We start from the raw sequence: 144,179 nt of genomic DNA, 5'->3' as shown, positions 1-144,179 counted from the left end.
CGGCTAAATGTGCTTTCAGGTCGAGGAAGGCACGTTCGCACTCCTCGGTCCATTCGAACTTCTTATTCCCCGGAGCAGGTTGTAGAATGGCAGACACTTGCCAGTAGATTTAGAAATAAACTGATTAAGGGCCGCCACCCTTCCTGTCAAACTTTGAACGTCTTTTCGTGACCGAGGTGAGGGCATCTCGAGCAGTGAACTGATCTTATCGGGGTTTGCTTCTATTCCCCTAGTATTGACAATGAAACCCAAGAATTTTCCTGATGCGACCCCGAAAGTGCACTTTTGTGGGTTAAGCCTCATGCCGTATTCTCTTAATATCTTAAAACATTCCTCCAAGTCGGAAACATGGTTATCGGCAATTTTCGACTTGACCAGCATGTCGTCAACATACACTTCCATGTTCTTCCCGATCTGGTTGGCAAACATCCTATTTACCAACCTCTGGTATGTAGCTCTGGCGTTCTTCAGCCCGAAGGGCATGACCTTGTAACAATAAACATTAGTTGGGGTCATGAAGCTAGTGTGTTCCTGGTCTGTTGGGTTCATGGAGATCTGATTATAGCCCGAATACGCATCCATAAAGGACATGAGCTCGTGCCCCGCTGTGGCGTCTACCAATTGGTCGATCCTCGGCAAGGGGAAGCAATCTTTGGGGCAGGCTTTGTTCAGATCAGAGAAGTTGATGCAGGTCCGCCATTTCCCGTTGGGCTTCGGGATCAACACAGGATTGGCGACCCAGATCGGGAACTTCACCTCGTGAATAAAGTCGCACTTTAAGAGCCGAGCAACTTCTTCTTCTAGGGCCTCAGCTCGGGTTGTTCCTAAGCACCTTTGTTTCTGGGATTTCGCAGGCACGCTTTTATCCAAGTGGAGGGTGTGCATGATGAAGCTCGGACTGATCCCCACATGTCTTCATGAGACCAAGCGAATACGTCCAGGTTCTCCTGTAGGAACATAATCAGCTCCGCCTTCCTCTCGCCACATAGATTCTTCCCGAGCTTTACCATCCGCGAGGGATTTTGTGGATCGATATTTACCTCCTCGAGCTCTTCGATAGCTTGGAACTCGGATTTATCCTCGCCTATTCTGGGGTCGATATCATCACTTAAGATGATATTTTCCCCTTCGGCATTCTGAGGTTTTTTAATCTCAGGATTAGGCACAAGTTTCTGAGATTCCTCATTTCCGCCCTGGACGGTCATCATTAACTGCTCGGATTTTAATTTTCCCTTCATAGAAATGTTGTAGCATTCCCTGGCAGCAAGTTGATCACCATGGACCGTGCATATCCTTGAGGAAGAGGGGAACTTTAGCGCGAGGTGGCGGATGGAGGTAATGGATTCAAACGCTATCAGTGTAGGTCGACCCAAAATGGCATTATATGTGACGTGACAATCGATGACCACAAACTCGAGGAGTTTTGAGACTGTCCGAGGTCCCTCTCCCAGGGTGATCACCAGCTCGATCGTTCCTATGGCCGCCGATCCTTCTCCAGAGAATCCGTATAGCATCATGGAGGTGGCTTTCAGCTCGGGGACAGATAAACCCATCTTTTCTAGCGTAGACCGGAATAGTAGGTTTATTGAGCTTCCATAATCGACTAGTACTCTCCTAACCCTCCGATTAGCGAGCTGAACGGCTACGACCTGAGGATCGTTATGAGGGAACTAGACGTGGCTGGCATCTTCTTCAGTAAATATGATTGGTTTCCTCTCCAATCGTTGCTGCTTTGGGAGATGCTGCTCAGGGACGAACTCCACTCCATTATGAGCCTTAAGTTCATTGACGTATCTCTTTTGGGCGCCTCTACTCGTGCCAGCCAGATGGGGACCTCCAGAGATTGTGGAGTTCTCTCCTCCTATCACGGGAGGAGGGACGTCCTGATCTACCCGAGATCCGGGCTGACTTATCGAGACTTCCAGAGTTGGATGGTCGGCCGGAACTCTATTCCGCGCATACTGAGCCAAGGGTCTGGCTCTGATGAGAGTCTCGATCTCATCCTTCAGGTGCCTACAATCATCGGTATTGTGGGCAATGTCATTGTGGAACCGAAAAAACTTGGTAGGGTCTCGCTTACCCTTCTAGTGCTTCAACGGTTCCGACTTCTTCTAGGAGAGGTGAGCAGAATTTGCTAGGAAAATGTTCTCCCTAGAGTGGGTGAGCTCGTTATACGTCGCGTAGACCGACTTAAATTTTTCTATGGACTTGTTCTTCTTTGGGCCGTGCTGGTTGCCCTCGCTGCTCCCCTTTCTTTTGCCTCCACCAAACTGGTTATTCTATGTAACGGTTTGGGTCGTTGCCACGACGTCCATTCCCACTCTAGCGGGCTGCTCAGGGGCCTGGCTGGTCCCCGCGGCTGATGCTCGCGCCTCCTCTAGGTTTATCCATCCCTGGGCCCTATTTAGGAATTCATTTACTGTGCTGACTCCCTTCCTCTGTATCTCTTCCCAGAGTCCTCCTTCGACGAGGATCCCAGTCCTCAAAGCCATGAGCTTGGAGCTGTCATCTGCGTCTCTTGCTCGAGCAGTGACGTTCGTGAACCTGCTCAGGTAAGCCTTCAGAGGCTTGTCGGGTTGCTGCCTTACATTTTCCAGGGTATCGGCCTTTACGCGGGCATCATGAGAAGCTCGGAATGCTCTCTTGAAGTCAGCAGAGAAGGTTTTCCACGAGCTGATTGACTGCTTCTTACTCTATTTGAACCATTTCCTGCCCGACCCGGTCAAGGTGGAATGAAATATTAAACATCTCAGCTCGGGACCAATGTTGTGGGCCATCATCAAGGTGTTGAACATACCCAGATGATCTGACGGGTCCCCGTCTCCATTGAACTTGGACAAGTGTGGCATACGGAAACCAGGTGGGTACGCCATGCTGCTATGCTGGGGGCGAAGAGCTCAAGTTCGTCCCCTGAATCATACTCATCTTTTTCTTTTTCTGATAAGAGCTTCCTCATCAGCTCTTCCATTTGAGCCAGACGCTTAAGGGTTTTGTCCTGATTTCCTTGGTTGTTCCGGGGCTATTCAACAGCTCCAGATCCATTGTACGCGTTAGGCGGGTTATTGTCCCTCCTATTTTAAGATAGGTTATATGGGGCGTTTCCGCTGTCACGTACTTCAGATAGGTCTTCCCTTTGGCAATCACGGCTGCTGTTCCCAACTGGGTCTCCTCTTTGAGAGTTTAGACGATCTCGGAGGTCGCCCCTCGGAGCAGCCTGAGGACTTTGCGCCGAGCTCAAGCGTTGGCGCAGGTCTCCACCGGAGAGATCACTTCGACGGCTTCCAGTCCAATAGCTTCCATTCGAGAAGCTCAGGGCCCGCCACTGAGGATGAGGATCTGGGACTTCTCTGGGCGCCTGGCTACGATGGGAATGAGGATTTCTCCTACTGCTCCCATGAGACGGGATGTCTCGGAATGGCCTGGGAGGAGATGGGTATCTTATTGGTGAAGGAGGATGTCTGACTGGGGATGCGATCCTAGTCCCGTCAAGGCGGATCAAGTTAGGTCATGGTCGTTCCGCTCTACCATCCTCTTCGTCCTGTGCTCGGCGGTCTGAGTGGGGTGTAGGACGGCTGGTCGGGGCGGGCTGTTGTCGTGAGCCTTCCCCGGATCTCCTTCGCGAGCTTCCTTGAGCCCTCCTGGGTGCATTCGAAGGCAGAAGTGAGCTGGGAGTTGAGGTCAGGACCGATCAGCTATATTGCTGCTCGGCCCTAGGAAGTTCTTCAAAAGTGGTCTCCCTGTGGTGTGACGTGGGAGTAGAATTTGATGTTGGGGGTCTAACCGACCGACTGGGCCTGGACCAATTACCCTGGCGGGACTTATGAGTCTCACCTTGCCTCTTTCCGACGTTAGCGTCAGTTGTAAGAGGGGGTAGTCGGACCAGAACCTCTTGAATCTGCTGGTTTGGTTTCGCCAGCTGACTTCTCAACTGTGCATTTTCCATTTCCACCGCCGTGTAAAAATCTGAGTTTGGATTGGGCGGCCGAGGAGCCAAACTTCCAGTGTCGTCTTGGTCTATTGGCTGCTTGCCCGGCCGCAGCTGAACCTCAGGGTTCTGATCATCAGACATGGCGGCATGCTGGGCCTCCTGCCCATCATGTTGGTCCGCCTCGTTACCATGTCTTGAGCGAGTAACTACCATGGTTGGGTGTTTGCGACAGCACCAATCTAATAACTCTCAATGAAAGCACCAAACTGTTGACGCGGTTCTTTGGCAACAGATAATTAATAGAATAAGGAGTCGGATTAGTGCTAAATAATGTACTGTAATAAATGAATGATCTCTTAGTAAAATTATAACTCGAATAGTTTTTTTTAGGTGGTTCAAAGGTTAAAATCCTTCTATTCCACCAGCAAATATTATTGATATTTCTCTGATATTCTTTATAGGATATTTCTTTACAAAATAGAATCCAACCCTTTGCAACTCCTAGGGTTTCCATATTTATAGGGAGAGGGCACCTAGGTGTTGGCAAAGGAGGTCATCCCGTGACCTTCTTACCCATTATGTCACTTCTGTGACATTCATGATTAATTCCTAAAACCTGACAATGAAGTGTGGTCTAATCAATAGGTAAGGGGGATAATGGGCCGCACGGCCCAACCCAGTCGTGGGTGCCTGAAGACGCACATTTATGTTGCGTGTCCGAGAATTCAGGGATGGATCAAACACGTGATGTCTGATATATGCACGTTTACATTGCGTGGTTGACTTTATAAAAGGCCAGAGGTGCCAACTCAAGCTCGTATCTCGAGCTTGACGTAGTCTCAGCTCGTGTTGTCCATACTTCTGACATGACTACTTAGTAATCTCATTAAGCCTTTGGTTACCTTGAGCTAAAGAGGTAGGATCTTGTAACAGCAGCTCCGGGCACGTGGCTTCCACTTGGCTGATATAATTATGCCCTTTCTCAACTCACTAATAGCCTGTGGATATTTAGGGCGTACAAATATCTTCTCCCTCGCTTTGGGAAATTCCTTATTTGGAGCTGCTCGATGTTGCTTATGCCCATCTCTACTGTTGGCTTGCTATTCGTTAGTCCAACAAATATCATGCTGGTCATGGCCAAGCATTTCTTAACAGTTGTAATGGAATAATTACAACATTCCTAAGCTTTTCTCTGATTTTCTTTTGCACATCCGATCCCGGCATTGGTAGGAAATTTTATCATAAGATGAAATACATATGTTATGGCTCGTAAGTCGATCAAGATTAGTCTTCCTAAGAGGGCATTGAAGGCAGAGGGAATATTGACCACATCAAATGTTGCCATAACCGTGGTCTTTGTAGGTGTAGTTCCCACTGTTACTGCTAACTTGATTGTTCTTGCTGGAGTCAACCATTCTCCGGTAAAACCATATAAAGTTTGCGTGCACAGTTCTAGGTTTTGAAATGACAACTTCATTCTCTCAAGGGTTGTTATGACTAGAATGTTCACTAAGGAACCATGGTTTATCATCGTTCGTGCCACAATCATGTTGGCAATCTGGGCCTCAATTACCAGAGGAATATTATGTGAAAATCTTACATGCACGACGTCATCCCCAGTGAATGTTATTGGCTTATATTCATAACGAGGGATATTTGGGGTACGCTCGTCGACTGTCAATACTTCATTCACTGGTTTGTGGCGAAGTGTCCGAGCTTAGCGTTTTAAGGATTTTCTACTTTTTCCTGCCAAGTGTGGTCCTCTGCATATCATATCTAGCCGACTAGTTAGATTGTAATGGTTGAGCTGGTGTAGCTGAATTTGAAGCTGCAGCTTGGGTTTGATCAGTAGGACTTCGAACATACCTTCTTATATCCTGATGGTTTTGGCAGATGAGAAATTCGGTTTCTTCCTTAATCTGGTTACACTCATTGGTGTCATATCCATAGTCGTTATGGAAACGACATAACTTGTTCATGTCTCTCTTACTTATGTCTTTCCTTATGAGATTAGGTTTCCTATAAGGTACCTCAGCTTATGTAGCTTTAAAGACTTCTGCTTGTAACCCCAAGAGCATAGAGTAAGTGGTAAAATGAGGATTGTACTCTCATGGCTTATCATTGGTTTTGGGGCCTTTTGTTGTCTTAATTATTGCCACCATTCAAGTTGTTATTTCATTTTCCACTTCTTTGTCCATTATAATTTCCATTACCATTACCATTGGTTGTCTGGTTTTGGTTCTGGTTTGGAGCTCCATTGTCTTTGGATGGAAGGGCAGTACTGGAACCTGCCTGATTGGCTTGATCTTCTCTTCTGATGGCCTTTTCTAGTTTAATGAACTCGTCTGCATGATCTAAGAACTCTCTTGTGGAGTAGACAATTTTCCTCCTTAAGTCAGTCCATAGGGGACCCTTTATTTGGATTCCAACCATGATGGCCATCAATTTTCCTTCATCACTAACCGTCTTTGATCAGGCAGCCTCTTGCATGAACCTCTGCACATAGTCCTTCAGAGACTCATTCGGTCCTTGCTTAATGCCAAAAAGGTCATTGAGTTCAGCAGGTGGGATACGAGCGATAAAGAATTGTGAGTAAACGAGCCTCGCAAATGTATCCCAAGATGTAATGGTTCCAGGCTCCAGCTTGAAGAACCATTGTTGGGAAATATCGGATAAAGTGGCAGGAAAAATCTTGAAATGAACATCGTCTCTAAACCCTTGGAGATCCGTCTGTATCTCAAAATTATTAACATGTGAGACGGGATCTTCCCTTCTAGTGTACATATTCCAAGTTGGCATCTTGAACTTGAGTGGTACTATCATGGCATTGAACCGATCTCAGAAAGGAGACCTTTTCTTTCTTTCTTTCCAAGTCAATGTCTGTTAGCTTTAGGGCTATTAGTTCTCGTACCATCTGAGTAAGAGCCTCCAATTGCGCCTGGATTGTAGGAGCAAATAGTGGTATAGTAGCTGGAGCTGCAGCTAGGATTGCAGTATCCCCTGCCTGTGGTGTATGTGGGATTATCGGTGCGATGAGATCAACAACATTTGACGCATTTCCCTCTCTAAGATTATTAAGGACATCGCAGAGATCAAGTTCTCCATTTCCCAGTATACTAAAGACACCTCCCCCCTTGGTCGTCCCCCAGCATTTTGACTGTCTGCTCGAGGAAGACCAGGAGGTGATCTTGTGGGACAGTTCGCTGACTCTTGCTGCCTTAGTGGGAAAAACGTTCCTGCAGGCTGCATATTCCCCCTAGGCAGAATATCTTGAGGCCCAGGTGGCCTTGGTGGAACAAACCATCCTTTTATATTTTCGTACTGTCGGTGGTCATTAAACTGTTGATGGTCACAGGATTGGTAGTACCAACTGTCCTCTTCATCATCATTATAACCATCTTTGTAAGTCATTTGATAACTACTGCTAGCCTTTTGGCCATTTCTTCTTCTATTTCTTCTACGATTATGATCATAGTTGTTTCCTACATAGTGAGGTGGCTGACCTCGATTATGGTTAGCTGGTCTCTCATCCCTTGACTGTCGGTAATGAGGACCGACTTTAGAATTTGGAGGTTTCCCTCCTCTTGAGGCTATTTTCCTAGGGTACTCATTAGTAGGTCTTCCAGATCTAGACACTTGCCTGACACAATCATTCTCCCTATTAGGAAGCACCTGTTCATCTTGGTGGAGAGGTCGTTGCACCCTTGCTGAGTTCCCCTATGGGAATGATGGCTCCTAGCAGGTCTAGGAGGGACCACTTGGTCACGAGACCGCGATTGTTGGGCAGGTCCTGGGGTTTGATCAACCAGTCGTTGGGTTTCAGGATTCAGTTGACTAATGTTCTCAGGCTGAGGATTCACTGGTCGGGCTCTTGCTGCTATATTATGTGACAAGACGACCTCTAGCAAGCTTGCTGCCTCAGCGTTATGATGGTCAACTTCTTCTTGGCGAGCTTCGAGTGTTTGCTGTTTCTGATCCATCCAGACTTGAAAATCTTGTCGTTGTTTGTTGAGGGCTTTAGATATATCGTCTTGAGCAACTACTTTACTTTCATGCATGACAATGAATTTTCCCTGCATCTTTCCCACGACCCCTTTTAGCTGTTCAAGGTCGGGGTGCAGTTCTTCTCCTAAGTCCACGTGGGGCTCATCATGTCTAAATGTGGCTGGTGGAGGTAGATTTCTAGGACGATGAGATGGATGAGCAGGGCGCAAAGGAAGGATCTGACTGCTAGAGGGGCGCTCAGGTTGGGCAGTGTTAGGGTTCCCCCCTGTGGCTCTTGACTTTGACTTCTAGTAGTGATAACCATTGTTTCAGGTGGATCTAATAAAATAAGATCTTGAGTTCAACTCTCAATGAAAGCACCAAAATGCTGACCATCGTTTTGATCAACGACACTGAGTCAATTTCTACGACAGAATAAGAATTAAACAAATTGGAATCAAGTAGATGACACTAAGAATTTTATAGTGGTTCGACCCCAAGAGTTAGTAATAACCTACGTCCACTTGCACTTTTATTTATAGGAAAATCGTCACTCTTAAGATCAAGAAAAAACAGGGTTCAACTGAGTTTCTTTAGCTAACAAAAGAATACAATTCGAAGGGCTTTGTACGTAGAATGCTTACAAAAGAAATATATATTTAGCTCTTTTTCTCCTCTTTGTCACTTATGATTAATGATTAAATAAACATCTTCTTTATTGAGAGCTTTAATAGGCTATGGACCCTTAGAAACCAATCTAGGCCCTACACATGTATGTGTGAGATGAGTATATTCAATTACAAATTCAAATAATACGAGAATAATATAATTTAAATATCAATTATATAAATATATGTAGATAATAAAGGTAAAAATATCATAACAAAAAAATATGATCAACAATTTTCTTTTTAATTGTTTAATTAATTATTCTTTTTTTCGTCAGGTGTTTAATTAATTAATCTAGATGCTCTATCTTTATAGAACATATACTCTCATATATTTACACAAACAAATCAATCCCTTAATTTACATATTAATCAAGTAAACTTGGATCCAATAATTAACCTCCACCACAACCACCACCGCCACAGCCACCACCACCGCAATCTCCGCCGCCGCCAATATCGCCACCACCATCATCCATCACAGCAGCAGCTGCTATAGTACTAAGAGCTAATACAGCAGCACCTGACATCACAGACATGCCATCACTGCCGCCACCGCCGCCATAACCACAATCACCTCCGCCGTCCGTACATCCAGTGCCATAAGAATTATAACCTCTTTTGTTTTTCTTGCTCGAATATGGCACTGAATTTCTTCTATCTTTCCTCTTATTACGCTTCTTCTCATGTACTAACACTTCTTCTCGGCTCATAAAGCAACCCATAATAATCTCCCAAAAATCGTCTCTTGTTTTCTTTGTGTGTTCCTTAGTGTAATTATAACACACACACACATGTATATATGTGATGAGAAATGAACAAGTAGTATATATATAATAATATGTAGTTTCTTCTCGAGTTCCTAATAAGAAAATACCCGTGCACTATAATTATTTTAGATTAGTTTTGATGATCCAATTAGTTGAACACAAGTCATGATAATTAGATTAGAGAGAACATTATTAGGCACATGAGCAAGAATATTTATATAATCAATAGAGAAGTATACTATAAATTGACTGACTTTACCTGCCTATCAAGATGTAGGTGGTTGACACGAATTAATTATTCTCCTTATAATTTATTAGTTAAACAAGTGGCTCAGGTAATAGAATCCATACAATATATAAATACATATAAAATTCAACTTCTTAATAAAAAAATTTCTTCGATTCAACCGATTTATTTAAGAATGTATTACAACTTTGTACGATATTATTTATTAGAATATACACAACAATTTAATTTGAGTAAGTAACAAATAAATAAATTCATAAAAAAGGATTTAGATAATTACAAAGTGTTCAATGCTTATCAACAATCACCGCCGTGGATGCCGGCACCGCCATCATTGCCGAAGCCGCCAACTCCAAAATCTCCACCGCTGCCGCCAGCCCAATTATAATGCCACCGTCTCTAGTACGAAAACCAGCACCGCCTATATTTATAAAAGTATGTTAAATTTAAACTTAGTTTCTATAAATATGAATAAAAAAATAATGATACTAAAATGCGGCTTTTCTGTTTTTTTAAACATTTTTAAGAGTTTTTTTTCTTTCTATATTTTGGTAATATTAATTTTGTTTTCCTAGATTTTTTTAGAATAACTATTAATGTCAAATTAATTATTTTAAAAATTGATGTGGTAGTAATTAGTTACCATTATGAAAATAATTTTTTTTGGAACTGGTTACTACTATTAATTTTTTAATTTATTAGTGATATGAAGGTAACCAATTACTACTATGAAATTAATTTTAAGAAAGCTAATTTGATAGTGGTAACAAGTTACTAGTATTGAATTAGTCATTTTAAAAATTAATGTGGTAGTAAAAGATTATCATAAAAAAAAGTTGAGAAAAAACCCATAAAATTGTTAAAAGGAACAAAAAAAAAGCCATAAAAATACACAAAATTGACAACCCCATATTTATCAAATTTATAGAAAAATACTATATTTTATGTAATTTCCACTCAAAATAACAATCTTGAAGAAAACTACAGGTATTATGATAAAGGGTCATTCTACCATTTTTCCTTTACATATATAGATATGAAGATTCAAGAAAAATATTTCCATAAAGAATATTATTTTGTAAAACGAAGAATGTTTCAATATTTTTTTTTATGGTGGGAAGTCTTTGTGACTTTAATTAATATTTAATATTTTAAAAACGAGTTGACCTTTTCTTATATTACTAATTCTTTAGTTTTTGTCTAAAACTTAATTTAATTAAATTAAATAATGTTTTATGTGAGAATTTTTAAATTATTTTTTATTTTTAAAATCGAATTTCAATAGTTTTTCATTGTTATATATATATATATCTATATTAGGTTTTTATTAATCAACTAAAATTGAAATAAAATTGGTGTAAAATGTGATTTTTGCAATTGAAAAAAACTACTTGGTGACTTAACTATAATATTTTAGACTACGCACATGAAATTAAAGGTTTTAAGATGGGTAGAAATAGACCATCCATAAGTCATTTGATGTTCGCAAATGACATAGTATTATTTGGGAGGGCAAGCTCAAAAGAGGCAAAAACTTTCTTGGCGTGCCTATCTACATATTACTCATGGTCAGGACAAGTCATCAACTATCGAAAATCTTTAGTCTACTTTTCTAAGGAAGTTGTCGATACTAAGGCCATCAAGATTGCAAAACTCCTCCAAATAAAGCGAATGAAGAAGGATACAGTTTATCTAGGACTACCGTTGAGATCCACTAAAAGAACGAAAGATGTGAAGTATCTGACAAACCGGGTCTTGGGAAGAATCTAGGGATGGAAAACTAAATTACTCTCTAAAGCAGGATGAGCTTGCCTAATTCAATTGGTAGGATCATCTCTTTCTTCTTATGTTGCCGCTTATGATGTAATCCCTGTTTTGGTGGCATCCTGAGTGGACTAATCATTGTGTAATTTTGATGGGGCGAAACTCTAGGTGGAAAAAAAATCATATTGTTAGTTGGAAGGAGTTATGCAAACGAAAAATTGAAGGACGACTGGGGTTTAGGAGTACTGAGATGATAAACATTTTGATGGGGCGAAACTCTAGGTGAAAAAAAAAATCATATTGTTAGTTGGAAGGAGTTATGCAAAAAAATTGAAGGACGACTGGGGTTTAGGAGTACTGAGATGATAAACAAGGCTTTCCTTACCAGATGGGCTTGGAAAGGCCTTATTGACACTAACAGTCTATGGAGCAAGGTCATGGAGGCAAAGCACAAAAAAGGAAAAGATTTCCTTAATATATTAGGAAGTATTTTCGACTTACTCATGTGGAAAGCTATCCTATGGAATAGAAACATTTTATTATAGGTGATGGGGGGGGGGGGGGGGGGGGGGGGGTTAACCTTCATATGTGTAACGTCTCAAATTTCTTAATAAGGCTTAGGGCCTTGATTAGGGGCCGAGATGATAAATTATGTGATTATATGATATTTATGTGTATCATTATATGATTATGTGAGTTATATTATAATATGACTTGATATGCATGTTTTGGTGTATTAAATATGCATGTGGACTCATTTCTGATTAATTGGGCAATTGTTGTAATTTGGCCAGTTATGTGTATATTTGGGTTACTCGGCACGAGACGATCCTTGGGAGCAAGCTAGTGGGAAAGTCACAACGAGACTCATACTTGACTTAGAGTGAGTCAAGGGGTATATTGGGTATTTAGCACATTACCGAGATATTGGGTAATGAGAATGATTATTTGATGATATATTGGAAGTTAGTAAGATCACGAGGGAATTATGAGAATTTTGACTATTTTACCCTGGGGGCGTTTTTGGGACCTCGAGCGTTAGGGTTTGCTTGAGGTTACTTAAGCTCGAAGTAACCTGTCAAAAACATAAAAGAACGTTCAGTACGTTCTCTCTCTCTCCCATTCCCTTTTTGACGTTCGTTATCCTTTTCGAAGGAAACTCTAGTTTTGGGACTCGGATTTAAGCAATGTTAGAGTCATAATGATTCTAGAGAAGATGAGAAGCTTATTAGCTGGAGGATTTAACTGGAAAACAACTCAATCAGAGGTAATCCAAGTTTTGAGTTTTCAAGTTTCTAACCTTTGATTGGATTTTATGCTTTGATGAGTTTTCAAGTTGTTTAAAGTTTAGGTTTTGATGGTTTTGAGAAATTGAGATGTTTGGGAAATTTGATTGTGAGATTTGGATATGTTTGGATAGGTTTTTGGAAGGTTTTTAAATGGAAAAAACGAAGAAAATGGCTGGGTTCGAGGTTGGGTCACAACCTTGTTCTTGGAAGTCGCGACCTGTGTGAACCCATAACCAGGAGGGGTTCTGCTTGGGGGGCGCATCACGACTCTAGGGGCAAGTCGTAGCTCGTGCCCTAAAGCCCAGGCAGAGGGTTGTCTATCTGGAAGGCGTGCCGCCACCCCCAGGGCCAAGTCGCGGCCCGTCTGTGCATTTTTCGCTAGGTTAGGTTTTTAGTCGTGGGAACTTAAACCTAAGGGCTCGGGATTGATCCTACTACCCGGTTTGGTAGGATTCAACGTCCCGGAGGCTAGGACTCAGTCCAGAAGTCTTTATTTACTCGTTTTTTACAGGATTCTATATTATGGTTGTGACTAAGTAATCGCTAGGGGTTCAGAATCAGGATCGTGCTCGAGGGTCGTTTATTGGTAACCTGTGCTTGGTCCAAAGGTAAGAAAACTGCACCTAGTATGTGATGCATGTGATACATGCGATTATGGCATGGAATGCATGTTGAATATGGAATTGATCAGAGCTTGGGTGTCTGTAAATGTGCATGATTATGATTATGCTTGTGATTATCGATTAAACATGCTTATTGCCTTATTTCTGGATATTTGACATATGATATATGCCTGCTAGCATTACCTCATGGAGGAAGCACTGACTTATTAGTCAGGAACGGTAATAGTGATGAGCGCTGGTCGTAAAGCTTTGAATTATCAGTCACGAGCGGCAATAGTGCTGAGTGCTGGTCGAAGAGCATTGACTTATCAGTTAAGAGCGACAATTGTAATGCACCGAAATCCCTAATACGGTTTAATGGCTGGATTAGTTTAATGGCTGGATTAGTAGGTCGGGAGGGCCATAACTGTTTAATTATGCCATTAAATGAATATATGCATGTTTATGTGAATTATATTATAATATGATGTCATATGCATGCATGTGGGTCCACATTTGATTATTATGGTATTTTGACAATTTGGCCTGTTGAGGGCATAATTGTGTATTTGGGTGCATATTGTGATTTTTGAAAGAGATTCCATTATTATGGAGATATATTCGAGCTATTCAGCATGAAACGGTCCTATATAATGGATTAGCGGTTTTGTCATAACGGGGTCAATTATTGGGTAATAAGAATGTTTATTTGATGATAAATTGGGAGTATTTGAGATCAGGATGGAATTCTGGAAGTTTTCACTATAAGGTCCCCGGGTGTGTTTTTGGGACCCCGAGCACTAGGTTTTATTTGAGGTTACTTATGCTTGAAGTAGCTTGTCAGATAGAACGTACGTTAGAAATCCTCTCGTTCTCTTCCCGTAGTTCATTTTACCGTCCGAAGCATTTTCAAGGAAATCTCGAGATCTAGGAGTCGGAATCAAGCGAGGATCGAGGCATAGCGACTGTTGACGGTGAAATCTCGTCAACGAAATTCGATCGGAAAACTCAAAGGTAAGTCAGGTGAAGTTTATATAAGAACTGAGAATAAACTTTAAGGAAAAGTAAACACAGATCAACAATGGAGAAAGCCTTAGTATATTTCTCAATAGCCTCTGCATACAGTGAATTTTCCAACCCCTTTTCTGGAGGGGAAAGGATCTATTTATACTGGAGCTCTAATGGCTCCTCATACATTGTGGTCCTAGGGGACAATATTGTACATAGGTACATTGTCTGGGTAGTGGCACAGGTCGTGGTGGAGCAGAAAGTCATGGTGTCGGCCTGGCATGTGGTTAGAGGTGTGCACATAGTGCTTCCACTCTCTGTACCAATCTGTACCTTCACCACGTGCGTGATATAGATGTCAGGGTCACGCTTCTGTCCTCCTAATGGTCGTACATCCTGCACCCGTACACATACGAGTACTTGGTATCTGATGAATATGTTGGTGCGTGGCACCTTGGGGGACCACGGGACCATGGTGGTGTGAGGCCCTTAAACATGGGTACACGAGGCCCTTGGTGAGTGGCCGACATGTGTTTAGTGGAGGCCATGCCTCGCGAGGCCCCTAGGGGCGCAAGACGTTTTAGGGGGCCACGGGACCATGAGTGCGCGAGGCCCTTGCGCATGGGTGCACGAGGCCTTGATGCCCAGGTGCACGAGGCTGGTGGTGCGAGGCACCTAGGTGCGCAGGGGCATGACATCTCGCGAGACCCTTTGGTGAGCGGGGGCATGATGTCTCACGAGGCACTTGGACGCGTGAGGGCGTGGCTGGCTAAGGCATGGAGGGCCTCGCTACGCGAGGCTGGGTGAAGGGTAAGGCGCCTCGCTACGCGAGGCTAGGCAACGCCTGGCCGAGGCACGGAGGGCCTCACTACGCGAGGCTAGGCGACGACTGGTCGAGGCACGGAGGGCCTCGCTACGCGAGGCTGGAGGTGCGGCTGGCCGAGGCGTGGAGGGCCTCGCTACGCGAGGCTGGGTGAAGCGTAGGGCGCCTCGCTACACGAGGTTAGGTGACGCCTGGCCAAGGCACAGAGGGCCTTGCTACGCGAGGCTGGGTGTGGCATAGTACGAGGCATCCTTCTAGGCATGAGACCCATCCAAGGCATGAAACACCTTGATGGCGCGAGGCCATTGGCCTAGGAAAATGCTCACCTATAATTTCCATACTTCCATCGAGGAAAGCTTTAAGAGAAATTATTCCATATTCACAAGACCCATAGGTCCAAGCCCAATAGCATGAATTCCCGACCTTTAACCACGTAGCCTAGCCAGGGACTAGAGATTTCTTATTTGGTGGATTTTTGGCATCCACAGCGACCCTAGGAAAGATTAGAAGCTTCTTGACCAAAGGATTTGATAAGAAACAATCCAATCGTAGGTAATCTAAGTTTAAGTTTTGAGTTTTGAGAGTTTCTAAGCTTTGAATTGGATTTTGTGAATCGTTGAGTTTTTGGTTCGATTGAGCCTTGGGATTTGATGGTTTTGGACCATTGGGAAGCTTGGGAACTTTGATTTGATGATTTGGAAGTGTTTAGGTATGATTTTGGAGGCTTTGGGATGAAGGAGAACGAGTTTGGGCATGTTCTGGGTTGGGGGTCGCGGCCCTGTTCTTGGGCGTCGCGGCCCTAGCTCGATGAAGCAGGTGGGAGGATTTTGCCTTTGCTGGGCGCCGCGGCCCTTGCTCCTGGAGTGGCTGGGGGCCGCGGCCCAAGGTGTCAGGGCCGCAGCCCTTGGGCAGGGTTGAGCCCGTTTGTGTGTTTTGACCTTGGGAACACAGTTTTAGGCCTCGGGATTGTTCCTACTACTTGGATTAGTTTGGATTGATGTCCCGGAGGCTAGCTATGGTTTGAAAACCTATGTTGATCATTTTTATTGATGATGTCCCGTATTTGGTTATGACTAGGTGACCGCTAAAGAACTAAAGGTTGATCGTTCTCAAGGGTCGTTCTTTTAATCATTCTAGCTCGAATCTGAAGTAAGAAAACTGCACCCTGTGTAAGTGACATGCATGATTGTTATTGAGGCATGTTGGTTGATAAATGTGGACATGGATTGCATATTAAATGCTAGTGAATATTGTTTACTTGTATATGATACTAACTTGTCAGGGATACTGACCTAAGAGTCAGAAACGGCATAATAGTCTTGAACGCAAGGCCGAATGAAGATTAGATCTAATCGATATCAGTGTTGAATGACTCTAAGGCATTAACACTGGACCAACCCTAAGGTCGATGAAACTTATAAGCGCTTGGCTAGTCTAAGACTAGTTACTCAGAGCCAGGGCCAAAGGCCTAGGTGACTGCTTGTCACATGGCTAGGGGACAGTGTTCCATAGTTATGACTCTAGAGTCATGAGGAAGGTTATGTTGGTGACTGATCATCATGCACCTATCTTGTTTAAGCTAGTGAAAGGTTCACTTATCTGTTAAGCCCTGGTGACCCTATCGTCACATGGCTAAAGGGAGATGTACACACTTTAGTGACTTTTGTGACTGTCACCTATCTGTTTTGGACTGAAAGTCCTGAATGATTATTATGGTCATTGCTGATATTATATCATGCTATATTGTGTTTTCTTGCTGGGCCTTGGCTCATTGGTGCTATGTGGTGCAGGTAAAGGGAAAGAAAAGCTCACCCAGCTTTGAGTGGTGAGCTTAGATGGTGATGTGTACATATGCGACCGCTTGACCACCACGGCCAAGGCGTTCTCAGAGGAACTAGGGGGTTTACCCTATTTTTGCCGCTTAGGTCAGCGGGGTTGTAAATTTGAAACAGTAGTGACCATTTTGTACTATAAACAACTTGTAAATGTTTTGATTAACTCATGAGAAGTTTATATACTTAATGGAATATATCCTTTCCTTTTTATTGGTTTTCCACCTTAGCTTGTTAATAACACTTAGAGCACGTTTTTAACCAAAGGACTCGGGTAGCAAGTCAAATTTCTGGTTCACCATTTACCGTAACTATTCTGGGGTAACTAGGGCGTTACAGCAATTGTGCTGAGTGCTGGTCGTAAAGCTTTGACTTATCAGTCATGAGCAGCAATAGTGTTGAGTGCTGGTTGAAGAGCATTGACTTATTAGTCAATACCTGCAATAGTGCTATGCACTGGTCGTATTGGTTAGGCTAACCAGAAGTGTCAGGTATGCTTATATAGAGGATATGGCTAAGAGACCTGAGGTGACTTAATAGTCACATATCCTAGCATTGGCTTATTAGTCAAGAACGACCTTAGCACGTTGAGTGCTGGTCAGCTCCAGGTACACTTATACATAGGATACGGCTAAAAGACCTGAGGTGACTTAATAGTCACATATCCTAGCATTGGCTTAAAAGTCAAGAACGGCCTTAGCACGTTGAGTGCTGGTTAGTGCTAGGTATGCTAATACAGAGGATATGGCTAAGAGATCTGAGGTAATTTAATAGTCACATATCCTAGCATTGACTTATTAGTCAAGATCAGCAATAGTGCTGAGCGCTGGTCGAAAGACACTGACTTATTATTCAAGGACGACATTATCATGGTGAGTGTTGGTCGAAAGGCACTGACTTATTAGTCGTGGACAACAATAACGAACTGAATGCTGGTCGTAAGGCATTGACTTATTAGTCAAGCAGGGCAGTAGTGCGCTAAGCGCTGGTCCATATGATCTAGCCTAACCAGAAGCACATCATACGTTTGATTGATCTATTGATTGAAGACAACCTTGCACCGAGTACACTAGATCAGCTAGAAAGCTGGTTATACAGAGGACAGCGCACAGGGCCCCAGGGTGACTTATTAGTCTCATATCCTAGGGCGCCGAGCCAGAAAGATTCCAAAATCATTTATTTGTACTTGCCTGCATGCATGAATAGGGTTATTACTGCTAGACATGCTTATTATGATTTGGTGACATGTTATTAACTGCTCATGAGCATGTTTGAGTTTTCTTGCTGAGCCTCGACTAACGGGTGCTATGTGGTGCAGGTAAAGGTAAAAGAAAGCTGGATCATCCTTGAGTTGGAGAGCTTAGGTGACGATGTGTACATATGCGGCTGCTCGACTACCACAGTCGAGGGTTTAAAGAGGAACTAGGGTCATACCCTATTTTGCCTCTTAAGTCAGCAGGTTGTAACTATTTTATTGTAATTAACCTTTCAAATATATTTTGGGATCCCATGTATACAGTAAACGTTTTAGTGAAACGTTTGTATCTTTGACAAAAAAAATTTAACCCTAAATCGTTAATCACATTTAGTTATACGATTATGGCCAAATGACTCATTTAATGAGTTTAACACTGTTTAAAATACACAGTATAACAGTCCTTTGGTAATATGGCGTTACAATATGATTCTACCCTTGAGTTTCGAATGGAGAGCTCCAACCACAATCCTGAAAAGATACCACTTTCGGCATTGATTGGGTAAAAGAATTCATTCTAGACAACCACTGGGATGTCCAAAAATTTAGAGATTGGTTCAATGAAAGGCCTCTAAGAGAATCTTAAACATAATTCTACTTGTGAATGAAAAATAGGATGAATGGATGTGGACAGTGGAAATGAATGGATGTTTTTCTCTAAAGTCGACATGTAAACTAATGAGGAGTGGATCTATTGAGAGTAATAACAATATGGTATGGAAGTGGATTTGGGGTTCAAGGATGCATAACCGAAACAAGATATTGTGGTGGCAGGTCCTAAAAGACTCTTTACTCACACGAATCAAACTCAGCCAATATGTTGGGATTAATTCAGTGGTCTGCCCCATCTATGAGGAGGATGATGAAAGTAACCTCCATCTGTTTTGGGATTACTCTTATGCCTCAATGATCTGGTTTGGGTGTGATTGTGATGTTAGAACATTTATCCTTCACATACTAATTGGGTCCAATGGATGTTGTTGTTCAGAGATGACAACCATAGAATGTTTTGTAAGTGGATGTTCAAGTAATGTTTTGGAAGTGGATATTCAATCAAGTCCTTCAACATCATTATCACATAGAATCACATGCTACATTGTCTCGTTGATGTGGACACTAGTAATTAAAATGTTAAGTAATTAAATTAATAACTTAGTAAAATAATGTATATATTCTAAATAGTCATATAGATTTAATAATTAGAGCTGCAGTTACTTTTTGCAGGTTGCTCAACTTGTAGCTTATCTGGGATCTCATTCTTTTCTGTTGAAAAGAAGGTTGAAAGCATCCACGATTGTTGCTACAATTTCTTCATGGTTTTCAAGTTCTGTGTTCATAGTTTCGCCGTCTGTGATATTTAATTAAAGATAATACAAGAAAACTAAAAAAGAAATTGTCTCAAAGCATATTATCACTATCAATCTTCATGATACTTAAACCGAACTTAATAAAAAAAATGCATCATACTAAAATAAACTAAAAAAATAATGTCATATTCAAATAAAATGACAGTATATATCAAACTCAACAAACTAAAGAAACTAAAAGCATGCATCAACTTTTGAAAGAATGAGTTCAAAACAAAGCATCATTATCAACTCAACTTAGCTAACTTTAGAAGATCCATTGTGATTGAGGTCCCATATTCAAACAAATCACTATATAAATGTTTCAGATTCAACAAATAAAAGCAGGCCTCTGATAGAGATACTCATCACAACTTGTCAGTAAAGAATCTCTATGTGATGTACACTTTCTTTTCCTAAACTACTTCAAACAGTACGCAAATGATCTTTAAAGAAGATCATAATGTCATTAAAAATCCCATCCAATATTGAAAGTTAATATATACTTATCAAGAGATAGTACTTGTAATTAGTTTATGCTAAAAACAAATTGATTGTAATGTAACAATTTCATTTGTACTCCCCTCTAAGTGTGTGGCTTATAGATTATCAACAAGAGAAGAAAAAGAAAAACTCTGTAAGCTTTCAAAGCGAATATATATATACATACATACATCATCATGACAATGCATCGAAAAGTAAAAAATCCATAATATAAAGTATATATTTATGAAAGAAATCTCTATTTAGTCATTCCTCCTTGCTTATTTGTACAACACTACATTCAACTTCCTCTCAGTCTGTACGTTTACACAAAATGAATCTCTTTGAAATCCTTCAGCAATGTACAAATTTATTTGCCTTTTCTTGTAAGAAAATGTTATATCTAACCTGACCACCAAGTAAATAAACATGAAGGTTAATGATCTTAGGTAGATATATTCCAACACTACTGCATATTCTCTACTGGATTCACTTTGACTTGGAGTCCAAAAGGTGGATATCCAATCAAGAGTTGTAAAATGGTTGATAGGGGACATCATCCTGGTCCCTAAATTATATATATATATATAAATACAAATATAGTTCATTCTTGTGTATGTTTTACACTTTTGGTACAATTGAAGTTTTCTTTTCCCTGTTTCATTCACTCAAATACAAAGAGGAGACCAATTTATACTAACGTATAGAATGATTACTTTTGTTTTTTGTTTTTAAAAATTACTTTACAGAAAAGCATAAATTTTAGCAAGTTTAGAAATATAACAAGTTTTAGAATAATTTTGTACAAAGTCCTAATCGGCTACTTAGCCTACTTGCATAACTTACTAAAATTATTGAAATATTTTTAACACTTTATTTTAGTAAATAGATATACTGGTTATGTCATAATTTATTACATATATATCTTATATACAGAATATATATCAATTTTAGCACCAATTTTTTTTAATATAAAACACCAATTTTATTGATATTATCTATCTAACTATTTTGCTATAATAATAATAATAAAAAAATAGCGCTACATATTCGGTCATTTTGCTAACATACGCAAATAATATAATTAAAGAGAGAAAACATATATTATTTATATATATTTTGATGATGAAGGTAAAAATATCATGCCCAAAAAAATCAACAATTGTTTTTATTTGTTTAAAAAATTATTCTAGATAATGTGCTCTATCTTTATAGAACATATATACTCTCATCTCATATATACATAAACAAATCAATCCTCATTCACATTGACATTAATTAAGTATATTTGGATCCAATAATTAACCTCCACCACAACCGCCACCGCCACAGCCACCGCCACCGCAATCTCCGCCGCCGCCAAAATCACCACCGCCATCATCCATCACAGCAGCAGCTGATATACTAAAAGCTACCACAGCAGCACCTGACATCAGAACCATGCCACCATCTTTGCCACCACCGCCGTCACCACCACCACCATGACCATAATCACCTCCGCCGTCCGTACATCCAGTGCCATAAGAATTATAACCTCTTTTGTTTTTCTTGCTCGAATATGGCACTGAATTTCTTCTATCTTTCTTCTTAGTACTCTTCTTCTCTTGTAAATACACTTCTCGGCTTAGAAAGCAACCCATAATAGTATTAGTCTCCCAAAAATCGTCTCTTGTTTTCTTGTTTTCTTTGAGAAATGAACTAGTAGTATATATAATAAAATGTAAAAAGATCTGTGTGCTATAATTATTTTAGATTATTAGTTTTGATGATTCAATTAATTGAACAGAAGTCATGATAACGATTAGATTAGAGAGAACATGACACATGAGTAAGAATATTTATATGCTTAATAGAGAAGTACTATAAAATTGACTGACTTTTCTGCCTATCAAGTTGTATGTGGTTGACACGAATTAATAACATATGGCGACTTTGACTATTTCAAACTTGGAATAAATCTATCTTTTTCTCAATTGCTTTCTTCATTTAATAATGGATGCCTTTATATCTATCCACCCTTCTTTTATATCCTAAGCCCACCCCTTGTTTTAGTTAAGAGGTTGGAGTTTTCAAAATATTATCTTAGCACACATTTTAAATGTTAATGACTTATTATCTTAATTTGGAATCATTAATAGTAATCAAATGCAAATTATTCCCCACGCTCCCACTAATTTAAAGCTAAATATTCGATCACTTGTTTTGTCTTGTATAATCTCTTTCTTTCTTCTTTTTTTGCTAAAAAAAATTTAGAGGTGCAACGGGAAAACTTTCCATTTTTAAATGTCATACTCATGCATATGGTTTATTATTTTATTCTGTGAGTTAGAGAATCTATATATGGACCTACTTTCAACATTTAAAATTTTAATCCTTTTTTTTTTGGTAATGTCAGATTTTTTTTTTGACAAATTGTAATGTGACAACTCTTAGTTAATTCTTATTATTGCCTTCTTAATTGTTGAGCTACTTTTCATAAAACTTGGATGAAATCATATTCATCACTTTATCCAAATCATTACAATTAATATCTATCATGACCATCGCAGACCAGTGTAGGACCATGGAGTAGTTGTCTTCTTTGACTCTTTGACTTTTTTATTGTTAAATTTTCAAAGTACTATATATTTTTTTACAATTTAGTTCTTTTTGTATAGATTTTTACTATTATGCTCTTACTATTTATTTTGTTAATTATTTCGTTTTCATATATAATGTTTATAGTTTATATTTTTACTATTATGCTCTTACTATTTTGTCTTTTGTTTATAGTTTTATATTTTGGATAATTGACGTTTTATTTGTAGTACTTAAATATTTAGTTTTATTTTACGGCTAACATACGTGAACAATCTCTAATTGATCTTAATCAATTATTTTAATTAGTTAGTTATTTATAAAATTCATTTAAACATTAAAAAATGTTAAAAATCAAATACACAATTAAAAAATCATTTAAAATTCATTTTAAATATTAAAAAAATAAACATTAAATCAACTAATAACTAATCATTAAATAAAAAAGTATTGAAAACCCAAAATTTTATTAAACTAAAATTTAAACAAAAATTAAAATAAGAAACCTGATTTAAAATTCCCTAAAAAAATTTAATTTCAAATGAAAAAAATCATCTTCCTCTTTCCCATTTTATTCTTCTTCTTCCATATTACTAGGTGGCTAGAGTGAAGCAAGGATGCATGCAGCCATGAGAATGGCCAGTGTCATGAGGTAGGATGCGATGGGATATCCGAGGACATCGACAATTCTAGTGCAAGTCTAGCAAATCAGACAACAGGGTGCTAGTTCAATGGGGAAGGTTCGATGAGGGCTAAGAGGAAATTCTAGGTTTGGGTCTTCATTATTTCCGACGACGGTCAACAAGTCTTTTTCCTAGTAGATGAGTGTGCATCTAGGTGGTAGGCGGGGCGACAGTTACGTTGCTGGTAGCTCAAATCCGAAGAGGGCTAGGGTATATTGTTTCCTCATTTTTTTTCAAATTTGATTTGATTTAAGGGTAATGGGCTACTGCGCCCTCATTTTTGCATCAGATTGTTGGTTGTTTGTTATTTGCTACAAATTCTTTGCATCATAATGTTTAATGCTTGCTTCCTCATTTTGTTCTGTGTTCTAGATTTTTTATGTACATTGTTCATACCAATTTTTGTTTATAATTCATAGCTATATTTTTTTTGGGTTTGTTTAAATTTTTTTACAAAAATCAATTTCCAACAAGTATTGGACAATTTGGTTTGGGTCCATTTCATTGATGTTATTTATTTGGCTATGAACGTTTGAATTCATTAATGTTCAGTATTTGGTTATGAAAGTTGTGATTTTTTTTTTTGTATTGGGAAGGGGCATGAACATTAATTTTTATTTGTTTTATGGTTTTGAAGATTTTGGATAAACAACAAACCAAAGAAACATTTGTTCTTGAAAAGGAAGCCCGTGTGCAGCGTCTTAGTGGGAGGGTTGTTAGACAACCTATTCGCTATGAACATGAAATATATGTCCTTGTATCAGACACTGATAAGAACAAACCATTAACCTTTAACGAGGCAGTTGAGGATCCTGAAAAAAGAAAAATGGCAAGAGGTCATAAACAAAGAAATGGAATCGATGTATTCTAATTCAGGCACATTGGGTGCAAATGAATCTTCAAGAAGAATAGAGACATAGATTCGAAAGTAGAGGCTTTCAAAGCAAGACTTGTAGCTAAGGGTTACACTCACAGGGAAGGTGTTTGTTATGAAGAAACATTCTCTCTCGTTGCCATGCTGAAATACATACGCATCCTTTTATCCATAGTCGCTTCTCATGACTATGAGATATGACAAATAGACGTCAAGACAACATTTCTTAATGACTCTCTTGATGAAAGTATCCATATGGTAAAACTACAAGGGTTCATACAAAAAGGGCAAGATCACAAAGTGTGCAAGTTGTTGAAATCTATTTATGGATTAAAGCAAGCATGCAGATCTTAGAATCTTACCTTTGATGAGACTATTAAAACATATAGCTTCAAACAAAATATTGATGAAGCATGTATGTATAAATATATCATAGGGAAGATTGTTCTTTTATTAGTTCTTTACGTGGAAAATATTTTACTCATTGGCAATGATGTAAAAACTTTATCGAATGTAAAGAAATGATTAGATGAGAAATTCTAAATGAAAGATTTGGGAGAGGCAAGCTATGTTCTGTAAATTCAAATCCTAAGGGACATGAAGAACAAACTCTTACAACTTTCTTAGGTTTCTTATATGATAGGATTTCTTAAAGTGGTCTTCCACAAGCTTGGTGTAAAATCCTAATGGTTTCACATAATGAAGATGTGAAATTTTACTTTTTTGTTGCTTGCATTTAAAAATTATATTTTGGGTACAAAGTGATACATTGAGGTATCTAAGGATGTCAAAAAAGTTTGAGAGTCTTTGGAGGTGTTTAAAGTCACTTTTGAGAAGTTAGACTTGCCTATATGGCATTGTAGTGCCTAAAGTGTGAAATTCTTTATGAGACACTACAGTCAATGCGTCACCTGATGACGTGTACGCACATATACATATTTTAAACTCCAAATGACGTGCTCAAAAGCTTTAATCCTAAGACACCTCGGGAAGAAAAAGAAATGAGAAAGTATCCATATGCTTCAATAGTTGGTAGTCTAGTGTATGCTATGTTGTGTACAAGACCAGATATCTGCTATGTGCAATGGGAGTAGTCAGTCGTTATCAATCAAATTCTAGTTTGGATAAATGGATTGCAGTAAAGCACATTCTCAAGTATCTTTAGAGAACAAGAGACTATACGCTTGTCTATCCAGGTGGTGACCTAAACCCCAATCGATATACTGGTTATGATTTTCAAACAAATAGGGACAATCCATGGCGCGATGATTTTCAAACAGGTAGGTACTGACTCCATGATTGTTTCCAAGGGAAATAGTGCGATGGGTATCTGTGTGGCTCTATGGCAGCTTAGATGGACTGAATGCATGCCTAAGTATCGATTATAACTGCTAAGTATGCTATTTATGATCAGTAAACTGTTGAATAACTGTTTATGAATATGATTATGTTTTCTTGTTGAGCTCACTAGTGCTAGCAGTGCAGGTAAGGGCAAGGAAAAGCCGGACCAGCCATGAGTTAGAGGGCTTCATGGGTGGAGTGTACATATGCAGCCTGCTCGACTGCCACGGTCAAGATTACTTGCTAGAACTAGGCTTGAACCCTGATTTTGCCACCTAGGCCTGCCTTTTTGTATCTATAATGTTTATATATATATCAATTTATAAACTCTTTTGGGATCCCACGTTGAGAGTGAAACTGTCTTTTAATGAGTACTGTTAGACTGAAATTTTTAATACCTAATCCTTGAGTTAGTTTTTAATTACATGTTTTTATGTCCAAATGACTCATTTAGGAGTTAAGCACTATTTTAATTACATAGTGTAATGCTCTTGGATTAAAAGGACGTTTGATGGACCCAAAACGGGTATGTTTAAAAATTTATATATCGCAAGCGCACGAATCGTCCATATAGAATAGTGATCGTGTAAGCAAGGATGTCGAACCCAAGGGAGTTGTCTAAAATCGAAAATGAAACTATTTTAAATCAAAAATAATAAATTCTAACCTAGCTCCAAAGATTGATGAGTTTTAATATTATGAACATAAAATAAAAGATTGAAAAATAAAGCTATTTAAGAGAATAAAAATAAAGCAATAATGAGTTGAAAATAAGTGTTAAAAGAAAAGATTATTAAGATACTAGAATCCACAAAATGTAAGTTTAATAATATTTATTAGTATATTGATTCCCAAGTTTTAGTGATAGTTAAAATATTTTAAACTATCATTTTCCAAAAAGATTTATAATTTTAAGCACAAATTTCTTATAAAAAGATAGGATTTTTCTTCACTTTTCAAAATTATAATTTCAAAGCATTTAGTGTAAATCAATCAAATCAAATAACAAATAAATCAATGAACATTATTTATAAGGCAAAACATAATATTTTTGTTCTAAGCATGGATGTGTACAATTTAATGACACATCTTACACAAAGAATATTATGTTTATGCACTAATGAAGAACAAAGTGTGAATATGTTCCAACAATCTAAAATACAAGATATTTAAGATGAAAGAAGTATATGAAGAAGAAAAATCCATAGACTTTGTTGTATTACAATGGAAATCAACATACAACATAAATATTATCTAGTTACAAGTTGCTTCATCATGATCTTAATAATCTTATGAAAAAGATTAGAAGCACATAACTAGAGTAGAAATTACAAAATAAAAGACATACATACTTGCAAAATGCTCTTGAAAAACCCAAATGGAAGATAGAATGGTAGAGAGAAAATGAGAGAAAAAAGATGGTAACCAAAATTAAGCACCCAAATGGTCTTGAAACCCCTTATTTATAGCCAAAATGACATTATTAAACTAATCAATTTAAATTAAGTAAATTGATTAAGTTAATAATAATATGGTAAATAGGGGTAAATTGTAGGAGTGATGATGATTTTGGGGTAAAAAGTGTGTAGAAAATGGGTAAAAAGTTGGCCATTTTGTCATAGGGGACAAAATGTAAAATGATGGGCTCAAGATGTGCTATATGGCAGCAAGAGGCGGCTGGGGCGTTTTAGGCCCTGCTGGGCGAGCTGGGGCGTCTGGGCCGGTTGACAGGCCCACGGGCTTGGGCTGCTGGAAAATGGCAGGAGGCCCACGGTGGCTTGCTGAAGGAATGAAGCTTCAGCTGAGTGCTTGGCTGGTCACGTGAAGGCTGAAGCTGAGTGCTTCAAAGTGAGGAGACAGCTGGCGAGTAGGAGAGGCTGAGCATTAGTGTAGCTGAATGGGGCGTGAAGTGCAACTGTGTGGAGAAGCTTGTGGTGGCAGGTGGCTGTTTGGAGAAGCTACTGGGCTTGGGCCACGGCTGAGTGCATGGAGCATGGTTAAGGCCTTTCAAGAATGCCACTATTATTATAGATTTCCTTTAAACAAAAAAAATGCAAATAAATTTCTATAAAATAGTATAAATTAACTTCAAATAAATATTTTCAACATACAAATACATCTCATTAATTCAAAGAAAATATTAATTTAAACTTAATTTGTTTTGACACTTAAGTTGAATAAATATGCATTTATTTTTACCACTAAACACACAATAATAATTCAAATAATTAAATTACAACACATTATAATATAATAACTATAAAAACATACAAATATATATAAAATCAAAATAAGCCCAATAAATTCAAAATTACTTTAAAATTTAATAAATCAATTAAAAACTCAACAATTAAGCAACAATTAGCACATAAAAAGTGGTAAAATAACTCTATTTTGTAGAGTTATCAACGTTACATTTTCACTAGTATTACGAATACATGTAATCTAGATCTGGATTACTAATACAGTAGGACATCTTATTGGAGGTAATTTGTATAATGTGGTTATACAAAACTGGACCTGATATCTTGTTAATACTTATTTAAAAATTGTGCATCCTAAAATTCAGCATAAGTATTTTATTTAGCTCGTGTATAGTTGGCGAGTAAAGGACTTTAATAAATGATCCATAAATCCGTATTTTCTCCACAAAGGCAGCACGGTTCCCCAGGTCAATAACACGAGCTGGGGAATACAAAGCAATAAGTACGAGCTTGTAACGATTATAAGGCATAGCATCCGTGACACAAGCTCACGGTGCATTCAGCTCGGGGTACGCTAGAGACCTGGTGTATCCTTGCATCCCTAGAAACTCAGATTCGTTATATAGACGTGCATGGTCAGACATGGCATGTCTGCGGATCCCTGAAAACCCGGACATGTAATATAATCGTGCATGGTCAGGCATGGCATGTCCGAGTATCCCTGAGGATCCAAGATCAGTTTTACTTAATGATCAGACCATGCCTTAGGAAAAATTGTAATATTTATAATTAGTGTGGTACATGTAACAGTGGGGGTCAAGTCACGTGATGACCCCAAGGCTTGTCCAAGGATTTTCTCTATCAATACTGAGATCTTGGATAGGGAAATGAGAGATAATTTTTTGTAATGCAAAAACTCTGTCAAAATTGAGAGAGAAAAACAGTAATAATATAGCCTCGTGGACTAGGTGGATTTTAACCACTGAACCACGTAAAAAGATGAGTGTTCTTGAGAATTAGTTTCTTAATACGATTCATCATTAAGCACTAATTCATCCCAGATATATTCTTAATTCACTGTTGGTGAAGAACCGTGTCAACAGTTTGGTGCTTTCATTGAGAGGAAAAAGATTAGTGCTTTTATAAAGATCCAAATCAAAGTTCATCATGGTGGTCACTCGCTCGAGGCACGACAATGAGATGGAACAGCCTGGTGGGTAGGAGGCCCACCCTACCGCTGTCTCCAATGAGCATGTCCCGGAAGTTCAACAGTGATCGGGAAAACAACCAATGGGTCATGAAGATACCAGAAGTTTGGCGTCACTGCCTCCAAATCCAAACCTCGATTACTTGACCGCTGTAGAGGTGGAGAACATGCAGTTAAGAAGCCATCTGGCCAAAGAAAACAAGCAAATCGAGGAGGTTTTGGCTTGGTTACCCCCTCTTGAAACCAACGTTAATGTCAGAAAGAGGCAAAGTGGGTCTCGTAAGACCCACAGGAATGACCGGTCCAAACCAAATCGGTCAGGTAGAGTTGCCACCCCAAGTTCTGTGCCCACGGCAAGAAATCGCCCAAATTCTCAACCTGGTGGTCCTTCTAGGGATCGTCGGCAAGACAGTTGATCGGTTAGAACCTTGACCCCAAGTTCAATACCATCGTCGCATGTGCCTGGGAATATTCATGGCAATTCGCGGGGAAAGGCTAGAGAAAACCCGTAGAGGCAACATATTCCAACTAACCCCCCTAAGTCATAATCAAATCGCTAGACGCAAAGAGCTAGAAGTGGGGGAGCAGAATGATTGCGGGCTAATTTAATCCGCCCTGATGGGACGAGAATCGCCTCGCCAGTCAGACATCTCCCATCACCTATAAGACATCCAACTCCACCCCATTCTGTACAGAATGTTCATGCCTATAGGGACAGCAGGAGAAATCCTCCTCCAGATGCCACTGCCCATGTCCCCTAGACGCGCGACAATGTCCTAGATCCTCAGCCTCAACCGCGAGCACTAAGCTTCGCTAACGGGAGTTACTAGACTGAGAGCTGTCGAAGTGGTAGGTCCAGTACAGATTTGAGAAATCATTTGAGTTCGGCTCAAAGCCCTCGAGTCGATCCACAGACCGATCTGCAAGATCGCCTAAACTCACAGAGAATAAATTCGGCCCACGATGGAGTCAGTTACACTCATCAAGAGGGAGGTCCTTCCGAAGTACGCGATAACGGGAACGTCCCGCCAAACCAAGCTCGAGCTTGGATGGACAATAACCCTCCGAACGCGTACGACAAGATGGGAGTTGTTGAACAACCCCATAACACCCAAGGAACCAAGGACCAAACCCTCGAAAGGTTAGCCCAGATGGAGGAACTGATGAAAAGACTCCTATCAAAAAAGGAGAAGGAAGAGTACAATTCCCTCGAGTTGTTTGCTCCGAGCATAGCGGCAACGACATACACGCTAGGTTTTAGGATGCCCCATTTATCAAAATTTGATGGAGATGAGGATTCATCTGACCACTTAGGGATGTTCAACACCCTAATGATGGCCCACAACATTGGACCCGAACTAAGGTGACTGATATTCCCCTCGACTCTGATCAGGCTGGCTAGACAATGGTTCAAACAATACAAAAAACACTTTATCAGCTCGTGAAAGAGTTTCTCCACTGATTTCAAGAGAGCTTTTCAGGCTTCTCAAGCAGCTTGTATCAAGGCGGACTCCCTCGCAAATGTAAAGCAGCAGTCCGGAGAACCTCTGAAAGCATATCTTGAGTAGGTTTGCCAACGTTTCTGCACGAGCTAGAGATGCTGATAAAAGTTCTAAGCTCATGGCGATGAGAACAGGAATTCTTGTTGGAGGCGACCTATGGCAAGAACTACAAAGAACGGGAGTCAACACTGTGGATGAGTTCCTAAACCGGGCTCAAAGGTGGATTAACCCGAAAGAGGCACGAGCTTCAGTTGCTGGAACTAGTCAAGTCCCTGTTCAACCCGTTGGATTAAGAAAATCCTCCTCTGATAATGGGAGGAGATATAATCACCATTTCTGGAGGTCCTCGTCTGGCAGGCACGAGCAGGGGTGCCCAAAAGAGGTATATCAACGGGCTAAAATCCCACAACAGAGTGGAATTTGTTCCGGAGCTGCGATCGTCAAAGCTTCAGCAAATGGAGAAGCAACTGATCACTTTTATGGAGGAAGACGCCAGTCATGTCCAATTCCCGTATAACGACCCTCTGGTCGTAACGGTTCAACTCGCCAACCAGAGAGTTAGGAGAACACTAGTACATAACGGAAGTTCTGTGAATCTACTTTTTAGGTCCACCTTAGAAAAAATAGGGTTGTCTATAACAGACCTGAAGGAAACTTCCCTGATTCTATATTGATTCTCTGGTGAGGGGTCAGAGGCCATCGAGATAGTCGAGTTAGTGGTAACACTGGGTGAAGGACTACAAACTGTCTCTAAACTCCTGGAGTTTGTAGTCATCGATTGTCCAATGGCCTATAATGCGATCTTGGGCCGACCTACGTTGATGGCGTTTGAAGCCATAACCTCTATCCGCCACCTAGCAATCAAATTCCCATCCTCTGCGGGAATATGCACTATCAAAGGCGATCAGCTCGTTGCCAGGGAATGCTATAGTATTTCCATAAATGGGAAAATCACAACTCGGGTAGCAAACAATGGTCATACATGACGGAGGCGAGGAGTCCTAGGAAGTAGAAGCTGCTTCTGGAATGGAAGAACCTTAGGAAGCCAAGGATGGAGGCATTGCCCCAAGTGATGATATTGATCCGTGAGTGGACGAGGATAGATCTGAGCTCCAAGCTATTGAAGAGCTCGAGGAGGTAAATATCAATCCCAAAGATCCTTCGAGAGTTGTTAAGATTGGGAAAAATCTTGACGATGAGAGGAAAACGGAGCTGATAAATTTTTTACAAGGGAATTTAGACGTTTTTGCTTGGTCCCATGAAGACATGGTGAAAATAAGCTCGAGTGTGACCATGCACACCCTAAACTTGGATAAAAGCGTACCTACGAAATTCCAAAAACAAAGACGTTTGGGACCAACCTGAGTTGAGGCCTTGGAAGAAGAAGTAGCTCGATTATTAAAGTTTGAGTTTATTCGTGAAGCAAAATATCCGATCTAGGTCGTGAATCCTGTCCTAGTCCCGAAGCCAAACGGAAAGTTGCGGACCTACATCGATTTCTTCGACCTGAACAAAGCTTGTCCTAAGGATTGCTTTCCATTGCCGAGAATTGATCAGTTGGTAGATGCCACTACGGGGCATGAACTCATGTCCTTCATGGATGCGTATTTTAGATATAACCAGATCGCGATGAATCCTACAAACCAGGAGCACACTAGCTTTATGACCCCAAAATTGTATACTATTATAAAGTTATGCCTTTCGGACTAAAGAATGCCGGGGCTACCTACCAACGGTTAGTTAACAAAATGTTCGTTGGCCAGATCGAAAAAAACATGGAAGTGTATGTCGACAATATGCTAGTCAAATCAAAGACTGCCGATAACCATGTATCCGACCTAAATGAATGATTTGAGATCCTGAGGAAATATAACATAAGGTTGAATGAAGTGTACTTTCGGAGTGGCGTCGGGAAAGTTTCTGGGATTCATAGTCAATACAAGGGGGATAGAGGTAAATCCAGATAAAATCAAGTCACTATTGGAAATGCCTTCGCCCAGCTCGCGTAAAGAAGTCCAGAGCCTGACTGGAAAGATGGTAGCCCTTAATCGGTTCATTTCAAAATCCACTGACAAATGCTTGCCGTTCTATAACTTGCTACGAGAAAATAAGAAATTTGAATGAATGGAGGAGTGCGAACAAACATTTCTCGATCTAAAAATGCATTTGGTCGAGCCCCTTGTATTGGCTAAGCCAGTGGTAGGAGAGCCCCTATTCCTTTATTTGGCGGTGACGGAAAATGCAGTCAGCGCTGTGTTGGTTCGGGAAGAAAACCAAGTTCAAAAATCGGTATATTATATAGGCAAAAGACTTCTCAGACCTGAATCACGGTACCCCCTGATGGAAAAGATGGCGTTCTGCCTGATATTAGCCTCCAGGAAGCTTAGGCCGTATTTCTAGTCCTATACAATACACATCATGACCGACCAACCTTTAAGGCAGGTATTGCAAAAACCTGAAGCATTGGGACGTCTCTTAAAATGGGTGATTGAACTCAGCCAGTTTGAAATAATGTACGTACCAAGAACCTCGATTAAAAGCCAGGCCCTTGCTGATTTCATGACTGAGTGCATCAGAGTCTTTGAAAGAACTGGCGCAGCAGTTGTGGAGAATCTTCATGGACGGCGCCTCTAATGAGAACGGATCCAGAGCTAGGATCATCCTGATCTCTCCAAAGGGGCATCGATTCCATTTGGCACTACGATTCGGATTTGAAGCGTCAAACAATGATGTCGAGAACGAGGCTTTGTTAGCTAGGCTTAGAGTGGCAAAGGAATTGAAGGCCATGGTCGTTCAGTGTTATAGCGATTCCCAGCTCGTGGTCAATCAAGTGTTAGGGGAATACCAAGCGTGGGGTTCCAAGATGGCGGCTTACCTAGCCAAGGTGAAGAAAAAGCTATCAGAATTTGAGTATGGCACTGTCGAACAGATCCCATGCGAGCAGAACACTAACGCAGATGCTTTGGCGAGGCTCGCCACCTCCAAGGAAGCTGAGACTTTGAACGTAGTACTAGTGGAATTCTTGGAAAGCTCGAGCTTGGCAGGAAACGCGATGGATTTCGAGATGATTGACATTAGGCCGACTTGGATAACCCCCTTAGTGGAGTATCTTACGACAGGAAAGCTACCTGAAGAGAGAAAGGACACAAGAAGGATACTCTATTAAGCCTCAAGGTATGACGACATTGACCCGTGAGTATGCGAAGGTAGATCTGAGCTCAAACCTATAGAGGAGCTCGAGGAGATCAATATCAACCCAGAAACACCTTCAAGAGTTATAAAAGTTTGGAAGAATCTGGGAGTTGAAAGGAAGAAGGAGTTGGTCGAATTCTTGAGGAAGAACCTAGACGTCTTCGTCTAGTCGCATGAAGATATGGTGGGAATTAGTCCGAGTATAATAATGCATACTTTTTACTTGGACATGAATGTGCCTGTAAAGTCCCAAAAATGAAGGCTTTTGGGAAAAGTATGGTCAGAAGCATTGGGAGAAGAAGTAGCTCTCCTACTTAAGTGCAGATTCATCAGGGAAGAAAAATACTCGATCTGCGTTGCTAATCTCGAGCTGGTCCCGAAGATAAACAGGAAGTGGAGAACTTCCATTGATTTTTACAATCTCAACAAAGATTGTCCTAAGGACTGTTTCCCATTACCAAGAATTGAATAGTTGGTAGATGCCATAGCCTGTTACGAGCTCATGTCTTTCATGGATGCGTATTCCGGATATAACCAAATCACGATGAACCATGCATACCAAGAGCATACCAACTTCATGACTGAGCATAATGTATACTGCTACAAAGTTATGCCATTCGGGTTGAAGAATGCCGATGCTACGTACCAACGGTTAGTCAAACAAATGTTCGCTAACCAGATCGGGAGAAACATGGAGGTGTATGTCGATGATATGCTCGTTAAATCAAAGACTGCCAGTAACCATGTATCCGATCTGGAAGAATGTTTTGGCATACTAAGGAAATATGACATAAAGTTGAATCCCCAGAAGTGCACCTTCAGAGTTTCGTCAGGAAAGTTATGGGGTTTATAGTCAACACAAGGGGGATAGAGGAAAATTCAGAGAAAATCATATCATTGTTGGAAATGCCTTCGCCTAGGTCGTGTAAGGAAGTACAAAGTTTAACTGGAAAGGTGGCAGCCTTAAACTGCTTCGTTTGAAAATCCATTGACAAGTGTCTCCCATTTTACAACTTTCCCAGAGGAAACAAGAAGTTCGAGTGGACCGAAGAATGCGAATAGGCATTTTGCGACTTGAAAGAGCATCTGGCTGAACCCCCCGTACTATCAAAATCGGCATCCAGGGAATGTCTGTTTCTATATCTGGTCGTGATAGATAATGCAGTCAATGCTATGTTAGTTTGAGAAGAAAATCAGGCGCAAAACCAGTGTATTATGTAAGTAAAAGACTTCTCGGAGATGAATCCTAGTATCCATTGATAGAAAAGCTCACTTTCTGTCTTATTTTGGCTTCAAGGGAGCTTAAACCGTATTTCCAGTCCCATTCTATCCACGTCTTAACCGACCAACCTTTAAGGCAGATTTTACGAAAACCTGAAACGTTGGGACACCTACTAAAATGGGCTATCGAACTCAGCCAATTCAAAATATTATATATTCCACGGACAACAATCAAAAGTTAAGCCTTCGCCAATTTTGTAGTCGAGTGCACATGTTTTTAGGACGAGCCAATAAGGGAACCAGTGCAGGAATTGTGGAAAATCTTCGTTGGTGGATCCTCTAATGAAAATAGATCAGGAGTTGGGATAATTTTATTCTCATCTGAGGGGCATCGATTCTATACAGCTCTCATGTTCAAATTCGAAGCATCCAATAAAGAAGCTGAATATGAGGCCTTATTGGCAAGGCTAAGGGTGGTGAAAGAGCTAAAGGAAAAGACTATCCAATGTTAGAGTCATTCTCAACTCGTAGTCAATAAGATATTGGGAGAATATCAAGCTTGTGGTATCAAAATGGCAGCCTACTTAGCCAAGGTTAAGGGCGAATTTTCTGAGTTCAAGTTTAGCTCCGTTGAACAAGTACCCCACAAGAAGAATTCCAATGGTGATGCTCTAGCTCGACTTTTTACCACCGAAGAGGCGGATACATTGAATGTAGTTCTGATGAAATTTCTTGGAAAGCCCAAGTATAATAGTAGAAATGGTTGAGTTCGCAATGATTGACATAAAACCGACCTGGATGACCCCAATAGTGGAGTATCTCACAACTGAAAAGTTACCTGACGATCGAAAAGGTGCAAAAAAGCTGCTATATCAAGCCCCGCGATATGTTATGGTTGAAGGGATTCTATATCGACGAGGGAATTTGCTACCTCTCCTACAGTGTGTTCTACCCAAGGAAGCGCAGACTATCTTGCAAGAAATACACGAAATCTTCTGCGAAGACCATGCTGGGGTCAAAACCTAGCTCTGAAGGTACTGAGACAAGGCTATTTTTGGCCCACGCTGACAAAGGACTCAATCTCGTATGTACAGAAATGTGACAAATTCCAACCCTTCACCATAGTTGCCCGAGCCACTCCCATTTATCTAACCATGATCTCATCCCCTTGGTTGTTTCCAGTATGAGGAATTGACTTGATTGGTTCTTTGCTGACATGAAAAGGAAAAGTTCATTATGCTGTTGTCGCCATCGATTACTTCACAAAGTGGGTAGAGGTCGAACCTCTAGCAACCATCACCTCGAAGAGAGTCCTAGATTTTGTTGTAAAAAAATATCATATGTCGATTTGGGCACCCGAAAAATATTGTGTTTGACAATGGAACTCAGTTCGATAGCGATCTCTTCACAAACTTTTGTGAAAAATATGGCATAACCAAGATATTTTCATCGATAACATACATGCAAGCCAATGGACAGGTCGAGGCCGTAAACAAGACCCTGAAGGCGAGCTTAAAAAATCGATTAGATGAATCCAAGGGATTATAGACAAAGTAGCTCCCGCAGGTACTCTGGGCCTATAGAACCTCACATCAAACTTTCACGGGACATAACCCTTTTTCTTTGACCTTTGGAAGCGAGGCTATGCTCCTAATAGTGGCACTGATGATGACCCACAGACAGAAGACCTTTGATCAAGACCAGAACCATGAGCTACTCAGTGCATCCCTTGATTTAATTTTAGAAAATGAGAGGCATCATAGTTACAGCTCGCCCATTATCAGCAAAAAATCACTCATTATTTCAATTCGAGGGTAAAAGAATGTAGACTCAGATTAGGTAATTTGGTTCTCCAAAAGGTGTTTTTGGCAAGTAAAGATCCCAAGGATGGTGTGTTAAGGCCAAACTGGGAAGACTCATACCAGATTGTGGAGATCCTGCGCGAAGGGACTTTCAAGCTAGCCCGGTTAAGTGGAGAATTATGACTGCTGTCACCGGAGCTAGGGGTTGAGTCTTTTGTTGTTCTTCCTGAGTGGAGCTGGCACCTTTGTCTTTGATTGGAGACTTGGTGGAAGTTCCAGTCTTGGAGGGGTGCTTCTCCGGCAATCTAGGCCTTTTCATTAAGGACCAGCTCCAGCCCCACCAGCCTTAAAGGCACCCCTTAAACCCGAGGCATATGGCAAGTCCATATCTTCACCTAAAAAGGAACGAGCAGAAGATTCAGTTACCAGGGATAATTAGTCAAAGTAATGCAAAAGACAAGAACAAGAACCCTACCCTCTGATCTAGGGAAAGAATCTATTACAATCAGCTCAGGTTATGGATTGGACTAGGCATAACCTCTAACTCCTGAACTATCGGAGGTGGGGGAGAGTCTAGAATATTTACATCTTGGGCCCTAAGGGGTTCAGGGTCTTATTCTGAGCTGGATTCATCTACATATTGCTTAAAACCAAGGGAGAATACACCCTTGGGAGGTGGGGGAGAGTCTAGAATATTTACGTAAGGAAGGTCATGTCCTACGGTTTGTCCCATATTCTTAAAAGATAGAGGAACTAAAGTGGAGAGTGTTGTCAACCACAATGGTGCATCTAAGGTAGCTATGGTCATAGCGTACCATCAAATGATCCACACAATGAAGGAGTGTTATGTTCAGGTTCAGGTCAGCAGGATGACGACTAAAGTGCTAGTGGGGGTTGAAGTGAATTAGCCTAAAACTAGCAGCAATCTGATCTAATTCTCTATATGGGTTACCTTGGCCGGAGGGGCCGGCTGCAAACCCGAACGCAGCTCGCTCTTGATTAGGACCCTGATCATCTTTAGGAGCTATCCTCTTGTGCAACAGCGGTGTCACATCTTTTTCCTCCTCGTTTTCTTTAATGGCTGGCAAGACTTTTTTCAAAGGGGGAGCACGAGAAGAACGGGAGGTGGACCTCAGGTCCTGGTAGACAGTTTCTGGCCTTTGTTGATCAGGTTGCAAGCCACCATGGTAGCATTGTTCACTACCTGACAGAAGTCTTTCTCTTTCGAAGGAAGACGAGACAACATCTCGTATTGACCCCCAAGGGCCTCAGACCGCTCTGTCCTTGCGAATATAGTTGTATAAGGAACAAACCCATTTAGAATGCTTAAACAAAAAAAACAAAAAAAAACGAAAATAATAAGAAAGTTCATATACAGAATTTGTAAAGTTAAAGGACATACGAGGGCGGTTGAAGTATCGGTGATCGTAGCTCTTGAACCCATTTGACACCAAGAACTAGTATTTATAGGCATTTGGGTGGTTGGGGAGGTCAATGACGGATGTTGAGTTGGGGAAGCAAGTGAGGTAGTAAAATTCATCACCTCACCCCTTCTAATCAGGATTGGCCTTGAGGCAGAAGAAGTACATAATATCTGCCAAGGCAGAGACGTCCGACTCGTGCATCAAAAATAGATATTTTAACCCCGCCAAAATTCAATACGAGTTTGGGGAGAGATGGAACGGAGCCAGTTCGATATAGTTCAGGAAATCCATGAAGTACTAGTCCAATGGGAGGAATGCACCTGTATTTAGGTGCTCATCACTCCAAGCCCCATAGTCATCTTAGAGAGGGGCACAACTCTGCTCTCCTTCTAACGGAGGTTGGGCAAGGATGCCATCAACTCCCATCTCAATCCCATGGTTTAACAGGATTTTGTTAACTTTCCCCTGTGTCGTTATCTGGGACACAATGTGTTCGGCCTCGAAAAAGGCATTGGGATCGACAACAAGTTCCCTCTCCACCACTGGGCCGAAGTAAGGAATTGGAGATTCGGACGCGATATGTTTGCCTTTATTCTTGCTCTAAGTAGAGGAGTGCGTGATGTTTTTCTTTTGTGGGGCCATGATTTAGATCGCCTGACGACAAAGCTGCCTATTAGTGGCAACCTAAGACAATTACTAGCTATGACAAAAAATGTACGGTGATCCGAAGGTTTAAGTGGTTTAGTTTTGGTGATTTAAAATTTACACGAGCTAAGATGTTTCCTAGCATCAATGCGTGGTTCCACGCGTAATCCTAGGCCACGCGCTTTGAATTCGTGAAATTCCCTGATACTTCGGGATTCATGTGTGAGACTCGTCAGACCCACTACTTTTGTTTTGAACGTGGTTTAATGCAAAACCACTTAAGGAATCATGACCCTTAAGCTACTCAGGGCCAAAACTAAAAACCCCACAACTTTCTACATCCAAATAGGTATCCTAATTTGATCACCAATGACATTTCCTTTGCAAAACCTAGAAATTTTTTGAATACTTTATTTCTAAGCAAGTCTAGTACCGTTATTTTAGCCTAAACCAAACTATATTTAAACTTAGGCTTGGCAAAAACATGAAACGACATTGAACAAAGAATGTTTTTCGAAGTAAAAAACTCACTGGAAAATAAAGAAATGAAATATTCAAACCAGATGAGGAAATACTTACAGTTTATATGCTGGTTCGATGAGAATGTTGATACATCCACATGTAGGAGCTTGAGAGCTTCTGAGAAACTGAAGGATGATGAAGGGTTATGGAAAAGGTTTGAGAGAAAAATGGAATTTTTCTTTCTGAAAGGAAAGTTTTTGAATGCAAAGGTGGTAGTGTTTAGGTTTGATCTCCATATTTATACGTAAACCTTGGAAATTAATTTGGGTCGTCTGATTGGGTCAGCTCGAGATCCAAATGTCAAGAATAAATGACATGTATGGTGGAAAAATGTTGACAGGACAATTGTCACAGTCCTTGAAACCCGAACAGACACCAATTACAGACGGTCACATGTTCAACAATCGAGTAGTAGGTATACATGATTTTACATGACAGAAGCCTAAAAGCCCCTATTGTACGTGTCCGAAATTAATGATGTCGAGCATGCGCAAGAACTTGGGGGAAAATGTTGTACCCTACAAATTAGCACGAGTTTAATCACTCAGCTATGGATACAGTTGGCAGATGAATACATGGAAAAGCAGACAAGCAGTACATCTAGCTAATGATGATGTGAGCAGATCGACTTATGGCTTGACAACACGGCATTCAGGTAATTACCAGGCCGCCTCATAAAATGACGGTTCAATTCGAGACATATAGTGGCCAGATCCCCTTTAAGGCGTTCTGAAGTTAATTTGAACTAGGTATTGGATATTCTTCGATCACCAGCTCGATGAAGATGTTCAGCTCATGGAAACCTGATCATGACGCATACTGAAGGATCCTGAGAGACTCGAAGGCTCTTTGTACGCTCATTAATGCCTAGGCTGTATTGCGCATTTATCATTTATTATCTGAGATAGTAGGAGTATATTCTGCTATACAATCATATCCCAATGTATATGAGAATTATTTGTATTAAATGTATACCATATTTATGCACACGTTTACCCAAACCTGTCCAAGAAATTCCACTATAAATATCAAGGATAATGGATAGGAAATGAGACGGCCTTTTTGTATTAGTATTACTGAAACTCTGCATAAATTTTGAGAAATAACAATAATATTGTCTCATGGACTAGGTGAATTTTAACCACTAAACCACGTAAAATTGTGTATGTACGAAAGGGTTCTTATAAGTTCATTATGGTTTGCAAATAAGCTCTAATACTCTTATCATATTTCTAAGTCTACTGTTGGCGAAAAACCGCGTCAACAATATCGATCTTATCCCTTCCTCAAGTTGCCTCCCAATCCAGCCCATCCAAAACTAGCTCTTACTTCCCCTAGCTCATACCTTGAGTGCACCATCAAGGGCCCGGGAAATCCTCTTACAGAGTAATCTTATTTTGCATGTATCTCTTAAGATGTCCTCAACAGATCAATTCCTCAATCTTGTTTTTTAGGTGGTTGCAATCTGTAGTTGTGATGTGTTCCACGTCGTTGAGTTGTCTACAATATTGATTATCTAGATCTTTTTAATCCATCATTTCACATGAGTGGTATACCTAGTTCTCATTCGTGATGAATATGTATTCTCTTGAGGTTGTGAACTCTGCTTAAGGTGCAGTACACTGCTCGAAACTCGTCTTCTTTTTTTATTCTTGTTGGGGCTAATCATGACTTCGTTGCTTCTTTTTTTTTCTTAATTGTTATTTTGGTTCTGGAATGGTTGAAATCGTGGTTTGTGAGATGATCCACTAGCTTTGAGGGTCTTGTGACCATCCTCTACACAAATATACTTCTGGCCCACTTATAGAAATCACATAAATGTTTAACTTCTCATTTATAAGCATATTGTCTCACATCTTGTTCCTGGGTTGAACTATAGTAGTTATTACCATCTTTAAGGGTCTGTTTGGCTATTTGGACTAGCTTGGACAATTATACAGTCTAGTGTTTGGACATGTAGGAGGACGGGATATAAAGTAGTCCATTCCTCCAAAATAATCCTATGCAAGTGTGATTACTTTTTTTTTTTCTTTCTATCATTTTAATTTTTTTTAATAAATATATTTTAAATTTAAAAATAATTAAATTAAAGAGTTGAAAATTTATTTATAAATTTCATATCAAAAATTTATTTACAAAACTTAGTGAAAATGTACAATTTTGAAATGTTTTTCCATACTCAATGTATTAATTAAACAATAGGATACTATGTTGGTTTAAGAAAAACAATAAAATACTGAAATTATATATTCCCTTCAAAATATTAAAATTATTATTTAAAGTATTTATTTTATGATTTTACTAAAATAATATTTGTATTAAATTAAATAATTATTTAAAATACTATTTTATGTAATTAATTTTTATTATTTATTAGATAAAAGTATGATAAGTTATTTCAGTATGGATTTAGTCCTATACTGCACCAAACACAATATTAATGTGACACTTAAATAATCTAGTGTAGCCAGTCTTGTCCAATCCAATCTCAATCCCACCCAATTGTCCAGTTCAATCTTGTTGGCCAAACAAATAACCCTAAGGCCAACCTTCGATTTGGTGGGGAAAAAAATGCTAAGGAAAATGTGAGGAAAGAAAAGGTGTGGAAAAAGAAAAAAAAAATCTTGTGTTTGGAATGATTTCCCTATAAAAAATATTTCTTATGTTTTTTTAAATAAAATAAGAGGGAAAGAAAATAAATTCTTGATAAAAATATAATAAATTATATTTCTATAATTTTTTTTATCAACTTTTTTGATTTGATATTTATATTAAATCATCTCAAAAATAAATAATTTAAAAAAATTTCTCAATGGTTTCCATTTAGATGAGAAATATGTTGAACAAGACATTTTAAGAATTAGTTTCCAACATATATATGAAATTTATTATGATTAAAAGCAATATTAATTATTTAAACTATCTATCATACCAAAATATATATATATATATATATATGGCTTATGGCTTTGTCTCATGCGCAACGAGCACATCCTTGGTCGCAAGACTAGAGAGAATTTTGTTGAGCTACTCGCATCACATCCTTGCGAGTTCTTATAAAGTTATTAAAAGTCAATAAAAATGACACAGGTGAATCGTACAAAAATTCAAGTCGTATTATTAAAGAGCCAAGTTTAGTCATTGATGTTTTTCTCTTGTTTTCATTTTATTGTATAGTATCGATTATGAATTTTACAGCCAAGTGTTTGGATGAGATAATACAAAAATAGGTAACCTCATGAAAAATCCTAATCTTATTATATCCTTAAAATTTTGAGCAGAATATTATCGTTTCAAATATAAAATGATTTGACACTATTCCTAGTGTAATATTGTCAATTTAAATTACCTTTTGTACTATCGAAAGAGATGGCTATTTAATATAAATGTCATTTGAACATGATTTCAATTGCATTTTTGGACTTATTAATCACCAAAAAAAAAATATTACAAGCAAAATTAACTCTTATTTAATAAAGGAAAGGCTGATAAAATTACATCAAGTTTGACTACTAGTTAATGTTCAATTTTCGTTTATATTTTACCGTAATATTGTGTTGTAAAAAATCATCTATATCAGCACTTTCGACATACCAACATAGGCGAATCTGCTAAGAAGAACAAGCAGGGTCTATAGATCTGAGTAAAATAGAAAATGAAGTGTTTGAATATTTTATAAAACAAAAAAAGGGAGCAATTTGTAGAACATTAAACTCAACTAATATTCGAAGAAAAAGAACCTACTTAACCATCCATCCAATATTGTTTGTTATGATTGGTTATAATTAATATTTAATTGTATGTAAAAACGTTCCGGCCTTAAAAAAAAAAAGAGAAATGCAAAATAAAACATTGTTTATAGAGTTAAATTTGCTCTAAATCCCTTCAATATAATCATCATATTCGATTTTATCTAAATAAAAATACTTCTTTAAGACTTTTATAATTTCATATATATATAGTTTATTTTTTTTTTTGTTAATTTTAAATTTATATAATAATCTAAAAAATTAATAATAGAAGAACTGTTAATTTATTTGATATTTTTATCAAATTGGATAATTTTATTGATATATGTAATTACAATTTATATATGTATGCATATGAATCATATATAAAAATTTGTGCTATATTTATTTGATATTTGTAATTGTATGTATGAAATGTATATGATACAAATTATATAAATGTAGGAACTGAAAAAATTGATTTATTATGTTATGTGTACTTTTTTAAGTAACTATTGTGATTTATTCATAGTTAATATTCACAAAAAATAGTATTCATAATTTTGATTAAATTTTTAGCATATTATATTAACTTTTTCAAAGAAAAAAAAATTGCACGAACAAATTCCCTTGCTCCGCCACTGCATACCAACAAAGATTTCTATACTCAATTTTACTTATATTCTTAGAAAAATGTTTTTGGTTTCGAACGTAAAATTCTTACAGTCATGTAACTTAATTGGTGCATAATGCGCTATGTAGTCTGTGCTAATTCTACTCTTGGGTTTATCAGCATGTTTACAAAAATGAAAAATAATTCATGCTATACATATTTTATATATTAATTTTCTTAAAAAGAAGTCATTCAAAGTGTTAATTGTTGTGTAAGGAAATCAATCGCAAAGGTGTAATATTAAGACAGTTAACATTATTCAAATATACAAACCTTAAATAAAAGAGTTATCTAAGTAATTAATACATATTGCCACTATATAATAATCGATACAATATACTGAAGATCCAAATGAATCCACTGCGAACTCACTCTCAACCTTATAACATGATCAATAAATAAATAATTTCCCAAACAATTATTAATACGCACGTTATGATATCGAACATCTTGATCAGCAGCCTCCTCCTCCCCCACCACAGCCGCCACCACCACCGCCACCGCCACCGCCGTCACCACCGCCGCCACCACAAGCACTTCCACCACCAGTAGTAGTGGCAGCAACATCTGTCATAATAGAAATACCATGATGATGATGATGATGATGATGACGACGATGACCACCAGTAGTAGGACCGGAATGATTATTCCATTTCTTCTTACCTTGGCTCCATGCGCAACCCATGCCAAAAAAAAACTAGTACGTACTCTCTTAATATATATGACTTGTAGTCTTTAGTACTTTATATATATATCGCGCTCTTCTTAATCTTAATATATATATTTATAGCTTTTCCAATTAATGTAGTGTTGATAACAATTACACAATATATGTATATATACTAAGAACTATTTCTTTTGATCTTAATTTTCTTCGAAACTTCACCAGACATATAATTTACATTATATACATGTTTTCGTTCTGGAGTTTAGAAAAGTAAAAAGCGTGAGCGTGTTTAAATACTCGATATTCTCTTTCTTTAACGTTTGAAAGGTGACTATTATTCTAATAAGAATACTAATTATTATTTGCTCCACACGTATTTATATGGATATTATTTGGCCTACGCACAAATGTATAATCAACAACATTTTCTTGATCAATAATATAGTACATTGCATCTTAAACATCCCGATAGCCGGTAATATTCAAATAGTCAATTCATAGGGTAAACGTCAAATTTATTGTCATTAATTCTGATACCAAATGATGATAATGTTATTAATTAAAACTAGTTGAGATCTCTGTTCAAAAGAACGCTCTTATATTACGTTTCTAGAAGTACGTAGATTTTTAATTTTAAAGTAGTAATATATAAACATAGGATGTTGATAGCCAGGCCCACGTAGTCAATTTGGACCCTCATTTGTTCTACTCGCAAATGAACAATGGGCTGATTACAAAGCCCACGAGATATACATTCAGCAGGAAGACACTCAGCTGGAATTGCAAGCAAAGAACGAAAGAAACAGAGAGAGCAGGGGAGAAGTCAAGATGGATGAAAGACTTCGTTATGGTTGGGCAACATTGAATGAGAGAATCCCAAGAGCAACCACTTTTCGGTTACGCCCACTTTAATTTCTTTTTCTTAACGATTGTATTACTCATATATAAGGGTAAAGTATGTAAATCACTACAAGAAAATTGTTTTTTAGCTACCAAATATTATTGGTAGTAAAATATATTACTTTGCTACTAAATTTTAGTAGTGAAATGTCTTCATAGTAAATTCTAAACAAATAAGACCAAATAATTCTACTATCAAAATATTTAGTAGTTAGTTTTCCCTTTAGCAACTAATAATTTTTTGCAGTGAAATATTTATTTTCTTGCTACCAATTTGGCTACTATTTTTCTTTCATAGTAAATTATGGTTTTTAGCAACCAATTTTTAACTACTATTACTATTACAAAAACACTTTTTTATGACATTTTTTTTTGCACTCATCTAAATGCGAGTCCTAAAAATAGCTCCGGGACTTTTTAGGACTTGCGTTGCAAGTTCTTAAATAATTTCTTGTGTCCTAAGAGTTTGAATTCTTTTTAACAAACACCTCCTAAAATTTCTTTTAAGGCTCATGGAGCTAGTCCTAAAAACTATATGTGTCATAAAAGTTTTAATTTTTTTAACAAAAGTTTTATTATTATTTATTAAAAAAAAACAAAAAAAAATCACTCAGCCCCTTTTTCTCTCTCTCTCCTTGGTTCCCCCCCCCCCCCCTCTCTCTCTCTCTCTCGAAGTTCCTTCTCTCTTTCCCTCTCTCTCCTTGTGTCGTCTCTGCCAGGGTCGAACAGCTGCCGTCCCGTCTTTGACCATTGGCACGCGCCACACCATCAGACGTGCCATCTCCTGAAAACCCCAACCCCCGAAGATGGACACCTCACGTGCGGACTAAGGCCCTCAATGAGGAACTCGAAGTTCGGTCGTTCATGGGTTTCTCCCAAATTTTCCAAGCATTTTTCAGCCACCACGAGCTAAACCACTACCACCACCATACTCCTTGCTTCTTGGGCTTCAAGACCCACTAAAAAATCAGACTCAATGGTCACTAGAGTTGGAAGTCAATGCTTGTCAGAATCCATGGTGATTTCCGAACCTTTAAGCGTAGATCCGATTTTTTAGCCAGTTCAAACTAAACCACCACCACCACGACATTTCCCTTGGCTTGGGCTTTAAAACCCAATAGTTTGTTTTCTGAACCACCACCTATGCCGCCACCGCCGCCGACCACCACTGTGCTTTGGGATTCAAAACCCACCAATTAATTTCTTAAAAATAAAAAATATAACTTTTCAAGACTCGCAATGCGAATCCTAAAATCATTCTTTTAGGACTCGCGAGCTTCAGTTTTTAAGACTCTCAAATAGAGGACTCGCAGTAGTGTAGTTTTTCTTTTTTTGCAAATTTGTTTTAGCTACCAATTTTGCTATCATATTTATTTAGTAGCAAAATATTATTTTTTTAACTACCCATTTAGCTACTATTTGTCTTTAGTGCCAAAATAATTTGTTTAGCTACCACTTTATTTAGTTGGAAATTATGTTTTTAGCACCAACTTTTAACTTCAATATTTAATACAAAAATAATATTTGTTTGCGACTAATTTTTTTATAGTAAAACATACATAATATTTTCTAAAGTTTTGTACACTAAATATTTGAATTGTAGCAAACAAAGTATATAATTTGTATTATTGTCTCTTATAACTTCTCTCTCATATATATATATATATGTTATGATGAATTTGAGGAAAAATAACTTGATTACGCATATTTAAGTTGATCAAGACAAATTTGATATACTAATAAAAATAAATGAGTTGGAAGGAGTAAGATTAGGCAAGTGTCACTAAGAAAAGTTGGCAACTAATGTCACTCATGTCAGAACTTAGTTGGAAACTAGTAGCAACAATTATGAATTTTATAAGTTTAACCTATAGTTTAAGAATATTAATTATAACATAAGGTTTGATTAATATTGATGTTCCTATAAATATATTTATTATAACCTAAGGTTTAGATAGAACCATTAAGAGCATGACACTTGTCATAATCATGTTTATTTATGGATTTAAGTATTTTTTGTAGAGTCCAAGAACTTTACTTAGCTAGTTAGATGGTAGTATAATAGCAATAGTAGTATTATTGTTATAACTGTGGATTTTGGTTAAGACCGAGATTTATTTGGACACTCATAGTAACACTTGTAGATTTTCTAAGTTTAACCTATAGTTTAAGAATATTAATTTTAAACTAAGGTTTGATTAATATGACTGATATTGAGGGCAATATTTATTATATTATAAGGTTTAGATAAGACCCAATAAGATAATAGCACATGTCATGTGTATGTTTAATGATAATTAAGCATTTTTTAGAAATAAGTTTATTAAGAGTAAAATTTGAATATCCTAGGGTCAGTCAGCAACTTTGAAAACGTTAGAGGGCTTAGTCAAGGCTGTTTACTCAATTCATATTAAGCTAAAAATGTGTAATTTCGTGCTTAAATATTCAGTGTATGCCGATATATCGCAGCTATAGGGGGTGATATATCGCAGTACGGGGATACGAAAAACATGAAACGTCGCACAATTGCCTCGGGCATACTGGCCCAGGCGATATATCGCCTACAGGGGGCGATATATCACCTCCTTCAGGGCATTTTGAAACTTTTTGAAAATGACCTCCATTCAAATCTTCAACCTCTTGATAAGTCCAGCATCTTTCTGAACGAGTCTTCAGCCTCTATTGAACGATAATTCAAATATTTTTCACTTAAAAGCCATTATTTTTATTCAAGTTAAATGAAGATCTTTTCATTCCTAAACTCTATAAATAGGACCTAGTACCCAGGCATTTATTCATCTATTAAGCTAAGTTCAGAGGCTGCAAGTTGCTAGGTTAATATATTGAGAGTGTAAACACTTGGGTTGGGAATTATAAGCTTTATCATTATAAGCTTACCAAACACTTGGGAAGTAAGGTTTATAGCATTTCGGTTCAAGGTTTAGATTGGCTATAGAAGCATTCAAGGTATTCCACACTCTAGTTCATTTGGTATTATTTTCTTTAAGTTCTTATAGTCTTCTACTCAACATTCTAACCTTATTCTTTATTCTTGGTTAGGAAACCTAAGGTCTTGAACATAAGTTTTTGGTAAGTATATTCTCAATGGTATAGTTCTTCCATTCTTTTCATCTCATTCTCTTTAGTATACTCACTCTCCCATTTATGGTTTTTAGGAGTGTTCCAAAGTCCCAACTCTGTTCTCATATCCCGGTAATTTTGGTAAGGAAAATAGGATAGGATTTATGTGTTATATGATTTTATATGTTGTCTTATGAATTTGTGTTATGTAATATGCTATGTTAAGTATGTTTGTAGACTTGGGCATATGACCTATACAACTAACAAGCCCCAATAAATTATGAGCATATGACTTGCTTAGCTAGCAAGCTCCACTAATCTAATGGGCATATGACTTGTTTAGTTTATGGGACCCCAAGTAATAATGGCCATTATAGTATGTATGTGACATGAGTGTTATGATATGTTTTATGTTTCTTTATGAAATTTATGTATATGGTTTATGTGTTAGATTTTCCTTGCTGGGCATTAGGCTCACTCCTTTTTGTTTATATGTGCAGGAAAATAGCTTTAGTGGCGGGAAAGGTTCTTGGAAGCTTGGGGATGTGTGTTGAGGCGGAATGGAATCGAAGGGCCGAGAGTTCGATTCGAGGATGAAGTTTCTTAACTTATGGTTTATATGTATTTTTCTGCATTTTTCTGCATTTTTCTATGTAATCAATTAAGTTATGTTTTCCTTTTTAAACAATGGGATCCCATATCCTAACTTAAATTTGATGTAAGTTTAACATTTATTTTTACAAGTTTTTTTTAATAAAGTTATGATCATTTTACTTGTAAGTTTTATTAAGGATTAGTGTCTATGGATAGTTTTCGTTAATGGTCCAAAGTTTAGAGTAGCTTGGTCATTACATTTTTAAATAAAAGAAAGATCTAAAAACTCTAGAACCTTCCAGAACCATTAAGAGCATGACACTTGTCATAATCATATTTATTTAAGGATTTAAGTATTTTTAAATAAAATAAAGATCTAGAAACTCTAGAACCTTCTAGAACCATTAAGAGCATGACACTTGTCATAATCATGTTTATTTAAAAATTTAAGTATTTTTTGTAAATAAAAGAAAGATCTAGAAACCCTAGAACATTCCAAAACCATTAAGAGCATGACACTTGTCATAATCATGTTTATTTAAGGATTTAAGTATTTTTTTAATAGGATAGTTTCACTTCTCAAACTCTATAAAAAGGACCTAGTGCTTAGCTATTTTCTTCATTCTTCAAGCTGTGTTCAGAGCCTTCAAGCTGCTAGGATTTCTATAGAGAGATACACTTGGGTTTTGGGATAAAAGCTTTATAAACACTTGGGTAGTGAGATAAAGTGTGTTTTCCATATTGAAGTGTAGATCGGTTCTAGTTCATCCAAGGTAATATTATTCATAAGTTTTATCCTTTATGATTCCTTAGTTTTCCTTAAGTTTCTTTCAGATCCTAACTTCTATTTATGGTTTTGTGGTTAGGTGTTTAAGTTCTTTAATCTAAGGCTCTTCTCGGTAAGTTTCCTCTTTGATGGTTTAGTTTTCTTTTTCATCTCTTTTCTTTAGAAACTCACCATTTTTACTTTTGGTTTTACGGTGTTCTAATCCCGCTCTTGTTCTCAAATATCCCGATTTTGGTAAGGAAAATAGGATAGTTTTTTATATGCTTATATGTTATGATATGTTTATGTTATAATATAATATGTTATGTTATGATATATATGAATATGTCTTGTAGTCTTTGGGGCTCATAGTTGCTTAGCTAGCAAACCTCAATGTATTTTGAGGCTTGTAGTTGCTTAGCTAGCAAACCCTAATGTTTTTATGTTGTTTGGGGCTCATAGTTGCTTAGCTAGCAAGCCTCAATGTATTTTGAGGCTCATAGTTGCTTAGCTAGCAAACCCCAATGTTTACCATGGACATGGGTTAGAGTTGAGATATATGTTGTATAGTATATGTTTTCATATAGTCTTATGTTTATGTTTTATGATTGATTAGTAGATTTTCCTTGCTGGGCATTAGGCTCACTCCTTTATTTTTTTAGTGTGATGCAGGAAAATGATTATGGAGGTGGAAGGATTCTTGGTAGCTTGGCTTGTGTGTGTAAGGATGAAGGGATTCAATGGACTGCGTGTCGATCGATTTTATTAAAGCTGTGTTTTTATGTTTTATTAAAAAATGGGTACCCATACCACATTTTATATTTTACTTTGTAATTTGCATAATATTTATGTTGGAGTTTTAATAAAGTTATTATTATTTCTTATGTACGTTTTCTTCAAAGTAGTAGCTATGTCTAGTAGTTTTAATGGTCCAAGGTCTTAGAAATAGTTGGGTCATTATAGTTGGTATTAGAGTGACGGTCCATTTGCATGAAGTTCTCCTTGATACACACGCTAAAGTTACGAATCTAACCGCCAATGTAAGTGTTTATGTTATAGTTGTTATGATTATGTGTTTAGATAACGTTTAGCCCTTATGTTTTCAGTTAAGAATATTTGTAAATTAGTTTATTTTATTTATTATTTTTGCTTTTATGATTGTATTTAGTGAAAACCTTTTTCCAAATAAATATCATTGTTATTTTTGAATGACATGTATGAGTTTGATTTTCTTTTGCAATCATAATAAATAATGACCAAATTCGATGAGGGTGGATACAAATCAATGAACCGGGTTCTATATTGAGAGTTAGGGGGCCATTTTAATTTGATGGTTTTACAAAATTAATATATCACTACTACAAAAAAAGCGAGTCCTAAAAAGGTTTTTAGGACTCGCAAAGCGCGAGTCCTCTATTTGAGAGCCTTAAAAAGTGAGGTTTTTTAGGACTCGCGTTGCAAGTCCTAAAAAGTCTTATTTTTAATTTTTTTTAAAACTTAATTGATAGCCAAAGCTCCCGCCGGAGCTCCAACGTTAACGGCGGCGCCACCACCCCATGGTGGTGGTTCGGGAAAATGATCAATCCTTTAGTGGGTTTTGATGCCCAAAGCACAAGGGATGCACTAGTGGTGTTCGTTTGGGTCGGGGGTGGCTCGAGGCGATTAGAAAACATGTGGAAGAGTTTGGGAAAAATAGCACCACCGCGACTTCGAACAACTTTAGGTGGAGGAGGGTGGTGCGTGAGGGGCTGGGCTCGCGGGGGTTGAAGGTCGCCGACCTTCTGCGTCCATTGCGCCGGTGGCCGGAGCGCCGCTGTCCATGGCTTGGTTGTGGAGTTCGTGAGAGAGAGAGAGACAGAGAGAGAAATGGGGGAAGAGAGCAAGGAGAGAGAGAGAGAGAGAGAGAGAATGGGCTGTTGTGTTATATTTTTCTTTGTGAGGTTATAAATAATAAAATTTTAGTTAAAAAAATAGGAGGGAATTTGTAATTTTTTAAAATTTAAACTTTTAGGACACGCATAAGTTTTTAGGCCTAAAATTTTAGTTAAAAAACTAGGAGGGAATTTGAAATTTTTTAAAATTCAAACTTTTAGGACACACATAAGTTTTTAGGACTCGCAAAAAACATTCATTTAGGCTCGCAACTTTAGTTAAAAAAAATAGGAGGAAATTTGAAATTTTTTAAAATTCAAACTTTTAAGACACACATAAGTTTTTAAGCCTAAAATTTTAGTTAAAAAAATAGGAGTAAATTTGAAGTTTTTTAAAATTCAAACTTTTAGGACACACATAAGTTCTTAGGACTCTTAATGCAAGTCCTCAAAACATTCTTTTAGGCTCGCAATTTTAATTAAAAAAATTGGAGAGAATTTGAAAATTTTTAAAATTCAAACTTTTAGGACACACATAAGTTTTTAGGACTCGCTGAAAACATTGTTTTAGGACTCGCAATTTTAGTTAAAAAAATGGAGGGAATTTGAAATTTTTTAAAATTCAAACTTTTAGTACACACATAAGTTTTTAGGACTCGCGGGAGGTGTTTGTTTAAAAAAAATCTCAAACTTTTAGGACACACATAGTTTTTAGGACTCTCTCCGCGAGCCCTAAAAGAAATTCTTTGCATGTCCTAAAAAGTCCAGGAGTTGTTTTTAGGACACGCATCTAGGTGAGTGTCCTAAAAGAGTGTTTTTGTAGTAGTGTGTAATATTATTAACTTACATCGTAATAAAGTTTGTAACATCATCGTGTGGAGGTTTTCTAATTGGATCGAGCCAGAAGCATGTATCATGCAATGGATCATCTATTACCAGCATCCAATGATAGCTATTGATCACATAAATAGATTATTATATAAATATATGTATACATATATTTTATAGAAAAAAATAGTCTTTTAAATTAATCATACCCTATATTAATAGGGAGCAAGGAAAGTTGCATTGTCTCTGCTCCTACTAATCAGTCTGCTACTAATTCTACATTTTTTAGTATATTGGAACTCGGCAGAGAAGCCCAAGTTGGATAAAAAAATGAAAATATTGTCCTCGATTTGACTTTTCCAGCATTTGATGTAAGATCCTAAATATTATAATGTTACAAATTGAAATAATGCTAATGATAAGGTCATTTCTATATTAATAGCAGTTTTAACTTAATTTCATGTCTCTACAACATATTTTCTACATTACATTTTATGATGATAAATCTGGCATTTTGATGACAAGTGTAGTTTATGAATCATAGGTTGAAAAAGACTCGCTGAGATAAGGTTAAAATGAAGTTTTTGAAGCATTCTAGGCTTTCGGGATTGAAATGTTGAAGTGGCGGCAGCGTACAAGCCTTCTAAGGTCGAGAAATGAAGAAATTGAAGATAGGCCGCGACTCATAAAATTCAGGGCGCGACACTTTAATCGGAATTGATGTTTCAGTTTTTTTTGTTTCAGACAAGCCGCTGCTCAGTTTTTTCAGGCTGCTACCCAGTTTTTTCAAGCTGCTGCCTGCGTGACCAATTTTTGCACATATTTTGTTTTAGACCGTGGCTTGCGACGTCGTTTTTAGATTTTTCATTACTTTTTAATTAGAATTTAAATTGACACTATAAAATATTATTAGGATTAATTTTAGATGAGGTTTTTTATTACGGTTTAGGAGAGAAAAAGACTCAGAAATGGCTGGAGAGAAGACTACAACACTATTGTTCATCAATCTAATTTCTTTTCTTCTCTTAATCTCTTTAATTTTAATTATAATTATGTTTGTGATTATGATTACTATTATGGAGTAGGTTCTTTTTAGGTTAAGGGATAATTCAAAACCCAAGACATGAATTCTTGATTGTTGATAATGAATATTATTCTTTAATTTATCTCAATATTAAATTGTTTCTATTTTTCTAATTGAATGTTATGAATTTTGTGATTTCTGTTAGGAATGAATTTCCTAATACGCAGCGGAATGGTGGTGGGGTTGGCCCAGTGTACAACAAAATTTTGTAACATATTTAAACTACCTTTAAATATGTGGATCCATTAATATACATACATTAATCATAAGCAAGATAATAATAGAAATCATACATCTTGAAGCCTATCAAGTGTCCTTGCTATCTTTTCGTATTTAGAACGATCTTCCTATCCAAGCCGCTCCCACGTACTTACACCAAGATCTTCCAAAGCGTTCTCTACACCTCAAGAAGTGTGTGGGCACTTAGAGAATGAAGGATAGTTTATTTATGATTCTACTTGATGTACTCAACACATGAGATCAAGAGAATAGGCCTGAGAATTGGTTCTTTATTTTTTAGGGAGAGAAAACTATCGTTCTATTTTCACAAAACGAATGTTCTGAGTTGTCTCACATATCTAAATATTTTTCTGATTAGTCATACTTAAAAGAAATTATTCAAATTTTTTTTAAAAAAAATCTGTAACAATTTTACAATTTACTTTTTAATTAAGGGTAGGTAACTATTTGGTACCTGTATTTTTGCAAAGTATCATTTTAGTACCCTCTGTTTTCAATAATGCTCATATGGTGCCCTGTATTTTAAAATTGTACATATTTGGTACCCTAAACTCAAATTTAATTAATAAAATTTTATCAATTTAATCAAACTGCTGTCAATTATTAAGTTCTAAATTTAAATTTAATTACTTAATTACATATAACTGATGACAGTTTGATCATATTGACAAAATTTTATCTATCAAATCTGAGTCTAGGGTATCAAATATGTATAATTTTAAAATACATGGTACTATATGAGCATTATTGAAAACAGATGGTACCAAAATGATACTTTGCAAAAACATAGAGTAATAAATGAGTAAATTCCCTTTAATTAATTATTAATGAAAAAATCCAAAAACCATTTTTTGAATTATCCATTAATTAATTAATTAATTAATTAATTAATTAAAATTGAAAATCTTATCCTGGAAATTTGCCCTACACGCCACACAAAGTCCATGGACTGTGTGTGCACGTGTAGCCTCCCTAATTTTAGGGATATTTGTTTTTCAATTTTTATTTAATTATTTATTCAAATTGCTTTGTCAGATAAGATCTAACAACCTGATAACTAATTCAAGTTTGAATTCAAATTTAAATTAATTATCAAATATAAGTAATTATTTGAATAAATATTAATCTTTTAAATTCAAATCTAATTTGAACTTATCATATTATTATTCAAATAAAGATATTTAATTAATTCTACCAATTAATTAAATCCAATATTTTCGAAAATAAATATTTAATTTATTATAATTTCGAAAATTATAATTAATTATTTAATTAAATTTCAAAATTAATTTAATTATTTAATATAATTTCGAAAATTATACAATAATTAAATATTAATTAATTTTGTTAACTACGACTAATTTGTAATTAATTAATTAATCGCTATTATCATATAATTGCATATTTGGCTTGAAGAACAAATTTCTTCTTAAATATGTCTTTAAATTATTTTTCTCGTCATATCAGCTCTTACCTTGAACATTGTTGATAGAGCCGCTATGGAGACCTATGGACCTATAATTCCAAGCTCCAATAAATTTGAGATTATTAATTAAACTCTTTAATTAAATAATCTTAATTTATTAATCTCATGATTATTCCACTATAAATATGAGACTGCACTCTTGTAATTATAGACATTTCTTTTACTGAGTACTTTATAATCATAAAGCGTCCATTGAGATAATAATTGCATACAACTTGACCCTCTAATAATGGTTCATAATTAATCGGGAATAAAATTACCGTTTTACCCTTTTAATTATCTCTTGTTTCCTTAAGTACCATTGCCTCTACTAGTGAAGGTTAATTCATAACTAAATTATGAATTTGAGCTCAATAACCTTTCAGTCCCAAAAGTCAACCCTTAAGAGAGCCATCATTCAATCTCTTGCGAGAAGGCATAGATTCCATATCTGTATACTATGTCTCCAGCCATCTACATTAATGAGTTCCCAAAACAAAATTTTCTAGCCTGATCATTCTGACAGACCCTAACAAGTGAATCAAAGAACTCATATAACATAAACAGGAGTTCATAGTAACTTCAGGATTAAGATCTATTTGTATATGATCATCGGTTGATATATTTAATTAATACTTCGAAACGGTATTTAACTAAGTATTAATAAACATATCTGATCCAGTTCTATATATTCTCTAATATATAAAGCATCTCCACTAAAGTGTCTTACCACACTAGTAATCCGGATCTAGATCACTTGTATTCATAATACTAATGGACCGTACTTGCAGTAATTAATCTAAAGATTCCATAACTTTATTTTACTGCAAACTATTCAAGTTCATTTATCTCAAACACAATCCTCTCGTACCAATACGTGTTTGAGATCACATGTATGAACTTAGGAATTTTCCTGATATTTACATAATATTATCACAGAATAATATAGTCCATAAAATATATGCATAACAAATTCAATTTATTTATTTATTTCATAAAACAATGTCTACTACATATGCTTTCAGGGCACATTTCCAACAATTTCTTGTTAGGTGGCCAACTAATTAAGGTTTTACATTATTCAATTGTCATCTTAGAATTACTACTTACCTAATAGTTTAGGATTCTAAGTGTATGTGATTAATTGCAATTGATAGTGATGTCAAAAGAATTGTTGATTGTGATGAAAAATAGAACATAGGTTAAATGAATTATATGCTTCATTAATTTACTGCCTAGATTAACCTGTTTCCATAGGACTTAATGCTTTATCTAAGTTAAATAGATTGTATGCTTCATAAATCTATTGATTAGTTAAAAGAGTTAATTATTGAGCGCTTCGCCTTGATTACTTATAATAAGGAGACTGGGATAATTGACTACTTCAACGTTATCTGCGGGGTTAATAGTTTAATTGAGAAATTGGAATAATATTTATTATTAGTGATTAGGAATGATTGTTGAGGGTGGATATTAATCTTTAACTGTTTCTTAATATCGTAATATCAATCTTTATTTGATTTCTAGTTTATGTTATTTAATTTTGAGTTAAAAATCAAAATCTCATTTTTAAGTTTTAGTGTTAAATATTGAATTATAAAGTGAACGATAGTCCTCGTGGGTTCGACCTATGCTTGCTATTATACTAAAATAATTGGAAGTATTGAAAGAAAAATCATTGTTAAATTTGTTGTGGTATACAACACACATCAAATTTTTGGCGTCGTTGCCGGGGACTATATTTATTTTCTTTATTATTCAAATTATTTAGTTGTGACAAATTAATTTTTACTGTGGAAATTTCAGGTGTATATGTCCGGTGAAGACAATACCCAAGAAAGCTTATTTAGGCTTAAACAATATCTTGAGTCATTGTCAGCTTCTCGTTCTTCAAGGACTATCACCAATAATCCACTATTTCAACGTCTTGCTCCACAAGTCAATCCAGTTAAAGTGTCATTACCGTCTGACAACGAATCTGATTCTGATGATTCAGTTCGATCCTATAGAACAATGGCCCAGCAAAGGACATTGAAAAAGTTCGCAGCACCAGATCTTGACCAACAACTGCTTTGCATCCAGTATCTACATTTGGATGTGTAACTTTGAGTTGAAGTCGGGCCTCATCCACTTATTACCTTCTTTCCATGGGCTGCCCGGTGAGGACTCGAATAAACATTTGAAGGAGTTTCATATTGTTTATTCTATAATGAAACCTGCTGCAGTGACTGAAGAACAAATTAAGCTGCGAGCTTTTCCTTTCTCCCTGAAGGATGCAGCTAAAGAGTGGTTGTACTATCTTCCACCTGGTACTGTTGAAACATGGAATGCTATGAAGACTATGTTCCTGGAATGATATTTTCCAGCATCTAAAGTTGGAAGCATCAGGAAAGAGATCTGTGGTATAAGGCAATATATAGGAGAGTCTTTGTATGAATATTGTGATAGATTTAAGCGGTTGTGTGCTAGTTTCCCTCATCATCAGATAAGTGAACAGCTCCTCATTCAGTACCTTTATGAAGGATTACAATCACTGGATAGGAGTATGATTGATGCAGCCAGTGGGGGTGCACTAGTTGATAAGACTCCCACTGCAGCCAGGAGCCTGATTTCTAATGTGGCTGCTAACTCACAATAGTTTGGCATTCGCCAAGATCCTACTCCACCACCCAAATTAGCTAATGTAGTGAGCACCTCTAATGCTAATCAGCTTGGTCAATAATTGGCCCAACTAACTGCAGTGGTACAACAACTTGCTTTAGGCCAACAGGTGCGGCCATGCAGAATATGTCAGGTTGTGGGGCATGCTATTGATACTTGCCCTACTTTATTTGAGGGAGAAACTGAGGGTGGTCAATTACGTCAGATGTACTATGAACCCTTTCCACAAACTTATAATCCTGGCTGGTGTGATCATCCAAATCTTCGTTATGGGAATCAACAACAAGTTGCTCCACAGTCTACATCTGCGAGACCAACTGGTTTCACTTTGCAATAGCGGTCTCAACAGAATTTTGTACCTAGACCATCACAAGCACTGCAAGCTGCTCCACCACCGAGTACAAAACCCTCTACTGAAGATTTAATCAATGCAATTGCTACAAATATGCTTCAGTTTCAGCAAACTACCCAAACGTCCATATAAAGTTTGGAGAATCAGGTGGTACAACTAGCGGCATCATATAACAGGTTTGAAGCTCGTCTTTCTAATAAATTGCCTTCACAACCTGAGAGGAATCCCAAGGAGAATGTAAGTGCGCTAACACTGCAAAGTGGTATACAATATGAGCCACCCACGCAACCTTTATCGCCAGCTTCAGTGCAAAAGCAAGTAGTAGACAACTCCATCCATGATGAACCATCAATGCAAAAAAGTCACATAAACCAACTATGCCAACCTATGTCACTCGTCCGCCTTTTCCAAGCAGACTGAAAAAGTTTAAGAAAAAGGAACCTGAAAAGGAAATTCTTGAGACTTTTCGCAAAGTTGAGGTAAACATTCCATTACTTGATGCAATTAAACAAGTGCCACGTTATTCTAAATTTTGAAAGAGTTGTGCACTAATAAGTGTAAGTTGAGGGGTAATGAAAAAGTAATTGTGGGGGAGAACGTCTCTGCTGTTCTCCAAAAGAAGTTGCCACCAAAATGCAAGGATCCTGGAACCTTTAAAATTCCTTGTATGATTGGGAATAAAAGGATTAATGTCATGTCATATTCATCATATGCTTCTTTAAATCTTGGGCCACTAAAGGAGACAGGAGTTATTGTTCAGTTGGCAGATCGCACTAATGTTTATCCTTTAGGGGTAGTTGAAGATGTGTTGGTAAAGGTTGATGGACTTGTCTTTCCAGCAGATTTCTATATACTTGAAATAGGGGATGCATCAATACCCAATCCGACTCCAGTTTTATTTGGGAGGCCATTCTTGATGACAACAAATACAAAGCTGGATGTTAGAGCAGGAACATTGACAATGGAATTTGATGGTGAAGTTATCAAATTCAATGTGTTTGATTCTCCTGGTAAGATCAAAGGGAAGGAGGCTTCATTGAAATACCCAACATAAAGATCTTAAGCGCGGCATTCAGTCAAGCTAATGGCGTTAAGCAAAGCGTACTTGAGGGAGTTTTCTTTTCCTTATCTTTCGTTTTATTTTCATTGAGGACAATGTATTGTTTAAGTGTGGGGGAAGGGAACAATTTCATTTTTTCTGCAGTTGGTTTTATTTTTTCTGTTTTCGTATTTTTATTTAGTTTATTTTATTTTATTTTTGTGTGTGTGTGTTTTCTTGTGTTGGTATTGTTGAAAGCATTGGTCGATGATGAAACTTTGAATTGTGCTTAAAGTGATGTTAGACAATGCAGAATTTTGTATGATTTGTGTGCTTGACTCCTATGTGAATTGCTATTTTGATTTATGTTGTTTTTCACTCTATGCACGATTGAATTCACCACTTGAATGTATTGGAAAAAATAAAGATTTATGCTTGTTGAAAAAAAATTTGATGTCCCAACCACTCTAGAAATCATTGATCAATTGTTTGAGGCGAAATCATAAGTACACATTATTAGGAAGATGATTAAGGCAGTTCTTTGGATCGTTTGGGCCGTTCAAGCCAACCTATTATATGATAATCCCTAGTTTCCCATGTTTGAGCCATGACGACTGTTTCTTTTCTTCTATGAACTGAAATTTTTGACCCTATACCTCTTTGAAAAATATTTCTTTTTGTAACCCATTGCACCATGGTTATATATATATATATTTATGATTTTTGATCTTGTGGAATGGTTTGTTAAAAAAAAAAAAGGGAAACACTTATGGGTTATTTGTTTGGTTGTAATTTGTGTATGATCTCTATTTCTCTCCTTGAAATATTAAAAGAAAAAAGAAAAAAAAATTATTTGCAATGAAAAAAAATTCTTATATGCAAATTTTGCAAAAGTATAAGTGTGGGGGAAATAGTGAGATCATTATGGAAAGAAGAGTAAGAAAAAAATAGGTATTTCTTGAATTGTATGGGAAATTTGGGGCAAGTTCAAAGAATGGAATTGATGTATGCTATGGTGTGTTTTGAGCTTAAATGTATCTTTCTCAACTACCCTTAACCTTAGCCTTACATTACAAGCCTATAAAGACCTTTTGATTTTTGATCATTGTGTGTTTATATTAGTAGAGAATGATTGGTTAATGTCTATGGAGTGGATGCTTTGTATTGAAAAACATTTTGGTATATAGGGACTGATTTAAAAGAAAATGATTTGGCAAGTATAGATTAAATTTGATGCATTTGAGTTGGTGTTGTGATTAAGTACTTAGTAAATTATTTTTGAAAATCAAATAGTAAATTACATATGGAGTTGAAATTCTAAAGAGTATGAAAATCTGAATTGTTTTGGCATTACTTATTTGTGTGACTCTCAGAGACATTCAAGCTTTTGTCAAGACCTTTGTTTAGTGAGTCTAGATTAGTTTGTATTATTTTCATTTTTAGTTTTGTTATTTTAGTGTTTTGCTAAGGGACTAGCAAAATTCAAGTGTGGGGGAATTTGATAAGGTCATTTTTATATTAATATTTGATAAGCTTTTCCATGCTTTGATGGTGTTATGATAGCATTTTTAGTAGTTTTAACTTAATTTCATGTCTCTACAACATATTTTCTACATTGCATTCTATGATGATAAATATGAAATTTTGATGGCAAGTGTAGTTTATGAATCATAGGATGAAAAAGACTCACTGAGATAAGGTTAAAATGAAGTTTTTGAAGCATTCTAGGCTTTTGGGATTGAAATGTTGAAGTGGCGGCAGTGTACAAGCCTTCTAAGGTCGAGAAATGAAGAAATTGAAGATAGGCCGCGGCTCATAAAATTCAGGGTGCGACACTTTAATTGGCATTGACGTTTCAGTTTTTTCTGTTCCAGACAAACCGCTGCTCAGTTTTTTCAGGCCGCTGCCTAGTGAGTCCGGCTGTTGCCCAGTTTTTTCAGGCTGCTGTCTGCGTGACCAATTTTTGCACATATTTTGTTTTAGGCCGCGCGCGCGAATTTTCCAGGTTGCGGCTTGCGACGTCGTTTTCAGAATTTTCATTACTTTTTAATTAGAATTTAAATTGATACTATAAAAGATTATTAGGGTTAATTTTAGATGAGGTTTTTTATTACGGTTTAGGAGAGAAAAAGACTCAGAAAAGGGCTGGAGAGAAGACTAGAACACTATTGTTCATCAATCTAATTTCTTTTCTTCTTTTAATCTCTTTAATTTTAATTATAATTATGATTACTATTATGGAGTAGGTTCTTTTTAGGTTAAGGTTTAATTCAAAACTTAAGACATGAATTCTTGATTGTTGATAATGAATATTATTCTTTAATTTCTCTCAATATTAAATTGTTTCTATTTTTCTAATTGAATGTTATGAATTTTGTGATTTCTTGTTAGGTGGCCAACTAATTAAGGTTTTACATTATTCAAATGTCATCTTAGAATTACTACTCACCTAATAGTTTAGGATTCTAAGTGTATGTGATAAATTGCAATTGATAGTGATGTCAAAAGAATTGTTGATTGTGATGAAAAATAGAACATAGGTTAAATGAATTATATGCTTCATTAATTTACTGCCTAGATTAACCTGTTTCCATAGGACTTAATGCTTTATCTAAGTTAAATAGATTGTATACTTCATAAATCTATTGATTAGTTAAAAGAGTTAATTATTGAGCGCTTCGCCTTGATTACTTATAATAAGGAGACTGGGATAATTGACTACTTCAACGTTATCTGCGGGGTTAATAGTTTAATTGAGAAATTGGAATAATATTTATTATTAGTGATTAGGAATGATTGTTGAGGGTGGAGATTAATCTTTAACTGTTTCTTAATATCGTAATATCAATCTTTATTTGATTTCTAGTTTATGTTATTTAATTTTGAGTTAAAAATCAAACTCTCATTTTTAAGTTTTAGTATTAAATATTGAATTATAAAGTGAACGATAGTCTTCGTGGGTTCGACTTGTGCTTGCTATTTTACTAAAATAATTGGAAGTATTGAAAGAAAAATCATTGTTAAATTTGTTGTGGTATACGACACGCATCAGTTATCAAGAGCATGATGTAAAAGTCATAAGAAAATTTTCTTACCTGATATAAAAAGATATACAGGGGGCTTCAATTTCCACCGTTGTGGTGAAATGAATTACATCCCCAGGTCCAATATACAAATCTTCATCATGGCCAAAAAATTTGTGATCCATTTTAACACAAATGTTGTTTAAAGGATCACGAAATTGAACACTTAGCAATATAGCTTTTATGCTCTTGGGAATGTTTAGGCATATCAAACTTAATTGGAGACTTTTGCACATTCTTTGAACTGTTGTACCATTTTTAGATGAGTGTTCATTTTTTTCCATATTGTTGATTGCCTAAAACATTATTCATTAAACAATAATTACTTATAAGTAATAGAAAGAAAAAAAATAATTCTAAAAAATTGAACTAAATAATGTTTTTATTACCTCATAATCAGCAAAAATGATTAAGTGTTTCGGCCATGGAACAAAACTTTCGACGACATCTTTTACAAAGATTAAATCACCACGGACGCGGATAAGGAGATGAGCTTTTTCATTAAAACATTCAAGTACATGTACTCATACATTGTCTTTTGCCAATTTTCTTCCATTTACTTCTGTGGCAGCTACAATTTGACCAATAGCAACCACATCACCATCTTGCAATTTTAATCTATACTTTTTGTCCGACAAAAAAATTCAAATAAATATAAAAATTATAGTACTATTATTATTATAAATTTAAAAATTAATAAAACCATTGATGGTGGCATCGTCGATTGTTGTGATGGATTTGAATCAATTTGTTGATTTGTCTCTTTATTTGAAGATGATTGCAAATCACGTTCTTCCAAGAATTTTCTATGTAATAATTCAAATCGCTTGTCCACTTTTTCTTTAATATTTTTTTCAATAACGTCATCTTTTTCACTGGTAAAATCTTTGATGATTTTTTCTAATTTCGCAAAGCATCGGTCTTCATGCTATTTAGATTTAGACGATAACTCAGTTAGTAACTTTTTTCCAAGGACAGGTCCAAAACCTCTTAACCAGCCATATTTATCTTCACCTAGAACCTGTCTATAAATAGCAGCTTTATCCACCATTATTAATGTTCCATCTTCAAGCTGATTAAGTTGATCTTGCCGTAACTCAATCATCTCTTTCTATAAAGATAAAAGAACTATGTTATATGTAAAATCCATATTTAGAAATTTAAAATTTGACAAATATTTTTTATTTAGTGTGTTTATTTTCAGTTTTATAAAGAAAAATATAATTGATTTTATTGCTATTAATTTATGATATTTCTTATATATTAGGTTTGTATTTTTGGTAAGAATAAAGTCTATTTATTCTCAATATCTTTTTAGACTTTATTTTCTTTCCAAATTTAACTAATTTAGTCTTTGTTTTATAGCTAACCGAATATATCTCTAGACAACTCTCAATCAGCAAGGAACGGGTAACTACTCAAAGTTAGTCAAATAATGAACTTGACCATGAACAAGTCCAGATTCGTATAGTTTCCTAGTGTGTGTTGTGCGTCTAGAATTGTGTAAAGCTGACTTTGGGTAAGTATTTTATGTATAAATACGAACCAAAGCATCAGCCCTAAGCATCTCTTTCCACTCCTTAATTTCTTATACTTTTGGCAGAGTGTGTTTCTTTTGTAATGGAAAGTTGTTTTGCTATTCCTTGGTTATTTTATGTCTTTGTAATTGCTTACGTGTTGAGTAAAATCTCAAAGAGAAGATTGTGAAGTACAACCTTTGGGAGAAGGTTCATCAAAGTCTTGCATCAGGAGGAAGCAATCATTCATCAATAAGTGGAGGTACTACTATCTGAGCTCCATGCTTTCCAGCACTCTGCTGCCTAATCTGATATCCTGCGCTCTCAACAACAAGAGCCTTCCCTACCACCTGAACATAGGTAGAGACTTCATGCACTGGGGCAACTCTAATGCCCTGAGCTATTTCGGGATTCAACCCCTGCATAAACTTTTCTTTCCGAGCTACATCGGTGGGTATCATATCAAAGGCAAACTTGGCCAACCCATCAAATTTAGTAACATACTCGATCACCGATTCGTTACCCTGAACAAGATTCAGAAACTCATTCATCTTAACGGTCTTGGCTACATCACAATAATACCTCTCATTGAACAGCTGCTTGAATTCTTTCCAATCCATCACAGTTGTGTCTCGTGTCTGGGATACCACCTCCCACCACGTCCGGGCATCATCCCGCAGTACACATGTAGCACAGATCACCCTATGGTGACCCACCAGTCCCATACTATCAAGAATGGAACTGATCATGCCCATCCATTGCTCAGCTCTGAATGGATCTAGGCCTCCCTCGAAGACTGGAGGGTAAAACTTCTAGAATTTTTCCACAGAGGAATTCCCATCTATTCTCAACCCTAGGCTGAGCTAAAGTTGATGCCACTCCTGGCATAGAAAAGGAAGAGGTGCTCCCCAACAGACTCCGCTGTTGCTTCAAATATATAATCTCTTCCTCATGCCTCTGCAATCTTAATTGCAAGTCTGTAAGCATCTGCTGAAAATTCATGGGAGCAGATGAAGAACTGATACCCTGGCTGTAACTCCCAGCCCCTGTATAACCACCACCAGGCCTCATTATCTGCCTTGAATATAAACCTGCTGATTGAATCTGCAGTCAATAACTTGATCCATTAATCACCATAAGCATATCAAAAGCTTTCCCCCCACGGGATAAATCTTACCACACCACAATCATTAACCCCCTTACAGTGCTATAAATATACCCACGACATTCATACATCGATCATAATCCCTGCTCTCCCAGTATTCATACTATGCCTCCAACTCCAGGCAGTCATATGATCACAATCATATATATATTCATGGAGCATATAATCATATAGTCAAGAGCCAAGCTCTATCAGAATCTCATGCTACCTAATACAATGTGCAGGTAAAGCATTTACATTCCATTTAAGCAGCTATGTACATAACTACAGAAATAGTTACCATTCCATGAGTGAAGCTATCTTCAGTGACGAGTGTACATGCCCAGCTTGTCTTCAGGAACCATAAACCTTGGCTCGCTCTGATACCAAGTTGTAATGCCCCAACTCCAGGGACCGTTACGGTGTGCCTTGTAAACAGTGCTAAACTCGCTAATCGAGTCATTTGGCCAAAATCATGTAACTAAGTATGATTAGCAGTTTAGGGACTAAAATTTTTGGATAAGATATAACGTTTCATTAGAACATTTAATATATATATATATATGTTGGGATCCCAAAAATTATAATTTTAGAGTCTACTACAAGAAAATATTTACAGCAGGCTGTTCTACGCGGCAAAACAGGGTTTAACCCTAGTTCCCCTTCAAACCTCGGCCGTAGTGGACGAGCAGCTGCATATGTACACGTCATCACCTAAGCTCTCCAACTCAAGGGTGGTCCAACTTTCTTTTGCCTTTACCTGCACCACATAGCACCCGTGAGCCGAAGCCCAGCAAGAAAACACAATATAACATGACATAATATCAACAATGATCATAACAATTACTAAAGACTTTCAGTCCAAACAAATAGGTGACAGTCGCAAAAGTCACTAATATGGGGACAACACCCTTTAGCCATGTGACGATAGGATCACCAGGGCTTAACAGATAAGTGAGCATCTCACTAGCTTTAACAGGATAGGTGCATGGTGATTAGTCACCAACATAACCTTCCTCATGACTCTAGAGTCATAACTATGGAACAGCGTTCCCTAGCCATGTGACAAGCAGTCACCGGGGCCGTATGCCCTGGCTCTGAATAACTAGTCTTAGACTAGCCAAGCACTTATAATTTTCATCGACCTTCTGGTCGGTCCAGCATTAATACCCCATATGAGTCATTCAATGCTGATATCGATTAGATCTAATCATCATTTGGCTCGGCGTTCATGACGCTATGCCATTTCTGACTCTTAGGTCAGTAAAACACGACCAGTGTTCAACTCATTGTGAACTTGACTAATAAATCATAGCTTCATAGATGGATCTAACACCGTTGCCGATTCTGACTAATAAGTCAGTGCCATACACAAGTAAGCCATGCCACCAAACATATATCACATGTCCAATATCCATATACAAGGTATTCAACATGCTTACTTAACAAGTACTAGTACAATTAGGATCATGCATAAACACAGAGGCTCAAGCTCTGAACAATAACGTACCCAATATACAAAGCATGTCCTAATCGCATTATATTTAACAATCCAACATGCATCGATAATAACCATGCATGTTATATTTAACAATCCAACATGCACCGATAATAACCATGCATGTCATATTTAACAATCAACCAACATGCATCAAGAATAGCCATGCATGTCACATATACACAGGGTGCAGTTTTCTTACCTCCGGTTCGAGTGAAAGTTAGAACAAGAACGACCCTTGAGAACGATCGATCCTTAATCCTTTAGCGTTCACCTAGTCATAACCAAACCAATCTCCAATTAATGAAAATCACCAAAGATAGGGTCTTAACCTAAACCCCACTCTCGGGACCTCGAAACATACCCACACGGTGAGTAGATTCGATCCCGAACCTTAAGGATTGAAACCCCGAGCCAAAAACCCATAAAAACACCCAAAACAGGGTTCTAAAGGAACAAGGTAGCGCCCTAGTGCTACCCTTCTAGCACCCCAGCGCTCAAGACAGAACCACAACCGCCCTACTGAAGCCATGTGTAGCACTATAGCGCCCTCTGATGGGCGCTGTAGCACTACCCCCAGACAGTGCCACCCCTGAAACTTTCTTCTTCGACTCCTTCAATTATAACTCAATTCCAATGCTTCAAAATCCCATTTTTGGTGCCAAATGAACCCAAAAATCACCTCCACATGTCATAGGGACCACAACCCCAAGAACCCTAGCCAAAACTCCAACCAATTCCCAAGTTTCCAACCCAAAAACCAGCTGAAACTTAACTAAGAAAACAGAGCAAAACTAAGAGTTCCAATGGCTAGAAACTCACCTCAATCTCAGCAACACACCCTCTTCAATGGTGGAGCATAACTCTAGCTTATCCCAACTTGGTTCCTTGGCTTGATTCCTCAAACAAAGCTTGAAAATCCAAAGAGAAATGAGGAAGAAAATCTATCGGGAGAGAAGGAAAAGAGAGAGACTCTGTTTTTGTTATTCTTCTACAACCTTAATGGATGATATATCTCTCTTAGGGTAAAAAGACCTAAATTCCCTTAGGTCTAAAATAAAACCTTAGCAGCCACCAAGGGCAAAACCATCCTTTCGCACTTATTTCATTAATCACAATTAACACCCTCCAATTCCCGCTATTCTCAATAACCTCAAACACCAATAATCCATATCCCATTACCCTTTAATTCTTCGATAATGCTCTAATCATTAAATTCACCCCGAGACTCACCCCGAGCCCCGGACTTAAACCCGTTATGATTAGACCGAGCACTTGCATTCCATGATCGTCTCATGCCGACTAGCTCGAACCAATCCACCTTATAATGTGGCTATATTAATTAATCACAAACATGCACCAGAATACGCAATTACGCCCACAGCTGCCAAATTACTAAAATGCCCTCATAATTATAAATACTCCCATATGCATGCATTTACCATCATATAATAATATAATTCACATAAACATGCATATGATCATTGAATAGCATCATAATTCAATTATGGCCCTCCCAGCCTCCTAATCAAGGTCATAACCCTTATTAGGAAATTCGGGGCATTACAAAAAAGGGTTTGAATGTGACTTTTGGAGTGATGATAATTCGGATATTAGTTATAAGAATTGTCAAATGTTGCTTTAACTTCTACTATTTTTAGTATGCCAATCTTTTTGTAGGGAAGTAAGGAAGTAAGCAATAGTTGTTGACCACGTTTTTGGCCAACGACGTGTAGACGTCAAAAATGATAAAAACCTTCAAGAGAAATAAACGACACAGATGATTTTTATAGTGGTTTAGCCCCAATGTGTTGGTAATAGCCTAATCCACTTAGAGTTGTGATTATAGATCTAAACTCAAGATCAGATGAACCTGAGTCAACTGAGTTTCTTCAGTGCAGATTATAAGAATACAAGAATCCCTCAAATACAAGTACGCTCTCTCTCTAGAAAATAAGAATTCGAATCAAAAGTTCCAAAAGTATTCTTTATGATGCCATAAGCCTTGTATTTATAGGCTCAGGATCGTACGGATGATATCCCCCATAATCGGGATATTTTGCTATTCTCATTATATTTAATTTACAATAATATTCAAAATATAACAGTATACTATATTCATGGGATAAATGAGAGATTCCCGCGCAAGCCAAGACTGATTCTTGTTGAAGCCATTTCTGGGATCTCTTGCGTAGCCTTGCTCTACCTAGTCAATCCATATCTCATTCAGGCTGGTCGACCACACCTTCACTGGGCAGACACGCACCTGACTGGGTAGACACGCACCTGACTGGGCAGACATGCACTTGACTAGGCAGACATGCACTTTACTGGTCAGACATGCACTTGGCTAGTCGGACATCGTCATGACCGGTCGGCCAAGGTCATGCTTGGTCGCCCAAGACCATGTCTGATCAGCCAAGGCCATGCCTGGGCAGACAAACATGCGACTTGTCGGACTAGGTCATGCCTGGGCAGACAAACATGTGACTGGTCGGACAAGGTCATGCCTGGTCAGTCATGACACTTCTCAGGCCAGTCAAAATTCTTCACTGGTCTACCGGGTCACTCCTAAGCCAGGTCACCCAACCATTCCTTGTCATTTGTCATTTCTATTGCGACGTCATCGTTTTCAAATTTTGGGGATAACAATAGTGATCTGAAAAATGAGCATTTTGTTGAAGCAGAGATATGTGAAATATGTTGTGAGATATGTTTGGTACAAACTTTAAACTTCTCTCAATTTTGTGAGATATGTTGTATATGTGTTTCTTTTTTCCAAGTATTAGATGTATATTAAAATTTGTTGGATTTTCCACTGTATCAAATACAATATATGTTATTGAGTGTTATTTAAAAATGGGTAGAAAGTAAAAAAATGACCAAATCTCATATGATATATGTTATCCAAAAAACAGGCATGGATGACATGGCAGACATTTGGTACACGTGGCTGACATCTGGCAGAAGTCTTGTTCGACTATCGACCAGGAAGATTTCCGCGGCGCAACGCTCAATCGTTATATACAACCAGCTTGGTCGTATACTCGTCATATTTGGAGAAAATCTTATGCAGTTATGATCATATCCGAAATTATCTCCCATGATTTCCTTAGTATCCGATTATTTAGGAAAGAATATCTGTAACTGATTCATGTAATCTTCCTTGAGCCTATAAATAGAGAAAAATGGCTCAAGGAAGGGACTTTTGGGATTTCTAATTACTGGAGATTAGAGATTTACGAGTGAACTAGAGCTATCCCATTGGATATATTGTTTTGTTCTTCAAAGGTTGGTGAAACTCATTGAACCCTAGTTCTTTGATCACTCCTTTGAAATATTATATCAATAACAACTCAAGTGGACGTAGGCTATTACCAGATTCTGGGGCCGAACCACTATAAATTCTTGTGTGCTTTACTGTTTTTGTCATTATTCTCATTTCAACATATCTATCTACATCAAGCATTCTTGACTCCGTGTCAGTTGACCAAAATCGGGGTCAACATTCTGGTGCTTTCGTTGAGAGCTTGATATAATATTGTTGAAGTATCAACGGCGAAAACAACAAAGAAGACTGGACAGGCGGCTAGCGCTGCACCATCTCAACCGCCTCCACCTCCAAACGTGACTGAAGATGAGCCACATCTGGAATTCGATGAGGAAGAATTGGATTCCGAGACGCTGAGGAATACCCTGGGGGTATTGCAGGACGAACTGGCCAATCTAAGGGCCAGTCAAGAAAATGCTGCAGAGATCATGGCGCGGCAGCAACAAGAGATTAAGAGACAGCGCCTGGAGTTGAGCGAAAGGCAGGCGGAGATGGACCGTCGTCAGAGGGAGGCCATGGCAGCCCTCGAAGCAGCCTTACAGTTGGCTAAGAGTTAGGCTGCACCTGCATCACAGCCTGACCAACATACAAATGGGCCACCCCAAAGGGGTCCCAATCCTAGGCCGCCTATCCAGCCCTCGAGCCCGCAAAGGCCCGAGTAGCCAACAATGCCTCAGGATGATCTCCCACCAAGGGATCCTGAAGCGCAACCTCCCTCCCAGGCTGGTCGCGGCAATTCCCCGCAGTCAAGGCAGAATAGGACCGGGCAGCAGCCCCGCAGTCCTAGACGCCGTAGGGGCGAAGAGCCGAACCCACCGAGCAGAGGGCAACGTCCTTCTGGTAACAGAAGGAACTCGGAGACAGGCTCTGCAGTCCGGGGCCCCCCACGGCATGAAAATGCCCAAGGACCCACCGACCAATGCAGGCCACCCTCTAACGCTAGGGACGTTCCTGCCCGAGGAGGCAACCGAGGGAATAGTTAATCCCACCATGGACAGTCGAGGTTCAGAGATGGCCATGATTATAATGAGGCCGACTCAGGCAAAAGGAACGCCGGTCGGAGAAACAAAGAAAGAGGTGGGGCCAGGAGCTCACCACCTAGGGATGACCAACCCGAAAGACGTGACGCTGGGGGGCAACCCAGACAAAATAACGTCTTCAACTGGCTTGGAACAAGCGAGTAGCGGAGAAGAGACGAGGATTTAAGAGATGTACTCAACGATCGCAGGGAACGACATGATGAGTAAATTCCTCCAGCGGTAGAGGCCCCGGCGATTCCTAGCGCCGTGCAAGCCCAGATATATGCCCTCAACCAGGCAGTGCAACAGCTGGTCGGGGGAAGAACGTCTTATATCGATCACGATAGGAGAAAAGGCACTCCTTTCGTTCAAAGGATAGCTATGGCAGAAACTCCTAGCAAGTTTAAGATGCCTACACTTCCAAACTTTGACGGGTATGGTGACCCAGTATCTCATGTCAACAAGTTTGAGATACAAATGGACATTCAGAAAGTGTCCGAAGACGCTCGGTGCAGGATCTTTCCTGCAACACTTTCTGATGCTACACAGGAGAGGTTTTTCAAATTCCCTCCTGCAAGTATTGTTTCTTGGGAGATGTTCGTAAAGGAATTTTACGGACAATTCTATGCGGGTCGTGTGCACCCAACTGAGGCAAATCAGCTGGTCAAAATACGCCAGCAAGACGAAGAACCACTGAAGGATTACGTCCAGCGTTTTATGTGAGCAGCTGCTGGAGCCAAAACAGTGGGAGACGAAGGCAAGATGATGGCCATAACTGCAGGAGTTAAGCGTCGCACGCCTCTTTGGAACAGCCTCAGAAAGCATGGGGTCAGGACTACCCAGGAATTTTTGGATCGAGCTGATCGATACATCAAGCTCAAAGATGCCATAGCCAGTGAAGGAAAGCCCCCAGGCAAGGATAAGGGGACTGCCGAGCCCGCCAAAGCCGCCAATGGGTCAAAACCCAACGACAACGACAAAGGCAATGGGAACAGCAATGGCAATGGCAAGAATGGGGGGAAACGGCCACATAATGAGCCTTCCACCTCTGACAATAAACGAGCCAAGGGTAATCGTTATGAACCTTGGTTCACTAACTACACTGCCCTTATTGAGTCTCAGGGAGAGGTGTATCAGGCCACAAGTTCTAGTGTACCTTACAAAAAGTCTGCTCCCATTCGAAAAGATATTTCGAAGAGAGACACTACTAAGTTTTGTCATTATCATAACGACTACGGACATGATACAAATGAATGCAACCAACTGAAGGACGAAATCGAGTTCCTTATCAGACAAGGACACTTGAGAAGATATGTACGGGCCTCGGGAAATTCCCAACGAGAAGCTCCAGGTGGCAACGAGCATGCGCCCACACGCCAACGCTCGCAACCTTTGCAGCCTGACCCCATAGCTGGCACTTTACTCACCATCTGCCGAGGCCCGCACCTCGCGGGAAGCAGTGGAAAGGCGAGGGAACGATATGCTCAGACCCTACGTCACGACCAGGACATCGAGATGATGACTGTGGAGGACAGGGCATCAAAGAAGGCTCAGTCAGAGGACGGTGAGATAACCTTCTCTGATGGAGACGCCCAGCATGTCCGATTCCCACATTTCGATCCGCTGGTCGTGGCCGTTCAAATCTCCAACATGATGGTGAAAAGAGTACTGGTCAATACAGGAAGTTCAGTGAACATCCTGTACAAATCTTCGCTGGAACGCATGAAGTTGTTCGTTAAGGACTTGGAACCCTACAACCAGACAATTTACGGCTTCTCTGGTGAGGGACTTGCCCCTATGGGGTCAATCAGACTGCCGATTACAGTGGGTACAGCACCTGCTACCAGGACATTACTCGCTACTTTCGTAGTAGTCGATTGTCCTTCGGCGTACAACGCTGTGATCGGTAGGCCCATACTGGTTGACCTTCGGGCCGTCACCTCAGTATGGCACTTGGCCATGAAATTCCCGACAGACGCATGGGTAGGACCCGTGTTGGGAAATCAGAGGGAAGCAAGGGAGTGCTACAACACCTCAGTAACAAAGTCAAAGAAAGGAACGTCGAAGAGCACTCCCCCAGATGGGTTGCAAATGGCTATTAATACACAAGCCCAATCCGGTGATGGAGTCACCAAATAGGGTGTTGCCCAAAGTGAGGATAGGGATTTGGATCCTCGCTTTGGGGATTTTGAGGATGATGTTGGACCCATCGAGGACCTGGAAGAGGTCCAACTTGACGAAAAAGACCCGACCAGAGTTGTGAAGGTCGGGAAAAACTTAGAAGCAACAACAAAGCATGCACTAGTGGAATTTTTGAGAAAGAACCAGGAAATTTTTGCCTGGTCACACAAAGACATGGCTGGGATAGATCCTGCAGTTATCAGCCATGTCCTGAATGTTGACAAGAGTTTTCCACTCGGGCAACAGAAAAGAAGGCTGCTCGATAAGGATAGATCGAAAGCCTTAAAAGAGGAAGTCGAAAGACTAAAGGAGAATAGGTTCATCAGGGTAGCGTTTTATCCGTCGTGGGTCTCTAATCCGGTATTGGTTCCCAAGCCTAACGGAAAATGGCGAACCTATGTGGATTTCACAGACCTCAATAAAGCCTGCCCAAAGGATTGCTTCCCACTCCCAAGGATCGACCAGTTGGTCGATGCAACTACAGGACATGAGATCCTCTCCTTCATGGATGCATACTCAGGATACAATTAGATCAGTATGCATCCCCCTGACGAGGATCACACTAGCTTTCGGACCGATACAGGGTTATACTGTTATAAAGTAATGCCCTTCGGACAGAAAAACGCTGGTGCGACTTACCAGCGACTGATCAACCACAAGTTTAAGGAATTGATCGAAGTAAACATGGAGGTGTACGTGGATGACATGCTGGTAAAATCGAAAAAAGCAGAAGGACATGTGAAGGATTTACAAGAGTGTTTCAACGTTTTGAACAAATATCAGATGAAGTTAAATCCTCTTAAATGTTCCTTCGGAGTAGGATTAGGGAAATTTTTGGGGTTCATTGTTAATTCAAGAGGAATCGAGGCCAACCCCGACAAGATAAAAGCCCTGATCGACATGAAATCGCCAATGAAAATCAAGGATGTGCAAAGTTTAACTGGAAGAATTGCCGCACTAAGTAGATTCATTTCCAAGTCGACGGATAAATGCGTCCCTTTCTTTAATCTACTTAGAGGCAACAAGAAATTCGAATGGACAGGAGACTGCGAGCAGGCTTTCTAGGCCTTAAAGGCCCACATGGCACAACCTCCTGTTTTATCAAAACCCATGGACGGAGAAACTTTGTTCATTTATCTGGCGATCACCGAATTCGCTGCCAGTGCGGTGCTAGTACGAGAGGAAGAAGGCGTACAAAAGGCGGTTTACTATGTCAGCAAGAGGTTAATCGGGGCCGAATTGAGGTATCCACCAATCGAAAGGTTGGCCTATTGCTTGATTTTGGCCTCAAGGAAGTTACGTCCTTACTTCCAAGCCCATCCCATTACAGTCTTAACTGAACCCTTTCGGCAAGTTCTGCAAAATCCGGAGGCAGCTGGACGCTTGTTAAAATGGGCAGTCGAACTCGGGCAGTTCGATATCACATATTCACCGCGAGCAGCAGTAAAAGAACAAGTCTTGGCTGACCTTATCGCTGAATTCACTGAGCTCCCAGACGACGAGCAGTACGAAGAACCTAGTGCGCTGGAGCCACAAGTCAAGGCTCCTTCGTGGAGGTTATTCATAGACGGATCGTCCAACAAATCTCACGCAGGAGCAGGAGTGATATTGATAACGCCAGAAGGGCATCGATTTCACTGCGCTATTAGGTTCGATTTCACCGCATCGAACAATGAGGCCGAATATGAAGCACTCCTCGCAGGACTAAGGTTAGCCAAAGACATGAATATATAAGTGCTTGATATCTACAGTGATTCACAGCTGGTAGTGAATCAAGTCGTAGGGGAGTATCAAGCACGGGGCCTTAAAATGGTGGCCTACTTAAACAAAACTAGAGATATGTTGGCACAATTCGAAAAGTATACCTTCCAGCAAATTCCCTGAGATCAGAATTCAAACGCAGATGCCTTAGCCAAACTCGCAAGTGCGAAAGACGCTGACACTTTGAATATAGTGCCAGTAGAGAGATTATGCGAGCCGAGCATACGAGCAGACAAAACCAGTACGAAAATCCAGATAGAGCTAGGATACATGGATGGCACCATACTTGGAGTATCTCACAAATGGTGTACTACCAGCAGATAGAAACAAAGCCAGAACTCTTCAAAGAAAGGTTGCTAGGTATATACTGGTCGATGGTGTCCTTTACCGAAGAGGATACTCCATGCCACTGCTCAGATGCATCACACTGGAAAAGGCTAAAGAGCTAATGAAGGAAGTACATGAAGGCTTCTGTGGGGACCACGCTGGGGGGCAGAGCTTGTCAAAAAAGATTCTGAGGTAGGTTTATTTTTGGTCGACTATGAACGAGGACTCAATGGAGTTTGTGCGAAAATACGATAAGTGTCAGAGGTTTTCCAAGATTCCGCGCGCAGCTCCCAACGAGTTAAAGCAGATGCAGAGTCCTTGGCCTTTCGCAGTATGGGGTATAGACTTGATTGGATCCTTGCCAATAGGGAAGGGTGGAGTAAAATATGCAGTCGTAGCAGTCGACTACTTCACCAAATGGGCCGAAGTTGATCCGCTTGCTACCATAACGACCAAGAAAGTTCTTGACTTTGTCATCAAGAACATTGTTTGTCGATATGGTTTTCCTCGAAAAATTGTCTCAGACAAAGGCACCCAGTTTGACAGCGACTTATTCACGGACTTATGCGAAAGACATGGAATCGTCAAAAGCTTTTCTTTAGTCGCACACCCACAAGAAAATGGGCAAGTCGAAGCAGTGAAAAAAACACTCAAAGATACCCTGAAGAAAAGACTTGAAGACGCTAAAGGAGCATGGCCAGAACAACTGCCTGAATTACTCTGGTCGTATAGAACTTTTCATCAAACTGCGACAGGTCATACCCCGTTCGCCTTACCGTACAGGTATGAAGCTATGTTGCCCGTCGAGTTAGATCCGCCCTCACATCGACGAATTACATACGACCAGGACCAGAATAACCAACTGATGATGGAGTCCCTAGACTCACTAGAAGAGAAACGGGAACAATCCCAACTCCGAGTAGTTGCGTACCAGCAAAAATTTGCCCGATATTTTAACTCAAAGGTGAAAGAAAGAAAGTTCAACGTTGGAGATCTAGTACTTCGACGAGTTTTCTTAAACACTCGCCACCCAACTGCTAGAGTACTCGGACCAAACTGGGAAGGACCTTACCAGATTGAAGAAGTCCTTCATCCAGGCACCTACAAGCTTGCACGCTTAAATGGAGATCTCGTTCCACGCTACTGGAACGGAGAACACCTGCGCAAGTATTACCAATAAACAATCCATTTAAAGGACTGGCTTGTATTAATTTTACTTTTTACAAGTTTTGAAAAAGGGTTAGCCACGTTGTATGGCTAATCGCTTATAAGTGTAAGATCTTTTTAAGATCACTCGTAAAGACATGTTTAGTCCATTTTTAATACGAGAACTATAAGGGACTGTGTGCAGCCAGTCATTCTTGCCAACCTTTGTAAATTTATTTTTACAAGTATTTGTTCATTACGTGTGTTGTTTTGCTGTATAATAAGTGTTGAATTTCCTAATGAGCAGTAAGGTTCGCACAGGTCATGGTCAAGGCAAGTGACCAAGGACCTAAAGCTCCTCGATCACTTGGGGGGCATATAAGGTAAATCGATAGCAAAGCATACCAAGAGGTATGTAAACACATGAACAAAATAAGTGAAAGCATGCTACGGTACTTAGTGTATTTTTCAAAATTTATATTTTGTTAAATCAAGCCAAAGTACCATGCTAAGTTCGGTCATGTGAACAGATGTTATAATAGACAAAAATATTATAATATCAAAAGACATTCTTTTACACCGCGAGCAGTACTGCTCGGATGTAATTGTTTAATTAAAAGTAAAAAGTTGCCCCTGCAGCAACAAAAACAAATTGTCTTTACAATACGACCCGTGGGCCATGAAAACGAAATAAAAAAAGAAAAATTCTTAAGGAGCTGGAGGATCCTGGGGGTTGGGAGGAGTGCCTTGGTCGGCCGAAGGACCAGCTTCAGCATCACCACCATCAATCCCCCTTGCTGGGGAGGCAGGCACTTTGGCCTTTTCTTCTTCTTCCAGCCGGATGGCGCACTGCGCCATCAGAGTTCTCTTCAAACGCTCGGACAAGTAGTTGAAGTTAGCCTCCCGGTTATGCTTCCAGAATTCATAGAAGCAGAGGTGAGTGGCCTCCTTGTACTTCTTCAAATTCTTGGCCTCGGCCTCCTCGAGCTCCTGCACTCGTTTTTCAAGCTTCCCCGTCTCCTGCCTGCTGGGGATCAGGTCAAGCTCAAGCTGAGCACATGCTTGAGTGTTGAGCTTGGCACTTTCCCTGAATTTTTCCCAAGACTCGTTGGCTTTCTTCAGGGCATCTTGGGCATCCAGAAGCTCCTTGGTGAGAGTACCTTTGTCCTCGCACAGTTGTTCTTTCTGTTTGGACAGCTCCTTATTCTCCTCGAGCAGCTTGTTGTGGTCAGCCTCAAGTGCTTGCTTAGTCTCGGCAAGCCTGGAGTCAAAGTTCTTTCCCTGAGAAACCAACGCCCCAACATGGCGCCAGCCAGCAGTTAAAGTTAGCAGCCCCTGAAAACAGAGAATAAGATAAAGTGAGGACAAGAAATCAGAAATAAATGATAAAGTAACAGGAGATGACTTACGCTGACTATCTCATTCAGCCCTCTGTTGATGACATGATCAGCCTCCATGGAGGCAGTCTCAGTAATGGCTGCCTGGCTACGTCTGTGCTTGGAGAGCTTGTATATCCTCTCCCTGGCTGAGTTGACCACGAGGCTGGGCAGGGAGCCTTCGGGCTGAGTGTCCATTGCCTCTTTGTAAGGAGCCTTGTAAGAAGGCTATGGATCAGTAGGAGTGGGAGTTGCCTGCTCGGAGGAGGGTGGAGGTGGTGAGTTCTCCTTGGAGGGGGCAATGGCTGGAACATCGTCTGTTTGAGCCTTCTTCGAGGAGGTCTTGCTACTTTCCCCTCGGGCCCTCTTGCTATCTTTCTTTTGACCAGAAGAAGCAGCAGCAGCCTGGTAGTGCTCAAAAACATCCTCGGAGTCCATACCTGCACAAAAGGAAGCAACGCAAGCAGTAAGACTAAATGTTCGCACAGGGTAAAAGAATGAAAGCAAAAGGATTACAAGTAAAGTACCCACGCTACAACTACTGGTCGTAATATTATTTACTGAACTACCTACTACCTGGAAGAAATATGAATTTAGGGAGGGAACATTCTTACAGTTGCCATCCCCATCAAATAGATGAGAGGGAATTGGCAAATGATTTAAAAGCGAGATTATTGTACCGTTTTCATCCGACGAGTTGTTAGAAAGCTTAGTAGACTAGTCAGCCTTTTTTTTTCCTTTGCCCTCTGGGGCCAAGGGTTTCTCTGTTCGGTGAGGGACAGTAGGTTCCCTGATCGTAACCCTAGTTGGTCTCCTCTGCGGAGGAGACGCTTGGGGTTGCTGCTCGGGTTCCACTTCGGCTTGGACATCGTCCGCCAAAGGTTTGCTCGTCACTGGTTGGGGATTCCAGTGGCCGGCCAACCTGAGGTTAGCCTCAGTAACTAAATTTTTGACACTCTTATCAGCATTCGGCATGCTGGCTAAGAGTGCCGCCCTTGACTCCATCCCTGGAGTTGGGATTGGACGTAACCATGGGCCTAGAATACAGTGAAATGTCAAGACATTGTGGCAGAGAAACACTAAGCGAAGAAACTAGTGACGTAAGAATTTTTACCTCCTCGAGTGAAGGCCAAGTTGTCTGCAGCTAAGTCGAGAGTAAGGAAGTATTCATGGTGATACCTCCCCGCATTGGAGATGTGAGTAGTATCGGCCAGGAAAGTGCGCCCAGTTTCTTGATGGCAAAAATGGAAAAACCCCCGTACCTTCTTGGTTAGGGTTGGACTTAAGGTCAAAAAGAAAGTTGACCTCGTGGGGAGTGGGCTCTGGCCATTTTTTAAGTTTATAAAGGATATAGAGTGCGGACAGCATTCTATATCCATTTGGGGTGATTTGAAAGGGGGCTACTCCAAAGTAATTTACCACCCCCTGAAAGAATGAGTGAAGAGGCAAAGTGGCACCTGCCTCAATGTGAAACCTCGACCAGGCGCTATAGGCCCCGCCTGGCAGGTTGGCCCTCTGGTCGAGGGAAGGTCTAACCAGGGTCACCCCTGTCAGTTTGTACTTATTTAAGTAGTTGGCGATCATCCTGATCGTCACCCTACTCTGGGGAACGACATGCCACTCGACATCTGGCTGAGCGGCGTGTCGAGGACAGGCACGCCTTTGTACATTGGTGTCAGGAACATTTTCGCTTCGACCGCTAGTCGATGGGACATCAGCAGTAGGCTGGCATGAGGAGTTAGGGATTTTCCTTTTTTGAGCTTTAGTTTTTGTACGAGCCATTCTTTGGGTTGGAACTGGAGAAGTACTTAAGTTAGGGTGAGAGAAAGGGATATCTGGTATCAGAGTAGAGAGGTTTTCTTCGCCTTCAAGCAGCTGAGCTAGGAGGTCGTCTTCGATGGGTCTTTCTCCTCCCCAAGGGTCTTGCATATGAATTGCAAACAGACAAAGGATGAGATAAAACACATAGCCTGGGAAGTTACGCGGGAGATTGGGATAACGTTGCTCGCGTCTATTGACCAGCAGCATCCTACCCATACACTAAGTTTGGTGCTAGCAGTTTGAAAAACATATCAAAAAGGAAATAAAATGTTTTATGAAAATAAACTTTTTCAACTCCTAAAGGGCGGGAAAAAACCCAGTTTTTTCAACTAGCTTAAAGATCGGATTTTTACGTTGATCTTACGCCCTAAGCCTATGATCCTTACTATCGAACTAGCTCCTAACTTATATAAAGCAGAAATACACTCTCTTACCAAGCATCAGATGGCTTATACAAAATCCTCATAAATTTCTACTCAAGAACACAGGAAGCCACAGAATACAGTAACTACATGCATGGCATCACGAAAAGTTTGAAAGACTGAGAGATTACCTGGGCAAAGGTTGGAGATTCAGAAAAATAAAAATTTTGAGTCGGAAAGATCTTCGGCAGGACGTCTGAACTGTTTCGAAATTCTGGGCTCCGGAGCGAAGTTCTTGATTGAAATAGTGAGTAAAGGATTATAAGAGAGATAAAGAGGTTACTTATAGAGGCTGAAGTATAGCAATGAGTGGCAATCATGATTTTCCCATTTTCAAAACGTGGGGAAGTGTATAAGCCGTCACATTGATTTCTTGAAAACCGAAAAGGCTTGATTAGACATAATTATGTCACGGTTTTCAAAAACGCACGAAGACTCTAACAGATTTTGTGGGGCATATGAACGGTTGTATCCCTAAAGTTTCTTTATTGCTGGTCGCATTAAACAATATTGGGGGGAAAATGTTATCCACAAAACAGGCATGGATGACATGGCAGACATTTGGTACACGTGGCTGACATCTGGCAAAAGTCTTGTTCGACTATCGACCAGGAAGATTTCCGCGGCGCAACGCTCAATCGTTTTATACGACCAGCTTGGTCGTATACTCTTCATATTTGGAGAAAATTTTATGCAGTTATGATCATATCCGAAATTATCTCCCATGATTTCCTGAGTATCCGATTATTTAGGAAATAATATTTGTAACTGATTCATGTAATCTTCCTTGAGCCTATAAATAGAGAAAAATGGCTCAAGGAAGGGACTTTTGGGCTTTCTAATTATTGGAGATTAGAGATTTACGAGTGAACTAGAGCTATCCCATTGGATATATTGTTTTGTTCTTCAAAGGTTGGTGAAACTCATTGAACCCTAGTTCTTTGATCACTCCTTTGAAATATTATATCAATAACAACTCAAGTGGACGTAGGCTATTACCAGATTCTGGGGCCGAACCACTATAAATTCTTGTGTGCTTTACTGTTTTTGCCATTATTCTCATTTCAACATATCTGTCTACATCAAGCATTCTTAACTCCGTGTCAGTTGACCAAAATCAAGGTCAACAATATAATAAAAGAACAAATTTACTATATAAACTTATTGAACTTAAAAAACATATAATATAATATTATATTATAAAAAAGAGAAATATAAAAAAGTAAGGCAAAAAAAATAGAGAATAATATATATATACATTTATATTCAAATAAATGTATGCATTAAAGGAGAGACATTGAGTATATGATTAATGGATGATAGTTTTTGTTTTAGAAAGGAGACCATTTAAACTAACATGTATAAATAATTAAAGCTTGCAGGGGATATCAAACATTTATGGAGCAAAGAACAGAGAAAGAGAAAGATGGAGATAAAATAACATAATAAACATATAAATTTTTAATAAGCTCTATAATGACCTAATAAATGTCCGATAGAATATTTTTTTAATAAGCTCTTTCAATTAATCTTTTTTGCCAAATGTTAATATATTATACGTGGAACAGGCCTGAGACAACATTTTCGAGAGAGCAGAATTTTATTCCTGGTGACCATCCTCTACACAAATATACTTCTGCCCACTCATAGAAAATCACATAAATGTTTAACTTCTCATTTATAAGCATATTGTCTCACATCTTGTTCCTCGGTCGAACTACAGTAGTTATTACAATCTTTAAGGGTCTGTTTGGCTATTTTGACTAGCTTGGATAATTATTAGGTCTAGTGTTTGGACATGTAGGAGGACGGCATAGAAACTAGTCTGGTCCTCCAAAATAATAATTCCATGCAATTGTGATTACCTTTTTTCTTTCTTTCTATCATTTTAACTTTTTTAATAAATATATTTTAAATTTAAAAATAATTATATCAAAGAATTGAAAATTTATTTATAAATTTCATATAAAAAAAATATTTACTGAACTTAGTGAAAATGTACAATTTTGAAATGTTTTCCCATACACAAGTATTAATTAAACAATAGGATATAAGTTGGTTTAAGACAAACAATATAATACTAAAATTATATATTCCCTTTAGATTATTAAAATTATTATTTAAAGTATTTATTTCAAGATTTTACTAAAATTATATTTGTATTAAATTAAATAATTATTTAAAATATTATTTTACGTAACTGGTTTTTAGTATTTATTAGATAAAAGTGTGATAAGTTATATTAGTCCTATACTGCACCAAACACAATGTGACTCTTAAATAATCTAGTGTAGCCAGTTTTGTCCAATCTAATCTCAATCCCACCCAATTGTCCAGTTCATCTTGTTGGCCAAACAAATAACCTTAAAGCCGACCTTTGATTTGGTGGGGGAAAAAATGCTAAGGAAAATGTGAGGAAAGTAAAGGTGTGGAAAAAGAAAAAAAAAATTCTTGTGTTTGGTAAGGAAAGAAAAAGAATGTGAAAAAAAATGAATTCCTTAAAAAAAAATATTTCTTATGTTTTTGTTAATAAAATGAGAGGGAAAGAAAATAAATTCTTTATAAAAATAAAATAAATTATATTTCTATAATTTTTTTTATCAACTTTTTTGATTTAATATTTATATTAAAGCACCTAAAAAATAAATACTTTAAATTTTTTATCAATGGTTTCCATTTAGATGAGAAATATGTTGAACAAGACATTTTAAGAATTAATTTCCAACATATATTTGAAATTTATTATGATTAAAAGCAACATTAATGATTTCAACTATCAATCATACAAAAAAAATATATATGGCTTATGGATTTGTCTCATGCGCAACGAGCACATCCTTGGTCGTGAGACTAGAGAGAATTTTGTTGAGCACATCCTTACGATTGATAGTTGAATCGTACAAAAATTCAAGTCATATTATTAAAGAGCCAAGTTTAGTCATTGATGTTTTTCTCTTGTTTTCATTTTATTGAATAGTATCGAATCAAATTTTTACAGCCAACCGTGTTTGGACGATATAATACAAAGATAGGTAACCCATGAAAAATTCTCATCTTATTATATCTTTAAAATTTTGTACAGAATATTATCATTTCAAATATAAAATGATTTGACACTGTTCCTAGTGTAATATTGGCAATTTAAACTGCTTTTTGTACTATCGAAAGAGATGGTCTATTTAATAAAAATTTCATTTGAACATGATTTCAATGGTATTTTTGGACTTATTAATCACCCAAAAAAATATTACAAGCAAAATTAACTCTTATTTAAGAAAGGAAAAGCTGATAAAATTACATCAAGTTTGACTACGAGTTAATGTTCAATTTTTGTTTATATTTTACCGTAATATAGTGTCGTAAAAAATTATCTATATGAGCGCATTTGACATACCAACATAGGCGAATCCACTAAGAACAAGTTGGGGTCTATAGATCTAAGTAAAAAAAAATGAAGTGTTTGAATTTTTTATAAAACAAAAAAAAAAGAGTAATTTGTAGAACATTAAACCCAACTAATATTCAGACAGGAAAAAAAACCTACTTAACCATCCATCCAATAACATTGTTGGTTATGATTGGTTATAATTAATATTTAATTGTATGTAAAAATGTTCCAGCACAAAAAATAAAAACAAGAAATACAAAGCAAAACATTATTTTTAGAGTCAAATTTTCTCTAAATCCCTTCTATATAATCATTACATTCGATTTTATCTAAATAAAATTAGTCTTTAAGACCTTTATAATTTCATATATATATATATATATAGTTTACTTTTTTTAGTTAATTTTAAATTGATATAAAAATCTAAAAAAATTAATAATAGAATAACTATTAATTTATTTGATATTTTTTATCAAATTGGATAATTTTATTGATATATGTAATTACAATTTATATATATATATATGTATGCATATGAATTATATATAAAAATTTGTGATACAAATTATATAAATGTAGGAACTGAAAATTTGATTTATTATGCTAAGATTTTATGACATTGTGTACTTTTTTAAAGTAACGATTCATAGTTAATATTCACAAAAAATAGTGTTGATAATTTTAATCAAATTTTTAGTATATTATTTTAACTTTTTCGATGACACTCAATTTTACTTATGATCTTAGAAAATGTTTTTGGTTCCGAACATAAAATTCTTACAGCCATGTAACTTAATTGGTGTATAATGCCCTATGTAGTCTGTGCTAATTCTACTATTGGGTTTGTCAGCATGTTTAAAAAAAATGAAAAATAATTCACGCTATACATATTTTATATATTAATTTTCTAAAAAAAAAGTCATTCAGAGTGTTAATTATTGTGTAAGGAAATCAATAACAAGGGTGTAATATTAAGACAACTAACATTATTCAAAGTCATACAAATCTTAAGTAAACCAGTTATATAAGTAATTAATACATATTGCCACTATATAATAATCGAAACAATATACTGAAGATCCAAATGAATCCACTGCGAACTCACTCTCAACCTTATAACATGATCTATAAATAAATAAATTCCCAAACAATTATTAATACGCACGTTATGATATCGAACATCTTGATCAGCAGCCTCCTCCTCCCCCACCACCACCACCGCAGCCGCCACCACCACAAGCACTTACACCACCAGTAGTAGCGCCTGCAGCAGCACCAGCACTTATCATACTAGAAATACCATGATGATGATGACCACGACCACCAGTAGTAGCACTGGAATGATTATTCTGTTTCTTCTTCCCTTGGCTCCATGCGCGACCCATGCCAAAAAAAAACTAGTACGTACTCTCTTAATATATATGACTTGTAGTCTTTAGTACTTTATATATATATCGCGCTCTTCTTAATCTTAATATATATTTATAGCTTTTCCAATTTATGTAGTGTTGATAACAATTACACAATATATGTATATATACTAAGAACTATTTCTTTCGATCTTAATTTTCTTCGAAACTTCTCCAGACATGTTTTCGTTTTGGAGTTTAGAAAAGTAAAAAGCGTGAGCGTGTTTAAATACTCGATATTCTCTTTCTTTAACGTTTGAAATTTGACTATTATTCTAATAAGGAATACTAATTATTATTTGCTCCACACGTATTTATATGGATATTATTTGGTTCACACACAAATGTAAAATCAACAACATTTTCTTGATCGATACTAATATATATAGGAATACTAATTATTATTTGCTCCACACGAATATATTTGGATATTATTTGGTTCACACACAAATGTATAATCAACAACCTTTTCTTGATCGATACTAATATATATAGGAATACTAATTATTATTTGCTCCACACGAATATATTTGGATATTATTTGGTTCACACACAAATTTATAATCAACAACCTTTTCTTGATCGATACTAATATATATAGGAATACTAATTATAATATAGTACATTGCATCTTAAACATCCCGGTAGCCGGTAATATTCTATATACTAATATTCAAATAAACGTCAAATTTATTGTCATTAATTCAGATACCAAATGATGATAATGTTATTAAATAAAACCAGTTGAGATCTCTGTTCTAAATTAAGGACGCTCTTATACTCTTTCTTTCACGTTTGAATTGCAAGTAGAGAACGAAAGAAACAGAGAGAACGCGTATAGCTAGAGAGAGCGTGAAGTCAAGATGGATGAAAGACTTCGTTATGGCCTGGCAACATTGAATGAGAGAATCCAAGAGCAACCACTTTTCGGTTACACACACTTTCATTTCTTTTTCTTAACAATTGTATTACTCATATATAAGGTATGTAAATCACTACATGAAAACTGATTTTACCAAATATGATTGGTAGTAAAAAATATTACTTTGCTACTAAATTTTAGTAGTGAAATGTCTGAGTAGTAAATTATAAACAAATAAGACCAAATATTTCTACTATCAAAATATTTAGTAGTTAGTTTTCCCTTTTAGCAACTAATAATTTTTTGTAGCAAAATATTGATTTTTTTTGCTACCAATTTAGCTACCATTTTTCTTTGGTAGCAAAATTATATTTTTTAGCAACCAATTTTTAGCTACTATTTTTTTTGTTGCAAATTTATTTTTTTAGGTACCAATTTTTTAGCTACTATTTTTTTTTGTTGCAAATTTATTTTTTTTAGCTACCAATTTTGCTATCATATTTATGTAGTGGCAAAATATTATTTTTTTAACTACCCATTTAGCTACTATTTGTCTTTAGTTAGCAAGTTTAGCTACCACTTATTTAGTTGGAAATTATGTTTTTAGCACCAACTTTTAACTTCTATATTTAATACCAAAATAATATTTGTTTGCCACGAATTTTTTATAGTAAAAGATACTTAATATTTTCTAAAGTTTTTTACACTAAATATTTGAATTGTAGCAAATAAAGTATAATTTGTATTATTGTCTCTTATAATTTCTCTCTTATAAATATTTGAATTGTAGCAAATAAAGTATATATATTTGTTATGAATTTGAGGGAAAAAAAAATTGATTACGCATATTTAAGTTGATCAACACAAATTTAATATACTAAGAAAAATAAATGAGTTGGAAAGAGTTAGATTAGGCAAGTGTTACTAAGAAAAGTTGGCAACTAATGCCAAAAAAAAAACCCCCCACATTTGAGTCTAACACCATTGAAATTAAAAGGGTTGCGAAGAATACAATTACAAACTTCTCAAATAAGCACCTACAGCAATTGCCTCGTTAAAACCTCAACTGAGCAAAACCCTAGGGAAAAGCTCAGAAGAGGAAAAAGAGTACAACACTTTACATAATAATAAAAACTGTTAATATAAATAAAACAACTAGGTAATTATATTATAGCTCATTTGTTACTCTAAAAAAAGTTTGGTAAAATATTAAATCAATTCTATGAATGTGTCGGTGTGTCGACTCACTCCACTTGAATTCGATCAATTTCTTCTTTTGTGTAACTTTTTGTTCTATGGTTGCACTGAAAAAAAAAACTGTAAATCCTAAAATTGGCATATTTTATAGAAATATCGTTTTATTAAAAGATCAATTATTTGTTTCCCTTTATTGTGTTTTTCATAATTAAAATTTCCATTTCTTGTGATTTGTGGAATATTTACATTCCTTAATTAACTTTATTTGATTATAAAGGGAAGTAATATCTTGCAAATATTCAGTACTTACTCAAAATAATTATTGGAATATTTGACATTGTTATCCAAAAATCAAACATGACAGACATTAAATACATGTGGCTGACATCTGGCAAAATTCATGTTCGACCATCGACCAGGAATATGTCTATTGGCGCAACGATCAATCACTACATACGACCAGTCTGGTCGTATACACGCTATACACGGAGGAAATCTTAGGCAGTTATGATTGAATCCAAAATTATCTCCCATGATTTCCTGAGTATCCGATCATTTAGGAAAGAATATCTGTAACAAATTAATGTAAATCTTCCTTGAGCTTATAAATAGAGAAAGAAAGCTCAAGGAGAGGGGACTTTTCTTTTGGCTAGTGAATTATCTGAGATTAGGGATATCACATTAGAGAGATTGTATTTTCTTCTTCAAAGGTTAGTGAAACTCATTGAACCCTAGTTCTTTGATCACTCCTTTGGATCCTACATCAATAACAATTCAAGTGGACGTAGGTCATTAACAAAATTTGGGGCCGAACCACTATAAATTCTTGTGTCTTTTATTGCTTTCGTCATCACATTCATTTCAACATATTTGTCTACATTAAGCATATTTGACTCCGTGTCAGTTGACCAAAATCAGGGTCAACATTCTGGTGCTTTCATTGAGAGCTTGATTCAATATTGTTGAAATATCAATGGCGAAAAAAACCAAGAAAACTGGGCAGGCGGGCGGCGCTGCACCATCTCACCCGCCTCCTCCTCCTCCGAACGTGACTGAGGATGAGCCACATTTGGAATTTAATGAGGAAGAAATGAATTCTGAGACGCTGAAGAATACCTTAGGGGTATTGCAAGATGAACTGGCCAATCTGAGGGCCAGCCAGGAAAGCGCTATCGAGGTTATGGCACGACAGCAGCAAGAGATTGAACGACAGCGCCTGGAACTGAGTGAGAGGCAGGCGGAGATGGATCGCCGTCAGAGGGAGGCCATGGCAGCCCTCGAAGCTGCTTTACAGTTGGCTAGAAGTCAAGTTGTACCTGCTTCACAACCTGATCAGGCTACAAATGGACCGCCCCAAAGGGGTCCTAATCCTAGCCCGCCTATCCAGCCCTCGAGTCCACAATGGCCCGAGTAGCCTACAATGCCTCAGGATGATCTCTCACCAAGGGATCCTGAAGCACAGCCTATTTCCCAAGCTGGTCGCGGAAATCCCCCGCGGTCAAGGCAGAATAGGGCCGGGCATTAGCCCCGCAGTCCTAGACGCCATAGGGGCGAAGAACCAAATCCACCGAGCAGGGGGCAACGTCCTTCTGGAAACAGAATGAACTCAGAGACAGGCTCTGTGGTCCGTGGACCCCCACGGCATGATAATGCACGGGGACCTACCAACCACCGCAGACCACCCTCTAACGCTAAGGAGGTACCAGTCCGGGAAGGCAACCGAGGGAACAGTCGATCCCATCGTAGCCAGTCGAGGTTCAGGGATGGCCATGATTATAATGAAGCCGACTCAGGCAGAGGTAATGCCAGTCGAAGGAACGAAGAAAGAGGTGGGAGTAGAAGCCCACCACTTGGGGACGACCACCCTGAAAGACGCGATGCTGGGGGGCAGCCCAGACATAATAACATCTTTGATCGGCTCAGAGCTAGCGAGCAGAGGAGAAGAGACGAAGATTTTCGAGATGTACTCAACGATCGCCGGAAGCGGCACGATGAGTACATTCCCTGTAGAGTCCAAGAACTTTACTTAGCTAGTTAGATAGTAGTATTATAGTATTTATAGTATTATCTTTGTAACTGTGGATTTTTGGTTCAGATCGGGAATTATTTGGACACTCATAGTAGTACTTATAGATTTTCTAAGTTTAACCTATAGTTTAAGAATATTAATGTTAACCTAAGGTTTGATTATATGACTGATATTAAGGATAATATTTATTATACTATAAGGTTTAAATAAGGACCAATAGGATTTTAAGCACATGCTATGAATGGGTGATTAAGGATTAAGTATTTTGAGGATTTAATTTAATAAGGAGTAAATTTTGAATGCTATAAGGTCAATCAGCAGCTTTGAATACGTTGAAGGGCTTAGTCAAGGCTGTTTACTCCATTCAAACTTAGCTAAAAATGTGTAATTTCGTGTTTAATTAATCAGCATGTGCCGATATATCACAGCTATAGGGGGCGATATATCGCAGCACGTAGATACGGAAAACACGAGACGATGCACGACAGCCTCGGGCATACTGGCCCAGGCGATATATCGCCTACAGGGGGCGATATATCGCCTCCTTCAGCATATTTCAAAAGTTTTTTAATTCTTTTTCCTTTCAGCCATTCAACCTCTTGATAAGTCCAGCATCTTTTTGAACGAGTCTTCAGCCTCTGCTGAACGATTATTCAAATTATTTTCACCTAAAAAGCTATTATTTTTATTCAAGTAAAATTAAGATCCTTTCATTCCTAAACTCTATAAATAGGACCTAGTACCCAGCCATTATTCATCTTTTGCTCTAAGTTCAGAGGCTGCAAGTGCTAAGTGAGTGTGAGAGTGTAAACACCTGGGTTGGGGAATCATAAGCTTAATCACCATAAGCTTATCAAACACTTTGGGAAGTAAGGTTTCATAGTATTTCAGTTCGAGGTTTAGATTGGTCTACAAGGTATTTCCACACTCTCTAGTTCATTGTTTTTATGTTATTTTTCCTTCTCATAGCCTTCTACTCAGTCTTCTAACCTTATTCTTATTTTGGTTAGGAAATCTAAGAACTTGCTCATAAGTTTTTGGTAAGTATGTTTCTCAAAGGTTTACTCATTCCATTCCTTCCATTCTTTTCATTACTTTTTCTTCAATCTACTCACCCTGTTATATATGGTTTTAGGAGTGTTCCAAAAGTCCCAATGCTGTCCTCCTATTCCGGTAACTTTGGTAAGGAAAATAGGATAGAATCTATATGTTTTGTGCTTATGTTATCTTATGTTTTATGTTATAAAATATGTTATGAATATGTATGTTTGTAGGCTTGGGCATATGACCCATATGACTAACAAGACCCCAAATAGATTATGGGCATATGACCTACTTAGCTAGTAGGACCCCACTAATCTCATGGGCATATGACTTGTTTAGTCTATGGGACCCCAAGTAATAATGGCCATTATAGTATGTGTATGTAATAAGTGTTATGTTATGTCTTTATGTTTATTATGAAATTTATGTATATGAAGTATGTGTCAGATTTTCCTTGCTGGGCATTAGGCTCATTCTTTTTTGTTTTATGTGCAGGAAAATAGCTTTAGTGGCGGTAAGGTTCGTGGATGCTTGGGATTGTGTATCGATGGTGAATGGATTCAAGGAGTCGAGTGTTCGATTTCGAGGATGTAGTCTTTTCTTTATGGGTTTATGTGTAATTTTTCCGCACTTTCTATGTAATTCCTTTATTTTAAATTATGTTTTGTTTTTAAGACAATGGGATCCCATACCCTTCTTGATATTTTGCAAGTAACTCTTATTTTTACAAGTTACCTAATAAAATTATGGTATTTTCGCAATGTAAGCTTTATTAAGGGTTTGTATGTATAGTTGCATTAATGGTCCAAAAGTCTAGAGTAGTTGGGTCATTACAGTTGGTATCAGAGCAACGGTTCCTTCGCATGAAGTTCTCCTCGATACACACACTCAAAAGCTCTGAATCTGACCGCCAAGTAAGTATTTAGGTTATAGTTATTTTGCTTATGTGTATAGCTAACAATTTTAGTGTTTATGTTTTCAGTTAAGTATGAACGGAGCTCTAACCTATGAGGATATCCGAGCCATTAAGGCTTTAAAAAGAATAAGGGAGCCAAGGAACACCGTAGGAACACTAGAGAAAATCACTCGGAGATTGATCTTGTTCCACAAAGAGATAGGTCACCTTCAAGAGTCTAAGCAAATCATGATGAGAGCTGCAGAACAATATGCCCTAGTTATTAGGCTTTTAAAATATTTTCCTTCAGTAATTTTAACTTTAGAAGAAATATGGGAGACTATAAATAATGATGATGACTTACAAGTAGCCCTAAGATATTATTCTCTCATACTTAAGTTCACCTATGATTTAGAGTTTCAATTCACTAATGAACAACAACATAGGATCTTCTTGAATCTTCCCCGAGGAAATTTTGAGGCTCAAGACAATGATGATTATGAGGAGATAGATGACGATATGCTAGATGAGGGATCAGATGTAGAAGATCCCGATTTTTAGATTAATTGTTTGTTTTATTTACTTTTATTTTTGTAATAAGTGAAAACTGTTTTTCCAAATGAATAACATGCTATTTTATTATCATGTATGAGTTTGATTTTATTTCGCAATCATAATAAGTAATAAATAAAATGAATAATGACTAAGTTCGGTGAGGGTGGATACAAATCAATGAACCAAGTTTACTTATTGAGAGTTAGGGGGCCATAGTAGTGGGAACGATTTTACTGATCCCAACCCTCCCTCAATATGGTTAACTTTGGAACAAAGATAAGTTTCGAGCCTGAGAATTAAGTCATATAGGATGATTAGAAACACACTTAGAAAATAAAGATGACTTGTTTTTCTAAGTATAGAAACCCACTCTAAATAATAATAAAGACTTATATAATTTTTTCATAAGAAGTCATAATAAATAGGTCAGAGATATGTTTGTTTTAGAATAAGTTTTTGCCTTAGAGCCTATTAGGTAAAGTTCTAACATGTTTCTTACAACTGTTAGAACTCTGCTACGATGTCGCTCTGAAGATCTGCACGCACTAACGGAAACGCCTCCAACGATGTTCCAGCAACCAATGAAGTCCCTCCAGTTCGCCGAAGGGGAGTGCGTGCTACTGCCCGCCGCAACGCGCTGGCACCGCCAGCTGACAACACTGCGGAAATTTCCAGACTACAACAGCAAGTCGAGGAACTTTTGCAGCAACAACGCCAACAGGCTCAAACTCAGCCTCAGCCTCCGCCGCAGCCGCAGCCACAGCAAATGGCCCCAGCACCCCAACAAGTTGGTCCATATGGGGGATGGCCAATGATGAATTACAAGTCGTATCCAGTACAGCACATGGAGCCAGTGTATGAGAGGTTCCGCAAGCAGCACGCTCCAAACTTCGAAGGGACTACAAACCCCTTTGAGGCAGAAGAGTGGCTAAGGAATGTGGAGCCGATTCTGACACACATGAACCTTAGTAATGCGGACCGCATATCCTGCGTCTCGTCCTTGCTCAAGAAGGATGCCAGGATATGGTGGTACTTGGTCCAGCAATCCCATGATGCTGCCACCATGACATGGACCCGATTTGTGGAGCTGTTCCACAAAAAGTACTACAACTCAGCTGTACTCGCATCAAGAGTTGAGGAGTTTGCCAACCTGAAGCAAGGAACTTTAACAGTGGCAGAGTATGCTCGTCAGTTCGACCGCTTAGCAAAGTTCCCAGCAGAAATGGTTCCAACCGATTATTTGAGGGTAAACAAGTTTGTTAGAGGACTTCGACCAAAGATAGAGATGGGGGTTAAGCTAGCAAACCCAGGAAACACTACATATGCCGACGTTCTTAAGATGGCAATCGAAGTAGAAAGGTTGCAGGCCAATGTAAGCAAAGAAAAATCCAGCAAGCCAGAACCTAGACAGCAGAGCCAACCTCAGGCCAGTCGAAGCAACAACCATAACGGCAACAATCAGTCTAGCAATAGCGACAAAAATTAGTAAAATAACAACGGTAATGGTCAGAAGAGAAGGCATCCTGACAACAAGCAATCTGACAGCAATAAAAGGGCACGAACGAATAATGGAGGAAATAGACCGGGCTACGTGGAATACCCGCCATGTGCTAAGTGTCAGAAGAAGCATCATGGAGAATGCCGCGCAAACACCAAGGAGTGTTTTAACTGTGGTCAAGAAGGGCATCGTAAAAGAGATTGTCCTCAGCAAAAGCCATAAGGGAAGAAGGACGAAAAGATGGTTCCTGCTAGGGTTTTTGCTTTAACCCAAGGAGAGGCCGATGCTAGCAACAAGGTGGTCACAGGTCAGGTTTTTATCCTCAATAACTTATGTCATGTATTATTTGATTCGGGAGCCACTCACTCGTATATCTCGTTAGGAATGATAGAAAAACTAGACAAACCTAGTGAAAGATTTAGAACTAGGTTTGTAACCGAGTTGCCTTCGGGCAAAGTAGTTCTATCATCACGAATAGTACGAGGCGTATCAATCAAGATTGAGGACATAGAACTAGAAGGAGACCTGATAGAGCTAGTGATCAAGGACTTTGACGTAATACTAGGCATGGATTTGCTAGCACGACATGGCGCAACGATCGACTGAAAACGCAAGAAGGTGATGTTCGAGACTCCTGATGGCCAGAGATGATGCTTCATGGGACAAGCTTCAGGACTACGCACCCCATTAGTATCATCTCTCAAAGTACAACGAATGATGGAGAAAGGATGTCAAGCGTTCTTAGCCAGCATCACGAATGTGGAGAAAGAGACATCACTTAAGGTCGGAGATGTTCGAGTTATACAAGAATTTCCAGAAGTATTTCCCGATGACTTGCCAGGATTGCCGCCAAATCGAGAAATAGACTTCACGATAGAATTAGTACCAGGCACGGAGCCTATCTCTAAGGCACCATACCGGATGGCACCTACGGAACTCAAGGAGTTAAAGACGCAGCTACAAGAACTCCTAGACTTGGGTTTTATTAGGCCAAGCCATTCACCATGGGGAGCTCTGGTACTATTCGTGAAGAAGAAGGATGGAAGTATGCGGATGTGCATAGACTATCGTGAGCTGAACAAAGTAACAATCAAGAACAAATACCCGCTACCTCGGATTGACGATTTGTTTGATCAACTCCGAGGCGCGACAGTATTTTCAAAGATCGATTTACGGTCAGGATATCATCAACTCAAGGTAAAGGGAGAAGATATTCCTAAGACAGCCTTTAGGAATCGTTATGGACATTACGAGTTCTTGGTGATGTCTTTTGGTCTTACTAATGCACCAACCGCATTTATGGACTTAATGAATAGGGTCTTCAAAGGCTACTTGGATAAATTCGTCGTTGTGTTCATCGACGACATTTTAATTTACTCCAAGGATGAAGTAGAGCACGAGGAACATTTAAGAACGATTTTGACGCGATTGAAGGAGCATCAACTCTACGCAAAGTTCAAGAAATGCGAGTTTTGGCTTTTGCAAGTGGCGTTCCTCAGGCACATCATATCGAAAGATGGAGTTGCAGTAGATCCATCAAAGGTAGAGGCCGTGAAGGATTGGCCCACACCAAAGAACGCATCAGAAGTAAGAAGCTTCTTAGGGCTACCATCTTATTATAGGAAGTTTGTAGAGGGATTTTCAAAGATAGCCACTCCGCTCACCAACCTGACCCGGAAGCAACAAAAGTTTAACTAGAATGATAAGTGTGAGGAAAGCTTCCAGTTGCTTAAAGATAAGCTTTTCTCAACACCAGTACTCAGTGTACCAACACCCAATGATAAATTCGTAGTCTACTACGATGCATCAAAGCTAGGATTGGGTTGCGTGCTGATGCAAAATGACAAGGTGATAGCCTACGCCTCACAGCAGTTGAAGGAGTATGAGCAACGCTATCCAACTCATGATATGGAGTTGGCAGCGGTGGTCTTTGCATTAAAAATCTGGCGCCATTATCTTTATGGGGAACGGTGCGATATTTATACGGACCACAAGAGTTTAAAGTACTTCTTTACTCAAAAGGAGCTTAACATGAGGCAGCACCGGTGGTTGGAGTTAGTAAAGGATTACGACTGCGAAATCCTATACCACCCGGGGAAGGCGAACGTAGTTGCTGATGCGCTTAGTAGGAAAAGCTATGGGAATTTAGCAGCCTTATCCGGAATAGAAAAGCCGCTACAGCAGGAGCTTATCAGTGCCGGAATAGAAGTGGTTGTAGGCAAGCTGGCTAACTTGTCTATCCAATCGAATCTGCTAGAGGACATACGAATTGGTCAGAGACATGATGACTCGCTAGCAGCACATATGGATGCAGTTAGAGAAAGCAAGGCTACAGATTTCTCAATATCTAGCCAAGGCTTATTGAGATATAAGGATCGGGTATGCGTGCCAAATGATCAAGGTATTAAGAAGACGATTCTAGAAGAAGCACACAGTACCCCGTACTCAGTTCATCCAGGGTCTACCAAGATGACTCATGACATCAAGGCAATCTATTGGTGGCCAGGGATGAAGAAGGACATAGCAGAGTATGTATCTAAGTGTCTGGTATGCCAGCAAGTGAAAGCGGAGCATCAGCGCCCTGCAGGTTTATTGCAACCGCTTAGCGTACCAGAATGGAAGTGGGACGACATAGCCATGGACTTCGTGACAGGTCTGCCAAAGACGAATAAGCAGCATGATTCCGCTTGGATAGTAATAGATAGACTAACCAAGTCGGCTCATTTCCTGCTTGTTAGAACTCCATACACGGCAGACCAATATGCAGACATCTACATCCAAGAGATTTTACGGTTGCATGGAATCCCCAAGACGATAGTGTCAGATAGAGGATCGGTTTTTACGTCGAGATTTTGGGGAAGTTTACAGAAAGCTATGGGTACTAAGTTAAGTTTTAGTACAGCTTTCCATCCTCACACCGATGGGCAGTCCGAGCGTACGATTCAGATTTTAGAGGATATGCTACGCGCGTGTGTACTTGATTTCGGAGGATCATGGAACAAGTACTTGCCGCTGATCGAGTTCTTGTACAACAACAGCTACCAGTCAACGATCGGGATGGCACCTTATGAGTTGCTTTATGGAAGAAGGTGTCGATCACCGTTGCACTGGGACGAGGTAGGAGAAAGGAAGCTTCTAGGGCCCGAAGCTGTTAGACAAGCTCAAGAAGCAGTAGCGCTTATTAGACAGCGTATGCTTGCTGCTCAAAGCCGTCAGAAAAGCTATGCGGATACCAAGCGACGCGATGTGGAGTTCCAAGTTGGAGATCAAGTCTTCCTGAAGATATCTCCTATGAAAGGTGTCAAGCGGTTCGGGAAGAAAGGCAAGCTTAGTCCCCGATTCATAGGTCCTTTTGAGATATTGGACAAAGTGGGACCAGTTGCTTATAGACTAGCCCTACCGCCAGCACTAGCCGATAGTCACAACGTGTTCCACATTTCGATGCTACACAAATATGTGTCAGACCCATCTCACGTCCTCAAGTACGATACGATAGCGCTTCAGAAAGACTTAAGTTACGAGGAACGACCGATTATCATCCTAGACAGAGGGATGAAGCAGTTACGGTACAAGAGCTTTCCTATAGTCAAAGTCCTATGGAGTAATAGTTTTGAACGAGAGGCAACGTGGGAGTTGGAGGAGGACATGCAAGGCCGGTATCCGGAATTATTTGGTAAGTAAATTTCGAGGACGAAATTCTTTTTAGTAGGGGAGAATTGTAGAGTCCAAGAACTTTACTTAGCTAGTTAGATAGTAGTATTATAGTATTTATAGTATTATCTTTGTAACTGTGGATTTTTGGTTCAGACCGGGAATTATTTGGACACTCATAGTAGTACTTATAGATTTTCTAAGTTTAACCTATAATTTAAGAATATTAATGTTAACCTAAGGTTTGATTATATGACTGATATTAAGGATAATATTTATTATACTATAAGGTTTAAATAAGGACCAATAGGATTTTAAGCACATGCTATGAATGGGTGATTAAGGATTAAGTATTTTGAGGATTTAATTTAATAAGGAGTAAAGTTTGAATGCTATAAGGTCAGTCAGCAGCTTTGAATACGTTGAAGGGCTTAGTCAAGGTTGTTTACTCCATTCAAACTTAGCTAAAAATGTGTAATTTCGTGTTTAATTAATCAGCGTGTGCCGATATATCGCAGCTATAGGGGGCGATATATCGCAGCACGTAGATACGGAAAACACGAGACGATGCACGACAGCCTCGGGCATACTGGCCCAGGCGATATATCGCCTACAGGGGGCGATATATCGCCTCCTTCAGCATATTTCAAAAGTTTTTTAATTCTTTTTCCTTTCAGCCATTCAACCTCTTGATAAGTCCAGCATCTTTTTGAACGAGTCTTCAGCCTCTGCTGAACGATTATTCAAATTATTTTCACCTAAAAAGCTATTATTTTTATTCAAGTAAAATTAAGATCCTTTCATTCCTAAACTCTATAAATAGGACCTAGTACCCAGCCATTATTCATCTTTTGCTCTAAGTTCAGAGGCTGCAAGTGCTAAGTGAGTGTGAGAGTGTAAACACCTGGGTTGGGGAATCATAAGCTTAATCACCATAAGCTTATCAAACACTTTGGGAAGTAAGGTTTCATAGTATTTCGGTTCGAGGTTTAGATTGGTCTACAAGTCTTCAAGGTATTTCCACACTCTCTAGTTCATTGGTTTTATGTTATTTTTCCTTCTCATAGCCTTCTACTCAGTCTTCTAACCTTATTCTTATTTTGGTTAGGAAATCTAAGAACTTGCTCATAAGTTTTTGGTAAGTATGTTTCTCAAAGGTTTACTCATTCCATTCTTTTCATTACTTTTTCTTCAATCTACTCACCCTGTTATATATGGTTTTAGGAGTGTTCCAAAAGTCCCAACGCTGTCCTCTTATTCCGGTAACTTTGGTAAGGAAAATAGGATAGAATCTATATGTTTTGTGCTTATGTTATCTTATGTTTTATGTTATAAAATATGTTATGAATATGTATGTTTGTAGGCTTGGGCATATGACCCATATGACTAACAAGACCCCAAATAGATTATGGGCATATGACTTGTTTAGTCTATGGGACCCCAAGTAATAATGGCCATTATAGTATGTGTATGTAATAAGTGTTATGTTATGTCTTTATGTTTATTATGAAATTTATGTATATGAAGTATGTGTCAGATTTTCCTTGCTGGGCATTAGGCTCATTCCTTTTTGTTTTATATGCAGGAAAATAGCTTTAGTGGCGGTAAGGTTCGTGGATGCTTGGGATTGTTTATCGATGGTGAATGGATTCAAGGAGTCGAGTGTTCGATTTCGAGGATGTAGTCTTTTCTTTATGGGTTTATGTGTAATTTTTCCGCACTTTCTATGTAATTCCTTTATTTTAAATTATGTTTTGTTTTTAAGACAATGGGATCCCATATCCTTCTTGATATTTTGCAAGTAACTCTTATTTTTACAAGTTACCTAATAAAATTATGGTATTTTCGCAATGTAAGCTTTATTAAGGGTTTTTATGTATAGTTGCATTAATGGTCCAAAAGTCTAGAGTAGTTGGGTCATTACATTCCCCCAGCAACAGCAGAGGCCCTAGCAGTTCCTAGCGCCGTGCAAGCCCAGATAGATGCCCTCAACCAGGCGGTGCAGCAGCTGGTCGGGGGAAGAACATCTTATATCGACCATGATAGGAGAAAGGGCACTCCTTTCATCCAGAGGATAGCCATGGCAGAAACTCCTAGCAAGTTCAAAATTCCTACCCTTCCGAACTTTGACGGGTATGGTGACCCGTTATCTCACGTCAAAAAATTTGAGATACAAATGGACATTGAGAAAGTGTCCGAAGACGCTCGATGCAGGATTTTCCCTGCAACACTTTCTGATGCTGCACAGGAGTGGTTTTTCAAATTCCCTCCTGCAAGTATAATTTCCTGGGAAATTTTCGTGAAGGAATTTTACGGACAGTTCTATGCGGGTCGTGTGCACCCTACTGAGGCGAATCAGCTGGTCAAAATACGCCAGCAAGACAAAGAATCGCTAAAAGACTACGTTCAACGTTTCATGCGAGCAGCTGCCGGAGCGAAAACAGTCGGTGACGAAGGCAAAATGATGGCCATAACAGCAGGAGTTAAGTGCCGCACGCCTCTCTGGGAGAGCCTCAGAATGCATGGGGTTAGAACAACCCAGGAATTTTTAGATCAAGCTGATCGCTATATAAAGCTCGAGGATGCCATTGCCAATGAGGGAAAACCCCCAGGCAAAGATAAGGGGACAGTCGAGCCCGCCAAAGCCGCCAATGGGTCAAAACCCAACGGTAAAGGCAACGAGAACGACAATGGCAATGGCAAGAATGGTGGGAAACGGCCACACAACGAGCCTTCCACCTCTGACAATAAAAGAACCAAGGGTAATCATTATGAATCTCAGTTCACTAACTATACTTCCCTTATTGAGTCTCGGGGAGAGGTGTATCAGGCCACGAGTTCCAGTGTGCCTTATAAGAAACCTGCCCCCATTCGAAAGGATATTTCAAGAAGAGACACTACCAAGTTTTTTCGTTATCATAACGACTACGGACATGATATCAATGAATGTAACCAGTTGAAGGATGAGATCAAGTTCCTTATTAGACAAGGCACTTAAGAAGGTATATATGGGCCTCGGGAAATTCCCAACGAGAAACTCCAGGTGGCAACGAGCAAACGCCCACGCGCCAACGCTCGCTACCTTTGCAGCCTGATCCCGAAACTGACACATTATTGACCATCTGTGGAGGCTCGCACCTCATGGGAAATAGTGGAAAGGCCAGGGAACGATATGCTCGGACTCTGCGCCACGACCAGGACATCGAGATGATGACTGTGGAGGACCGTGCACCGAAAAAGGCTCGATCAGAGGAGGGTAAAATAACCTTCTTTGATGGCGACGCTCAGCATGTCCGGTTCCCACACTCCGATCCGCTGGTCGTAGATATCCAAATGACCAATATGATGGTGAAAAGAGTGTTAGTCGACACAGGAAGTTCAGTGAACATCCTGTATAAATCTTCTCTGGAACGCATGAAGTTGTCCGTTAAGGACTTAGAGCCCTGCAACCAAACAATATACGGCTTCTCTGGTGAGGGACTCGCCTCAGCAGGGTCAATCAGACTTCCAGTGACAGCAAGTACAACGCCTGCTACTAGGACATTACTCGCTACTTTCATAGTAGTCGATTGTCCCTTGGCGTACAATGCGGTCATTGGAAGGCCTATACTGGTTGACCTTCAAGCCGTCATCTCAGTATGGCACTTAGCCATGAAATTCCCAACAGACGCAGGGGTAGGACGCGTGTTGGGAAATCAGAGGGAAGCCAGGGAGTGCTACAATGCCTCAGTCATGAAGGCGAAGAAGGGAACGTCAAAGAGCACCCCCCCCCCCCCCAAATAGGTTGCAGATGGTTGTTGATGTACAAGCCCAATCCGGTGATGGAATCACCAAATAGGGTTTTGCCCAAAGTGAGGATAATGATTTAAATCCTCGCTTTGGGGATTTTGAGGAAAATGTTGGACCCGTCGAGGACCTGGAAGAGGTCCAACTTGACGAGAAAGACCCGACCAAAGTTGTGAAAGTCGGGAAAAACTTAGAACCAACCACGAAGTATGCACTGGTGGAGTTCTTGAGGAGGAACCAGGAAGTATTTGCCTAGTCACACAAGGACATGGCTGGGATAGACCCTGCAGTTATCAGCCATGTCCTGAATATAGACAAAAGTTTTCCTCCCGTGCAACAGAAAAGAAGGCTGCTCGATAAGGATCGGTCAAGAGCCTTAAAAGAAGAAGTTGAGAGATTAAAGGAGAATGGGTTCATCAGGGTGGCATTTTATCCGTCGTGGGTCTCTAATCCAGTGCTGGTTCCCAAGCCCAATGGAAAATGGCGAACCTGTGTGGATTTCACAGACCTCAATAAAGCCTGCCCGAAAGATTGCTTCCCTCCCACTCCCAAGGATCGACCAGCTGGTCGATGCGACTACAGGGCATAAGATCCTCTCCTTTATGGATGCATACTCAGGTTACAATCACATTAGTATGAATCCCCCTGACGAGGATCACACCAGCTTTTGGACCGATATGGGATTATACTGTTATAAAGTGATGCCCTTGGGACTGAAAAACGCAGGTGCGACTTACCAGCGATTGGTTAACCACATGTTTAAGGAGTTGATCGAGGTAAACATAGAAGTATACATAGACGATATGCTGGTAAAGTCGAAAAAAGCAGAAGGACATGTGAAGGATTTACAAGAATGTTTCGATGTATTGAACAAGTACGGGATGAAACTAAATCCTCTCAAATGTTCCTTCGGAGTTGGATCAGGCAAATTTTTGGGGTTCATCGTTAATTCAAGAGGAATCAAGGCCAACACCGACATGATAAAGGCCCTGATCGACATGAAATTGCCAGAAAAGATCAAGGATGTACAAAGTTTAACTGGAAGAATTGTCGCCCTAAGCAGATTCATTTCCAAGTCGACGGATAAGTGCGTCCCTTTCTTCAATCTGCTTAGGGGCAACAAGAAGTTTGAATGGACAGGAGACTGCGAGCAGGCTTTTCAGGCCTTAAAAACCCATATGGCACAACCTCCTATTTTATCAAAGCCTATCGAAGGAGAAACTTTGTTCATCTACCTGGCAATCACCGAAGTTGATGCTAGCGCGACACTAGTACGAGAGGAAGAAGGCGTACAAAAGGCGGTGTACTATGTAAGCAAGAGGCTAATCGGAGCGGAGCTGAGATATCCTCCCATTGAAAGGTTAGCTTATTGTTTAATCTTGGCCTCGAGGAAGCTACGTCCTTACTTCCAAGCCCATCCTATTACAGTCTTGACCGATCAGCCCCTTCGGCAAGTCCTCCAAAAGGCAGAAACAACCGGGCGTTTATTAAAATGGCCAGTCGAACTAGGGTAGTTCGATATCACATATTCACCGCGAGCACCAGTGAAGGGATAAGTCTTGGCCGATCTTATTGCGGAATTCACTGAACGCCCAGACGACGATCAGTGCGAAAAGCCTAGTGCGCCTGAGCCCCAAAATGAAGCTCCTTCATGGAAATTATTCACGGATGGATCGTGTAACGAATCTCACGCAGGAGCGGGAGTAATTTTGATAACGCCAGAAGGGCATCGATTTCACTGCGCCATTAGGTTCGACTTCATAGCGTCGAATAATGAAGCCGAATACGAAGCCCTCCTCGCTGGATTGAGATTGGCAAAAGACATTAATATAAAGGTGCTTGATATTTACAGTGATTCACAGTTAGTAGTGAATCAAGTTCTAGGGGAATATCAAGCACGCGGCCTCAAAATGGGAGCCTACTTGAAAAAAACTAGAGATCTGTTGGCTCAGTTCAAAAAGTATACCCTCCAGCAAATACCTCGGGATCAGAATTTGAATGCAGATGCTTTAGCCAAACTCGCAAGCGCGAAAGATGCTGACACTCTGAATATTGTGCCCGTAGAAAAATTGTGTTAGCCAAGCATACAAGCAGATGAAACCAGTATGGAAATCTGGATGGAGGACACGTTGATGGCACCATACTTGGAGTATCTAACAAATGGTGTACTGTCAGTAGACAGAAATAAAGCTAGAACCCTCCAAAGGAAGACTGCTAGGTACATACTGGTCGATGGAGTTCTTTACCGAAGAGGATATTCCATGCCACTGCTAAGATGTATTACACAAGAAAAAGCTAAGGATTTGATGAAGGAGGTACATGAAGGCTTCTGCGGGGACCATGCTGGGGGGCAGAGCTTGTCAAAAAAGATTATGAGACAAGGATATTTCTGGCCGACTATGAATGAAGATTCAATGGAGTTCATGCGGAAATGCGATAAGTGTCAAAGATTTTCCAAGATTCCATGCGTAGCTCCCAATGAGTTAAAACAAATGCAAAGTCCTTGGCCTTTCGCAGTATGGGGTATAGATTTGATCGGATCACTGCCAACAGGAAAAGGTGGAGTGAAATACGCAGTTGTAGTAGTTGACTACTTCACCAAGTGGGCCGAAGCTGAGCCGCTCGCTACCATAACGACCAAGAAAGTTCTTGACTTCGTCATCAAGAACATAGTTTGCCGATATGGTTTGCCTCGTAAAATTGTATCAAACAACGGCACCCAGTTCGACAGTGATTATTTCACGGACTTCTGCGAAAGACATGGAATTGTCAAAAGCTTTTCTTCAGTTGCACATCCACAAGCAAATGGGCAAGTAGAAGCTGTGAATAAAACACTTAAATACACCCTGAAGAAGAGGCTAGAAGATGCTAAAGGAGCATGGCCAGAGCAATTTCTCGAAGTCCTCTGGTCGTATAGAACTTCTCACCGAACAGCGACAGGTCATACTTCGTTTTCCTTAGCATACGGGTAGGAAGCTATGTTGCCTGTCGAGATAGATCCCCCCTCACACCGACGAATTACATACGACCCGGACCAGAATAACCAACTGATGATGGAGTCCCTAGACTCACTTGAAGAAAAATGGGAAAGAGCCCAGCTCCGAGTAGCTGCGTACCAACAAAAGGTCACCCGGTATATCAACTCAAAAGTGAAAGAAATAAAATTCAACGTCGGAGATCTAGTGCTATGACGAGTTTTCTTAAATACCCGCGACCCAACTGCTGGAGTGCTTGGTCCAAACTGGGAAGGACCCTACCAGATTGAGGAAGTCCTTCATCCAGGCACCTACAAGCTTGCACGCTTAAATGGAGATCTCGTTCCACGCTATTGGAATGGAGAACACCTGCGAAAGTATTATCAGTGAACAGTCCTTCTTAAAGGACTCGCTTGTATTAATTTTTACTTTTTACAAGTTTCAAAAAAGGGTTAGCCACGTTGTATGGCTAATCGCTTATAATTGTAAGATCTTTTTAAGATCACTCGTATAGGCATGTTTAGTCCATTTTAATACGAGAATATAAGGGACTGTGCGCAGCCAGTCATTCTTGCCAACCTTTGTAAATTTATTTTTACAAGTATTTGTTCATTACGTGTGTTGTTTTGCTGTATTATAAATGTTGAATTTCATAACGAGCAGTAATGTTCACACAGGTCATGGTCAAGGCAAGTGGCCAAGGACCTAAAGCTCCTCGATCACCTGGGGGGCATATAAGGTACATCGATAGCAAAGCATACCAAGAGGTATGTAAACACATGAACAAAATGAGTGAAAGCATGCTACGGTACTTAGAGTATTTTTTAAATTTTATATTTTGTTAAATCAAACCAAAGTACTATGCTAAGTTCGGTCATGCGAACAGATGTTATAATAGACAAAAATATTATAATATCAAAAGACATTCTTTTTGTAACGCCCCAAACTCCAGGGACCGTTACGGTGTGCCTTGTAAACAGTGCTAAACTCGCTAATCGAGTCTTTTGGCCAAAATCGTGAACTAAGTATGATTAGCGGTTTAGGGATTAAACATTTTGGTTAAGATGTAACGTTTCACTAGAACGTTTGATTTATACATTGGGATCCCGAAAATATAATTTCAGAGTTTATTACAGAAAATATTTACAACAGGCCGTTCTAAGCGGCAAAACAGGGTTCAACCCTAGTTCCACTTTAAACCTCGGCCGTGGCGGACGAGCAGCTGCATATGTACACGTCATCACCTAAGCTCTCCAACTCAAGGATGGTCCAGCTTCTTCTTGCCTTTACCTGCACCACGTAGCACCCGTGAGCCAAAGCCCAGCAAGAAAACACCATATAACATGATATAATATCAACTAGAACCATAGTAACCATTTGGAACCAATGGTCCATCCAGATAGGTGACAATAGCCAAAAGTCACAATAATGAGCATCGCTCCCTCTAGCCACATGACGATAGGGTCACCATGGCTCAACTGATAAGTGTTTCTTTCATAAGATTGGTTAGGATAGGTGCATGGTGATTAGTCATCAACATAACCTTCCTCACGACTCTAGAGTCGAAACTATGGACAACGTCCCTTAGCCATGTGACAAACGGTCACCAGGGTCATATACATTGGTTATAGTCATCTGGTCGTAGACCAGGCAAGCGCTTATAGTTCTCATTGACCTTCCGGTCGGTCTAGCATTAATACCCCATATGAGTCATTCAATGCCGACCTCGATTAGATCCAATCTTTAATCGGCCCGGCGTTCACAACGCACTGCCACTTCTGACCCTTGGGTTGGTAAAACGCGACCAGTGCACAGCCCGTGGTGAACTTAACTGATAAGTCACAGCTTCACAGACGGATCTGACACCATTGTCGATTCTGACTAATAAGTCAGCGCCATACACAGGTAAGCCATGCCACCAAACATATATCACATGTCCAATGTCCATAAACAAGGTATTTAGCATGCTTACTAACAGATACCAGTACAATTAGGACTATGCAATAACACAGAGGCTCAAGCTCTGAACAATATCATATCCAGTATACAAAGCATGTCCTAATCACCTGTTTCTCATGCATCATATACAATACATCCAGCAATCTAACATGCACCAATAACAGCCATGCATGTCACGTTTAATAACCCGCCAACATGCATCAAGAATAGCCATGCACGTCATACATAATAATCAACCGACATGCATCAATAATAACCACGCATGTCACATATACACAGGGTGCAGTTTTCTTACCTCAAATCCGAGCTAAAACCAATATAAGAACGACCCTTGAGAACGATCAACCTTTAAGCCCTTAGCGGTCACCTTTGATTGGGTTGTTTTCCGTCAAATCCTTCGGTTAAGAAGCTTCTAATCTTTCCTAGGATCGCTATGCCTCGACCCTCGCTTGATTCCGACTCCTAGAACTCAAGATTTCCTCAAAAATGCTCAAACAGTAAAACAGACTGTTTTGAGAGAGAACGAGAAGTTTCTAACGTACGTTCTTATCTGTCAAGCTACTTCAAGCTTAAGTAACCTCAAATAAAACCTAGTGCTCGGGGTCCCGAAAACACCCCCGGGGACACTATAGTCAAAACTTCCAGAATTTCACCCTGATCTCAAATATTCCCAATCTACCACCAAATAAACATTTCTATTACCCCAAAATTGACCCCGTTATGACAAAACCGCTAATCCATTATATATGACCGTCTCATGTCGAATAGCTCGAATATATCTCCATAATAATTAAATCTCATTCACAAATTACAATATGCACCCAATTTACAAATATGCCCTCAACAGGCCAAATTACCAAAATGCCCTTATAATAATAAATACACCCATATGCATGCATTCACCATCATATAATAATATAATTCACGTAAACATGCATATAATCATTATATATCATATTAAATCAATTATGGCCCTCCCGGCCTCCTAATCAAGGTCCTAAACCTTATTAGGAAATTTGGGGCATTACACTTTTACACCGCGAGCAGTACTGCTGGGATGTAATTGTTTAATTAAAAGTAAAAAAGCTGCCTTGCAGCAATAAAAACAAATTGTCTTTACAACACGACCCGTGGGCCGTGAAAACGAAATAAAAAGAAAAAGAAAATTATTGAGGAGCAGGAGGGTCTTGAGGATTAGGAGGAGTGCCTTGGTCGGCCGGAGGACCAGCTGCAGCGTCACCAGCAGGCACCTTGGCCTTCTCTTCTTCTTCCAGATGAATAGCGCACTGTGCCATTAGAGTCCTCTTCAACTGCTCGGAAAGGTAGTTGAAGTTGGCCTCCCGGTTGTGTTTCCAGAAGTCGTAAAAGCAGAGGTGAGTGGCCTCCTTATACTTCTTCAAATTCTTGGCCCCGTCCTCCTCGAGCTCTTGCACTCGCTTCTCAAGCTCCCTCATCTCTTGTCTGTTGGCTGTCAGGTCAAACTCAAGCTGCTTGCATTCTTGGGTAACAAGCTTAGTACTCTCCCTGAATTTTTCCCGAGCCTCGTTGGCTTTCTTCAAGGCATCTTGGGCGTCCATAACCTCCTTGGTGAGAGTGGCTTGGTCCTCGCACAATTGTTCATTCAGCTTGGACAACTCCTTGTTCTCCTCGAGTAGCTTATCCTTATCAGCCTCAAAGACTTCCTTTGCCTGGGCGAGACGGGAATCGAAGTTTTTGCCCCGAGAAACCAACGCCTTAATACGGCACCAGCCGGCAGTTAGAGTTAGCAGCCCCTGAAAGACAAAGTGAAGTAAAATAAGGAAAAGAAATCAGACATAGAGGTTAAAGCAGCAGGAAATAACTTACACCATCTATCTTGTTCAGCCCTCTGTTGACAACTTGATCAGCCTCCATTGAAGCAGTTTCGGTGATGGCGGCCTGACTGCGTCTGTGCTTTGAAAGTTTGTATATCCTCTCTCTGGCTGACCCGACCACGACGCTAGGTAGGGAGCCTTCGGGCAAGTTGTCCAATGCCTCCTTGTCAGTGGCCTTAGAGGAAGGCTGTGGATTAGAAGGCGCAGGAGTCATCTGCTCGGTGGGGGGCGAAGGTGTTATGTTCTCCTGGGAAGGGGCGGTGGTTGGACCATCGCCTATTCGAGCCTTCTTCGAGGGGGTCTTGCTGCTTTCCCCTCGAGTCCTCTTGCTATCCTTCTTTGGGACAGAAGAGGCAGCGGCAGCCTCATAGTTCTCGAAGACATCCTCGGAGTCCAAACCTACATAAAAGGAAGCAACTCAAGCAATAAGACTAAATGGTCATACAGGGGACAAGGATAAAAGTAGAAGGATTACAAGTAAAGTACTCGGGCTACAACTACTGATCGTAGCATTATTTACTAAACTACCCAGTTCCTGGAAGAAATATGAGTTTAAAGAGGGAGCATTCCTAAAGCTTCCATCCCCATCAAATAGATGAGAGGGAATTGGCAGATGATTTAAAAGTGAGAATATTGTACCATTTACATCCGACGAATCGTCAGAAAGTTCGGTAGGCTCGGCAGCCTTTTGTTTTCCTTTGCCCTCGGGGACCGAGGTTTTCTCCGCTCAGTGGGGGGCGGCAGGTTCCCTGATCGTAACCCTAGTTGGCCTCCTCCATGGGGGAGATGCCTGGAGTTGCTGCTCGGGTTCCTGCTCGGGACCCACTTCGGCTTGAACACCGCCCGTCGAAGGTTCACTCGTTGCGGGTTGGGAACTCCAGAGGCCAACCAGCCTAAGGTTAGCCTCGGTAACCAAGTTTTTGACACTCTTATCATCATTTGGCATGCTAGCTAAGAGTGTTGCCCTTGACTCCATCCCTGGAGTAGGGATTGGGCGTAACCATGGGCCTGGAACACAGTGGAATGTCGAGATATTATGACAAGAAAACATTAAAGTGTAGAAGCTACTAGCGTATGAATTTTTACCTCCTCGAGCGAAGGCCAGGTTGTCTGCAGCTATGTCAGGCGTAAGGAAGTATTCGTGATGATATCTCCCCAAGTTAGAGATATGAGTAGTATCGGACAAAAAAGTGTGCCCGGTTTCTTAGTGGCAAAGATGAAAAAACCCTGTGCCATCTTGGTTGGGGTTGGACTTAAGGTCGAAAAGGAAATTGACCTCGTGTGGAGAAGGTACTGGCCATTTTTTGAGTTTGTAAAGGATATAGAGTGCGGCCAGCATTCTATACCCGTTTGGAGTAATTTGGAAAGGGGCAACTCCGAAGTAATTGGCCACCCCTTGAAAAAATGAGTGAAAAGGCAGGGTGGCACCTTCCTCGATATGAAACCTCGACTAGGCGCTGTAAGCTCCGCCTGGTAGGTTGGCCCGCTGGTCGATAGAAGGTTTGACTAAGGTCACCCCCGTCAGGTTGTATTTATTTAAATAGTTGACAATCTTCCGCATCGTCATCGAACTCTGGGGAACGACGTGCCACTCAACATTCGGCTGATCAGCATGTCGAGGGTGGGCACGCCTTTGGACATTGGTGTCAGGAGCAAATTCACCTCGACCACTGGTCGAGGGAGCATCAGCAGAAGGCTGGCCTGAGAAGTTAGGGGTTTTCGTTTTTCGAGCTTTTCTTATTGTTCGGGCCATTCTCTGGGATGGGACTAGAGGACGGTTTGAGCTAGGGCGAGAAAAAGGGATTTCTGGTATCAAAGTAGATGGGTTTTCTTCGCCTTCAAGTAGTTGAGTCAAGAGGTCGTCTTCAATGGGTCTTTCTCCTCCCCAAGGGTCTTGCATATAAATTGCAAACAAACAATGGAGGAGATAAGACACGTGGTCTGCAAAGTAGCGTGGGAGATTGGGATAACGTTGCTCGCATCTAAATAACTAGCAGCATCCTACCCCTACGCTAAGTTCGACGCTAGTGGTTTGAAAAACGGATCAAAAAGGAAGTAAACTGTTTTCTAAAAGAGAACTTTTTCGACTCCTGAAGGGCGGGAAATAACCCAGTTTTTTTTTGTCTAGTTTAAAGATTGAATTTTTACATCAATCTTACGCCCTAAGCCTATGATCCTTACTATCAAACTAAGTTCTAACTAACACAAAGTAGAAAGACGTCCTCTTACCAAGCATTGGAGGGTTTATACAAAAATCCTCATAAAACCCTACTCAAGAACACGGAAATCACAGAGCATAGTAACGGCATGCATGGTGTAATGAAAAGCTTAAAGAACAAAGTGATTACCTGGGTAAAGGTGGAGATTCAGAAGAAAGTAGAAATTTCGAGTCGGAAGACCTTCAGCTAGACGCCGGACTGGTTTCGAAGCTCTGTGTTCTGGGAGCAAAGTTCTTGAGGTTCTTGGCAAAGATGGTGAGTAAAAAATTATAAGGAAGAAAAAGAGGTTACTTATAGGGACCGAAGTATGGCAAAAAGGTAGTAATCATTACTTTCCATTTTCGAAACGTGTGGAAGTGTATAAGTCATCAAATTGTTTTCTTGAAAACTGAAAAGGCAGGATTAGACATAAGTATGTCACTGTTTTAAAAAACGCACGAGGATCCTGACAGATTTCGTGGGGATATGAACGGTTGTTTCCCTAAAGTTTCTTTATTGCTGGTCGCACTAAACAAACTTGGGGGGCAAGTGTTATCCAAAAATCAGACATGGATGACATGGCAGACATTAAATACACATGGCTGACATCTGGCAAAATTCATGCTCGACCATCAACCAGGAATATGTCTATTGGCGCAACGATCAATCACTACATACAACCAGTCTGGTCGTATACACGCTATACACGGAGGAAATCTTTGGTAGTTATGATTGAATCCGAAATTATCTCCTATGATTTCCTGAGTATCCGATTATTTAGGAAAGAATATCTGTAACAAATTAATGTAAATCTTCCTTCAGCTTATAAATAAAGAAAGAGAGCTCAAGGAGAGGGGACTTTTCTTTTGGCTAGCGAATTATCTGCGATTAGAGATATCACATTAGAGAGATTGTATTTTCTTCTTCAAAGGTTAGTGAAACTCATTGAACCCTAGTTCTTTGATCACTCCTTTGGATCCTACATCAATAACAATTCAAGTGGACGTAGGTCATTACCAAAATTTGGGACCGAACCACTATAAATTCTTGTGTCTTTTATTGCTTTCGTCATCACATTCATTTCAACATATCTGTCTACATTAAGCATATTTGACTCCGTGTCAGTTGACCAAAATCAGGGTCAACAGACATTATATTTTCGTGCAACTCAAGAATTGAAATTCAGGAAACTGAATCTTTAATGTCATTAATTGTTCTTTCTATCTTGAGCATGTTTTCTGTAACGCCCCAAACCCCAGGGACCGTTACGGTGTGCCTTGTAAACAATGCTAAACTCGCTAACCGAGTCATTTGGCCAAAATCGTGAACTAAGTATGATTAGCGGTTTAGGGATTAAAAACTTTGGTTAGGAGGTAACGTTTCACTAGAACGTTTAATATATACATTGGGATCCAGAAAATATAATTTCAAAGTCTATTACAGAAAATATTTACAACAGGCCGTTCTAAGCGGCAAAACAGGTTTCGACCCTAGTTCCACTTTAAACCTCGGCCGTGGTGGACGAGCAGCTGCATATGTAAACTTCATCACCTAAGATCTTCAACTCAAGGACGGTCCAACTTCCTCTTGCCTTTACCTGCACCATGTAGCACCCATGAGCCGAAGCCCAGCAAGAAAACACAATCTAACATGATATAATATCAACAGATAACATGACGTAATATCATCGGGTAACATGATATAATATCAACAGATAACATGACGTAATATCATCGGGTAACATGATATAATATCAACAGATAACATGATATAATATCAACAGTAATTGTAACAACCATTCAGGACCAACGGTCCAAAATAGGTAGGTGACAATAGCCAAAAGTCACAAAAGTGAGTACAGCTTCCTATAGCCATGTGACGATAGGGTCACCAGGGCTTAACTGATAGGCGGTTCCTTCATAAGCTTGATTAGGATAGGTGCATGGTGATTAGTCACCAACATAACCATCCTCTCGACTCTAGAGTCGTAACTAAGGACAGCGTCCCCCAGCCATGTGACAAACAGTCACCGGGGTCATATACCTTGGCTGAAATCATCTGGTCTTAGACCAGGCAAGCGCTTATAAGTTCTTCGACCCTAGGGTCGGTCTAGCATTAATGCCATAGAGCCATTCAATGCATGATTCTCGAATTTAGAGTCGGTCCCTGACTAGTCAGTGCCATACACAAGCAAGTCATGCCACCAAACATATACCACATGTTCAATATCCATAAACAAGGTATTCAGCATGCTTACTAAACAGATACCAGTACAAATAGGACCATGTACAACCACAGAGGCTCAAGCTCTGAACTACATCATACCCAGTATACAAAGCATGTCCTAATCACATGTTTCTCATGCATCATACGCAACATATCCAGCAATCCAACATGCATCAATAGCAGCCATGCATGTCACGCTTAATAACCAACCAACATGCATCAAGAATAGCCATGCATGTCATACTCAATAATCAACCAACATGCATCATAATAGCCATGCATGTCACATATACACAGGGTGCAGTTTTCTTACCTCAAAGTCGAGCTAGAACGACCCTTGAGAACGATCAACTTTTAGTCCTTTAGCGTTCACCTAGTCATAACCAAATATAAGGTATCATCAATAAAAATGATCAACACAAGTTCCCAAATCAATATCTAGCCTCCGGAACATCAATCCCCACTTAACCGGGTACTAGGTTTAACCCCGAGGCCTATGGTTTGAATCCCCAAGCTAAAAACATATTTTTGGTCAAAATGGCCTTAAGGGCCGCGGCCTTCCCCTGCTGCGCCGCGGCGCGCCCTCAAACAGAAAGGGCCCCCCCCTGCCAGACGCCAAGGGCCGCGGCGCTCAGCCCAGACCAGGCAAAAACCAGCATGCACCCCAGATTTCTCCCTTGTGTTTCCCCTTAGAACCAGCCCCTCAAACCTGTCTCAAATCATAACCTAACACCCAATTCAACCACCAAACATCCTCTACCACTTTCCCTCATCAAAACCCAAAGAAAACATCACCCAAACTTCTATTAATCCAAGCTTTCTACAAGAGATTCACAAGCTGAAAACCAAAGCTTAAAAACAGAGCACACCTGAATTCAATGACTAAAACTCACCTCAAACACGGTTTTGAATCCCCTTTAATGGTTGAAACAAGTTCCCTAGCTGCCACCTTTGATTTCCTAGCTCAAAACCTTAAGATGGCCTCAAGAACACCAAAGAAGAGATGGTGAGGGATGGTGTACGGGTTGAAGATGAAAACCCCTGTTTTGGCTCTGTTCTTTCTACAGCCCTCCTAAGTCATATATATCCAAACTCCAAATGACCAAATTGCCCTTAAGTCACTTAAAGTCTCTATAACCATTTCAAGGGTAGAATTGGAACTTTTCACTTATCCCGTTAATCATAATTAACGCTTCCCAATTCCCGCTATTCTCAATATTCCCAAATACCAATAAATCATACCCCATTACCCTTTAATTCCCAGTAATGATCTAATCATTAAATTCACCCCGAGACTCACCCCGAGCCCCGAACTTAAACCCGTTATGACTAGACCAAACACTTACATCTCATGATCGTCTCATGTCGATTAGCTCGAACCAATCCACCTTATAATGTGGCTAAATTAATTAATCACAACTGTGCACCCAAAATACACAATTACGCCCACAGTGTCCAAATTACCAAAATACCCTCACAATAAAAAATTCTCCCATATGCATGCATCCACCATCATATAATAATATAATTCACGTAAACATGCATATGATCATTAAATACTATAATATATCAATTATGGCCCTCCCGGCCTCCTAATCAAGCTTCTAAACCTCATTAGGAAATTTGGGGCATTACATTTTCGATCCGACACAAGTCTGAGCTGTCCCCACCAAAATCGTATATGTCGGATCAGCATCTTCTAAATAAAGCAAATTCTTCATCAATCAAGAATATCTTCAATTATTCTTGCCTTTATTAGGAGATTCTTTCTCAGCCTTTATGAGCACAAAAAAGGACTCTATAAATAGGGCTCTAAGGCTTTGAGAAAAAGTGAACTCTTAGATGCATAATTTGTGAGTGTGTTGTAATATTTGTGAGAGTTCCTTATTTGTATTCAAGATCATAGTATTCACGTGATCTTATAAAAATATGAGTGTTTAGATTTTGTGGTGAGTTTATACCACGTTCATGAGTGAATACACATTGTAATTTGAACATAACTTTTATAGTCTTTGGGAGAAGATATTTACAAGCCTTGCGTTGGGAGGATGCAAGCACTCACTGGCCATTGAAGGGAGTTCAAGTGGTTGAGCATTTCAATCAAGATCAGATAAGTCAATATTTTGTACTTGTGATTCTTTATTAATTGGTTTTATTCTCTGGGCGTGGCCTCAAGGAGTAGGTTATCCGAAAGGGTTTTTGAACCTTGTAAAAATTCGTTGTGTTCTTTATTGTTTTGCACTGTCTTTTTATTGTGTTCAGTTTTTATCGTGATAAGTTCAGATTCTGTCCCGACAGAACTGCAATCTATTTACACAGTTAATTACAATTTAGCACTTTAATTAATTCATATGGTATAATTAATTTGGTAATTACTAAAAACGGAATTTCAAAAACAATGATAATTATTAGTGAATTTAAATAATATATTGAATATAATGTATTTCAAATAAGGATATATATTTATATCTTACATTAGTATTTAACCAATTGATAGGTCTCGGATCCATGAAGAAATCTTGCATGTATCTCATTATATAATAACTGCATTTGGCATTCGATGGTTGTTTAGGACACTGCATATTTATATAGATGTGTAAAAGCTCTTCAATTTTTTAAATAATTGTAAAATACAATTTTAAAACTTATTATATATGATGATATATCTATATAGCTACTTGCCTCTATGGATTTCCATATAATACCACCTTCTCTTGGAATCCTATTTTTGAAGCATTGTAGTAGTAAAAAACCCTAAAAAATAAATAAGTTATCATCAAAACTACTAAATAAAATTTAATTTGATGGTTTTACAAAATTAATATATAATATTATTAACTTACATCGTAATAAAGTTTGTAACATCATTGTGTGGAGGTTTTCCAATTGGTTCGAGCCAGAAGCATGTATCATGCAATGGATCAGCTATTACTAGCCCCCAATGATAGCTATTGAATACATAAATAAATTATTTTTATTATTATTATTATTATATTTTATAGCAAAAATAGTCATTTAAATTAATCTAACCATATATTAATAGGGAGCAAGGAAAGTTGCATTGACTATGCTCATACTAATCGGTCTGCTATTAATTCTGCATTTTTTAGTATATTGGAACCCACCAAAGAAGCCCAAGTTGGATTAAAAAAAATGAAAATATTGTCCTCGATTTGACTTTTCCACCATTTGATGTAAGATCCTAAATATTATAATGTTACCAATTAAAATAATGTTATCAAAAGCATGATGTAAAAGTCATAAGAAAATTTTCTTACCTAATATAAAATGATATATATACAGGGAGCTTCAATTTTCACTGTTGTGCCGATATGAATTACATCCCCAGGTGCAATATAAAAATCTTCATCATGGCCCAAAATTTTGTGATCCATTTTAATACAAATGTTGTTTAAAGGATCGAGGAATTGAACACTTATCAATATAGCTTTTATGTTCTTGGGAGAGTTCTTAGGCATATCAAACTTAATTGGAGACTTTTGCACATTCTTTGAACTTGTTGTACCTTTTTTAGATGGCGTGTGTGAAGATGAGTGTTCATTTTTTTCCATATTGTTGACTGCCTAAAAACATTATTCATTAAACAATAATTACTTATAAGTAATAGAAAAAAAATTCTAAAAAGTTGAACTAAATAATGTTTTTATTACCTCATAATCGGCAAAAATGATTAAGTGTTTCGGCCATGGAACAAAACTTTCGATAGCATCTTTTACAAAGATTAAATCATCACGAACGCATATAGGGAGATGAGTTGTTTCATTAAAACATTCAAGTACGTGTACTCGTACATTGTCTTTTGCCAATTTTCTTCCATGTACTTCTGTGCAAGCTACAATTTTACCAATAGCAACCACATCACCAACTTCAAATTTTAATCTATACTTTTTGTCCTACAAAAAAAAATCAAATAAATATAAAAATCATAGTACTATTATTATTATAAATTTAAAAATTATTAAAACCATTGATGGTGGCGTCGTCGATTGTTGTGCTGGATTTGAATCAATTTGTTGACTTGTCTCTTTATTTGAAGATTATTGCAAATCGCGTTCTTCCAAGAATTTTCTTTGTAATAATTCAAACCGCTTGTCCATTTTTTCTTGAATATATTTTTCAATAACGTCATCTTTTTTCACTAGTAAAATCTTTAATGATTTTTTCTAATTTCTCAAAGTGTCAGTCTTCATGCTCTTTAGATTTAGATGATAACTCGGTTGATAACTTTTTTGTAAGGACAGGTCCAAAACCTCTTAACCAGCCATATTTATCTTCACCTAAAACTTGTCTATAAATAGCAGCTTTGTTCACCATTATTAATGTTCCATCTTCAAGTTGATTAAGTTGATCATGTCGTAACTCAATCATCTCTTTCTATAAAGATAAAAGAACTATGTTATATGTTTAGATCAAATGTAAATAGTCGAGAAAATATTGGTAACTTATAGGAAATATGATTGCTCTGCTTCTTTGTGGATCCATTTGTTATTTTTTGTCAGGTGGGTTTTTTTAAAAATGTTTCAATCTCTCCAGCTTTAAAAGAACCTGGTTGTCCTTCATCTATATCCATTGTATGTTTTGATTTCTGTAATAATTATTGGAAAAAAATTAAACTTATGTATAGTAAATTAATATTGGCAACACTGAAAAATATTTATCTCCTCGTGTAAGTATTGAGTAAATGATTTACTTCCACCTGCATACATATAAGACACTTTCGATCTATTTTGTGAGCCTGCCATAGACTTTTTCTGCAAAAAAAAAATTAACATTAATATTTTCTTCAAAAAAATATATTTATGAACTAGATAGACATTATGATACCTTCCATTCATCATTGGAGAAATAGTTGGTGCACCTCAATTTCCAATTCGAATCTCTTATACTATTTAATATCACACCTATAAACTAAAATTAGAATGATACCAAGATTAGGAGTTCGGCTCATGAACTAAATATACAATACAACACACTACAACAAAAACCAGTTTTAGGGGCGACAATATCAGGGGCGACATCATGTCACCACTAAAAGTGGCAATATTAGGGGCGACAAGTTGGCAGTCGCCCCTAATATTCATACACATCGCCCCTGATATATATCATTTTTGGTAAGAAATTTTTTGACACATGTTCTAATATTAGGGGCGACACGTGTCGCCCCTAATACTGTTAATATAACCTAACCCCAGCTGTGCCTCTTCTCCTTCCCTCATTTCTCTCTGAAATTTTTCAGCCGCCTCTTCCCTCCTTTTCCCCTCCTTCACTCACCATCATCATCCTTGCCTCCCAACCCCACCGAACCACCATCATTCTTCTCCCAACCCCAAGTCGAACCACCATCAGCGACCCAACCCCAAGACCCAAGACCTCTCTGACGCAACCCCAAGACCCAGGCCAAACCTCCGGCTTAGACTCCTTCTCGGCTCCCTCGTGGCTGAGACTCCCTCTTGGCTCTTTCTCCAGATGGCTGGCCGCAACATAGGTAATCTCTTGGCTTCTATATATTTTTTATATGCATGTATATATAATATATGTAGTTGTTTATATAATATATATATGTAGTTGTTTATATATAATATATACATTAGCCGTTCATAATATGATTTTTAATTGTCTTAATAATAAATTTTAATTGTCTTGATAATAGATTTTAATAATAATATGTATCACCAAAGGCTCTCGGCTTGTAATTTTTTGGGTTGATTTTGTGTAGAAATTGAAGGAGTATCGAAAGAGTATCTCTTATAAAATATATAAATATGCCTCTGCTTATATATATATATATATAATATATAAATATGTCCCTGTTTTTGCGTAATTGAATTTCCATGCTCAATATTTGTTATAAATAAATGGGATAGCTTTATGTTTGTTGTTTATGCCTATACTACTAGATATATATATAGGCAGGAGAAGAGTGAGAAGAGAAGAGTCAAACACACAAAAAAAAAAAAGAGAAAGTGCAGTGGGCAGTGTGCAGCACTCATTTGTGTTGCAGGCTAAAATTGCATGATTGTTTATGCAATTTAAGGCTTTTATTAATCTGTAATACCTTGATACTTCTGCAGACTTAGGAGCCCTGGGAAACTATCCTGGTTCTCCTTTTCTTCCATCCGATTCTGACATCTTATTAGACTCTCCAGAGCCAGAGGATATAGGTATGTTCTATAGCTTATGTTGTCTCATGCTTCTAAATTTGCACATTAGTGCTTTTGTCATCAGTAAAGGGAAAACATGCTGACTATGAAGTACTAAATTTAGTATTGGCCCTGCCATGCAGAGTAGAATTACAGTTCCTTTTTCGTTTTTTTGCGCTTGTTTTAACATAAATAACATCCATGTTTTTTTACCCAAGAAAAACGAAACAGACAAAATGTTACAACTAAAGTTTAAATTTGGTTTTTCCAGCAGTGATTTTTTTTTTTAATTCAGATATGCTTTCCATTATCGAATTTGAATGTTTCTACATCATTTCAGCTTTGTTGTTGTTGGTCATTATCTAATTAATTCTTTCTTTATGACAGTTAAAAATAGAACAATCTTAAGTTGATTTAATTTTGTTTAAATTTAATTTTTTGGGTTGATTTTATGTAGAAATTGAAGGAGTATCTCTTGGAAATTTGGTCATTAGAGTATTTATAATTTTGTGGCATCAAGGTATTTATTTTTCAATTATGTTATTATTTTAACTAATATGTGAATGTGTGTACAAAATAAGATGTGTTCAGTGATATATTTATATATGTGTATAAAATTGTAGCATGTGTTAGTATTTAAATTTGATTAATAATATGTATATTGTGAATGTTCTGAGAATTTTATGAGTGTTTTTTGTAGGGTTTTAAATTTTTGGGATATGTTATAATAGAGATGTTATGTTGCCCAAATTTTGGTAGAGTTAGAGGACTAAATAAATAATAATATAATAAATAAAACATTGAATACTTAGAATTAACAAAAAATATTAAAGAATAAATTAAAACATTAGATAAATAATTTTATTTAATATTAACAATTAAATAATTTTAAAACAAAGTGAAAAATTATAATTTAATATTAACAAATTTAGTAATTTAAAAATAAATTAAATAATTAGATATATAATTTAAAAATAAATTAAAAGTTTGATAAATAATTTCAAAATAAATTACAAAATTTTAATTTAATTTAATATTAACAAATTTAGTAATTAAAAAATAAATTAAAAAATTAGATAAATAATTTCAAAATAAATTAAAAATTTAGATAAATGAATTAAAAAATTATAATTTTATTTAATATTAACAAATTTAGTAATTTAAAAATAAATTAAATAATTAGATAAATAATTTCAAAATAAATTAAAAGTTAGATAAATAATTTCAAAATAAATCACAAAATTATAATTTAATTTAATATTAACAAATTTAGTAATTTAAAAATAAATTAAAAGTTAGATAAATAATTTCAAAATAAATTACAAAATTTTAATTTAATTTAATATTAACAAATTTAGTAATTAAAAAATTAGATAAATAATTTCAAAATAAATTAAAATTTTAGATAAATGAATTAAAAAATTATAATTTTATTTAATATTAACAAATTTAGTAATTTAAAAATAAATTAAATAATTAGATAAATAATTTCAAAATAAATTAAAAGTTAGATAAATAATTTCAAAATAAATCACAAAATTATAATTTAATTTAATATTAACAAATTTAGTAAGTTAAAAATAAATTAAAAGTTAGATAAATAATTTCAAAATAAATTACAAAATTTTAATTTAATTTAATATTAACAAATTTAGTAATTAAAAAATTAGATAAATAATTTCAAAATAAATTAAAAATTTAGATAAATGAATTAAAAAATTATAATTTTATTTAATATTAACAAATTTAGTAATTTAAAAATAAATTAAATAATTAGATAAATAATTTCAAAATAAATTAAAAGTTAGATAAATTATTGTCATAAGATTTTATAAGACATCATAAAACATCTAGTGTTAAAAAATATTTCTTTTTTTTGTTGCTTTTCTTTGGTGATAAAATTTGATCATCAAAGATTGGATAGAAGTTTTATATATTATCACTTAGTGATAATGTTTTCTTAATTATTTTCAATCACGAAAAGCCTTAGACCCGTTCGGTGAAGCTGAGTTAGTAAGAACTCTTAAATATGCTTCTCTGAATTATCCAGGACGGTATGTGTCCGCATGGATAGTTTGGATTTGTTGTGTACCTATAATTTGATCTAGTACTCATTTTATTATTTCGCTAATAGAGATTTCAATATGTGTCTCCTTATTTGTTCTTGTAAGTGGGCAAGCTTAATTTTAGTCTGCCCACTTATGAGAACTATAGGGAGGTGCTGCCAAATTTTTTACATAAACGAAACAATTTTAAGAGTGTAGATTAAATTATATGTATACTACAAATCTGAATGGGATAGGTTCTTTACCCTTATAGAAGTGGAGTGAAAAGGTGGATTAGGGCACACACACACATAGTCAATAATTTTTAATTATTGTTTATTCTTGTATCGTAGATGCCGATCGATAAGAGTTGGACGACATTAAGGAATCGTAACTATGATGCTTATTGGAATGGTCTCCAAGCCTTCTTGAGAATGGAAAAAGAACACGTAGACTGCGACGAGAGAATTTTATGCCCGTGTGTGGGGTGCCTGAATGTTAAACTACAAACTATAGATACAGTGGAGGCCCATGTCTTTGATAAGGGTTTTCAACAGAATTATCAAAAGTGGGTTTACCACGGTGAGGTGGAAGCTAGTGTCACCAATGAGGTAGTTGAGGAGAATGAAGATGTAGACGAGATGGTTGACGTCGTTGATGATTTCCTCTTACCGACAAATGCAGAGGAAGCAGATGGTGTATCTGGCAGTCGAATGGGACAGTATTATGACGAGTTGTTCGACGAGATTGAAGCTGAGTTGTATCCGAGTTGTGATTGGATATCATCCTTAAAATTTTTGGTGAAGTTGATGCATTTGAAAGTTAGGGAGAAGTGGCCAAATAACTCTTTCGATGAATTGTTGAAGTTACTAAAATTTGCATTTCCGAAAGATAATAAAATTCCCCCAACACACTACGAGGCGAAAAAAAATCTGAGTAAGTTAGGGTTGGGATATCAATCAATCCATGTGTGTAAATATGATTGTTCCTTATTTTATAATGAGCATGCAAGCAAAGATTCATGTCATGTGTGTCGGAGTAGCCGATGGGTCAATGAAAAGAAGAAGGAGAAAAAGGTTCCACACAAGGTGATGCGTTACTTTCCGTTGACTCCCAGATTAAAGCGAATGTACAATTCAAGACATACAGCTAATGACATGTTATGGCATCATACTAGGATATCAATAGAAGATGGGGTGATGCGTCATCCGGTTGACGGGTCTGCATGGAAAGACTTTGACGCCACCCATCCTGATTTTGCAAAAGATCCTAGAAATGTTCGTCTAGGCTTGGCTGCTGATGGGTTTAATCCTTTTGGAAACATGAGCTTATCATACAACATGTGGCCTATGATTTTGACGAACTACAATCTCTCCCCTTGGCTATGCATGAAGGAAGAGTATTTTATGCTAACTCTGCTTATTCCTGGGCCAAAATCACCGGGTAAAGACATGGATGTATTTCTAAGACCCTTGGTGGATGAGTTAAAACAATTGTGGATTAACGGGGTTGACACAAGAGATGGCACAAAGAATGAATTGTTCAAGATGCGTGCAGCCCTTCTGTGGACAATTAATGATTTCCCTGCTCGTAGTAGCTTGTTTGGTTGGAGCGGGCAAGGGTATAAAGCATGTCCAACGTGCAATGAAGACACCACTTCCATTCGAGTGATTGGTAAGACATCGTATGTCGGTCATAGGCGATTCTTAAGGAGTAATCATAAGTACAGAAGGGACAAAGAATTTGATGGCAAAGTTGAGAAAAGAAATCCTCCACAACAGTTTACTTGTCAACAAGTTTTAGATCAAGGCAATGCTTTATCGCTTCAAGTGTCTGGTAAACATGACAGATTTGGGGGGGTGAAGCGCAAGCGTGGTGCAGGGGAAAGTAATTGGAGGAAAAAAAGTATTTTCTATGAACTTGATTACTGGAGTTCAAATCAGTTAAAACACAACCTAGATGTGATGCATGTTGAGAAGAATGTGCGCAACAGTCTCCTTGGGACTTTGTTAGATAATGATAAATCTAAGGACACCACTAACGCAAGACATGATTTAAAGAATATGGGGGTTAGGAAATCGTTGTGGACTTACGAGGATGCCAATAAAAGGTTAATGAAACCGCATGCTCCATACGTGTTCACTTTTGAATAGAAGCGAGATTTTTGTCAATTTTTGAAAGGAGTGAAGTTGTCTGATGGTTTTTGTTCTAATCTAAAGAAAAAAGTCACAAACAATGACTCAAACATTGTTGGATTGAAGTCCCATGATTGTCATGTGATAATGCAACGATTACTTGCAGTAGGTGTTCGCAAGTTTTTACCAGAATCTATATCCACTACCATCACTGAATTGTGTAATTTCTTCAAACAATTGTGCTCTAGGAAACTGAACGTTTCTGATATGGAGAAAGCTAAGGATGACTTTATTGTTATTTTATGCAAGATGGAGTTGATTTTCCCTCCAGCATTCTTTGACATAATGATCCATCTGGTTTTGCACTTGCCTGATGAAGCAATATTGGGAGGACCTGTATTTATGAGGTGGATGTATCCTTTTGAAAGATACATGAAAAAAATAAAAAACTATGTCAGGAATAAAGTTCGTCCTGAAGGATCTATAGCAGAAGGATATGTTGCAGATGAGGCTTTGACATTTTGTTCAATGTATTTCAAAGGTGTGGGAACAAAATTTAATCAGCCTGATCGTAATGAAGATGCGCTGTATGTGAATCGACACCTCACAGTGTTTGGATCTCAATGTCGTCCTCTTAGTAAGGGAATTCCCGTGCCCTCGATGAAAATACTCAGAATAAAGCTGAGTTGTTCATATTGGATAATTCTCCAGAAACTGAAGTGTATTTAGAGTAAGTACAAAATTAATATTTATTTTATCATTTGTTCAATCTACTCCTTAATTAACAATATTGACATTGTTAATTAATTAACAGGGAACACCTAACTGAGGTGCAACAAAGAGATCTGGCTTCCAATCATAAATTGATACATAAGAAAGAGTTTCGTTCATGGTTTCATAAGAAGGTAACTTCTACTTAGCAAATTGCATACTACAAATTACATTCTCATTCTAATATATTTCTTTATTATTAGATATATGACTTGCACCAGCTTGGGTCATTAGAGCATGCTGATGAATTACTAGCTTTAGCATCTGGGTCAGATCTATTGGCTTACTCCTACCAAGCATGTATAGTGAACAGAGTTCGATTTGTTTCATACAATCGAGATCAGAATCGAATGACACAAAATAGTGGAGTGTGTGTTGCTGGAATAGAAGGTTTTAACTATTACGGGCAACTTGAAGAAATACTCCATCTGTCTTTTAGTGGTTATTATTCGGTGGTATTATTTCGATGTAAATGGTTCAATACAGATTCGAAATAAAAGAAAACCATCACTGTAAATAATATTACTAGTATCAACATCAGCGGTGAATGGTATAAAGATGAACCGTTCATACTAGCTAGTCAAGCAAAACAGGTATTCTACATCGATGATCTCGTTAGAGGACGAGATTGGAAAGTTGTCCAAGAAGTGAATCATCGGCAAGTTTGGGACTTTCCAGATGCTTCAGATATGATTGCTGATGTTGATGTTGTACATGACACCAACTCATCGAATTTTGTTTTGACTGTGGATCTCGGAGAGTTGGTTGTTCAGCAATCTGATGTACCAGCGACTCAAGTCAACACAGCCCATCGACCTTCTTTAGTTGTTCAAGAAGATGATGGATTTATTAATGACAATAAAGATGATATGGCAGACAGTGTAGAAGAAGCAGAAGATGAGGATGAATTAATTGTCGACCTTAGTGATGATAATACAGATGATGTGTGCCCGATAGATGTTGATGTAATTAGTGAGGATAGTGACTATTCTACTTAGTTTTGTATCTAGTGTTAAATGTATTATACATATTGAGAAATAAAAAGTTTGTTTCCAAATAGCATGTTTCATATTATCTAATCAATTGAAATAATACTCAATAAATTAATTATAAATAATAATTAAATATTAAAATAGATAGGTTAAATTATTGTCGTGTTAGTAGATGTCAGCAGATGTGGCTAGAGCTCACAGTGGAGACGCTGGCGGTGATCCTCCACCGGATCCTACTAGGATCCCGACTACATGCGAGTCAGGTAATTTTTTTGTTATTTTATTTACTCACATGTGTTTATCATGTATATACTAATATTCTATGTACTATTAATAAAAAAAATACAGGAATCCCAACTAAGAAAAAGGGTCATGGCGCAGTTATTAGAAAAGATCTAGATGAGAGGCGGCGTAAAAATGGAAAACCACTGGAAGTAACGTTTTGCCCGCGAGCGTACAAGGTTGTTGGGGGCGAGCACGCTGCTTTTGTCCACCTCGTGGGAACCCAAATTAAAATGAAAGTTCCCGGATATTACGATTCATGGGAATTAGTGCCTAAAAAAAACAAGGATCAGGTCCTTGGCATAATTCAGGTAAAAATAGTATTAAATATATTTTTTAAAAATTTGTCTTTAATATAGCACATATATTATTAATATGTTTAATTTTCAATTTAGTATTATTATCAAATAGCGGGCCGCGAGGATTTCTTAAAGTGTTTAGATGGTATCGATCGAGAGATGAAAGACCGATACCGTAATAGGAAAACACTAAGACACGAACACTTTGAGAAACACTACAATGGACCAGAGGATTGGTATAAGGTTCTAAACAACCCAACCAATGATGTTAACAAGGAGGAGTGGAAGCAGATCTGTCAGTTATTTACAAGTCCACAATTTATTGCGCGCTCCGTAAAGAATAAGGCAAATCGGAAGAAACAAAAGTATTCTACAACGCAGAGTACAAAATCGCTGGCAGCCATCCGTTTTGAAAAAGTAAGTAAAAGATAAAATATTATCAAAATTATGTTCTTTTAAATTATATGTTCTCTAACATTTGGGTTATATTTTTTAGACGAACCCGGACCTTATTGAGTCATGGAAGGATTATCATTGGAAGAAAGTAACAAATGATTTCGTGAACGATTATGCTCGCCAAGATTATGTAAGTTTGAATTATATTTTTTAATATTAATAGAGTAATATTTAATGTTAGTGTCTAACATTTTTTGAAAACAAGAAAAACTGAAGGCTGATTTTGAGTTACAAACTCAGCAAACATCCACTGATGCTTCTAATAATGATCGTCCAACATCAGTTGATCAGGTGGAGGTGCTACAAAAAATATTAGGCCAAAGGCGTGGACATGAGTGAGGAGTGGGCCAAATTGAAGGGGTCGGGGTCGAGGTCGAGGTCGGGGTCGGGGTCATCATCTGCCCAACACTCTCACTTCAGCGAGTCTCAAGTTCCTCCTCATCATTCAAGAGAATATATAGAAAAATTAGAGAATAATCTACAGAAATTGACTGATCATGTTAATTTCTTATCTCAATTTTTTGTACCTTCATTTCGTCCACCAAACGTTCAGATGCCGCCTGTGCCTGATAGTGACAATATTTCTAGGGCTTCGTCTTCTCAACCTCCAGCTCCAACTCATCCTTCCATGTACGGGGCAGCGCTGTCTCAACATATGGTACCTCCATATATGTACAGAGCAACACCTTATCCGTGGCCGATTCCACCGTCCTCCCAGTCGTCGTATCCCTACATGTATAGAGCTGGATCGTCCACATTACCGCCCCAATATCCTTGGCCGATGCCGCCATCGCAGCAATCACAACCACAACCACTGCAACAACCACAACAAGAAGACAATAGGGAGGAGGACAAGACAGTTGATTTAGGAGACTAGGTTTATTTTATTATTAATTATTGTTAAATTTTATGAATAATATGAATATTTGTTATCTTAATGTATTATGAATATGTACAATTTTTATTTTAATAAACTAATTTGAATATTTAATATAATATTTTTATTTTTAATATATTTGTTTTCAATTATTTAAATTTTAAATAATAATTTTGAGAAATAATTAATTAAAATTGTATTTAATTAGTTAGTTTTATTATTTTTTTATAAATAAAATAGTATTAGGGGCGACACTGTCGCCCCTGATAATATGCCACGTGTAAACATTTGGGGCGACATTTCAAGTTTTAGGGGCGACCCTTCGAGTCGTCCCTAATGTTCTCTTTAGGGACATTTTTTCACGGGCGACTCATCAGGGGCGACTTTTCGGGATATTAGGGGCGACATGTGTCGCCCCTAAAACTCATTTTTGTTGTAGTGACATCTCTAAAAATACAAAAAGTTTAATCACGCATTATTATTAGGCTTATTGATTTAACGATGCAGAGCTAACCATTAATTACAGGATTTATTAAAAGGTCATTTTTGCAAAATAATTGTCACTACAATTTTCCCTTTATACAAAATCTACTCATAAAAAGATAGTATGCTGCTTATAAAATAGAATTAAAATTATCAGCTTCAACATGAATACAAAATGATTACTGTTTGGCATGTAGATCCCAATATGGTTTTGGTGATACAACACATGCACAACATTATGCTGAAGTTAAAGACTAATTTCCTCAAATTACAAAACTCAGGTTTCGTACCTCAAGAACATCAAATGCTAATTTTAGTTCCACTTTCTCCGTCGTACATTCAACGGCAAAACCTCCGATTGCACCGTGTCTGTTACACAATCAACCCAGAAAAAATAATGAGACTCGGTTTTCTTTTAAGAGAAGAGAGTTAAAAATGGCAATTCAACTTCCTGAGGGGACCTTTCCGCTTCGGTACCTTGGCGTTCCTATGAGACCAACCAAATGGAAACATGAGGACTGTGAGATTATTGTGCATAAAATCAGGTTGAAGTTGTTAACTTGGTCTAGTAGGCATTTGTCCTATGCAGGCCGATTACTCCTTATTCATTCTGTTCTGTTTGGCCTCAGAATTTACTGGATGAGTGTGTTCATTTTGCCTCAGAGTATTGTCAAGGAGGTTGAGAAATTATGCAGAGTGTTTCTGTGGGGAGCTTCAGGGAATCGCAGTAAACTTCATCTAGCTTCTTTGCATCAGGTTTGCCTCCCCAAGGCTTATGGAGGGCTCGGGTTCAGGGATGGGGCTAGCTGGAACAGAGCTCTTTTAGCCAAATACATTTGGGCTATTTCAGAAAAACAGGACCTCCTTTGGGTCAAATGGATCAAGGTTATATATCTGAAGGGAGTTAATTTTTTGACTTATGTTCTGAAACAGGACAGCAGCTGGTATTGGCGGAAACTTTGCCACTTAAGAAGTAAGTTCAGCGAGAGAGAGGTGCTTGCAGCTGGAATCTCAGGAAAGTTCAAGCCTTCCAAATTATATAACAGTATAATAAATCAGCAGCTCGTGGAGTATAAGAATGTAGTTTGGGGTAGAACAATCCTTCCTAAGCACAGGATCTTGCTTTGGCAGGTGGTCAATTCTTACCTTATGACTAGAGACAATTTAGCTAGATTCAATATTCAGTTGAATAGCTTAACTTGTCCAGTTTGTGAAGACCATTTGGAGAGTCACAATCATCTCTTTTTTGATTGCTGCTTTTCTAAGAGGATCCTGTCTTTCATTTTTGCTTGGCTTGGGTTTCAAGCTTAGTCTAGTCACTATAATGGTTGGATAGTTCGGCTCAATACTGGGCAGAGTGGCTTCATGGACTCTATTCTGAACATGGTTTTAGCTGCTGTGATTTATATCATCTGGCGGAATAGAAATAGGTGTATTTTTTATGGTTATTCTTTGACAACTAGTTGTATAGCAAAGGAAGTTATTACCTTAGTTAAGTATAGGTTATACATTGTTCATAACAGAAAGATTTCTCCTCAACATATGTTGTTTATAAAGAAACTTCAATGTAACTAGTGTATTTTTTGGGGCTGTTTGTAGCCGTGTTCTGGGTTGTATTGGTTGGGTGTCTTGCCCTTGGCTGTAATGGTTTGTTTGTTCAATGGAGATTTTTCCTTCTTGATAAAAAAAATAAATAAAATGGCAAAGAGAGAAGAGAATTTTGAAAATAGTACTAACCCAGATTTTGTACCTCAGTAACTTCAATAGCTTAGTTCAGGTGGAATGTCATTATGCATCGTTTGTTTGATGGAGAACCAAAGCTTTTTTAAAAAAAAAAAAAGAGAGTGAGTAATGTTTGTGTTTCAGACTAAGAAAAGGAGAGGTATCAAAGAGAAGAAAATGAGAGGTTTTTGTTTGAAACAATGGGTGGGAAGGTGACCAGTTGTCAAAGTCCATCAATTGCACTATTAAACTTAAGTCATACCCCTACTAAAGTAGCCTGTAACTACAAAAAACTGTCAGATGAGCAGCTTTTTTTGCAGAATACTCCCCAGCTGTTGGATCATTAATCCAACTTTCAATGACCCATATTAATCCAAATTTCTTGAGCTTCCACCGTTGGATCATTACAATTCAAATCAACGGCTCAGATCAAAAGGTGGAATGTCTTCCGCCTTCGTACCAAGCAGGACGGAATCAAAGTCCATTATTTAAACTATCATACCAATATATATATATATTTATATATATGATTTATGGCTTTATCGCATACGAAATGAGCACATCCTTGGTCGAGAGACTAGAGAGATTTTTTTTGTAGTCAATAAAAATGATAGGTGAATCGTACAAAAATTCAAGTAGTACTATTAAAGAGCCAAGTTTAGTTATTGCTGTTTTTCTCTTATTGTTTTCATTTTATTGAATAGTATCGAATCAGAATTTTACAGTCAAGCGTGATTGGATAACACAAAGATAGGTAACCTCATAAAAAGTCTTCATCTTATTATATCCTTAAAATTTTGTGCAGAATATTATAGTTTCAATATAAAATTATTTAACACTGTTCCTAGTGTAATATTGTCAATTTAAATTACTTTTTGTGCTATCAAAAAAGTTGGCCTATTTGATAAAAATGTCATTTGAACATGATTTCAATGGTATTTTTGGACTTATTAATCACCTAAAAAAATATTACAAGCAAAATTAACTCTTATTTAATAAAGGAAAAGCTCATAAAATTACATCAAGCTAGACTACGAGTTAATGTTCAATTTTCATTTATATTTTACTGTAATATTGTGCCGGAAAAAATTATCTATATCAGCGCTTTTGACATACCAACAGGGGTGGACCCAACTAAGGACAAGATGAGTATATAGACCCGAGTAAAAAAAATGAAGGGTTTGAATTTTTTATAAAACAAAAAAAAGAGCAATTTGTAGACCATTAGACACAACTAATATTCGAACAGAAAAAGAGCCTACTTAACCATCCATCCAATAACATTGTTTGTTATGATTAGTTATAATTAATGTATATATGGATTGCACATTGTTTTTTAGAGTTAATTAAATTTCTTCTATTTCTCATCTATATAATCACCCCATTCGATTTTATCTAAATAAAAATACTTCTTTGAGACTTATATAGTTTCATAAATATCATTTTTAACTTTTCAGTTAATTTTAAATTCATAAAATAATATAAAAAATTAATAATAGAAGAAATATTCACAGTTAATCACTTCAAAAAATGTGTTTTTTTATTTATTTGATATTTTTATCAAATTATATAATTTTATTGATATATGTAATTACAATTTATATATTTATGCATATTAATAAATTATATATAAAAATTTGTGCTATATTTATTTGATATTTGTAATTATATGTATGGAATGGATATGATACAAATTATATAAATGTAGAAACTCAAAAATTAACTTATTATGCTAAGATTGTATGACATTGTGTACATTTTTAAGTAATGATTGTGATTTATTTATAGTTAATATTCACAAAAAATAATCTTCATCGAAAAATAAAATTGTGCCACATCTAGAACGAATTCCTTGCTCCACCACTGCATACCAGCAAAGATTTTTATACTCAATTTAACTTATAATCTTAGAAAAATGTTTTTGGTTCCAAACGTAAAATTATTAGTCATGTAACTTAATTGGTGTATAATGCGCTATGTAGTCTGTGCTAATTCTTCTCTCGGGTTTATCAACATGTTTAAAAAAAACGATTTTTTCTTAAATACACAATGTTTTTGTTTTTTCTTTACTTTTTTACGATTCTTATTTTTTTTTTCAAAATACACACTCAAGTTTTCAAAAATACAATTTTCAAAGTTTCATAATTACGAAAATACAGTTTTTAGGAAAAATAACTCACGCAACCAACAAAAAAAATTAAAAAATAACAAAAATTATATATATATCATAACAACTAAACATCAACAAAAAAAACATAAATATACAACGTGAAAACAACACAAAAAAAATAAAATAAAAAAGACGAAAAAGTAAAAATGTAAAAATTTCTCCAAAACCGTAAAATTGAAGAAAAGAAATGTTTAATCGTAAAAATATAATTTTTTAACGAAAATTAGTATTTTAAGTAAAAATCTATTAAAAAAATGAAAAATAATTCATGCTATACATATTTTATATATTATTTTTTTAAAAAGAAAAAAGTCATTATTCAAAGTGTAATTATTGTGTAAGGAATCAATCGCAAGGGTGTCATATTAAGACAGTTAACATTGTCATACAAATCTTAAGTAAAAGAGTTATGTAAATAATTAATACATATTGCCACTATATAATAATCGAAACAATATACTGAAGATCCAAGTGAATCCACTGCGAACTCACTCTCAACCTTATAACATGATCAATAAATAAATAAATTCCCAAACAATTATTAATACGCACGTGATGATATCGAACATCTTGATCAGCCTCCTCTTCCTCCTCCCCCACCACCACCGCCGCCGCCACCACAAGCACTTCCACCACCCCAGGACCAGCCAGAGTTTGATGTAGTAGTGGCTGCAGCAGCACCTGTCATAATAGAAATATCATGATGACGACGACCACCACCAGTAGTAGCACCGGAATGATTATTCCGTTTCTTCTGCCCTTGGCTCCATGTGCAACCCATGCCAAAAAAACTAGTACGTACTCTCTTAATATATATGACTTGTAGTCTTTAGTACTTTATATATATATCGCACTCTTCTTAATCTTAATATACATATAGCTTTTCCAATGTGTTGATAACAGTTACACAATATATGTATATATACTAAGAACTATTTCTTTTGATCTTAATTTTCTTCGAAACTTCTCCAGACATATACTATACATTATATACATGTTTTCGTTTGGGAGTGTAGAAAACTAAATAGCGTGAGCGTATGTAAATACTAGATTCTCTTTTTTCACCGTTTGAAAGTTGACTATTACTCTAATCAAGAATACTAATTATTATTTGGCCCACACGTATATGAATATTATTAATAGTACTGGCTTAGTTGTAACAATATGTATATTTGACTTTATTTTTGAGTTATTATTCTTTGTTTATTATTTATTATCTCAGTTTTAGAAACAGCTGTTCACTATCTACTCTTTCGCCTATGACAGCTATACCTCTTCATTTACATAATGTATATATATTCTCTTCCCTTATTTTTTTTTTCTTTTCTCTTTCCTGCTTCACTTTCTCATAATGAGTACACCACCTTTCTTCTTCTTCTTCTATACCATCATTCACAATACAAAAATGACTCTCACAATTCACTTATTAGTATATGCTCAAAAACAATCATATCATGATATCAAATCATATATGGCATGCCTAGCAAACATAGCTTTATTCAAGCATGCAAATAAATTCAAACAATGATGGGGAATCGAGGATAAGTAATCATGCCCTCCTGATTGGATGACTATCAAGTCAATCCTAATCAGATGAGTGATTTAACACTTGAGGATCTGGTAAACCATACTGAGTGACCGACAAGCAATTCACTACGGGGCTCAGTACCCAAAGCCATGCAAATGATGATCAGAATGATCATACAGAGCTTATAGCTCTGAACAGATGAGTGAATATCACTTTGAGGTTCTGTTAACCATACTGAGTGACTGACAAACAAGTCACTATGGGGCTCGGTGCCCATAGTCGTGTAACAAAACCGTTACCTGGGCTTTCCTGCAATGGCTCTATCAGATGAGTGACTGATGGGTAAGTCACACAAGCGCTTTTAGTTTTCATCGAACTTGAGGTCGGTCCGGCATTAATGCTTTTGTTGAGTCATCTAATGCAGATGTCGATTAGATCAAATCTTTATTGGCTTGCGTAGAACACGCTAAAGTCGTCCAGACTTATGAGTCAACACTATGTGACCAGTGACCAGTACCACTGCCGAACTTGACTAATGAGTCACAGCTTCACAGTTGATACTGACACCTTTGCCAATTCTGACTAATTAGTGAGTACCATGCACAAGTAAGCAATGCTACCAAACATATGTCATATGTCGAATATTCAAACGTAGGGCATTCAGCATGCTTACTTAACAGTTGCTATCACAATTATGATCATGCACAAACACAGAGACTCAAGCTCTGATCAGTCTCATAGTCAATATTCATGGCATGCCCTAATCACATGTTTCTCGTGCATCACATGCATCACACTTAATCATCCAGCATGCCTCAATAATAACCATATACAAATGAGCAAGATTGCTAAGCATTCAATATGCTATCAATGTCCACAATTAAGCATCCAACATGCATCAAGAATAACCATGCATGTCACATATGGGGTGCAGTTTTCTTACCTCGGGTTCGAGCAAGAATTAGTAACAGAACAACCCTTGAGAACGATCAATCCTTTGATCCTTTAGCGGTCACCTAGTGATAACCAAATATGGAATCCCATCAATAAAATAAATCATAAAAATGTTTATAATCTAAAATCTCACTCCCGGGATCCATCCCACAATCTTGGGACTCTCAATCACCCAAACGGGGTAGTAGAACCATCCCCCGAGCCCCCAAAATCATCCAAAACCCCAAAAATATGATTGCTGGAAATTGCACTAGTGTTAGGGCGCTGCCTAATGGCGCTGGGGTGCTGCCCCAAAGTCAGAGAAGCCCCATTCCTGCCATGCCTAGCGCTGGGGCGCCATCAGCATACCAGAAATTTTTCTGGTCTTCTCCCCTGCGATCCCCCTTGAAAACCAAGCCTCCAAACCAATCCCAAACTTGACCCAAACACCCAATTCAACCCCTAAACCTCATCTACATCACACCCTCATCAAAACCCAAGCAACCAAACTCAAGAACTTCCATTAATTCCCAACTAACACATCAAAATCCTCAACTGAAAACTTATTAGAAAATAGGGTAGAACAAGACTTTCATGGCTGAATTTCTTACCTCAAGCTTGATTTGGATCCCCTTCAATGATTGAACCAAGGTCCTAAGCCCTCAAGCCTTGCTCTCCTAGATTGGATCCTCAAATTGGCTCTCAAAAATTGAAAGGAAGAAGGAGGAGAAATGGTGTACGGTTGAGGGAGAGAGATGAGGATGATGATGCTCTGTTTTCAACAATTCCACAGCCTTCTAAACTCAAAGGGCTGATATATAACTTAGGGATGAAAATACCATTTTGCCCCTAGGTCAAATAAAGGCTTCTAAAGACTCTCAAGGGTAAAATCGTCATTCCCCGCCTATCTCGTTAATTATAATTAACACCCTCCAATTTCCGTTATTCTCAATATTCTCAAATACCAATAATTCATATCCTTTTACCTTTTAATTCCCAGCAACATTCTAATCACCTTACCCCGAGACTCACTCCGAGCCCCGAACTTAATCCCGTTATGACTAGACCGAAAACTTGCATTCCATGATCGTCTCATGTCGAATGGCTTGAACCAATCCATACATAATGTGGTATTATTTATAATTCACCCACATGTATGAAAATACACAATCACGCCCTCAACGGGCCAAATTACCAAAATGCCCTTATAATTAAATGTGGGCCCATATGCATGCATTTATCATCATATAATAATATAATTCACATAAACATGCATATAATCATTTAATAACATGATAAATCAATTATGGCCCTCCCAGCCTCCTAATCAAGGTCCTAAACCTTATTAGGAACTTTGGGGCATTACATATACATCACCACCTAGGCTCTCCACTCAAGGCTGGGTGAGCTTGTCTTTCCCTTCACCTGCACCACATAGCACCCATGAGCTAAGGCCCAGCAAGAAAACACAATATAGCATGATATAATATCAATAATGATCATAATAATCATTCAGGACTTTCAGTCCAAATAGAGGAGTGACAATCGCAAAAGTCACTGAGGTGGGTATATCTCCCTTTACCATGTGGCGATAGGGTTACCGGGGCTTAACAGATAAGTGAACCTTTCACTAACTTAAACAGGATAGGTGCATGATGACTAGTCACCAACATAACATTCCTTATGACCATAGAGTCATAATCCTGGAACATCGTTCCCTAGCCATGCGACAACCAGTCACCTAGGCCTTTGGCCCTGGCTCTGAGTAACTAGCTTAGACTAGTCAAGCGCTTATAAGTTTCATTGACCTTAGGGTCGGTCCAGCATTAACGCCTTAGAGTCATTCAACACTGATATCGATTAGATCTAATCTTCATTCGGCCCTGCGTTCAAGACGCTTATGCGTTTTCTGACTCTTAGGTCTGTGATACGTGACCAATGCCGTCCCTACTAATCAGTGCCATACACAAGTAAACAACATCCGCTAGCATTTAATATGCAATCAATGTCCACATTTATCAACCAACATGCCTCACAACAATCATGCATGTCATATACACAGGGTGCAATTTTCTTACCTTCGGTTCGAGCGAGAAATATAAAACAAGAACGACTCCTGAGAACGATCGACCTTTTGATTCCTTAGTGGTTACCTAATCATAACCAATTATAACCTCCATTAATGAGAATCAACAATGAAAGGGCCTTAACCTAAAACCCACTCTCGGGACCTCGAAACATGCCCACACGGTGAGTAGATTCGATCTCGGGCCATAAGGATTGAAACCTCGAGCTAAAAACCCTTAAAAACACTCAAAACGGGATTCTGGAGGACAGAGTAGCGCTACAGCACTGCTCCCTAGCACCCTAGCGCTATACTCAGAACCCCCAAACCGCCCACAGACATCTTGTGTAGCGCTATAGCGCCCTCTAATGGGCGCTGTAGCGCTACCCCCAGGCTGATCCTCCCCTGAAACCTCCTTCTTCGACTCCTTCAATTCTAACCTGATTCAAATGCTTCCAAATCCCATTTTTGGTGCCAAATGAACCCAAAAACCATCCTCACATACCCAAAGCATCACAACCATAAGAACCCTAGCCAAAACTCCCAACAAAACCAAGCATCCATCCTAGGAATCCCAGCTGAAATCCAAAACTAAAACAGAGCAAAGGAGGGATTTTAATGGCTAAAAACTTACCTCCAGCTCAGCTTATGATGCTCTTCAATGGTGGAACACATTCCCAAAATCCCAAGGCTTACTTCCCAAGCTTGAATCCTCAAGAATGCCTCAAAAATCACAAAGAAAGCTAAAGGAAAATAGGTACGAGAAAGCTCTTGAAGTTACTCTATTTTTCTCCACCTTTCTACAACCATAAATGGCTTATATCTATCCTAGGGGTGAAAAGACCAAAATACCCCTTGGTCAACTAAGGGTTTCTAAAGGCTTCCAAGGGAAAAATTGGTATTTCCCACCTATCTCGTTAATCATAATTAACGCTCTTCAATTCCTGATATTCTCGATATTCTTAAACACCAATAATTCATATCTCGTTACCCTTTAATTCCTGGCAACACTCTAATCATTAAAATCACCCCGAGACTCATTCTGAGCCCCGAACTTAAACCTGTTATGACCAGACCGCTAATTAATATTCCAAGATCGTCTCACACCGAATTGCTCGAACAAACCCACATTATAATGTGGTCTCAGCAATATGTCACCGACATGCATACAAATATACAAATATGCCCTCAACAGGCCAAATTACCAAAACACCCTAATAATCAAATGTGGACCCACATTCATGCATTTAACATCATATTATAATATAATTCACATAAACATGCATATAATCATTTAATGGCATAACTAAACAGTTATGGCCCTCCCGGCCTACTAATCTAGTCATTAAACCGCATTAGGGATTTCGGGGCATTAAACGACTTATGCGTCAAAAATAGATATTTTAACCCTGCCAAAAATACTTGTTGACCGTGTTTTTGGCCAATGACGAGTAGACGTCAAAACAACAATAAACCTTCAAGAGAAAAAATACGACACAGATAATTTTATAGTGGTTCAGCCCCAGTTTATTGGTAATAGCCTAATCCACTTTGAGTTGTGATATATTTAGCCTACACTTAAGATCAGATGAACTTGAGCCAACTGAGTTTCTTAAGTGCAAGTAGAAAAACATAGAGTTTCTCTCTCTAGACAATACAAGCTTTATCTCTCTCACCTCTCAGAAAATGCCCCAAGAATGCCCCAAGTAACAGTCCCCAAAATCTCAAAACGAGAGAGTTTTCTCAGTCTCAAAAGATCCTCATAAATGATTTCATGAGCCATTTATTAATAGGCTCATGGATCGTACATAAATATCTCCCTTTTACCGAGTCTTTGGTTCTTCCAACAGACTTTAATTAATAAAATATAAATAAATCTAATATTACATCAATATGGCTATTATTCCAGGATATCTGAGAGATTCCCGCGCAGGTATGACCGATTCTTATTGATGTCGTTACTGCGATCTTTTGCGTAGCCCTGCTCTGTTTAGTCAGTCCACACCACACCAGGAGGAAAACTGAAGGGCCAAAGCACTCCACTGGTTGGCCAAATACTTGACTTGTCGGACAAGCACATAACTGGGCGGACAAGCTCCTGACTAGGCGGACATGCACCTGACTGGGCGGACAAGCACCTGACTGGTCGAACAAGCACCTGACTGGGCAGACAAGCACCAGACTGGGCGGACAAGCACATGACTGGTCGGCCAAGGTCATGACTGGTCGGTCATGACACTTGACTGGTCAGTCAAAAATCTTCGCCAGTCTACCAGGTCACTCCTAAGCCAGATTACCCAGCCATTCCTTGCCATTTGTCACTTCTATTGCCACGTCATCAAACTCCAATTTTTGGGGATAACATTTGCCCCCCAAGTTTATTATACGATTTACTCGTACGATAAACTTTTCTTCTAGGAAAATGTTTTTGAGGTCATCCAAAAACTTCCGTCCAGTCGGTAACTTTCATTTTTGTAATAAACCCACGATTGAACTTGTCTTTTGATTTCTTCAAATTCTATTTTTTGATCTTGTTGTTGTGTATTTTGGGTGAGGAAATGAGTTTGTGTCCATGCTATTTGGGATCTAGGTTTTATCAAAAAGGGTTTAGGGAAAACACCCATGGCCGATCGGTCATGGCTGTTTGTTTACTTTAATATTTGGGCATTCCTATGGCTGCTCGGACACAAAGGGATCAGGCATGCATCTTGTGCCCACCGATCAGCCACCACAGACCAACACCCCAGTCGATCGGTCAATACGCACTGGCCCCTCGGATGCACATCCCAGCTCGGATGCGTGCCATCAACAACCGCTCGGCCACAGAGCCTAGCTCCTCGGACACGCGTGCCTCTGCTCGGACCAACCCGCGACTGCCCCTTGGAACCCCAGCGCAGCCCCTCAGATGCCTGCTTAAAGCAGCACCTCGGGTGCCTCGGTGTAACCAATGGTGCATCGATCGAACACCATGCGCGTGCCTGCTGTGCTCCTCGGGTGTGCCACACCTGCCCAAATGCTCAGTCACCTTCAACCGCCCGGATGCACATACACCGATCGGACACGGACACCATATGCGCGCGCTGGCCAGTCGGACACAGACGCCACGTACGCACAACTCCTCGGGACTTTAAGCACCTTGTTTGAATCTCCCAAAAGCATTTTGAGAGATCGATTTCTCTCAATCAATCTTGGGAAAAATTGACTTCTCTTCTAACGACATTTTTTCACTATGTAGTATTTACTTTGCATGCATTTGTTCGTGTTTGTTTGATTCACTCCAGGGACTCATCGTTGTTAGTCATGCCCAACAATAGAGTTTCCTACTCGACCAGTGATACACGCTCAGCTGACCAGGGAAGTTGTATCTGTTCTCTCGACCAGGAAAACTTTGCACCTAATCAGCTAGACTTTGTACCTGGCCAGTAGTTTACTCTTTTTTCTTGTGAAGACAATTGTTGCTTAGCAGCTTTGATATTTTTCTCGTACCGTCGAGCTGTTGGCATTTATACTTTACTTTTCTTTGTTAACTTAAAACATTCTAAGTCTTTTTAGTCTTAAAAAGTTTTAAGTTTTTTGTCAATAGTAAAGTCACTCTGATGTATGCCTTATATTTTCGCATGAGTACTTAGTTTTCTAACTTAGAAATTCTAGACATTTGATAAGTCTATACTAAGTATACTTTCTCACACTCTTATTGCTCTAACATTTTATGAGCATAATGTTTATTGTCACATGAATATCTGCTTCTAACTTGAAATTTTAAAAAATTCCAAGTTACTTAAGCTTTGTCAAACAAGTTAGCTTAATGGCCTTTTTGGACTTCGAAAATTTACAAGTCAGCCTAAAAACAGATATCTTAACTCGTGCTCTTATTGCTTGTGTTAAATTATATACCAATATACCCCATGTGCCCCCCAAGTGATCAAGGGTTGAAAGATCCTTAGTCACTTGCTACTTGACCGAATCTGTTCGAGTAGTTAATTACTTGTGAAACACATAGAATATATGGAAAATATTTGAGCAGTTGAACACTGCTTGAATGTATCGACCAGTTGAACACTGTCCAATTTTACCGACCAGTTGAACACTGCTCGGATAACTAACACACATGCATATTTGTAGCAAGAATCGACCACGCTGGGCATAGTCTCTTTTTTTACTCGTAAATTAAAATGGACAAAACATGTCTAATAACGAGTCTTAAAAAACAAAAATTGTTCAAAAATAGCTGACTGGTCAGCAAATAACCAGCTCATAAACCAAATTTAAATAGCAAGTTAAACAACTTGAAATTAAACTACCACTCTGAAAGCGGTATTTAGTGATAATATATCCTCCGATGCTCGCCGCTCCAATGGTTTTTTATCCTAGCACTCCCGCTCAGCATACCTCTCCCTTGCTTCGTTGCTATCCTCAGCCAAGTGTGGTCCTCCACATATAGTGTCTAAGGTGAAGTCCACAGGTCCGGGATGCAAGGGTGGAGATCTCTGTCGTTTGAACCCAGGATTGCTGCTGCCTCCTTCTCCTTGGGGTGTCTCTGCCTGGTATTTCCTCAACTTGCCCGACCGGAGAAGAAACTCTATCTCATCCTTGAGGTGATTGCATTCATTCGTGTCGTGACCATAATCTCCATGGAAACGACAAAACTTATTCATATCTCTCTTCCTCATCTCTTTCCTGATGGGTGGAGGTTTCTTGTAGGGAACCTCTTCATGACTAGCAAGATATATTTCTGCTCGGCTGGTCGAGAGAGTGGTGTAATTAGTGAATTGAGGCTCATACTTGGTTGGCTTTTCATTTGAACTCAACTTTGCTTTCTTTTCCTCATGGTGGTAAGACCCGTTATTTCCACGTTTCTTTCCACCATTATTAGGAGAGTCAGTTGATCTGCCCGGATTGTTTATGCCATTCTCCTCTTTCTCGATTGCATCATCCAATTTCATATACTTGTCTGCTCGGTCAAGAAATTGTTGAAGTGTTGAAATTGGATTTCTATGTATACTATCCCACAAAGGGCTCTGATAAGTTATCCCAACGGATATAACAACCATCTTCCCCTCGTCTCCTACAGCAGTTGCTCTATTGGCTTCTCTCATGAATCTCTGTATATATTTCTTTAGAGACTCATCTTTTCCTTGTTTGATATCTGCCAAGTGGTTGGCATAAACGGGTGGAGTCCGGGCAGTGTTGAATTGTCTACAAAACTCCTTCCTGAATGCTTCCCAAGAGGTAATAGAGTTTGGCTTAAACTTCCAATACCATTCCTGGGCGGTATCCGACAATGTAGTCGGGAAGACTCTACACCGATAATCGTCACTTACTCCGAGCAATTCCATCTGGTCCTCGAACTTCCCAACATGTCTGATGGGATCTGCCTTTTCTGTATATATTAGCAGAACTGATGCTTTATATTTTTCCGGCGGCTAAGCTGCTCTAATCCGGGCACAAAATGGGTTGCCACTTCGGTGGTCTATCGCATCTATCCCGGAAGGTCGTTTTGACAAACCTTGCACTGCAGCTGTTAGCGTGTCAAGCTGGGCTTGGATGGCTGGTGTAACTGATGAAGTTCCAAGGTCTTGACCGCCTGGTCGGGCATTACCATCTGCTGCACTGTCGTCAAGTATTTCTACTAGACTAGCAGGACGGTTCAGATTTTGCCCTTCGACTGGGACGATCCTCCTCTTGTTGGTGATAACGTCCCTCAGATCCTTCTGGGAAACATGCTCTCCTGCCCGATCGAACACCGTACTTTTTGATTTTTCAGAGGGCTTACTATGCGGGACTTGCGCTCTCCCACTACGATGCTGGCCGGGGTGCAGTTAAGGCCTTTCGGTACGCCCCGAGTAGTCCTTTCCTCCTTGTTGGTCGTTGCCCTCCTTTTCCTTTGACTAGTCGGTGTGATGACTATCAGCCTCATCACGACCATGCCCATCTTTGAATTGTGAAGTCCTCTTATCTCGAGGGGGGTTACTCCTGCTTCTGTCCGGTCCCCGAGAATTGGCTCTGTGAGTGGTCCTTCGACCAACATTATTATTTCTTGCTCCCTGGGTGGCTGCTTGTGCCGCGACTTGAGCATTGGGTTGGGCCAATTGGGTAGATGCTTCTAGAGCAAGTGAGCTTCACGATGTCTCCGGTCGACTTCTTCCTGTCGCTGTCTGAGCTCTTCGCTTCTGGCCTCCATATCGTGCCTTTGTTTCTCTTACACAGCTCTCTGCTTGGCCATCTCTTCAGCAAAAGACTCCTGCCGAGCATTGAATTGTATCATCTCCTCTTGGAAAGCGCCTATTGCTTCCTGGAGTTGTTCAACTTCTGGAGTGGTCTCCTCGAGAAACACCCTGGGCTCAATCTTTGGGTTCTGTGGTCCAGGATCTTCTCATCTAGCAGGCTCTTTTGACATGCCTGACTTTTTGGATGCCACATTGGTATTCTTGGGCGCCATTTCGATATGATATTCGTCTGTTTCTTCTCTTCAGGCTCTAATTGAAAGTACCAAAATGTTGACCGTGTTTTTGGCCAACGACGAGTAGACGTCAAAACAACAATAAACCTTCAAGAGAAAAAATACGACACAGATAATTCTATAGTGGTTCAGCCCCAATTTATTGGTAATAGCCTAATCCACTTGGAGTTGTGATATATTTAGCCTACACTTAAGATCAGATGAACTTGAGCCAACTGAGTTTCTTAAGTGCAAGTAGAAAAATAGAGTTTCTCTCTCTAGAGAATACAAGCTTTATCTCTCTCACCTCTCAGAAAATGCCCCAAGAATGCCCCAAGTAACAGTCCCCAAAATCTCAAAACGAAAGAGTTTTCTCAGTCTCAAAAGATCCCCATAAATGATTTCATGAGCCATTTATTTATAGGCTCATGGATCGTACATAAATATCTCCCTTTTCTCGGGTCTTTGGTTCTCCAACAGACTTTAATTAATAAAATATAAATAAATCTAATATTACAACAATATGGCTATTATTCCAGGATATCTGAGAGATTCCCGCGCAGGTATGACCGATTCTTGTAGATGTCGTTACTGGGATCTTTTGCATAGCCCTGCTCTGTTTAGTCGGCCCACACCACACCAAGAGAAAAATTGAAGGGCCAAAGCACTCCATTGGTCGGCCAAACACTTGACTGGTCGGACAAGCACATGACTGGGCGGACAAGCACCTGACTGGGCGGACAAGCACATGACTGGTCGACCAAGGTCATGACTGGTCAGTCATGACACTTGACTGGTCAGTCACACTACAAGAAAATGGGGTCTTTACCTACCGATTGTAAGTGTAGGTAAAACTAACCTAATGGTGGGTAATATGGTTTACCTACCATTATTGAATTGGTAGAGATTGGTAGGTAAAGGTTAGTAGGGAAAGAGTCTTTACCTACACTTATTGATACTGGTAGGTAAAAGAATCAGTGGACCCCACTAAGTTATAAATTATTTGATGAGTCATCAGATGACGTGTTTGATAACTTGTCATCCTACGTGTCTGCTGACATGGCTTCCATAGTAGCATACACGTGGCATACGTCAATACTGCCACTTGGCATCTTGTGGTTACTCCATGTGTCAAACAATAATTTGTCCACATGTCGTTTGATAATTAGTACATATGTCATCATTTGATATAGACCACGTGGCATCATTTTATTAGTCCACGTGGCATCATTTTTATTGGTCTACGTGACACAATATTATTGGAACACATGGGGTCATTTTATTAGCTCACATAGCATGATTTTATTGGTTTGTTACATAATTTATATTTTGGTCAAATTTAATGGTTGTGTAAGTAAAAGATAATAACAGTTATTTATAAATATTCTATATTAAAAAAAAACTAGAAAAAAAAACCATACAATCATCTTGTGACTACTGAACCGAACTCAAATAAATTATTTAAAATTAATAATAAAATAAACATACGCATATTATAAAATGTTCATTGCTTATTAAAGATGAATGTTAAAGTAATTACATTTCATAAAAAATATCAACAAGTCTATTACAAGTCTATTATTCACTTTGAGATTATTACATGAGAGCATCCTTTTTCTCGAACTTGTGAATGTCGATGATGGCTTTGTGAGGTGGACAACGACGATGGTTGGAGGTGGGGCTCGGGTTGGCAACAATGGGAAAATATAATTAATCTCGACACAATAATTATCCCCAATTTAATCATCATAAGGATTTCATAAAATATGACTTATTATTATGGGCATTTATGACACTTGATATACCAGCATATATTAAAAACAAATATATGAGCACATCAAGTCCCATAATCACCAACATAAAATAAAATAGTTTATCAACACCACAGGCAAAAAAAAAAAATCAAAGTAGCATAATGATCCAAATCAGAAAAAGAAAATATAAGTCAACATTCAAAACTACTTTTAATAGGCAATATGCATCGAAAACTAGAATTCATGTGATAAACCAAAGAATTTCGTATGCAGTATATATGAACATGTAAACAATGATGAAGATAATACAAACTAGATTCAAAGTTTAACATAAAAAAACTCAAAATAAAAAGTAGATGTCTCTTCTCCTTTTTAAAAAGAAAAACAGATTCATGTATATAATCAATGGACAATTGCTAAACTCTGTTTCAAAGAAAAGTAATTACTTGACAGATTTAAATTTAGGATGGAAAAGTGGTGAAGAAACTGAAATGGACAATGCAGATTAAGTGAAGAGTCGGGCTGGCTAAATACTCCTGGCATCTCAAGCAAATCAACCAAATATTCCCTAGAAGATTACACAAATATGTCCAATGCTATTTATCATTCATGAAGAAACATATAACATTTCTAAATTTTCTTTTAAGATCATAATAAACAAAGCAAACAGTTTTCTATGTAGCCAAAAGATAATCAGCCTTTCATAATACACTTTTTCTTGACCTTGCATGCCTAAACATGAAATAGCCTTTAACTAGCCGTATAATGTAGACCATCCTAAATTCATGCTTAACTAACCATGCAGCTCTTTCACCAACTTCCAACCCCGTATTTAGTTTCTTATGCCTAACGTTTTGCTTCAAATTGTAATAGCGCAGACATGTACATTGTAGGTCATGAGTAACAAAATAGTGTCAAGTTTTATGCTACCATTGACAATAATAAATAAAAGAACACCCACCCATTAAGATGACCAAGTGAATTTTGACACACATTGCTAAGGAGAGAATGAACACCCACCCATTAATAAATAAATGTACTGTCAACATACTTTTCGTAATCGAATTGCACAAGGCAGGAGGCAGCAGCATCCCTGCTACAGTATTTGCACCCCTTGACAATTCGACAAGGAAAGTTAACCAAGTCTGCCAAAATCTGCAAAAATAAATTTAGAGGCTCAGTGCAATCCCATGAGACCTTCTCGCAACAAAGGAAAAATGCAATAGCAGACATATTCAATAGGTGTGCTAATTCAAAGGCTGACCCACAATAACCAAAGGTGAAAAATAGATAAATAAGGTGCTAGTTGCTCAATGATAATAATTTGAGAAAAAAGAGAAGACCCAAATATAATGAACTTACGCTGGATGAGATCAGCCCTTTCATACAAAATGACATTAAGTTAGAAACTTAAAGTCACATTATCAAATTAAAAAGGAAAAGGTTTGATTTGTATCAAGCTACATAATCATGAGGTTCAAAAGAAGGAAAGTTTTAAAAGTTGCAAATGACTTCTTGCCAACAAAATTAACACGAGTTAATAGAAAATAATGAATTTGTACTCATGATCTCAAATATGTGGATAAATTTGGCAATGAATAGAAAAATGAAAACTCAGGCTAAATAAAAAAATCAAAAAGCTTCTTAAAAGTAGCATCACAACATACTTGTGCTGCATCTCATTTTTAGCCTCCACCAAACAATTAGCAAAATCTCCAATCTGCATTATGTTGAAAAACTGAGGATTAAAACATTGTATGTGAAAGCCCTAAGA

General features: G+C 38.2%; 1 protein-coding gene and 1 long non-coding RNA gene across 2 annotated transcripts; both read right to left on the bottom strand.

Annotated features, from left to right (window-relative positions):
* Positions 1–9,884: 9,884 nt before the first annotated feature.
* On the bottom strand, positions 9,885–21,639 carry LOC133800363 (uncharacterized). The gene is made up of 2 exons (XM_062238322.1): positions 21,306–21,639; positions 9,885–10,018 (listed from the first exon to the last, which is right to left on the bottom strand). The coding sequence occupies exons 1-2, from the start codon at positions 21,637–21,639 to the stop codon at positions 9,885–9,887; spliced, it is 468 nt and encodes a 155-aa protein (XP_062094306.1).
* Positions 21,640–43,823: 22,184 nt separating this feature from the next.
* Positions 43,824–130,553, bottom strand: LOC133802543 (uncharacterized). Its single transcript, XR_009877380.1, has 2 exons — positions 130,479–130,553; positions 43,824–44,291 (listed from the first exon to the last, which is right to left on the bottom strand). It is a non-coding gene; the product is annotated as an uncharacterized LOC133802543 (long non-coding RNA).
* Positions 130,554–144,179: the final 13,626 nt, after the last annotated feature.

Source organism: Humulus lupulus, chromosome 9, assembly GCF_963169125.1.
Source record: "Humulus lupulus chromosome 9, drHumLupu1.1, whole genome shotgun sequence".
NCBI lineage: Eukaryota > Viridiplantae > Streptophyta > Magnoliopsida > Rosales > Cannabaceae > Humulus > Humulus lupulus.
The sequence above is the reverse complement of the archived record's forward strand: the minus strand, read 5'-3'. Positions and strand labels throughout refer to the sequence as shown.

What these genes read in the sequence shown, in the direction of transcription:
- LOC133800363 (XM_062238322.1), bottom strand. Translation starts at nt 21,639, where the DNA reads ATGGGTTGCTTTCTAAGCCGAGAAGTGTATTTACAAGAGAAGAAGAGT. An exon ending in CGGTGGCGGTTGTGGTGGAG is followed by an intron (nt 10,019 to 21,305) that starts GTTAATTATTGG and finishes TTATAAATATAG; the next exon opens with GCGGTGCTGGTTTTCGTACT.